Raw genomic sequence first — 144,179 nt, forward strand, 5'->3', positions numbered from 1 at the left:
CCGCAGTGATAATGTGACATGACGGAGGACTGGTGAGCAAATATGAGGCTGCCAACTAGGGTTATTTAATTAGTTAATTTTCATCACCTGGAAAGTCTCCTATCCTTGCTCTTTCTGAAGAGACTAGACATCTTTTGGAGGCTTGGATGAGGCTTTGAGCTGGGGAAGGGGCAAGGTGTTAATTCAAAGGGGCTACAAGTGTGGCTCTGTTAGTATCAGAAACGCGCACTTAGGGATGTTGAGTATTGTTTCGGGTTTTAGATTTTTTTTTAGTCCTGTTCTACTGTGTCTCATCCCTCGCCTTATGGCAAAGAAGGGAGCAGAGAAGCAGATGGTGATGAAAGAGATACAAGAGACAGGATATGTAATGGCAAAACCCTAAAAAAGAGAAATTACTTGGATGGAAATGAAGGAGAGGCAAAGCTTATGAGGATGGCTGGAAAGAGATACCACGGTTACCTTGGCAACTGAGCATCTTCCTCGTCCCTCAGCCCCTCATCCCTCCCTCTTCCTCCTCATTCCTAAAAAGATTTTCTTGTCTAATGTCCCTTCTGTTCCACGAGGGGGCACAAGAAGTCTTAAAATACTCTGTTCCTGGCATCATTTCATTTAGGACAATTCAGACATTTGTTTACTTTCAGAATCATTTAATCTGCAGCACAAAATCTGAGACAGAGACACAAAGCGATCAAGACAGTATTGAATAATGCCCAAGGGTCCTTGTTGCACTTTAAGGTCTACCTTGTATTAAGCAGCTATACGTGCTGGACACTCTGAGCCATCACAAGGATTAAAAAGAAAAGTGAAATACACTCAAGACGGTGCTGGGCATGGTCACAACATGGCTTAATCAAGGCGCTTGGGGTTTGAGATTCACAGATACACACTACTACATATAAAAAGGATAAACAACAAGGTCCTACTATAGAGCTCAGGGAACTATATTCAATATTCTGTAAATAAAAAAGGATACGTATATATATGTATACCTGAATCACTTTGCTGTATACCAGAAACTAACACAACACTGTAAACCAACTATACTTCAATAAAAAGAATAAAAAATAGAAATTGCAGGAAAAAATCAAGGCACTTGGTTTGTTTTCTTATTTTTCCGTGTGTGAAGATTTAAATTTACTAAGTCGATCAGCAATGCTAAAACCATGGAAATAAAGATGCATTTGCAACTCAACTTTTGTTCACATTTAGTAGTAAACAGCATCTTAAGCTAATGTTTGGATGTTAGCTGGTTATTGAATATAAGTGGAAACAGATCTCTCCCTGAAACAGTCAGGTTATTTTTTAGTTAATAGATTTTAATATTTAGAACAGTTTTAGATTAGTATAAAAATTGAGCAGATAATAAAGTTCTCATATATGTCCCTTTCCTCCCCAGCCTACCCTATTATTAACATCTTACATGGGTGTGATATGTTTATTATTGAACCAATATTAATATATTATTATTAACTAAAGTCCATGGTTTACATTAAAATTTACTCATTGCGTTGTACATTTCTGTGGCATTTGACAAATGTATCATGTCTTGTATTAACCATTACAGTGTCATGCAGAATAGTTTCACTGCCTTACAAATGCCCTGGGCTTCACCTACTAATTTCTCTCCTCTTTCCCTGCAAACCCTGGTAACCACTGATCTTTTATTGTCTCTATATTTTTAAGGCACTTGGTTTTTGAGTTTAAATTTACTAGCTCTAATGACCTTGGGCTAATTATCCAATCTCTCTAGAACTCATTTTCCTCACCTGTGAAACCTTTCTTATTGGATCATTAAATGTGTTAAATTAGATGGTATTTATGTTATAAAGCCCTATTACAGGGTCTAATTTTCAACAGATATTATTTTCCTCTCCAAGTTTACAAGATATTTGGATTACAACTTATCCAAAAGAAAGACTTGTTTTTTAAAAATAATTAAATTTAAATTCTGTAGTAATTATTTAAAAATGCCAAGTGTACTTCGATGGCAAACCCATGAAACTTGTACCCTACATTCTGCTTGTTCAGATATTAATCTTTTCTGTTGGGGATTTATGCAGTCCCAGAATCCTTCTTAACAGAGGTGTTTTCCAGGGACTCATGACTATTCAAGAGAAGTTGGTAGGAGAGTTAAAACAGAGTTTTCATTCCTGTAAGAAATTCAGAAAAGTTCTAGAAAACTTCAGAAGGAGATAGAATTTTAACGATGTTGAGTTTGGGGGAGGCTAGTATTTAGATAAGAAAAATGACATTCCCAGTAGGAGAGTCAGTTTGAATAGAAATGTGGAGATCTCCATCAATATTGAAAGTTCCAGAAAAGCAGTGAGAAAACAGTCCTGATCATTGCACAAGGCAATAGAGACAGGAGGGCGTTAATAGGTAAGGGGAGGCTAGCTAAGGCAAGGCTTGAAAGCCATCTAAATTCATCAAAACAAGTTGCTATCCGCCATGATATCTACCCTATTCATGAATAAGAATCCTATTCCCCTAACTGCTTCCATAGCGTCTGGGAATCAGAAATCTACAATCATCGTCATCTCAGGAGACAAAGGAAACCAGCTCAGGAGGGTAGATATGCTCAGAAATGTTACCTCTTGCCAGGAAGCCATCAGTCTCACTCGCCCCTTTGGAGAGGCGAGGCTGTCTCTTTTCCAGGAGACCTTCCAAGACCCTGTTCTTGGCTCTGACTTCGTAGATGTGCCCAGACAATTCTTCCCATACATGTCATTCCCTGGCCACTGGAAGATCTGGGGCTTCACGTCTGGATTGAGCTACTCACGGGATTTATAGGGAGAGACTCTGGGGCCTCTAGGCAGCTTGAGGAAGGTGGGGAATGCCCAGGTGGGGAAGCTGGCAATATTAAAGTTGGGTGACTTCACAGTTGTGTCCAGGGTTATACACTTTGAGCTGAGGATACACTATGGCCCTTTGAGCTGCTGCAAAGCAGATTTGCCCCGTTACCTGTCCTGTTGTTTCCTGTTCCCTCCTTGGAGGGGTTTATTCTAGCTGTGTGCTTTTCTATTCTCTCTGCACTGTGTGCTCCCTCCACTCCTTGCCCAGGTGAGATAGACCTTGCCCATCACACAGACTTCACGGGCCTTAGTGGTGGGGATGATGCTTAGAGAAACCCAGTCACTACAGCACGCAGACACCAGCTTGGAGATCCAGCGACTGTCCGTTTCTCAGTCTGCTGACGATCTAGGGCTCCCTTTCCTGTGACTCATTAGTACCCACTCATTAGATGAGTGGAAGGAAGTGGGAGGCTATGTATGTGTCGAGGTTGGGGGGAGGGTGCTTAGAGGCAGATGGGGGAGGGATTTTCCTGAATGACGTGGGGCCAGAAGCGACCCCAGTGGGGTCACAGCAGTTATCGCAGCTGTTCTGCATTCTTCACCGTCCCCAAGGTACTCCCTGCAGCCTCTGAGCTTGGGCGTAACCTCCAGCAGGTGTGGGAGTTGTGTTGGGGGCTGGGTGGTCTGTACGTTTAGCTGAGGTGCCTGGAACCCCCTCCAGAGACCTTTGCCTCTCCCTCTGTAGTTCTCTTTCCACTGCCAGGGTGCTCACTGGAGGCCCAGGTAGAAAGGACAGCATGGGAAGAAGTTGGGACAGGATGTGGTGAGCTTGGTGTTCACGGAACTCAGAAGATGGGGGGGGGCAGGAGGGACTTTCACAGGCGCCCAAGAGGCAGGACCTGGTAAATGTCAAACCACATCCTGTTGTGAGTCCCCGAGATGGTGCAGCGGCAGGTGCGTTGCTGTTGCTACTTGCGCTGATGTTACTTAGAGATAAAGAGCCTGACAGCCAGCACTGGGTTCAGGCACCCCATCTCTTCCCCAGCTGTCTTCTAAAAGACCCCAACCCGCTGCTCTTTACTTCCTGGATTCAAGGCCATTCTCCTTTCAACACTATTTTCCCCTCGTCATTCAAGGCCCTGGCCCTCTTTCCAGGTGCCAGCCTCCAGGTGCCTCTTGTGAACTGTGGGATTCCGGGGTCAGCACTGACCCCCTTACACTACAGACAGCCTCTGAGACTATGTCACAGGTGGGACTGGTTTGTGTCTGGGAAGAGCTTAGATTCCCCGAGCTACCTTCTGCATGGTGATCTGGGGCCTGCAGACTTTGGGTCACTGGATCTGAAGAGCAGAGCCTGACGATTCCTTAGAGATCACTTGACCCAGTCTCTTCACTTCGCAGAGGAGGAGATAGCAGCCCAGAGAAGAAAATTGTTCCGAGCTATGCAGCTGTGGACAGAGGAGGACCAGAAGCCAATGTCCTGTGTTTTAGCAGCTCCTGGATCTCAGGCAAAGCTTAGGGGAACGTGGGCTGTATGTTGAGTGGTGATCTTGCTGTGAACTTTATGAACCACTTATAGAGAAATAACTAAGACACAATGATCAGATCCGAGATGGCCTGAGGATGGGAGGTAACTATGATGAACCACAGAGTTAGAATTCTGGAGAAACTAGAGAGTTGGAGAGATGAGCTGAACAAACATGATAATATTAAACAAGTACTCCCTGCCACCCCCCCACCCCCCCACCCCCGCAAAGAGAGGAAACCAACTGTCTGAACACAGGAAGGGGACTATGGGCTCACAAGCAGTGCATGTGGAGAAGACCCAGGGTTTGAGTCGAAAGTGAGCTCTGTGAGTCAATAGGATGATGTGGGTCCAGACACTGAAGAGTTGCCCTGATGGGATCAAAGCAGAAAGTATCGAGAACAGGATGCCAAGCTCCCTCTTCCCCTCTGTAGGTCAGAAGAGCACACTTTTAGAAAAGTAGGAGGATTAAAAACAAATGTAGAGGCTTCCCTGGTGGTGCAGTGGTTAAGAATCCGCCTGCCAATGCAGGGGACACGGGTTCGAGCCCTGGTCCGGGAAGATCCCACATGCCGCGGAGCAGCTAAGCCTGTGCGCCACAGCTACTGAGCCTGCGCTCTAGAGCCTGCAAGCCACAACTACTGAGCCCGCGCCCCTAGAGCCTGTGCTCCGCAACAAGAGAAGCCACCGCAATGAGAAGCCCACGCACCGCAACGAAGAGCAGACCCCGCTCGCCGCAACTAGAAAAGGCCTCGCGGAGCAACGAAGACCCAACGTGGCCAAAAATAAATAAATAAATTTATTAAAAACAAATGTAAACGTTTCAGAAGAGAGTGGCTGGGCTTTGGAGAGTAGGAGTGCTCAAAACTGTCCCGTATGAGACAAAAATTGAGAGAACTGTAAATGTTTAGCTTGAAAAATAAATCTTTAGACTAGCAATAATTATCATAACAGCAGCTAATAGTTACGACACTGTGATCACAGCTTTATGTGTTGTGTGGACTAAATAAGACAAAAGCACCTTACGAAGTTGGGGTTGTGATTGAGCCCATTTTGTAGGCAGGAAAGCTGAGTCTCAGAGGTGGTCACTTACCGAAGATCACAGAGCTGATAAGGGCAGATCTAAGGCTTGAAACTATGTCCCTTTGGCTTTAAAGTCCATGTTCTTTGTTGGCATAATGGTCTCATCTATCTACTGCGTACTTTTTCCATTTTGCAAACTCAAGCTTTTAAAGGTTCTGCTTGTTCTGTCTCTCATAGATTTGTGGACTCCACTAGAGGTGGGCATGCTAGCTGTCTTAAGAAGGAATCTCACAGGCATATAATTATGACCAATGCTCAGCACTGCAGTGAGATTTATGGAAACCTAAAGAGGACAGATTTCTTCATAGCACTGTCCAGTGACGAAGCGGCCTACCTAGACAGGTTGAGAGTTCTCTGTCCCAGGACAGATCAAGGATAACTGGGGGGATTCAAGACTCTGAAATGTCTGCTTCTTTACCACCCACAGTGTCTGTGGGTCCAATATCCAGTCAAAGTCAAGACCCATGGTGGGAGTGAGGGTAAAAGGGCTGAGCTGTAACCACTGGAGTGGCCTAGAATGTGGGCAGCTGGGGTCACGCCCAGGACCGCCATCAAGTCACTATTATAAAACCCACTTCCTTATGTCAGCGAATCTGGTCAGGATGTGGCAGGGGATGCAACCACGGGAAACTCTGGCATGCAATCTTTCTGTCAAGACCACCCTTACACTCACAGAGGACAGCTGAGATAAGTTAGAGCTAAGTTAGACAAAACTTCTGTGAAAATAGGCACAGTTGTTGGCTCCCTTTCAGCTCTATTTGCTCATGTGCAGATCTAACCACTCATCCATTTCCCCAAGAAGCCCTCCGAGGAGTCCAGGTGCAACAATAGATGGAGATGGAGGAGAAAAGACATGCAGCTGGGACCTTGGGGGCGGGGTGGGGTGGTGAGCAGAGACTGTGTCATTCGCTGCAGACAATAAATCCCCAGGAGAGCCCGAGACTGTGGTGTGCTAAGAACCCAGGGATTTCAGACCCACAAGCAGCAAAGGAGGAGAAAGTACTCAGGATGCGAGGGGAGGATATCCAACCTTAGACTGAGGCAGGAAATGCTTTATTTTGGGGGCCAGGAGCGGGTGTATGACATCTCACATTATGGGGTCTCAAGGCCCAGAGATCACCTTTCTGGAAACTATGGGAGTCCGCCACAAGCAATGAGAATGAACTGTAGTTACAATTGTTGCCCAGGCTGTGTTGCCCTTCAATTGCTACAGGGCAATTTCCATGGACATGGAAAAAGGGAACTTGGTGATGGAAGTTTAAGAAGAGGTCAGTGGGGTTGCAGATGACAGATTCATCCATAGGTTAGTGCAACGCTAAGAACTGACCTGGGGCCTTTAGCCATTTCTTGACTTACATCAGCATCTCCTAATCCCTAAACGTAATACACCGAGGTGTGAGTGTGTTTTCCTTGTACACATATAGCTTCCAGAGAGGTCTCAAGTACCAATCTTCCATTCCCACAACCATCCCTAAGCAGGTCAGCCTCAGGAGGCTCTTCCTGTATGGGACCACTGGGGCTGTGTGTCACACACACTGTGAGGGGCTGAAGTTGGGCAGGCTCCCCTTCTCTGGGTCACTAGGGAGGAAGAAAAACAGGGAAATGGCTCAGGGCAGGAAATGCGAGTGTTTCCAATGGATCTGCTTTTAGCACCCCAAAGATGGCAGCCACCAAGCCCGCAGACCCTCCTCTCCCGCCTCCACCCCGACCCTCCTCACAGCTCTGCTTGCACAAACCCTTGGCTCCAACACTCCCTGCTTGGCCCGCTCCTTCTGTTCCAGGCCTCATTCCCTCTGAGGCATTTGCTTGTCTCTTGAGCTGCTTATCTCTCTGTCCCACCCTTGTGAGGAACCGCCACACGTGTCTAGAGAATGGGAGGGGTTGCTTTTGTGGGTGCTGGTCTAGAGTCTAAACGCAGTCTCCTTTGTTTGGGGATTCTTTAGTCATTACCAAAACAAATACACAACAGCAGCAACAAGGAAAAACACTGTCTGCAGTTTGAGAAATCCTGAGATACCCATGACTGATGGGAAATGATGGGCATGTGATAAGTTTCCCAGGCCATCCCTCCCCTGGGCCATGTCCCTTCCTGGCCTGTGTGAGCTGGGTCCAGAGAACGCCTCGTCTCCCACTCCTGATACGCAGTGTAGTGGGATGAATAATGTCACCCCAAATTCACGCCCACCCAGAACCTCAGACCGTGACCTAATTTGGAAATAAGATCTTTGCAGATATTATTTAAGAATCTTGGGATGAGATCCTTCTGAATTTAGGGTGTGCCCCAAATCCAATGACTTGGGTCTTGGTAAGAGAAAGGAGAAGGAAGCTTACACACAGAGATACAGGGAAGGAGACATGAAGACAGAAATAGAAGGTTGGGGTGATGCCACCATGAGCCAAGGAGGCCAGGAGCCACCAGAAATGGGAAGAAGCAAGGAAGGCTTCTTCCTGAGAACTTTGGAAGTGACCGTGGCCCTGCCAACACCTTGATTTTGACTTTTGCCCCCCAGAACCGTGAGAGAATACATTTCTATTGCTTTAAACCATCAAGTCTTTGTTACAGCACCACTGGGGAACAAATATACCCAGGAATCGAGGTGTCTGTTGCTACAGGTCCTGGCCCACACTTTGGGAGCAGCTGCTCTAAGGTCACCCAGCGATTTTGTGAGCAATCACTTCTTGGTCACGACTTGGGAAAAACTTCCTGAACTGCCGTCTTCAGAACAAGGTGCCACAGTTTCACAGCTTACCAGTCATTTGATCTATGAACTGTGGTTTCTTCACCTATGAAGTTGGGAGAAAAACACCTGCTTCTGGGATCATTGTGGGGATTGGCTGGGACAACACGTGTGCCAGCCCGAATCCTGGAACAAAGCAGGCTATAAGGACTCCACTTTGCCCACCCTCTCCCAGCTTTCAGAACTGCTTTCTCACCCCCAGTGTTCTGCCTCAACGAACTTACCCAGAGCCTCTCTCAATGGTCTGTCTTCTGTCCCGATGGCATTCCTCTCCTCCCTGGGTGCAGTGTTCTACCACAGTGATTGTAACCTGCAGTAGCATTTACCCCAGTAAGGGAACGGTCTCCACCCAAGTGGGTGCACTCCACACACTACATTTGGGGTGACCCGGTCTCCACTCCATCAAGTGAAGGAGCCTGTTGGAAGAGACACTCAGGTGCAGTACCCCAGCCCCCAATGGACCCTGCTCCCCTTCGCCATTCCTCCTCAAGGCCTGACCCTATGTGTCCCACCTCCGTGAAATCTCCAGGTTTCACACTTCAGTGTTTTCAACTCTATGCCTTCTTTAGGATTCTAACTCAGGCAAAGTAGAACTAAATCTTATGCCCAAATTCTGAAAGCAGACAAGATGGAAGTGTTAAGAACCAACACAGATAAACTCTAAATGCGTAAGGAGTGAAACTCGAATCTGGAATTGAGAAATGATCGGACATTCTAACCTACAGGTCGCCCTGTCCTCCGTCCAGCGCTGAGCTGGGGGTTACGGTTCACCTCCATTCATCCTTATGCCATCAACATGCAGGTTTTCCAGAGTCCAGCTCCTTGCCCTTCAAACTAACCCTACCCACTGGGGCCCAGAATACCCAGGTGTGGACCATGGGGTCCATCCTCCATCAGGACGAACAGGAGGAATCGACATTGGTCAGAGAGGAGGGTCCATCACTCTGTATGCCTGAGGGGTGGTGATTTCCCTAAATCAGAGGTAGAACAGGGAAGGGCAGAACTCCATAGACACTCCTGGGATACAGTCAAGCCCACCATGACACTTTTATTACTTTAATCAATTTCAGATTCAGTGGGGAGGAGCTCAGTCTGCAGGGAAGCTGAGAGAAGGGACAGATATCCAAGTAGGAAGGAGATAAAAGAAGGTGGAGAGAGAGAAACCCTTGAGGAACACAGACTGGAAACATGTTAAGGAACATCCAAGGAGAGGATGAAGAATGACTCAGGGTGCACTTTTGGAGCTGGTCTCAGGAATCCTTTTTCTTAACCTGAGGAAAAGACGACATTGTCAGGGTGCCAGGGGTCACCGAACAGTACGAGTGGGTCAGAGGAAGCTGACTCTAGGGCTTGATTTCGGGTAGAGCTAGTTGATTCTCCCCATCCTCTAAAGCTACATTCTGTGATGACCTCGGATATTGTCCCCCGTCTGGCAGCCCCACTATAACTCCACTGAGGTGCCAAGACATGACTCTGAGACCCCCTCAGTTACCCTTCATGACATTCCACCCTCTCCCTTCAATCACCTGTCCCATCCTGACCTCGTCCTTACCATGGCCATCAGCACCAGGGCGCTGACCAGCACAGCATACAGGGTGGCCTTCCCCAGCAGGATCTCATAGAGGATGGTGGCAGACAGGACCCCTTGCTGGTAGGACGCTGTTGGCAGGAAGGGAGAGCAGGTAGGTACCTGTGAGCAGGGATCTCTGGTCTCCTTGCCCACGCACCACCCACCCTTCCATGCCCCACCAGGGTTCATGGGTTTTGCATTCTCTGGTTCCAGAGCAAAGACCATGGGAGATGGAGACAAAGGAGCAGGGGGCCACTTACCCGAGGTGAGGCCACAGTCTGAAAGAAAAAAGGGGGAGGGAAATGGATGAGAGAGTCCATCGTCAAAAGCAGATTCAAAACTAAGCCAGCCTTCCTCAGCCCAACAGCTGGCAAGGTGCTAACTCTTGCCAACAACCACGTGAGCTTGGAAGTGGCTCCTTCCCCAGTTGAGCCTTCAGAGAAGACTCCAGCTTTGGCTGACACCCGATTGCAGCCTCCTGAGGAAGACGAGCCAGCTCAGTTATGCCCACATTCCTGACCCATCAAAACTCTACAATAACAAATGTGTGGGATTTTGAGCTGCTTCCAAAAGAACCAAGAAAAACAAAAAACGAAGCCAGACTTGTGTCAGCACAGACTCCCAGGCTCAGGGCAGCCTCTGGTCAGAGTCCCAGCAGCGCCTTCCTTCTGTTTTGGCGATGTGGCCACAGCATCCTCGAAGGTCATGGAACATGGCAGCAGTGAAGGGGATGAGGACCCACTGCTCAGACCCTGAGCTGTGCAGGCGCGTAGGGAGGGGGACCTTTCAGCACAGCTGAGTTGGGCTGACCATCTGGGATGTGGGGGAGGAAGTAGCCCGAGGTGCCCTGTCCTCCCTCACGGGGGGCTTCCCACACCCTCCCGTTTATTCTGCACCTAGTCTCTCTGCTCTCCTCCCTGGACCTCCCCCTCTGTCTGCTCTGCCTCCCTCCCTGCCGAACCCTCCCGGAGCGGCTCACCTGCTCGGCCCCGGACCTCGGCACTGATGGTCTGGGTGACGGGTTTGGGCCTGTCCTGCTTCCACTCGTCCTCGTCCGAGAGCCCGTGGAACCAGGCTTGGCAGCGGAAGAGGTTGCGAGGGTTGTACCAGAAGCTGGCGGAGACCCTCAGCCGGCTGCTCAGACAGTAGCTGGAGTCGTTGCGGCTGGGGTCCTCCTTGTGGGGCTGAGGGTCCGTGCTGACCCCCGTCTCGACCTGCTTCCCGTTCACCCACCAGCTCAGCTCCACGTGGTCGGGGTAGAAGCCCGTGGCCAGGCACACGAGCGTGGCCTTCTGGGTCCGGGAGATCTCTGCTGCTGACGGCTCGAACACAGCCACCTTGGGTGGGGTCACCTTGCTCAGGTCGTCTGGAAGGGAGAGGGGGTTGGGAGCATGGGTGCCGGAGGGCCGGCTGTGCGTGTGAGTTGGGGGCACAGGGAAGGGGGCCACGGGGTCATCGTAAAAGGAAATTACGTGGTAGTAGGTCCTGGTTGTTTGTTTGGGGGTCACCACCCGCTCCTCTGTGACTGTGCTCCCTCGGCCTGCCTGGCCTTTGTATTGACCCTACGACAGCCCTGTCTCCTGTGTCCCCAGCCCCTAAGGTGGCCTTACAAATGGCACTGCCCAACATTCTGCGTAATGTCTCTTCTTTCCCCTTATTTGATTTCTTATCCATCAAGAAAAGCTCACCTGTCTTTTTCTCCCCATAATATGTAGTAGTTATTTAAAGAGCAGTGGATTGGAGGCAGAAGAACGGAATCCAAAGCTTGGAACTGACTCTGCCCACCAACATGACTTTAGACAGTCTCTCATTGTCTCTGCATCATTTTTCCTGCCTGTGAAGGGAGAATCCCAACACCGACTGTCCAGCGCGGGGCCGGAGATGAAATGATATAAGGGTTCAGAAAGCCCCTGCCCTCAGCTGGGTGACTTGTATGTGAGTCTCGGGGAGGAGTAAAGGGGATTTGGGGCTAAGGGGGTCATTTGGCGGTGGGGGGTTTTCTTCAGATGACAGGATACAGATGGCATATTGGGGGGCACCACGTGAGGACAGCCTTTTGTATTAGGGTGCGCTCATGAGAATGGGAGGTTTTCTTTCTTTCTGCTGCTTCAGCAGGTCATCCTAGCCATTCCTCTGCCTCCAGGTACCCCTGAGTTTCCTCAGCTCAGGCAGATAGCCATCTCCCTGTGTTTCAAATGCAGGCATCTTCAACCTTCTTTGTCCCTTTGATGCCACATATCCTACTTCACCCTACCAGCAAGTTTCCTCAATAGGCATGAGGTCATCAGAGCAACTTCTGCTCTCAGCTGTCTTGCTGCAACTAAGCCCCTGGTGCGTGGCGCCCTCGAGGGCTCCAGGTGAAGGCGGTCCAGTTAATGCCCCTGCGGCCTTTCCATCTGGCTGGCTCACTGCTTCTCGGCCCTCCTACATCCCTGTTATTCTGCTCTTTGCTTTTTATCGATTGTTTTGTTTGTTTCTGAGCAATTCTGTTAAAAGGAAGACATCTCACTCTAAAAGAGATCTAGTTTAGGCTGGAAGATGGAGAAAATGTTCTTCTAACCGACTCTTCACATTTCCCTGGATGTGACCTGACTAGCGGGCTGGCTTCTTGGGTGTGTGACCTGTGCACACAGATTCATTTTTCCGAGGTCCTGGATCATTAAGGGGCCAGGGCTTGGGACCTAGATTTACCTGGTTGTAAGGTCTCCTGCTTTTCTCCACCCTGGCTGATTACAGAAACCCAGCTTTCCTCTGGGAACAAACACTTCAGCTGATCCTCATTGGCTCCATCTTAATTCGCCTAACTGCAAGCACCCTTGCTGTTGTCAAATCATCCAGGTAAATATACTGGTATTGAGGGTTTCTTCCCCTCTGGAAGCTCAATACTCCCACAGCAGGTGACCTTTAAGGTCCTTTTCCAGCACAAAGAGCCTAAGATCCTCCAGGGAATGTTCCTCAGCTCACAAGCAAAGTATCTGCATTTTAATGTATGTCCTGCCCCACCTGGCTGTTTAACCTAGAAGACATGGTGTGAGGAGGGAGATTTCCGACTAGGGGATGAGGGGGGTACGTTTGGTGAGTAAATCCACCCAGTGGCCCAGGTTCCCATCTAGCCCCCGTGTGCTGTACACACAGCCTGGCCCTCAGGGGTCTGGGGCTTAGGAAGAGAGGAAAAGGTTTTAAAGCTAATTTCAAATCCAAACTTCTAAACAGTAAATCAACAAACCCCGCTGATTTTCTCTCCCTCATGCCTCGTGTTTCTCTCTCTCACCTCTCTGTTCCACACTCTTGTTTGTCATCCTTTTTCTCCTGTGTTCAGTGGAAGCCTCCACCTGCACCTCCCAGGAGCCGGCTGTGCAGGGGCCGCATCCTGCGCTCATCCCTGCTTGTTCCTGCCCCTCGGGCTCATTCTCCCCTTTGCATCAGCTACACCCCCTCCTGCCCTTCCCCCAGCCCAGACTGCCCTCCTCCGTCTTTTTCTCCAATCAAGCAGCTCTCAGAGTCCCAGTAAATCCTCTTTCTCCAATGCTCACCCTGTCCCTAAATATCTCAGAAACAAAGAGACCAAAGCCCCCCTTTCCCTCTGTCCAAATTCCCGTCCCGGGAGTATCCCTACCCCAAACCCTCCCCACCCAATATTCCCCACCTCCCTTGCAGAGTTGACCCCCAGATGGACAACTGGACACGCGCCCCAGCTCCACCCCACACCACCCATCTCTGGGGACCCCCCAGGAGCCGGGCTGGAAGGAGGGGAGGCATCCAAATCTTACCTATGACCGTGAGCCTGGTGCCTGGGCCAAAATACTGCTCATAGGAGCACAGTGAGAAGCCCCGCACTCAAACCCCCGCAGCTCCAGGCCGCTCCCGGGTCCCAGCGCCCCGCTTCAGTGCTGCGAGGGGACCAGGTGCCCGCAGCCGCCCCGCCCCGCGCTCGCCGCCTTCCATCTCGCCCCGCCGCCGCTGCCGGGCCCGCGGACACTCACCCACCACGGTCAGGGGCTGCCGGCCCCGAAGGGCAGGGCGGCGCCTGTAAAGCACAGCCCCGGGGCTCCCCACCCAAACCGAGGCGCGCCGCCCGCGCTCACCTAGTACCAGGAGCCGCGTGCCCGGCCCGAAAACCGGGGGAGAGTCACGGCCCCCCAGCGCCGCGCAAAAACCCGCCGCGCGTCCCGCCGCGTCCCCGGCGGCAGCGTCCCCGCTCACCTAGCACCAGGAGCCGCGTGCCCGGCCCGAAGTACTGAGTTTCAGTGCTCACAGCTTCAGGGCTCAGCACAAAAAGGGGTCCCGCGGCCCTGCTGGCGTCCTGAACGCCCCGCTCCGCTAACGCCCCGGGCACCCCGCTCACCTAGCACAGTCAGCCGGGTGCCCCCGCCGAAGAACAGAGGGTCGTTGCTCACAGCCCTGAGGCCCAGGACAAAAACCGCCGCTGCCCTCTCCTGATGTCCCAAACTCAGCCCAGGTCCCCACCGACCCTGAGCACAGCCCCAAATGGAGATGGGCAGCAGCCCACCTCTCTCCAGCCCGCCCGAACGAGCGCTCAGGGACCCCAGCTGCCCTCCTTACCCAGCACAGCCAGCTTGGAACCATTGCCAAAATACAGCTTGTCGGTGTTCGCACAGCCCTGGGAACTCAGGCACAAACTTAGCCTTCCCTGAGAGCAGCCCAGGAGGGTCCAGCGTCCACTCCCCAAAAGCCAGGATTCAGGAGGTCATCCAGGCTGGGCAGCCCATCCTCCCTCCCCCCTGGAGCAACCTTCTTACTTAGCACAGTGAGCCTGGTCCCTGGCCCGAAGTGCAGCTCATTGTAGGAGCACAGTGGGAAGGGGCTACCAAGAATTCCTCCTTCTTCCGCTCCTCCCCTGGCACAGACTGGGGCCACCCTCCTTCTCCCTGGCTTCTCTCTTCCCACCTCTCTTCAGAACTAGCTGGACACAGAAATCTGGGCCCTGCCTGAGGTCATCCCCCATTTGCAGACAATGAGCTTGGCTTGGGGATTTACAGTGGTTGTGAAATTGGAAGGGGTATTTGTGATGGAGATTTTGCTGGACTGGGAAGTGTTCCAGGCTAGACCTTGCCTCTTACTACTTCCGTGACCTGCAACCTCCCTGGCCTTCGTTTCTGCAACTGCAAAATGGGGTCATATCTTCCCCACAGCGTTGTTGCGAGTGCTTAACAAATTACACACCTGCAAGTGCTTTGTCAAAGGGCAAGTTTTGTGAAAAGCACAGAATCATGACTCCACTTTGTGGTTTGATTCTTCACTTTCCTGGAAGCTGAGTGTGGAGCAGGGAGGGGCAGAGGTGATCACGGAGTCCGGATCCCTGCGAGATCACATCAGGGACCCGCTCAGGAGATCTCTCCCAGCTACTCTCCCCATGCAGGAGCCCCACCCGGGCAGGTGGAGCTATTTTCTGAGGCTGGGCTTTTTGTAAAAGCCCTTCCTCTAACTGAATCATCGTGCCCCCCCCCAGTCCCCACAATGTTACACTGTGATACAAAAATGTCCTCTCCTATTGTCCCCCTCCCCTAACGACTGTGCGGAGGCAGGAAGTGCAGGTGGCAGAGCTTGGTCTGATGGAGTGGGGTGGGAAAAAAAACCTCAGAGTAATCGAAAGTGGGGAGGGGCTTGGGGAATGTTAGGGTGCTAGTGGAGGGGGAAGGGGACAGAGAGGCCCCTCCTGGAACCTACGCCACCCTGAGGAGATCTCCTATGTCATCAGGGCTCCCCTCTGGGACTCACTGTGCCCACCTGCACAGACTGGCATTTATAGTGAGGCACGTGGGAGGAGCATCCCTAGAGCAGGGGATGGCAACTTAGGGCAGGAGGACACACAGCCTGGAAAGCTCTGCGATTCCCCATTGCTTCCTGAATAGGGTCCGAGCTCCTTCCCCTTCATTAGTCCACAGACACGAAATGCACATCTACTATATGCCAGGCCTCACGCTGGTTGCAAGGACAGAGTCCACTCTCAAAGCGGGAAGCCCCAACCTGCCTTTTCAGCCTTGTGACTTCCATCTTGGACCTCGCAGACCCGCTGAGCAGAAGTACCTGACCCTGTAGTTTCATATCCTGTTCATATATCCGACTATCACGACCTCTCTCCCACATGGCTAACTGAGACCGGTTCTTCCTTTGAAGAACTGCCACCGTCTCAGACTCTCCCCTGATGGTCCCCGTCAGAAACCTCGTGCTATAGCCTCTGCCTGCATTGTCGGAGACAGATCACCTTGCTATTGCAAGCATCACCGTGTATGTTAACTTTCTATTCATGAATTATCCCCCTTATGAGCAGGGAAGCTTCTTGGGGACTGTGACCTGGATACCTTTGTTTTCTTGAAGGTTACTAGCAAATGTTGCAATGATATGTGCTTAACGAGTAGGTGCCTCTGCTCATGCATGCATGTAGACATACGTGTTTGTGCATGTGTGTTGGTATATGTGCAGACACACATGTTAGAATGCACGCAGAGTTCCAGTAGTGGGAGGAGGCTGTGTGCTGCAGGCCTGTGGGGGGCGGGGACAGATGGCTGTTCCAGGCAGCCCTTAGGGTGGTATCTGCTCCTGCATTGGGTCACTTTGGGCAAACTCATTGATTCATTCATTTCTTTAAAGAGAATTTATCGGGTTAGTACACTGAACCAAGGTACTGTGCCACATCGCAAGGATACTGTAATACCACACAACCTGGTCCTCAAGGAGCTGACCTTCTAGTGGGGGTGTCAGACAAGGAAAGAGGTAGTTTCCATCAACTGTGGTCAGTGGCAGGAAGGAGATGCACACAGGGTACTGTGATAGCAAAATACAGGGAGAATTTCATCCATTCGCATGGAGTAAGGGGCAAAGATCCTCCAGAGGCGGCTACTTGCTGGGGAAGACGTCACCGTTGAATCCGCAAGGATGGGTGGGAGCGCACATGAGTCATTCCAGGTAGAGGAGTGCAAGATGGCCTGAGCGCCAGTGACTCGGGGGTTCAGGGTGACGGGAGTGAGGGTGAGTGTGGATAAAGTGGTGGAGGACAAAGGTGGGTCTTCTATGCCATCCTGCGGACTTTGGGTTACATCACCATGGTGACAATGAGACAGTAAAGAGCTTTGGAAGGATTTCTAGAAATACCAACAGGGCTGATCCTTGGTTTTAGGGAAACTGATTTTCTATCCTCTCAGGACTGATCAGGGCCATATTCACACACATTTAATTCACTAGAGTGAAATTTATATCCAGCTTCGTAACTTAAACTGGAAGGTACATCTGATAATGAGAATAGACAGTAATTTCTCTTCTTCTCACCTGGAATCACTCCTTGGTGATGGGGAAAGCTGAGTAGCGTCCTCGGGGAGACAGTGGAGAGAGCGTGGGTGAGCACATGACACCCAGCTTTGGTGGCCGTGGGGACATGACCACTCAGCAAGTGGACACAGCTCTTCCTCAGAGCACCTTTGTCCAGGTAGGACAGAAATTTCCTATAGGCAGCATCACAGCTTTTTCTAGGTTGTTCCAGAGTAAGCCTCTCTCTTCACCAATCACACCCTTTCACGTGTACTTAAGTTTTGCCGGCAGTGTGGAGTAGTACGAGCCACAGGCTGGGTCCCTTGACCCTCCTACCTGAGGGGCCTGCACTTTCTTGGATACCTCGTTTCTACCCTGGCTGGAGTCACATGGGACTTCAGAGATGGACGGAAGTGATATCTAGACACTCACAAGGCAGACTCAAGCCAGATCAGGCCATTTTTATTGGCTGAATCCGTTCAGGCCCGCCAGGGTCCCCCTTGGGCTAGGGAGATTTTGGTCATGAGTGTTTGGGTGCATGCACACAGGGGTAGATACTGGGGTGCGTAGAGAGATGAGAGCAGCTCTTCTGAAGCACTGGGTAGGAATGGAAAAAGCAGAATTCACACCAGGGCCATAACAGGCTGGAAGCTCCTGGCTCCACCTCTAAGCTGGCTTCAGGAATCCTTTCTCTTGACCTGAAGAGGAGAAAGTTTGGGGGTTACCAGGAGCCAGCAGTGCTGGGGACTGAGAGGAAGTAGGGTTTCCCACTGACAAGACAAATAGCAGGGTTCCCCCAACATCCATCGTGTTTTCAGGTGACCCCAGTTTCTCCTTCACAGCATGGTACTTGCATTGTGATCCCAGATATAAGTGTCTTCTGAGGCATGTGGGGGACTCCCCCCCTTTCCTCTCTGCCCATTCTGGTCCCGGAAGGGTCTCTGTGTTCCTGGGTGTCAGTTGCTGTGTTTCAAGTGTCACCTCCAACCAGCCGGCCCCATCCTGACCTCGTCCTTACCATGGCCATCAGCACCAGGGCGCTGACCAGCACAGCATACAGGGTGGCCTTCCCCAGCAGGATCTCATAGAGGATGGTGGCAGACAGGACCCCTTGCTGGTAGGACGCTGTTGGCAGGAAGGGAGAGCAGGTAGGTACCTGTGAGCAGGGATCTCTGGTCTCCTTGCCCACGCACCACCCACCCTTCCATGCCCCACCAGGGTTCATGGGGTTTGCATTCTCTGGTTCCAGAGCAAAGACCATGGGAGATGGAGACAAAGGAGCAGGGGGCCACTTACCCGAGGTGAGGCCACAGTCTGAAAGAAAAAAGGGGGAGGGAAATGGATGAGAGAGTCCATCGTCAAAAGCAGATTCAAACCTAAGCCAGCCTTCCTCAGCCCAACAGCTGGCAAGGTGCTAACTCTTGCCAACAACCACGTGAGCTTGGAAGTGGCTCCTTCCCCAGTTGAGCCTTCAGAGAAGACTCCAGCTTTGGCTGACACCCGATTGCAGCCTCCTGAGGAAGACGAGCCAGCTCAGTTATGCCCACATTCCTGACCCATCAAAACTCTACAATAACAAATGTGTGGGATTTTGAGCTGCTTCCAAAAGAACCAAGAAAAACAAAAAACGAAGCCAGACTTGTGTCAGCACAGACTCCCAGGCTCAGGGCAGCCTCTGGTCAGAGTCCCAGCAGCGCCTTCCTTCTGTTTTGGCGATGTGGCCACAGCATCCTCGAAGGTCATGGAACATGGCAGCAGTGAAGGGGATGAGGACCCACTGCGCAGACCCTGAGCTGTGCAGGCGCGTAGGGAGGGGGACCTTTCAGCACAGCTGAGTTGGGCTGACCATCTGGGATGTGGGGGAGGAAGTAGCCCGAGGTGCCCTGTCCTCCCTCACGGGGGGCTTCCCACACCCTCCCGTTTATTCTGCACCTAGTCTCTCTGCTCTCCTCCCTGGACCTCCCCCTCTGTCTGCTCTGCCTCCCTCCCTGCCGAACCCTCCCGGAGCGGCTCACCTGCTCGGCCCCGGACCTCGGCACTGATGGTCTGGGTGACGGGTTTGGGCCTGTCCTGCTTCCACTCGTCCTCGTCCGAGAGCCCGTGGAACCAGGCTTGGCAGCGGAAGAGGTTGCGAGGGTTGTACCAGAAGCTGGCGGAGACCCTCAGCCGGCTGCTCAGACAGTAGCTGGAGTCGTTGCGGCTGGGGTCCTCCTTGTGGGGCTGAGGGTCCGTGCTGACCCCCGTCTCGACCTGCTTCCCGTTCACCCACCAGCTCAGCTCCACGTGGTCGGGGTAGAAGCCCGTGGCCAGGCACACGAGCGTGGCCTTCTGGGTCCGGGAGATCTCTGCTGCTGACGGCTCGAACACAGCCACCTTGGGTGGGGTCACCTTGCTCAGGTCGTCTGGAAGGGAGAGGGGGTTGGGAGCATGGGTGCCGGAGGGCCGGCTGTGCGTGTGAGTTGGGGGCACAGGGAAGGGGGCCACGGGGTCATCGTAAAAGGAAATCACGTGGTAGTAGGTCCTGGTTGTTTGTTTGGGGGTCACCACCCGCTCCTCTGTGACTGTGCTCCCTCGGCCTGCCTGGCCTTTGTATTGACCCTACGACAGCCCTGTCTCCTGTGTCCCCAGCCCCTAAGGTGGCCTTACAAATGGCACTGCCCAACATTCTGCGTAATGTCTCTTCTTTCCCCTTATTTGATTTCTTATCCATCAAGAAAAGCTCACCTGTCTTTTTCTCCCCATAATATGTAGTAGTTATTTAAAGAGCAGTGGATTGGAGGCAGGAGAACGGAATCCAAAGCTTGGAACTGACTCTGCCCACCAACATGACTTTAGACAGTCTCTCATTGTCTCTGCATCATTTTTCCTGCCTGTGAAGGGAGAATCCCAACACCGACTGTGCAGCGCCGGGGTGGAGATGAAATGATATAAGGGTTCAGAAAGCCCCTGCCCTCAGCTGCGTTACTTGTATGTGAGTCTCAGGGGTCGAGGAGTAAAGGGGATTTGGGGCTAAGGGGGTCATTTGGGGGTGGGGGTTTTCTTCAGATGACAGGATACAGATGGCATATTGGGGGGCACCACGTGAGGACAGCCTTTTGTATTAGGGTGCGCTCATGAGAATGGGAGGTTTTCTTTCTTTCTGCTGCTTCAGCAGGTCATCCTAGCCATTCCTCTGCCTCCAGGTACCCCTGAGTTTCCTCAGCTCAGGCAGATAGCCATCCCCCTGTGTTTCAAATGCAGGCATCTTCAACCTTCTTTGTCCCTTTGATTCCACGTGTTCTACTTCACCCTACCAGCAAGCTTCCTCAATAGGCATGAGATCATCAGAGCAACTTCTGCTCTCAGCTGTCTTGCTGCAACTAAGCCCCTGGTGCGTGGTGCCCTCGAGGGCTCCAGGTGAAGGCGGTCCAGTTAATACCCCTGCGGCCTTTCCATCTGGCTGGCTCACTGCTTCTCGGCCCTCCTACATCCCTGTTATTCTGCTCTTTGCTTTTTATCGATTGTTTTGTTTGTTTCTGAGCAATTCTGTTAAAAGGAAGACAACTCACTCTAAAGAGATCTAGTTTAGGCTGGAAGATGGAGAAAATGTTCTTCTAACCGACTCTTCACATTTCCCTGGATGTGACCTGACTAGCGGGCTGGCTTCCTGGGTCTATGACCTGTGCAGTCACAGAGGACCCCACACTTAGAAGGGCCCCTTGTTGACTTAATGTGCTGCTGTCACCATTTTGAAATTCTAAGTAATTTTTAGCAACAGCCCTGGGTGTTTCCTTTGCAGTGGTTCTGCTGCCCAAGAGGTCTGCTGCCCCACCCTGCACTTCCCACCTTGCTGATTACTCACTCCTCTGTCCCTAGGTCTTTACTGGCCGCCCAGGTAATCTCCTAACTTCTCTCTGCTGTGCAGCTCTATCAGGCTTTCTGCCCCCAGCCTGGTTATTCACTCTCGCCTCAAAGCCCCTGACCCTGGGGTTCAACCAGCCCTCCAAGGGCACTATGGAATCTACTCCTCTGACCTCCTCACCCAGCAAACTCTCAGCCCCTATTGGAAAAAGTAAAGATGCCTTCTGAGCCACATGCGATGGTCCCCATGATGGTGACGTGATGGACAGAACGATCGGAAGCCAGACCGTCCTTACACCCTGAAGCGCTGACTACATGCCTCCTCCATGATGAGGGCAAAGCCAGTTCTCCCTCCGTGTTTGCGAGTCCCTGTGGGGTGCGGGTCGGCTTGCCCACGTAGGTGCACGTGTGTGTCCTGGTGAGCTTCTGTTGTGTGTGCTTGAAGGTGGGCTGAACTAGCCTCAGGCAGAATTCTGAAGTTTATGGGTCCTGTTCCCAGCCTTCCTGCCCATTAGCCACATGCCGAACCTGCCCCTCCCTTGGCACTGGGCTCCCCTCCCTTGCCAGTGGCCACCTAGCGGAAGGGTAGGGAGGGGACCACTGGATTACAAGAGGTTTCCTGGATACTCTCCATGTAGCTACTCCTGTAAGTCTCACATCAGATTTAGCAGTAGGTATTGCTGATGACCTTGTATAGAAGAGAGGATGTTCCCACAGATTCATTTTTCCGAGGTCCTGGATCATTAAGGGGCCAGGGCTTGGGACCTAGATTTACCTGGTTGTAAGGTCTCCTGCTTTTCTCCACCCTGGCTGATTACAGAAACCCAGCTTTCCTCTGGGAACAAACACTTCAGCTGATCCTCATTGGCTCCATCTTAATTCGCCTAACTGCAAGCACCCTTGCTGTTGTCAAATCATCCAGGTAAATATACTGGTATTGAGGGTTTCTTCCCCTCTGGAAGCTCAATACTCCCACAGCAGGTGACCTTTAAGGTCCTTTTCCAGCACAAAGAGCCTAAGATCCTCCAGGGAATGTTCCTCAGCTCACAAGCAAAGTATCTGCATTTTAATGTATGTCCTGCCCCACCTGGCTGTTTAACCTAGAAGACATGGTGTGAGGAGGGAGATTTCCAGCTAGGGGATGAGGGGGGTACGTTTGGTGAGTAAATCCACCCAGTGGCCCAGGTTCCCATCTAGCCCCCGTGTGCTGTACACACAGCCTGGCCCTCAGGGGTCTGGGGCTTAGGAAGAGAGGAAAAGGTTTTAAAGCTAATTTCAAATCTAAACTTCTAAACAGTAAATCAACAAACCCCGCTGACTTTGATTCTCTCCCTCATGCCTCGTGTTTCTCTCACCTCTCTGTTCCACACTCTTGTTTGTCATCCTTTTTCTCCTGTGTTCAGTGGAAGCCTCCACCTGCACCTCCCAGGAGCCGGCTGTGCAGGGGCCGCATCCTGCGCTCATCCCTGCTTGTTCCTGCCCCTCGGGCTCATTCTCCCCTTTGCATCAGCTACACCCCCTCCTGCCCTTCCCCCAGCCCAGACTGCCCTCCTCGGTCTTTTTCTCCAATCAAGCAGCTCTCAGAGTCCCAGTAAATCCTCTTTCTCCAATGCTCACCCTGTCCCTAAATATCTCAGAAACAGAGACCAAAGCACCCCCCCCACCCAACCCTTGCCCTCTGTTTCTGTTCCAGAACCAGGAGTACCCCATCCCAGGCCCCTCATCCCTTGCAGAACTGACCCCACAGACGGACAACTGGCAACACAGCCCAGCTGCAGCCCTCCCCACCCATCTCCGGGGACACGGTGGGCTGCGAATGGAAGGCAGGCAGACAGCCAAATCTCACCTGTGACCGTGAGCCTGGTGCCTGGGCCGAAATACCGCTCATTGGAGCACAGAGTCCCAGTCCAGCACGCAAACCCGTCAGCGCCCAGCCACTCGCCCTCCGGGTCCCAGCGCCCGGCTCCAGCGCAGGGAGGGGACCAGGTGCCCGGGTCCGACCTTCCAACCCGCCCCGCCGCCGCTGCCGGGCCCGCGGACACTCACCCACCACGGTCAGGGGCTGCCGGCCCCGAAGGGCAGGGCGGCGCCTGTAAAGCACAGCCCCGGGGCTCCCACCCAAACCGAGGCGCGCCGCCCGCGCTCACCTAGCACCAGGAGCCGCGTGCCCGGCCCGAAGTACAGGGGCTGAGTCACGGCCCCCCAGCGCCGCGCAAAAACCCGCCGCGCGTCCCGCCGCGTCCCCGGCGGCAGCGTCCCCGCTCACCTAGCACCAGGAGCCGCGTGCCCGGCCCGAAGTACTGAGTGTCAGTGCTCACAGCTTCAGGGCTCAGCACAAAAAGGGGTCCCGCGGCCCTGCTGGCGTCCTGAACGCCCCTTTCCGCTCCTAACGCCCCAGGGCAACCCGCTCACCTAGCACAGTCAGCCGGGTGCCCCCGCCGAAGTACTGAGTGTTTTGGCTCACAGCCCTGAGGCCCAGGACAAAAACTGCCCTCTCCTGATGTCCGGGACTCAGCCCAAGTCCCCACCGACCCTGAGCACAGCCCCAAATGAAGATGGGCAGCAGCCCACCTCTCTCCAGCCCGCCCGAGCGAGCGCTCAGGGATCCCAGCTGCCCTCCTGACCCAGCACAGTCAGCTTGGAACCATCCCCAGAATACAGCTGTGTGGTATCCACGCAGCCTTGGGACCCAGGAGCAAACTTTGCCTTCTCAGACAGCAGCCTAGGAGGGTCCAGCGCGCACGCCCCCAAAGCTAGGGTTCAAGGGGTTATCCAGCCTGGGCAGCCCATCCTCCTTCCCCCCTGGAGCAACCTCCTTACTTAGCACCGTGAGCCTGGTCCCTGGCCCGAAGTACTGCTCACTGTAGGAGCACAGTGGGAAGGGGCTACCAAGAATTCCTCCCTCTTCCCCTCCTCCCCTGGCACAGACTGGGGCCACCCTCCTTCTCCCTGGCGTCTCTCTTCCCACATCTCTTCAGAACTAGCTGGACACAGAAATCTGGGCCCTGCCTGAGGTCATCCCCAATTTGCAGACAATGAGCTTGGCTTGGGGATTTACAGTGGTTGTGAAATTGGAAGGGGTATTTGTGATGGAGATTTTGCTGGATGGGGAAGTGTTCCAGGCTAGACCCTGCCTCTTACTACTTCTGTGACCTGCAACCTCCCTGGCCTTCGTTTCTGCAACTGAAAAATGGGGTAATATCTTCCCCACAGCGCTGTTGTGAGTGCTTAACAAATTACACACCTGCAAGTGCTTTGTCAAAGGGCAAGTTTTGTGAGAAGTTTTATGATTATCCCTCTTTAACGTTTTGATGCTCCACGTTCCTGGGAAGCTTAGTGTGGAGCAGGGAGAGGCAGGGGTGATTCGTTTGGGCGTCCCCATCCGCATTCCCTGCTGTTAATCTCCCTCATCCTTGCCCCTTCTCTCTCCCCTCAACGGGCACTCGCTACTGACTGCCTCCCACGAGTCCCTAAGGTGGCATTATACCCTGATTTTCTTGGCCGTGTTTGAAAAGCCCTGTAGGATTAGCCATCGAATGAGTATATCTATTTTCTTCCTAGTTTAAATCCCTCTTTGGTGCATGGCTAACTTTTCACACTTAGAAGCAATTACAGTAGAGTTGAAATAAGCCTGGATTTTGAGGCAGAGGATTCCTACTAGCAGCATGATCCTGAGAACTAAACTGACTTTTTCCAATGATCATTTTCCTGCTTTTTGCAGGGTGTACGTGCTTATCTGTTTGAGTGACAGCACCTATGAATTAGAATTAGACATTCTTCCCCAGAAGAGATACTTTTCCGTTGCATCTGACATTCTTTTCTCTATACTCTACCCAACTCACCTTTTGTTTTGATTTTCATGCAACCTGCTTTGTGGAGCCCCCGTGCCTCTGGCTATTGTCCTATCTGATGTTCCACACCGACTGCTACACCAGGGCGCTCCGGGTGTCGAGGATGGCTGGAATCCCATGAAAGGAAATGTTCATGGGTTGAACCCTTTCTTATTTCCAGTGCCCAGCAAACCTCTCTCCCCGCTTTTGAATCCTAGCTCCAGCCACGTTTTATATTCATAAAGGCAGCAAAAGCTTGGAAACGAACAAATCCCAAAGTCCGAGGGCCAGTTCGTCAGAGGGTTCATATGATAAAGTCCCAGGCTCTTTGACGTGCCTGACAGAAGGGAGAGAATCTCTGGAATTGTCGGAAGGCAGGCCCTCACGTGAAGACATGGAGGAATGGGAAAAAAACACATCTACCTTTCAAGCACCCTCCTTGTTGCCAGAAGGTACCGTGCCCTCTGTTTGGCTCTGTTCTAGGAATGAGCAGAAGTATGGCAAACCCAGATGTCTCCACTTTATCCAAGTTTGAGAAATATTTCTAATGGCAAAATTGAGACACAGGTTTGGAAAAAGGCATACTCTGTGACACAGTGAGGATAAACAATAAGAATGAAAAGGATGGCTACAAGAGGGTAAACCCTTTACAAAGGATTTTCACGTGATTTAGTCCCTTACAGTTTCAGGACCCCAAGAGACTACCATTGTCATCTCTGTTTTATACATCTCAGAGGGCCTGAGACAGTTTAGGTCACTTTGCAAATTGCGTGAGCCCCTCCTTCCCCAGAACCCAGGCATTTTGAATCCCAGTGATTTGTACTTTCCAATTTCCATGACACTCCCTGGCACGTGCTTCCCTCTGCAGGACAAAGCCTGCCGCAGCCAACCAGTCTGGTAGAACCTCTGTGGCCCGCTGCTCTGGCCGTGTCTATAACTCCAGCCCAGGCCCATCTCACCCTCGCCCTGCTTCTCCCACCTGCCTGCTTCCTCCAGAGGGTGGTGATGGTGTGTTAGCGTTTCACGATGGGCCTGTGACTAGCTGATCTCAGCACAGATCCTGAGGTTTGAGAGCACGGGGCCTCAACCTGCTTCTCTTCTTTCTGCTTTGGCTGTTGCTAAGATGGTATAAGTTTCCAGTTGTAACAGTTTATTCAGACCTACCTCCTCTGACCCCCAGCAAGCACAATGTTCCCCAGGGCCACCCCTGCAAGCTCACATGATGCCGTGACACGGACCTCGGCCTTCAGGGCTCAGGAGTCCCCCTCAAGCCCTCTCAGTCTCACCAAGCTGCTCCCCTATGGCCTCCTGGGTCCTTAAACCACCTCAGGAAGACACACATGGATCTTGGAGACAGAGAAGGACTCAAGGAAGGCGAGGACAGGGCTCTGAGCTGGAGGGAGGTGTTGGAGGTGGATTTTAACATAGAAGACGGAGCTGTTCCCCAAAACGGGGTCACCAGTGCAGGATCAGAGTTAGAAGGAGGGGGGGAAATGGAGAAGATCAGATGAGAAGGGGAAAGTGAAGCAGCACACCCGCTAAATCGGGAGAGAGGAGGGGAGTCTTGGAGAACAACGAGAAGGAGAACGAGAAAACACAAAGCCAGGAGGCGAAGCACAGAAGCACAGCTCCTCTGAGCCCTCGGCCGACACAGCGGAGCGAGCTGGAGATGCTCCGGAAGGAAAGGGCAGCTCTGGCCCCCTCCTTCCACCTCCCTCCCTGTCTGATACCTGTCACGCTGAGCCTGGTGCCAGTCCCAAAGTGGAGGGGCGAATTATAGGAACACAGCTGCAGGAGGATGTAGGAACCCCCACCCAGAGGTCTCCAGCCAGAGCGCTAGTCTTAGCTCCTTGAGGGCAGAGATGGCCACCTTTCCCTGCCTGGATTCACGGCTCAGGACCAAAGGGATCCCACTAGGAGAAAGGCCTAAGCACACTCTGGGGAAAGAGGGGAAAGATGAAGAGACTTAGGAGGGGCCGATCCACGCACAGAAGAAGGAGGGATGGACCACCGACAGAAGAGTAAGGAAGCAGTTTATGGGCCGAAGACTTAGAGGACAAACAGGAATCGACCCAGCCTCATCTAAAGCGATGGCAGACGCAGCTCCCCGGAAGCCCCACAGGGACCGGGGTTTACTCAACCCTCTCCCACCGGGGCTGGACGGAGGGGTAGACACTCCGGGTCCAAGGGACAGTGGCCCCCGTCTCCCAGCTCTTATGTCTTACCCAGGACAGGGAGTCGAGTCCCACCTCCAAAGTGCTGCCCCCGGTTGCTCCACAGTATAACACGGGCGTGGCAAACCCCAGAGCGGCCGGTATGGGGCCCTTCTTTCCAGAAACGAGCTTCTCCCCAGAACTTCTGGGGGTCCTAGCACCTTCTCCACTCACCCACTCTCCGCCTTTTCTCTGCTGTGTTCTCAGTCCCTGCCTTCTCTAAAGGGAAATTCTAGAACTCCAGCCTTACAATACATCATTCCCAGGGAAGACCTTTACTTACCTAGCCCAGAAAGCTTCGCTCCGCTGCCAAAATACAGGCTTTCGTTAGTCGCAGAACACGAAAGCCCGGTAGGGAAACTGCCTGCGCGTCCCACTCTTTCCCCACCCCTCTGCCGGTCCACCTGCAGCTCTCCTGTCCCCTTCCTTGGCGGAATTTTAACCCCCGGAGGTGGAACTGGTGACAACTGTACAACCCGAAAAGCTGCGGTCAGAGGACCAGTTTGGCCCCCTGTGAGACTTCTCACCCCCCTCTCCTGTGTCCGTCTCCTTTCTTCGCGAGGGAGAGAAACGGCAGGACTGACGGATCCAAGGCCAGACGCCCTCCCATCTACCGTGGCCATGATGGGCACCCTCCAAGGAGACGGAAGATGGACACGGAGACCCCTTTCCAGCTGAGACAGCTTGCCTCTCGGTAGGGAGACCCAGGCTTGGCACAGCGAGCCTATGAAACTATTGGAGGTGGAGGCTGTCCATCTCATCAAGATAAGAATTCATCAAGACGAGAATTCAGATTTTTCTGATAAAAACACGCTTTAACCTAGGCACCCCTATCGGAGGCTCCACCTGGACCCTGCCCCTCCCTGTAGGTTCCCAGCCCTCCAGCCCTGACTAGCTTACCTATGACAGTGAGCCGGCTTCCTTCCCCAAAATAGTAGGTGTCTGCAAAGCACAGCCTCCCAGATTCACTTCAAAACCTCTCCTTGTCTGCTGGGATTCTGGGAGAGGTTAGGGTGTTCATGGCTCCCTTCCCTCCCAGAGCCACCAGCCCCCTTCAAACACTCTGTATACCATTCCAGAACTTTCCAGGGCCCCAAGATCCAGGAGCTGGGTCATCCCTTCCCTCCCACATTCCCCGAGAGAGTGCTCCCTCGTGGTACCCACCTGGACACCCTGGCCTTACCTACAACAGTCAGCTTGGTCCCTGGGCCGAAAGTATAGTCATAGCACATCAGAATACAGCCGCCCTACAATGCACACTTGGGACCCGCCTTCCCCTACAAGGGGCCAGGAAAGGCCTGGATTATGTCTTACCTACGACGGTGAGCCTGGTGCCTTCTCCGAAGAAGACTTCAGTGTTTGCACAGTGACGCGGAGTAAGGAGGAAAACAAACGCGAGGAGTGCAGAGAGGAGGGGATTTTGGTTGGTGCCTGGTGGACTCTGGGACTAGGAATCCCCTCCTGTGCTCTACAGATATTGTACAGAAGAATGTTTTCGACTTTTGACTCTTGGGGCCACAGAGCATGGGCAGAGTCCATCCAGAGAGCCCTGTGCCTTGTTTTTTGATTCTTCCTGAGGGTCCATCAGAAGGATGTGGGCCTGGCGAGGAGGGCAGGGTCCCAGAGACCCGTGACTGTCCCCGGAGGGCTGGGTAGTGCTGGCTTCTTCCTTCATAGAAAGGTCACCTCCCATGTACCTTCCCATTGACCTTGTCCTTGGGTGGGGGGAGGGGAAGGGTGGGATAAAGGGGTCTCTCTGAGGCCTTCACCCATGAGGCCACAGAGGCATCTTCTTACGTCTGGCCTTTCTGCCTGCAAGCTTCAGCTCTGATCCAGGCCTGTCCTTCTCCATGGCCTGGGCTTGACAGGTGGACGGGGGGAAGGTGGAGACATTCTGACCCAAACCACCCTTGGGCCTGTGACCCGGGAGAAGAATGGAAGGACGGTGGGAATTGGGACAGGCAGAAAGGTTTTTGTAAAGGATTCCCGTAGGGTTGAATCACTGTGGCCCCCCTGTCCTCACAACGTTACAGCTTTATACAAAAACGGCTCCTCCCATGCGTCTGCCCCTCCAAGTCGGAGTCTGGGAGAAACCACCAGAGCAGCTGCCCCTGTGAGGGCACTGGAGGGCGAGGCGGTGACATCACCGCCCCAGGTGCAAGTGGTGGGGAGGACGGACCAGGCCAGGGGGCTCCCTCCTTTTGCTCATGCCCTTTCTTCAGGACCTTCTTAGCCCCTCAGAGCCGTGTGTCTTTGCATCAGGGGCCGCTTTCCCTGGTATCTGCCCCTCTGCAAGCTGGCGTCATAGTAGCAGCCCCTTTCTATCTCGGGACTGCTCCGATGCTGGCCACACCGGAGGTCACACCTTTCAGCACTCAGTACCCAGACTCTGCCCCGTTGGCCCAATTCTGAACCTCCAGGGTGGTCTGAAGGAGAATTGGCCACAAGCTACATAGAGGTAGGGCTTTCCCAGGGGTAAAGTGATAGCTGAGAGCTGTATTTCTAACCAGTGTGAGGTGAGGGGGGACCACGTGTGTCATCAGCTGCTGCACTTCTCACTGTGGACTTTAGACATTCGAGTTCAGTGGAGGGCACTGGGGGAACCAGGTGTGGAGAACTGAATGAATACAGCCTCAGGGACGTTCAAATACAATCACACGGCCAAGCGATCACGGTCAAGGTCTTCTCCCTCTTTTCCCTGAAGGGCAGAAACATTTTAAGTTTTTGGTAGATATTTTATTCTCCCTGCACGAGATGACCTTGAAATTGAGCCTCCAGCTGGGTGGTCTGCATCTCATCTCACTACATGGTGCTTCCTTTCGTTGCCTTTTAAACTATGACAACATCTAGAAGAAAAAAGGACACTCGATCACATAATGATAACACGCTTACAGGGCGAAACAGACGCAGAATCCAAAGATAAATGACAGTATGGGGAAAGCATTAGTGATTCTCGTCATGAGGGCTGATCTCCCCATGACGATGAACTCCTAGAAATCAATTAGAAAATAACCCAGAGCCCAATAAAAATGGCAAAGAACAGAGGTTCCGGAAAAAAAAGATCCAAATGGTGCTTAACCATAGGAAAAAGAAAACTTGCAATGATACATACAAAGTAAAACTGCATTGAAATGTCACTTTTCACCAATATGATTGACAAATTGAATCATGGAAGACCATTCTATCGGCTAGTTTCTGGTGAAATATACCCTTTTACACATTGATTGCCGGTGGGTGCGAAATAATACAACTCTTCATGGGAGCAATTTGGAAATATCTATAAAAATTACACATGTGCTTACCTCTTCACCTAGAAATCCCACCTTTGACAGTTTATCCTGTAATAACTCTTGCATACAAATAAAAAAAAAGTGTGTAAAGTATTTGCATTATTTGGAATAGCAAAGAGATTGGGGAAAAATTCAAGTGCCCATTAGTAAGGGATTGGGTAAATAAACTGTGAAACATTCACACAGAATATTATTCAATGCTAAAAAAGAATGAAAATGTTTCATACTGCCGTGGAAAGCTTTCTAAGATATAATGTTAACTGGATAAAAACAAGCTGTAGAATAAGGCTCCTGTATGCTACCTTTGTCTAACAAAGTAAGAATAATACTTATTATTAAAATACGAATTATACTTCTGTTTGTTTGATGCTGCGTGAAGAAACAATGGAAGGATACAAAAGCGATGGATAAAATGATTACCTGTTAAGAATGAGTGGATCGCTGATTCACTTTGTTATAAAGCAGAAACTAACACACCATTGGAAAGCAATTATACTCCAATGAAGACGTTAAGAAAAAAAAAAGAATGAGTGGAGGACACAGAGTATAAGGAAAATTAACATTTCTCAGTGTCAACTTTATTGTGTTGAGCCGTACATAGCTATTTTATTTTAAATAGATAACATAGCTATTATCTATTTTCTTTTAAAGTAAAACTTAATAAAATTTAAAAAGAAAAAAACAGCAAAATACTGCTTTAAGCGATATTTTAAAATCTGCCACTAGAGAAAAAAGATACTTCTTTTATTTACAAACTCGTTTCTTCCAAAGAAGACCAGTTTATACAAGAAGCTGTTGTACTGTCTTGAATTTGCTCAGTGAGTCTCCAATCACCGAGGAGGCTCATGAAAAATACATATTTCTGAGTAGTCCCCAGGATACTCTGAGCTCAAAATCTCTAGGTTTATTAATTTGCATTTAAATAAACAATTAAGCACAAAATGACCCTGGGTGTTTCCACTTCTGCACCAGTCCTGGGATCCACTGCTGGTCCTTGAGAAGGGCAGCTGTCAGCTGGAAGCACAGCAGAGCGCTGTCTGGTGGTGCGAGAGGTGGCCGCAACTGGCAGGGCTCTTAGAATTTAGGGAAAAAGGGGAGACAGTCTGTATTTAACTCAGGAATAGTGACAGGTCTCACAATAGCCCAATAAAAGGTCATCAATTGCTTTTATCAGTCGGAAGGTGGCAAGGCCTCTTCCTTGTTCCCTTTCCACATGGAGGAACTTTCATCAATGTACTGATTTACTTTGATCTAGTTCCATATAGTATTTTCCTTATTAACCCTTTTTGCCTGTCACTAATTTACCCCCTAAGTAAGCGTTTCCTTTTCACCATCTAGCTGGGGAATCTCAACCCGACTTGGACTTACAGAGAATACCACCCTGTCTTGGTTTCACAACTACTTTTTATCCTGATGGGGTTTGTCCCAGATCTTTGCCACTGTGTCACACACTGTTAGTAGCCCAAGTGCCCGCGAAGCTTTTATTTGGGGGGTGGGGTGGGGTGAAAGGAGTTTAGACCGGTCAGGCAGGTGCCGAGTGAGGTCATTCATCATCTTGGGCAGCAGGGGGAAGCCTTTCCTTATTTTTTGTTAGACTCAAGCGGCTGCACTGTCAGCGTGGCCACCTGAGGGGGCGAGAAGAATGTGGGTAGTGATCAGGGGATCCGAGGGGAAGCTGGTTAGTTACCTGTGTGCCTTTCTCAAGCTGTGTGTTGGGATGTAGGGAGGAGATACGCAAAGAACACCTACGTGTAATTTTTGAAAACTTTCAAGTACGTTAATTGATCCATTTGAACCCAAACTTTGTCTCCTAATTTCCCCAGATGAAACTGAAATCTGAAAAGACAGGGCTGGGACCAGCACCCAGGCTTCCTCACTTAAGTTCCGGGGGCTCCGCTGGGCACTGTACCTGAGCCTCTGAGGCCCCGCTCCTCCGGCAAGCTCATCTCCTGTAGCCAGACTGCGGGGCTCCCACCCACGCCCTCTACTTACATCTGTGGACCTTGGGCAAGTTACTGAAGCTTTTTAAACTCCAGTCTCCTTATCTGTAAAGTGGGAATGATGATGATGATAAATAAAATAACATCTCCCTTATGGAGCTCTTGTGAGACATAAATAATACACGTAAAGTTTTATCACGATGCCTGCCTATAGTTAGTAGAGACGTCCGTGACTGGTATTTTCACAGAGAGTACTGGTCTAGGGGTCTCTCTACCACACTGGTTCCCAAGCTCTGGCATCCCTCAGGATGACTTGGAAGTCTTGTTAAAAGCAAGGTGCTGGGCTCCATCTTAGAATTTCTGACCCATAGGTCAGGGGTCGGGCCTAACAATGTGCATTTCTCCTAAATTCCCACGTGATTCTGGTGCTGCTGGTCGAGGGAGCACACTCTGAGAACCAGTCTTCTGGAAGGCTCTTCCTTTCTTCAGTACATTTGCCTCCACTCCTAGCTCATCGTTCATTCATTCATCCGATCCTGGGGTGCCTACCTTAATCCAGCTGTTGTTTAATCAGTAGGATTCCCAGGACGAGTAAGGCGAGATTTCTTCCGGAAGAAGCTCATGGTTGAAGGCCAAGGTAGATACATCCATATACATTCAGCAGCATGAGAAGAACTGTGATAGAAGAAAGCATGGAAGAGAAGGAAAAATCCTTACTCAGACCAGAGGGTCAAAGACTTTTCTGAAGAGGGTGAAGGGGTGGGTGGGAAGGCATCAAACCAGATGGACCAGTAGTGTCCAGAGCTAGAGGTCAGAGGTCCATGCTTGTTGGAGGAAACCCCCAGGACTTCTGAGCATTGGAGCACAGCAGGGGAGGGGAGGGGTGAGGAGACCAAGGCTGGAAACATAGGCAGGGGCAGAGCAGGAAGAACCCTACATCTCCACGATGAGGAACTCGCCTTCTACTTTGAAAATGTGAGAGATCAGGAAAGGTATTAACCAGGAATCAGATAACGGGCCGGACCTCTCTAAGCGCAGGGTTAGAAGGCGGGCAGGAGACCAGCATCCCTCAGGAAGTGCTGTGAGGCAGGGGATGAGCTGGAGAGACGGTGAACAGCAGAGCTCATGGACCATAGTTGCAGCTGGAGAGCCCATGAGATGGGGTAGGGGAAGCAGGGGCTGGGCTTTGGGACCAGGCAAATAGGGACTCAAAACTCCAGATCTGGGCTTCCCTGGTAGTGCAGTGGTTGAGAATCTGCCTGCTAATGCAGGGCACACGGGTTCGAGCCCTGGTCTGGGAAGATCCCATATGCCGCGGAGTGACTGGGCCCGTGAGCCACAAGACTGAGCCTGCGCGTCCGGAGCCTGTGCTCCGCAACGGGAGAGGCCGCGACAGTGAGTGGCCCCCACTTGCCACAACTAGAGAAAGCCCTCGCACAGAAACGAAGACCCAACACAGCCAAAAAAGTAAGTAAATAAACAAATGTGGGGTTTAAAAAAAAAAAAGAATTAAAAATTAATCAATACAATCATAAATAGCATGTAGGTCAAATAATAAAGCATAATTAAAATTAGGAAAAAAAAACCCTCCAGATCTGCCATTTGCTGGATGAGGGATGTGGGTAAATTAATAACCTTCTCTGAACCTGTTTCCTTGTCTGTACTGCTGGAATAATAACCACCCCAGAGGGGAGAGGGAACTAAATCTGAAAGTGCCTATAAAGTACTCAGTATGGCATATTCGTGTCAGTACCATCACGTGGGGAGAACAAAAGGCAGGTTTCTCAGGAGCCTGAGGGATGGAGACCAGGGAGCTCTTGTCTTCCTCAGACACATGAGATGGTTGTTGGGAAATAGGGGCCAATGGGGTCCCCTGCTGCCAGGAGAGAACGTAAGCTGGGGCTTGGAGGGGACTCAGAAGAGGCCAAGGTGATTGGCACAGGTGCTTCCCTAGGTGTGGGTAGCGGTGAGACGAAGTATGGGATCTTACAGACCATGCCTACGTGTGCACATATCAGCACTGCACTCAAGACCCAGAGAAGCACAAAGGCCAATGCAGCCTTTCCGAAATGGATTTTCCTCTAGAAAACCTCCCTCTGATTGTGATTTTCTGGATTCCTTCTCTTTACATGCTGCTATACCAGTGTGCCGTGGAAGACAGTTTGGGAAGTGGGGCGCTCTGCTCATCTGTAAGGGGTACAGCCCTGTCTGACCTCAGATGGGACGAGATGTTTCCTGGAGTGAAGGGGCCGGAGGGAGCAGGTACAGACCTGGGCAGTTAGAGAAGAGTCACTTTATTAGCATAATGATGGCAGAGGGGCGGGGGCTTTAGCTGTTGGCAGCGATGGTCTGCTGAATCCAGTCCACATAGTCGCAGACCTTGGTGTAGACCCCAGGCTTGCCCTTCTGGGCACAGCCAGAGCCCCAGGAAACAATGCCCTGGAGCTCTCCGTTGCAGGCCACAGGGCCGCCAGAGTCACCCTGGGGAGGAAGCGGTGGGACAAGATTTATAAAGAGAGAAGAAGGGACCCAGAGCCACACACAGTCTGAACCTTACGAGACCCCGTTCCTGTCGGCTCTGTGGTTCCACATCTCTCCACAGTGTGAAGAGATGCCACGCACACTAGGCTCCCTTGTTTCTCCACGGGACCACTGCCCAGGGACCTCCTCTACCAGCCCCACAGCCCCGGGCAATCAAATCCCGTTCCCAGGGGGCCTGTGTGTCTGGGCAGGGGTCTCAGAGTGGTAGGGTCAAGTCACCTGGCACGAATCACTGCCTCCCTCGAGGAAGCCGGCGCAGACCACGTTGTCAGTGATCTGTCCAGGGTACGAGGCTTCACACTCGGCCTGACTCAGCAGTGGGGTGTCCAGGCACTGCAGCAGCTCGGGGTAGTTGACTTTGAGGGGCAGGAAGAGATCAAGGAAAGGAAAATGTGGGTCAGGCCAGGACGGGATGGCAATCCAGTGCTGAACCCTGAGGGCGGCCAGGAGAGGCCTCCAAGGAGTGATGGGTTTCAACTCCCAGAAAGCTCACTGCAGACCCCTCCCTAGAGGTGCTAATAGCAAGGGCTACATCTGTCCTGTCTTTTGATTCTCGGGTTCAACTCCTTGACACTTTGCATCTCTCTGGTACCCAGCAGAGAGCCCTTTGTGTAGTAGGCACTTGACGTGAATTTGCGACTGGAAGCAAAGGGGTCCCAGCTCAGGGGATGCTCAGTTCTGGGCAATGCGGGTAGATTGGAGGGTGAAGTCGTGAGGGTCCTACTCACCTCCAGAGCTCAGGGTGTTGCCCCAGCCGGAGATGAGGCACTGGGTGCCAGCGGGCGCACAGGCGCTGGGCAGAGCTAAGGTGGGCACCCGGGCATCGATGACCGCAGGCGAGGAGAGTTTGATCAGCAAGATGTCACTGTTCAGAGTCCAGCTGCTGGAGTTGGGGTGGCAGACGATCTTGGCCGCGTCGACGAGCTGCTCACGGCCCTCCAGGACGTCGACGTTGCGCTCTCCCAGCCTCACCTGGAGGCGGCCATTGCGGGCGAAGCACAGTAAAGGCCTTTTGCCCACATCCCTGCGTCCCCCAGCGTTTTCCCTGCTCACAGGTGGTGTGGGAATGTCACAGGGCAGTAGAGGGGCAGTGGGTCAGGGAGGCCGTGAAGGGGTCCCGGGGGGGATGCTCCCCCATTTGCTTTTCCAGCCGCCTTCCCCATGCCTCTCATGCATTCAGGGCCGTGGGTGCCACCGAGCCACTTCGAGTTCCCCGGGCATCCTTCATCCTCTGCCACCTTGCGAACTACACGGGTGACTTCTACTCCCTCCGTTCTCGCTCTGCTAAGTACCATCGTCCCGTAGGAGCTAATCCAGAGCTTCTCAAAGTGCAGCCCCGGGACTGCAGCCTCAGCCTCAGCTGGGAACTCATTCTCAGTTCCCACCCCAGACCTACTGCATCAGAAGCGCTGGGGGTGGGACCCAGCAATCTGTGTTTTAACAGGCCCTCCGGGTGACTCTTACGCGCACTCAGGTTTGAAAGCCCTTGGTCTTCACAGTGATTCTCAGCTCTGCCCAGAGAGTAGATCTGCCAGAGGCAGTTATGAACTCACCAATACTCAGACTCTCTTCCTAAAAATTCTGAGTCAAATAGGAACTAGGCAACTGTTTTTATTGTTTTTGTTTTTTAACATATCTCAGGTGGTTTTAACCTGTAGCCAACTGGCAAAGGTTACTCGGTGTGAGGCCCTTGCCTGCTTTTCAAGCTGGCCACTCCTACCGCAAAATGGTCCGTCCCTGCTTTTATGACCCGCAGCCCTTGCTGTTTGAGCTATTGATTTGGGGTGTCAGCGGCTTCCTATCAGGTGCCCCATTTTACCCGCAGCTCCTGCGAGTCAGCTGCCATCGTCAACTTCTTCTCGTCCCCATCATCGTTTCCCAACTTCAGCAACCCCTACACAGACCCCAGCTCCTCCAGAGGGCCCTGGGTGGGCGGTGGGCTTTGTAGCCAGGGGCCCAGCACTTACGACTTGTAGCAGTGAGCCGCGGACACCACCCACTGGTCACTGTTGAGGGAGCCCCCGCAGAAGTGGTAACCGGAGTTCAGGGACACCTGGTAGGGGATGGAATGCGCTGCACAGGTGTGGACCCCTATGATCTTGTCATCATCGTCCGTGGGAAAAGCAACTTGAGACAGGAAGGGAGAAGCCAATTCAACAGGAGGGGTGGGGTTGGAGCCCAGAGCCCTGCGGCTGGACCTTGCTAATTAGGATTCCTGAAGGAGCACAGTGGTGAGAGGGAGGCCACGGGGGAGCATCCCCCGCTTGTCTCACAGAGGTAGTTCTCCCGAGTTGCTCTGTGTGCCTGCAGGGCACAGAGCTAGGGACCCTGCAGGGGCTCGGGCCCAGACCTCCCCTGGGGCCAAGGACAAGAAACCCCCTCACAGTGCATTCAGTGCGATAGGGTCGGAATGGGGTCCTCTCACCCACCGAATGCTTCTTTCTCTCTCTTACTCATCACCAGTCTACTCCCCACTGCAATTTCAGCCCCGGCTTGTCATGATGGGACGGCCTAAGTAGGAAGATCTGACGGCGAAGGCCTGGCTGTAGCCAGCTCCTCCCGTAGCTCACATCTGCGCAGTGAGGCTGGGGACCCACTGCGCAGGACAAAGGTAGTTACGGTTATTGGCCAATAGAACAGTGATTTGCAGCTGTGGCTTTACATCCGGGCATCTGAAAACTACCTGGGAGGCTTAAAAGGTCAATGCATGGGCCACACCCCAGGCCAATTAATAGGACTGGAATGAGTCATCGTTCCACCTCCCCAGGTGCATCCGAGGTTAGGAACAGCTGCCGTGGAGCTATCCTAGAGCCTCAGGTCCTGGCTCATTTCACAAACCGTCCCCACCTGGTCTCCCTTTCTCGCCTCTCCCAACAAAGCCCCGAAACTGGTGGATGACGAGGGTGGGAGTGGAGTCCGGCAGCAGGTGAGAGAATGAGGCTTAAAGAGACCCCCAGAGTGGGAAGGAGGGGTGCTGGACAGGGAAGGTAGGATCTCAGCACACAGGTAGAACAGGAAAGGTAGCAGGAATGGTGGAGCATGTATCTCTGCCAGGACAGGGGCAAATGGGGTGCAAAGCAACACATGGGACTCACCAGCAGCTCCCACAAAGGCAACGATCAGCAGTGGATTCATGGTGGAGAAGTGTAGTTGAGTGGCTGACGGAGAGCCTTTATACCTCCCGAGGAGAGGGAGGGTGCGTGTAGGTGAGGGTGGAGGGTCACCACCCCCAACCCCGTACAAACACACCTGCAGCTTTCCTTTTCCTGGAGTCTCGCTTGGTGCTTTGTGGCCCTGACTCCGTCTGAAAGGGAACCCCCAACTGGTTGGGCTTTTCTGTGTCTAAAGCCTTAAGACTAGCCTTCTCCTGATGCTTTGCGCTCCCCCTTAGAATCAACTATCACACCCGCAATACAGTATGAGGTGAGTTTTGGTCAAAGTATCAGGAGTCACCTTACAGGCAGAGAAAATAGATATAGGTGGAAACCATTACCTCCTACTCTAGGCTCAGATGTGTAGGTTGGATTCCAGTCCGCATTTGCCCAGATTCAATTTGAATAAGACTCTGCAGCACTTGGCACTCTTCATTCTGAATTTTGGATTCCTTTGTCTATTTCTCTAAGACGTTCTCCTAGGACTTACCTGGTGGCGCAGTGGTTAAGAATCCGCCTGCCAATGCAGGGGACACGGGTCCGAACCCTGGTCCGGGAAGATCCTACATGCCTCAGGGCAACTAAGCCCGTGCGCCACAACTACTGAGCCTGCACTCTAGAGCCCGCGAGCCACAACTACTGAAGCCCACGCACCTAGAGCCCATGCTCCACAGCAAGAGAAGCCACCGCAATGAGAAGCCCGCCCACCGCAATGAAGAGTAGCCCTTGCTCGCCGCAACCAGAGAAAGCCCGGGCGCAGCAACGAAGACCCAACGCAGCCAAAAATAAATAAATTAATTAATTTAAAAAAAAGACATTCTCTTGGTTGATTTTTAGCTCTTGGCACATCAAGCCACTGGCTTTTCATTATGATAATGCTGGATGGTTTCTGTGCGCTTTACTATACCAAATGGGTGTGAGTCTTTCACGGACCTTTTTCACTTTATTGTCACAACCACCTATGGGGTTGCCATTTTATAGATGACAAGATGAGCTTTATAGAGGTGATGTAACTTTCTCAAGGTCACACAGCCAGTAAGCTGTAGAGGTGGGATTTAGCATGGCAGGCCAACTCCAGAGCCTGTAAATTCTACCACAGAACGTTTGGCTCCCCTTCCCTTTATTTGATCCTCACACAGCCTCACGAGTTGGGCAACAGATACCATTTTCTCCTTTTTACCAATGAAAACTCTAAAGCTAAGCGGTTAAGTGACTTCTCCAGGGTCACCCAGCTAAGGAATCCATAAATGACACCAGAACCTTTCCCTATGGAAGCTAAGTTCATTCCCACCATGTTGCTACATAGTGGAGTCTTTCAGATCTCCTACTGGTCTGAAAAGTAGATTTTTGTCAGATTCCAAATCGTTAGTTTCTCTTTAAAAAATACGTCCCTCCGCCAGCCCCCCAGCTCAGGTATTTCTCCTCAGCTCTTAGTCAACTCCTCCTTGGCCCCCCAGGGTCCTTTACCAGCTCCAATCAGATTGTCAAATTCTCTGCTGTCTTTCCTCCAAACTCCCGACTCCTTCCCGCCTCCATTATTTTTTCTAAACTAGGTATTTTGCCCACTGTGCAATTTCTCTTTATCCGCTAAGAACTATTTTCTTGAATGGCGCAGCCTGGGAATCACTGAATCTGGGTAGTGAAGGGGTGGTCTGTGTGATCCAAACACACTGAAGGGTGAGACAGAGGCTAGAGGCACAGACTGGGCATAGGCTGGTTGGCTGCATGGAGTAGTCTGCTGCTCCTCCCCAGCCCTCTCCTGCTTCCCACCTTGAAGCAAGGAAGGTGGGTACGTCTACTTGCACATTTTATCTAGTCTTCAGGCTGATACAGAGGGGTGAATGGGGGAGTCTCTAGCAATTGAAGCTTTTTATCTGAAGACAGATTGGTTCCTATACTATAATGGTCTTTTTGTCCACATTGCAGTCATTCCTTGTCTCATCCCTGGGCTTATTAACGCTGCTTAAGTGACTCCAGAGTCTACTGAAGAGTACTCAGAGGAGAGCCAGTAAGGAGTCTGGGAGGAATACCCACGTGGCTGTTATTGTAGCAGCCATGACTTGTACCACGATACGCAGAGTTTAATAAATGACAGGTGTATTTACTTTTCTAAATCATATTAGATCCAGACTGAGCCCCACAAGTCAAGTTCAGTGGTAAGCCCAGTCCACTGAGCTCCCTCCACTCATTTAGCTTTTAAAAACTCTAGACTCTGTTGTCCATTTGGAAGGCAGCCAACTGGTCAGCCCACTTCCTATAGGCCGACCTGTCCAGGAGGATCTTCAAAAGGCTCCCAAGTCTCAGAACTGAGTGCTCAGTCCACACAGGAACCAACACAGCTCCAAACTGAGGACCGTCCAAGTTCAGGGCCACTGTGTTTGAGCAGGTTCTGGGCTTGCCTCTCTAGAACCCACCATATCTGTTCCCTTTCCCAGCCTGGGCGGGGTGGGGTGGTGGAGCAGAGGGAGCTGGCACACGTTTTGGGGCCACCATTCTCCTCAAGCAGAAAGGTGAAAAGCCTCTGTCCCCTCCCTGTTAGAACAATCTAGTTCATTTTTAATGGCCTTACATTGCCTGAACTCAAATGATTTTTGTACAGTGTTTCTCCAGGGAAGTCCACATGGCTTGGCAAATTTTTCTCTTTTCTGCTGAATCATATTTATTTACTCAATGTATTAGTTTGCTAGGGCTGCCATAACAAAATACCACAGAAATCTATTTTCTCACAGTTCTGGGAGCTAGAAGTCCACGATCAAGGTGTTCATAAAAGAAACTTTCACATACTGAGGTATGGAGAAGTCATTCTGGCTTATACATGAGTTAATTTGAATTTTATGCTAACTAAAACAGCCTGTTTGTTGCCCATCAGACATATACTGTACATCTGCTTTAATTATTAAAGAAAAGGGCACATTGACTGGAAGTAAAAACGTCTATGTTAAAACATAAAATGCCTCTTTTCCTGGGACACCAGTGCTGATACTCCTTCGATGATAAGACTCCTTCTCAGGGACCAAGGACATACTGACTCACTGTACGTGTTGATCTGTTTTGTTTTAAACCTTGAAGGAATGTATCCCTGACTTGTTTAATGTTCTTTGTTCTGACAAGATATAAAACTGGGTTGAAAACCATGCTTCTCTGGAGCAGTTCCTCAGAGTTATCTGAGAGGCTGTCTTCTGGGCTATAGTTCTCAGTTTGGCTCAAATAAAACTTGTTTCTATTCCTATTACAGATTGTTTATGGATTATTTTCGTCGACAGTGTCAACAGGGTTGTTTTCTACTGAGACTTCTCTCTCCTTGGCTTGCACATGACCTTCTTCTAACTGTGTTCTCATGTAGCCTTTCCTCTGTGGGCACGTCCCTGGTGTCTCTCCTTTTATGACCTAATCTTTTCTGATAAGGACACCAGCCAGATTGGATTAAGGTCCACTCTAATGGCCTCATTTAATTATTTCTTTAAAGATCCTATCTCCAAATACAGTTACATTCTGAGGGACTGGGGGATAGGACTGCAGCATATGAATTTTGGAGGAACACAGTTCAGTCCATAACACTAAGTAAATATTTACTGAATTCCTGTGATGTTCCTGTAATTTCTCTAAGCGTTATGGAAACAGCAATGAAGAAGACACAAAAGGTCCTTGCTTTCATGGCATCTATGTGTATTTATGTGTGTTCGTGTCCACACATATGTAAGGAGGTATAGCTATGAGAGGCAGACAGTAAATTAAAAATGTATATATACATATATATGTATATATACATATAAAATGTGTATATAATGCCTACAGTTGACCTTTGAACAACATGGGGTTTGAAATGCACTGGTCTGCTTATACATGGATTTTTTTTTTACAATAAATACTATAATATTACATGATCTGAGGTTGGTTGAATGCACAGGTGTGGAACTTCGGATACAGAGGGCCACCTGTAAAGTTATACATGGATTTTCAACTGTGCAGAGAGTTAGTGCCCTTAATCCGCACCTTGTTCAAGGATCAACTGTATATTTAATCAGACTATGGTGATTAGATGTTATTAAAATAGGATAAAGTGATAATAAATGTGAGTAACTGGTGGCTGGGTCCACAAGTGCTATATTAGGTAAGAAGTTCGGGAAAGCTGTACTTTGGGGAGATAGTATTTGAGTTGAGAACCTGAATAAGAAGATGCCAGCCCTGTGAAGGTGGGGTAAGAAGGGCTTTCATCATTCCCTGCTGAGACTATAACAGAAATAAATTGACACAACCACTGCTTTTTATATTAAATTACCCTATCATCTAGCATGTAGATATTTACCTTGCTATTAATTTTAATTGTAAAAGCTGACATTTAAAGCATGGTTTAAAGGATCAATTTAAAGGATCAATACACCGAAATATTCTTATAAGTTAATGTCAAGTATATTTTTTGACATGAAATATTGTTGGCTTAAGAGAATAAATGATAAAATACATATGATCTAATTTTATTTAAATGGGTGATTTTAATTTTCCTCAGTTTAATAAACTGTGTATTTCACAAAAAAAGGCATTAATTTTGTTATTAAAATAGCTAAAATAAAGAGAAACAATTATAATAATAAATAAAATTGTCCCAGAGAGGGCAATGCCTGACCTTGAGGATGGAATTGTTAATGGTAAAATTTCATGCATTACAGTGAGAACTACATTTAACTAGTAACTAAATTGTGTGTTTTGTCTCTACCAGGCACAGTGTGATGTGGTTTACATGGAAGACTTCATCTCATGCTTATAAAAATCCTCACGCCTTTCTTTTTTGGCATCATTATTATCCTTATTTTATATATAACAATATTATATATATGCATATGAAATTGTGTAACCTGTCAAGGTTACACCTGGTGATAAAGCAGTGGAGTCAAGTTTTAAGCTCAGGTCTGCCTGGGAACAGAAATCAAGCCCCTAACCACAGCGTTTTACTGCTCCTTAGGAGAAAAGTCTGCCATTGTACAGGAAGATGCTCACAGCCCGAGGCTTATTTGTAGGTGAATTTGCCCATTTCCTAGGGAGCAGGGGACAGGAAGGTAAACCAGCACTTCTGATCCATCTGATCAAATGGGTGCACATGTGGATCCCTGTGACCAGGAGAATCAGCATGTGTAGAAACCGGGTAAGACCCACGGGAACTTGTACAGGACCGTGAAGGGAATCGCTTCTTCATAAAGCCAGGCTACGGGAAAAGCTACACATAGTGAAAGGGCGAACTAAAGAAAATAACCCCCCAGGCAGCTGACAAGGACTATTATTTTTCTTTGTCTTGGCTTTGGGTGGAGGATTAAAAACAGCTTCCTCAGGCTTCCCCGGTGGTGCAGTGGTTGAGAGTCTGCCTGCCGATGCAGGGGATGTGGGTTCGTGCCCCGGTCCGGGAAGATCCCACATGCCGCGGAGCGGCTGGGCCCGTGAGCCACGGCCACGGAGCCTGCGCGTCCAGAGCCTGTGCTCTGCAACGGGAGAGGCCACAGCAGTGAGAGGCCCGCGTACGCAAAAAAAAAAAAAAAAAAACAAACAGCTTCCTCTGAATATTCATGGCCACTGAGAGGTCAGCCCTTTGGGGTTTGGCACAGACACTGTATGGCCAAGAAGATGGACGCTGAGAATTATAAAAGAAAACATCAGGTCTGTTGCACCCCAATTGCTTGACAGAGGCAAAAATAAATATTTCCTGGAAAGCCCACCTTTACTCCAGGATTTAGGGGATTCCCAAAGATAAATTTTATAATATCAAATTACACAATGCACAGGGAAATAAGCCACCCTGAGTGAGAGGCAGCAGAAACCACAAGAAAACCAGGTGCGTAAAGTCATCAGATGTTGGCACGAACAGGTAATTCCAAGTATAAGTTTGATAGCCTTAAAGAAATAAAATAACTGAAAAATACAGGAAGAGTAAGATTTTTCAGAAATGACTGCTTATATTTGTAGAAAGACCCAAGTAGATTTCCTGGAAATGAAAATATATTTTAAATTAAAAAGTCAATTGAAAAAAAAAAAGGTCAGTTGAAAGGTGAAATGGCTTAATGGAGTTGAGGTGTGAATTAGTAAATAGGACAGAGAGTCTAAAGGAATTACCCCTAACACAGCACAGGGAAGCAAAAAGAGGGAAAATGTGAATGCATGGCTAGAATCTAGATGATGCTGGGAAAGTTGAACACAGGCTAGATCTATTCTTCAGGACTGAGGTTCTGGCCCTTGCGAAGATTTTCCTTTACCACTACCTTTCAGAACCATACTTATGTTAAACTGTAATGATCATTCCAGAATAAAATGCAACCCTACCCAGAAAACAGCCCCATAGTTTTTCAGCTGCAAATAGGGAATTCCCACAAAACCTTGCATACGGATTGAGGGTAAGGTGGGTGTGGAATAGGAGTGTGGACCAGGAAACTGGGACTTGCTCTTGAAATCAAATTGTGCCTCCTTCCAGCTGTGCTTGAATCTTGTCTTAATTACACATTTTCCACTGAGTAACAGAATACTCTGTGCTGTTCAACTTCACAGTTTTGCAAATCAGCTAACACCCAGTGCTGAATGCCGTGATAAGGCATTTAGCAAACAGCCAGGAGCAGCTTTTCAAAGGAAGAATAGTTGTTGCCGGTAGAAGACAGACAGGATGGCTTTACACCAAAACTCTTTGCATCTGCCTGTGATTCTCTTACTGGGGAATGCCACGAGCTCTACAGAGCAGCCCATCTGCCATGGGCACTTCAAGAATAACTGAGCTACTCGGTCTATGGCCCGGGTGGCTGGGAAGCTTACATCATCGCCTCATTCTGCTACAGAACTCTGTCTTGCACTGGCCCAGCCTTACAGATGACACAGCAAATGGACCAGAGTAGCACACCCAACTGTAGTATATGTTAACTCCGAAATCCAGAAAGTCCCATGAAGCATTGCACCTCTTTCTCCACGGCAGATGATGTAAGATGCAGCAGCTCGCCCCTCACTTTGGAGGACATTCCAACATAACTCACACCTCTGGACTCCTCAGAAGCTCACCAAATCGGCAGGTCCCTGAATTTTTGCAGATCTGCATTGGTCTGGCATGCATATGTCGTACCAAGGTATCTAGCGTGCTTTACAATTTCCATTCACCAAGAACAATCGGCATAATGCCATCAGTGTACTGGACCAGTAGGATATCAAGATGGCTAAGGGCCTTCTAAACTATATCGATAGAGAACAGGCTAAAAATAGACTTGAGATAAAATACTTAAAGGGTACTTCTGAGTGTGCCACTTGAAGGCAAATTGTATCTGATTGTCTTTACTGAATATTTCTAAACATTCCTCTGCAAGAAATTTTATCCTCACCCTCCAGTAGCTACTCTTCCTGTCTGTGGATGGGGCCCTCCGGCGGATCCTGCCAGTTCTCTCCCCATCCCAGCCTACCCATTCACACCCATCCCCACCCACCAGTACACAGGCAGCTGCATCTGCCCAAGAGCTGTGGTTTCCCCCCTCCAGCCTGCTTCCCAGGGTTCTCAGGCTAACCTGGATGGAGCCGGGTAGGAGGTTGCAGGGGTTCTTGCTGGGACCTTTGATCTGTGCCCAGCACGTGTCTCCAGCGCTGCAGAAGTAAAGAGCTGCTATCCTCGGGGCTCACACTGCTCACAGTCAGAGTTGAGAACGGCAGGTTTGGGCGGCGAATGGGAAACTTGTCCTTGGTAAGCCCACTCTCATAAGTGGCCTCAGAGCCCTGATTCACAGTTGCCATCAGCACCAAGCTCTGTCCTGGAAACTTGACGGTACCAGTACATGAAGGTGAGCTGGCCATCGACCTATAACACTGGATCATCACGGAGGGCCCGCATTCACAGGTGTCCCTGCTTGGCTTTTGAGATAGGAGAGCACCAAACACAGAGCCTAGTTCCACAGAGATAGAAAAACCCACTAGGGCTGATAAGCCTGTCCCCAGGCAGGAAGGTCTTTTACTATTTGCTCCAATACCACCTTGGCCCCCAAAGAAACCTGTAGTACTGCCTGCACTTTGGTTTTGTTCTGCCAACTGTTATTATGTCAGGATCCTCTAATCCAACATCTCCCCCATCCTCTGACTGGTGGCCTCGGACACCCTACTCCTCTCCCCAACATCCACATTTACCCCAAACTTCCCCCCAGTATAAGGCCATACCTAATCCCAGGAGAAGTGGCAGAAGAGTCAATATCTTTAGGTGATGGCCTCGCCTCTTCCCAGAGAAAAGGCACTAAGACATCAAATTCAAGTTCATCTTCTGTCACCACTGTGTAGCTCATCCCTACTGGCTCTCTCTTCCCTTCTTGGCATAGGCAGTCGAGTTTCTGCAGAATATGGAGACTTGTCTGCTCCCTAGTGGAGATGTGTGGCTCTTCACTTAGTTTGGATCTTCATTCACAAGTCTCTCAGCCTGCAATTGCAGTCTATCCACCACGCGTCCACCACCTCCCCATCCATCACTACTGAGCACCACGTATGTGCTACTCCTTGGGTGTAAAGCAAGACTAGGTATGCAATATGGACCTTAGATAACTAAAGGTAAAATTTTAGAATATTAGGGAAACATAATTCAGAATATTGACTGTCTGCTGAGTCTTTATTTTGGTTGTCCCAAATTGAACGCATTCTTCCTTCCCTGATACATACTCCAGTAAACTGGCTCATACTGCTGAATACATTCCTCTTAATAAGTGGTGCATGTATATACATGGAATATTAGTCATAAAAAGGAACGAAATAGTGCCATTTGAAGAGACATGGATGGACCTAGAGACTGTCATACAGAGTGAAGTAAGTCAGAAAGAGAAAAACAAATATCGTATAATATCGCTTATATGTGGAATCTAGGAAAATGATACAGATGAACTTATTTGCAAAGCAGAAATAGAGACACAGATGTAGAGAACAAACACCAAGGGGGGGAGGCGGGGTGGGATGAACTGGGAGACTGGGACTGACATACACACACTACTATGTATAAAATAGATGACTACTGAGAACCTACTGTATAGCACAGAGAACTCTACTCAATGTTCTGTGGTGACCTAAATGGGAAGGAAGTCCAAAAAAGAGGGGATATATTTATACACATAACTGATTTGCTTTGCTGCACAGCAGAAACTAACATAACATCGTAAAGCAACTATACTCCAATAAAAATTAGTTAAAAAATAAATGGTATCCCCACTCATCTTGCTGTCTAGGCTCAGAAATTCATCTTTTTTTTAAATTTTAAATTTATTTTTGGCTGCATTGGGTCTTCGTGGCAGGGCACGCAGACTTTCTCTAGTTGTGGCGAGCGGGGGCTACTCTTCGTTGCGGTGCGCGGTCTTCTCATTGCAGTGGCTTCTCTTGTTGCGGAGCACGGGCTCTAGACACACGGGCTTCAGTAGTTGTGGCATGCGGGCTCAGTAGTTGTGGTTTGCGGGCTCTAGAGCGCAGGCTCAGTAGTTGTGGAGCATGGGTTTCGTTGCTCCATGGCATGTGGGATCTTCCCGGACCAGGGCTCGAACCCGTGTCCCCTGCACTGGCAGGTGGATTCTTCACCACTGTGCCACCAGGGAAGTCCCCAGAAATTCATCTTTATTGCCTCTTTTCTTCTCAGGTCTCTCACAATTAATTCACAACTCATATGCGTGGTATCTCTATTTGTCATATCTCCGCCTCATTTTGGTCATCAATGGTTATTTGTAATACAGTTTCTTCTATTCTAATTCAGCTCATTATGGACTGTGGGACAGACCACCCCTCTGTAAAATTTGACAACAGTGCTATGGTCCTTTTTCATCATCCAGTTGATTTCCTCCGTCACGTAGCTTCCTGAAGCAGTTTAACACTTGCATAAAAACTGAGCTAATGTTTTTGAGCACTTACTCTGTGCTTTATAGGAGTTATTTCAGTCTGTGAATTGGGCGACTTAGGCATTTTTACAGATTAAGAAATTTTACAGATTAGACACGAAGACTTTATATAACCTAAACAAGTTCACACAATCTGAGATTAAGTGACAGAGGCCTGACTCAAATCCATGTCTTTGTGACACCAAAGCTCAGAAGCTAACAAGGGTGCTATTAGGGATTGCCTCACGTTTGCCGTTGCTTGTGCCTTAGTAGAGCAGAAGGCGGTGGATGACTGAGAACCATAGGCCTAGATACCCTAAAGGAAGCGAGGAACCTCTAGAAAGAAATGTTTGCAAAACTAACTTATCTCTTTGATTCTGAGATGCCATCTATTAAAAGATGTACTGTTAAAAACATAATTGTTATTTTTAAGTGGTTGTTAATTCTATTGCATTAGCAATGAACATTGAATATAGGATTTGCCAATATTTTAGAAAAATAAAATTGTGAAAAACAATTTACCTTATAATAGAGGAAATGTGGTATATTAGGGATAACAATATTCCAGTAACCCTTTTCTATGGTGTGTGTGTATAGCCCCTACATCTATGGGAGATGCTAGAGACAGTGGTTCAAAATAAAGCCTACATAGGAATAAAGACGCAGATGTAGAGAATGGACTTGAGGACACGGGGAGGGGGAAGGGTAAGCTGGGACAAAGTGAGAGAGTGGCATGGACATATATACACTACCAAATGTAAAATAGATAGCTAGTGGGAAGCATAGCACAGGGAGATCAGCTCAGTGCTTTGTGTCTCCCTAGAGGGGTGGGATAGGGAGGGCGGGAGGGAGACGCAAGAGGGAGGGGATATGGGGATATACGCATACGTATAGCTGATTCACTTTGTTATACAGCAGAAACTAACACACCATTGTAAAGCAATTATACTCCAATAAAGTTGTTAAAAAAAAAAACCCAAAAAACAAAATAAACCTTACAAAGTAATATCCTGGTAAAAAGTATAGAATAATCCAATTTTTCTTGACATGAAACATTAAGTACATTAAAATCTCTTGGTCAAATACACCAAACTTTCTTCCAAAATAAACCCAAATCTTTTTCTATTTTAGCAATCTTAAATTCTTCTGAAAATTGCCTAATTGCTTACTGTGATGGCATAAGCAAGAGTCTAAGACCGAAGAAAGCACAGACTCCCTGTGCCATTTCCCTGAGGTAATGGCATTCTGCTCAGGGTCCGGGGATCAGCACAGATGTGGGCGGTCTTCTCACTGTTGAGAAGCCTGAACAAAAGCCTCCAGCAGGTTTTCGGACCCTGGGGTGTGGGAGAAGGGTGTGAAGGGGGCGCGAGGAGTGGAGAAGTACTGGGCACTGAGTCAGAATGGGGAAGTGTCCCAGGGTTCCCCCACCTCCTCCCACGAGGAGGCCGTGGCAAAGGGGCCTGAGAAAGCCCTCTACCCAAAGCCCAAGGCCTCAGATAAAGAGACCTAGGAATGCAGTTTCAGGGCTAGGAACGCAAATGTTATGAAAAAATGACCAGCCCGGGGGTCTGAGTCCTTGAATACAGCTCCCTTCAAAGACAGCAGTGCGCTGGCTGTGGACCTGCAGGTAGGTGTGTGTTTAGCTTCGTAACCAAAACCAAGCGAAGGGAGAGATGTTGGAAGAAGCAGGCGCACTGCAGATCAGCACAGTTGTGGAGAGGAACTGGGTCTGGGAATAGCGCTCTCTCTACTAGAGGCTCAGTTGAGGTGATGGCAGCTGTAATGGGGAAGGACCCAGGTAGCTCTGGAAACAGACTCACAGGCTCATACCTGTTCTGTTCTCTTGCAGTTGATTTTCTGAGTCTGGACAATGTTTGCTGCGAGAAGGATAGTAGATGCTTCATTCTTCAAAATAAACAGATATTTTCTCCAGTTGATTGTGAGTAGGGATATACCCTAATTTTTTTTGGTGGGGAGAGTTAAAAACAAAGGTTTATTTCTTGTTCATCTCCACCACGGGTTGTCTGGGGGCTCTGCCCTAGGTCTCCTCATTCAGGAACGTAGGCTGAAGCAGGAGTCACCAACTCAAGCACTCACTCGCCTCCCACGCAGAACTGAAGATAGGTCTGGAGGCCTCACATTGGCTGTTAAAGTTTCTGGCCTGGCAGTGACACATGTCACTTCTGCTTACTAATCACTCACTGCAACGTCTCATGCCCCACCCCCTGCCCAACCTCCAGGAACCAGGGGTACAATTCCATCGTGTGCCAGGAAGGTGGGCCCCAGAAATACTTGGTGAACAGCATTAATGATTATTAAAGTCACTCATACAATATACATCTCCTCAGTCTTCTTCCTAGGACGATGCTGATAACTTTGATTAGTTATCTATCTCTCTCCCATGCTGCCCATTAAGTTAGGCAAATCTGACTCTATTTCCTGTTCTAGGAATAGACCTGGATGCACTTAAGTCAATCAAAATCATCTTAACCTGGTTGTAATTGGTTCAGGAAGGAACATGAGACATAATTCAGGTCAATGAGATGCTATGAGAGGTTGCAGGGTCTTTGGGGAAAGTTTTTCTCATTCTTCCAGGACAGACAGCTTCTGGGAGTAACTCCCTTTTTCTCCCTGCATGTGAGGACGAAAGCAAGGAAGCCCCACTGCAACTTCAGATATAGCCTAATTCTTACCATCTCCTGCATCATAGTTTATTCCTTCCCTGATCAGAATTTTTCAATAAAACATTACTGACCATTCAGAGAACCTGGAGAAAGATGTATTTTTATCAGAGTTTTCCTCTTTATAGATTGAATGAACAGAATTCAAATCCCACAAACTTTCTCTGGAATCAGCACATGGACAATAACATTTACCTCAACAAAGGGTTTAGAATGTGTGAGTGCCCTCAATCAAGAGCAAAGGCGTAGAGATCAAACGTATAGATACCAAGGGGGAAGGGGCCTGGTGGGATGAATTGGGAGATTGGGATTGATATATACATACACTATTGATACTATGTATAAAATAGATAACTAATGAGAACCTACTGTACAGCACAGGGAACTCTACTCAGTGCTCTGTGGTGACCTAAATGGGAAGGAAATACAAAAAAGAGGGGATATATGTATATGTATAGCTGATTCACTTTGCTGTACAGTAGAAACTAACACAACATTGTAAAGCAACTATACTCCAATAAAAATTAATTTTTAAAAAAGAGCAAAGATACTGAGCAGAGTAGCAAATGTATAGTAAGAGGGAAAAAGATGGAAAGGAAAGGAGAGGGGAGGGGAGGGGAGGGGAGGGGAGGAAAGGAAAGGTTGATTTTAAAATGTTAGGGGAGGGCTTCCCTGGTGGCACAGTGGTTGAGAGTCCGCCTGCCGATGCAGGGGACGCGGGTTCGTGCCCCGGTCCGGGAAGATCCCACATGCCGCGGAGTGGCTGGGCCCGTGAGCCATGGCCGCTGAGGCTGCGCGTCCAGAGCCTGTGCTCTGCATGATTCTGAGAGAGGACTCCTTCTCCTGGCTGGAGTCTCATGAATTTAGGTTGGAAACAACATGTAAGATTGGTCAGGTTCACTTCAGAATGGCCCCTGACTTGGAAAGGAGTGGTGAGTGGGGCTTAAAATATACCCTGTGCTGTCCTGGCCAAGACGTGCGGCTATGGGCTCAGTTCTTCCTAACTGTCCACCTTTCTTCTAATGGGCACACGTGCTGTAAGAGCAGCACAGCTCAGCCCTGACTTAGGGTCACCCCCTCTTGCCTCTGCCCTTTTTGTGCACAGAGGATGTGGCCGTGCTGTGCTGTGCCCTGACTTAGGGTCACCCCCTCTTGCATCTGCCCTTTTTGTGCACAGAGGATGTGGCCGTGCCGTGCTGTGCCCTGACTTAGGGTCACCCCCTCTTGCATCTGCCCTTTTTGTGCACAGAGGGTGTGGCCGTGCCGTGCTGTGGATTCCCTGCTAGCGCAGAGGTGCACAGACATCTGGCTGGCGCTGGCCGACTCCAGGGTCAGAGGGATACCCTCCTTCTTTTTCCTGGAGACACTCGACCCATCGGGCACATCTCCTTTCTCAACACTGTCAACACTAAATGAGAAATGGAGCAGCTGCAGCCCCAGAACTGGGTCTTGTCGATACCAGAACATTCTCTCGTGATCCATATTCTCTATACATTCTATCACCACTTGCTCTCCCATTCTTTTGACCAGCTAGCTTGGAGTCTGGGTTACTTTTGCATGCATGAGGCCTGTGAAAGAGGGATGGAGGAGGTGAAAAAAGAGGCCACCAGGAGGCCTGATGAGGGGGAAACCTTATATCCAGAGTCTAGAAATAATAGGACAGGGGTTTGCCACCAACTCTCTGGACTCAGCTACTCCCAGGGAGCAAAACGCACGGAGGAGCCTGATTCCCATGGCAGGTTCGAGGCAAGAATGGGTCCTCTCTCAGGCCCAGGCTATAGGCAGATTGGCTATGATGTCACTGTCCCGCCCACACTCATGATCCCTCAGCCACCCTGTAGAGTCTAGAGAGTTTGGAGGTGCTAAAGTGAAAGCCAGCGCTTTTCTTCATGGGAGTGTTTGTGTGTGTGTGTGTGTGTGTGTGTGTGTGTGTGTGTGTGTGTGTGTGTAGAAAAAAGTTAACATAGTCTGTCTGATCTGTAGAAGGACCTGCTTACAAGGTAGGCCCTTGCCTTAATCTGGGAACTTGGATTTCGGGAGTGTTGCACCATTTGGTAACTGGTGGGTGTGGTTCATTTCACCTAGAGTGCTTGCACAAACAATGTAGTTGATGCTGAACACTGCTTTGAGTCTGGAATTTGGTATGCGCCAGGCAGGCAGTGCCTATGTGATGAGCTGTTATTAGTTTGCTAGGGCTGCCGTAATCATGTCCCATAGAATGGGTGACTTAAACAACAGAAATTTATTTTCTCATTATTCTAGAAGCTAGAAGTTCAAGGTGTTGGCAGGGTTAGTTTCTAATGAGGCCTCTCTCTTTGGATGAGAGAGGTGACTGTCTTCTCCCCCTGTCTTCACATTGTCTTCCCTCTGTGCGTGTGTCTGTGTCCTAATTTTCTCTTCTTATAAGGACACCAGTCGTATTGGGAAAGGGCCCATCCCAATGAGCTCATTTAACATGAATTACCACTTTAAAGACCTTATCTCCAAATATAGTCACATTCTGAGGTACTGAGGGCTAGGACTTCATCATAGGAATTTTCAGGAGACACAATTCAGTCTATAATACCAGCCCCCCAAAATATCTGGGATGCTGAGTCTCTAACAGGCTTCTCTGGGCAGAAACATTGCACACGGGTTGCTGTATTTTCATTGCTGGGATGAAAGTGTGCAGCTTCCTGGGATGCAGAGGGCATATGGATGTCTCACATGGATTCCTCCAAACTCTGCCTGTGTCTTCTTTTTCTTTTTTTCTTTAAATTAATTAGTTAATTTTTGGCTGCCTTGGGTCTTCATTGCTGTGCGCGGGCTTTCTCTAGTTGCGGAGAGCGGGGGCTACTCTTCTTTGCGGTGCGCAGGCTTCTCAATGTGGCGGCTTCTCTTGTTGCAGAGCATGGGCTCTAGGCGCGTGGGCTCAGTAGTTGTGGTGCACAGGCTTAGCCGCTCCGTGGCATGTGGGATCTTCGTAGACCAGGGCTCGAACCCATGTCCCCTGCATTGCCAGGCGGATTCTTAACCACTGCGCCACCAGGGAAGTCCCGCCTGCGTCTTCTTCCTCTTATGCTCTAGCTGAGTATCCTTACAAGGTCTGTGTAATAATCTTAGCCATGAGCACAACCATATGCTGAGTCCCATGTGTCCTCTTGTGAGTCTCTGAAGGTGAATCTCCAAAGTAGGGATTTTTTTTTTTTCCTGATTAGGAATACTTTACTGTTTCTCTCTCTCAACATATATTTCCTTCACAGCACGTTTAGTTTTTCATACAATATTATTTAATAACAGTAATTATTATAAGGAGTGTATTGGTTTCAGATTTTGGACCTAGACCGCCTGGGTTTCAAACCTGGTTCTTTGACTTATTTGTAGCTGCAGGCAAATACTGGGCCTCGGCATCCTTATATGTAAAATGGGACTAATAAAAATACCAACCTCCCAGGGTTATGGTAAGAAAGCAACAAGTTGATACATAGAAATTGGTTATAACCATGCATGTCTCAATAAATGTAGCCATTAAAAGCATTGACTGTTATCCCTACTACCATTATCTGCTGAAAACTAATTTTGTCTCAGACACTACATTAAAATTCTTCACTGATAAAGGATTTCTTTTACTCAGCAGCCTTATGTAAGTCTTTGTCTGTTTAGATTGACCTTCCAAAATATTTCTGCAGGAATTGTTTTCAATGAAATCTAATCTATAAAACTAAAACTACACTTAATATGCCTTCTTTAGCCTCCATGGATGTTAAACTTTCATTCATTACCAAATATCCTACATCATCTCTATTGATTTTTTTCTCTAAGCTGCATGATACTTTTGTAACAGTCACCTTACACAAATGCATCAGGCTCTGCTTACCTGCTAGGAAGGAAAAGCTACAAACTCCAGGGAAATTCTAACCCTAACCATCAATTTCTTTCCCCTGAATTCCTGATGAAATCCCTTAACCAGAAGTGGTCAGAAGAAGTATGTCTGACTTTGTGTTCTGATTCAAGTTCTATCTTCCTGTTAGGCTGCTCTTTGCTTTTGAAATGATTGGTTTTAGCATTTAGGAGATTTTTATCAGGCTGCTAATAGCTCCCAGCTATCCCCAGGACATCTGTGCATCCAGGTTGGCGTCTTGCATTGCAGAGTATTGTAACAGAGAAGAACAAACCTGACTCCATATTGGATCTATTCCTTTAGCGCTAACCTTTGTGCTCTGTTGCCTGTGCTTAGTCACGCTGACTCTGCACCTTTGTAGAGAATGTTGCCTATAACCTGAAATATACATGATAGCCCATTCTCAAGGCTCTGCCACCCAGGCTTGACCTTTAAAGGTATAACAGTTTTCATTCACATAGAGATACAAAGTTGCAGAACAGAGAATAACATTTATCTTGTTGGAGGTTTACAGGAACACTGTGACCCCGCTGAGTTGGACAACAGCAAGAGCAAAGGATTATGGCATCCCTGCTGGGGCCTGGCCAGCATCAAGAAGTCTGCAACAACGAGCAATATCCCCTCCCCGTTTAGTAAAAGAAGCCTGAGTTTTAACTTGGGTAAGACGGTTCCTCCCATCTTCTTGGTCTGCTGGCTTTCCAAATAAAGTCACTATGCTTTGCCCCAACACTTTTTCTCCTGATTTATTGGCCTGTTGTGTGGTGAGCAGTGCGAGCTTGGACTCAGTAACAACAGGAGAAATGTGTATATAATTTTGGTCGTATTAAGGAATTAGAAATAATTTTGTTAGGTAAGGTAATATTATGGTAAGATAAGAAAATGTCATTTTTTTTAGAGCTTACTAAAATCTGCAGTAAAATATTATGATGTCTGGAAATTGCACCAAAATACATCAACTAAAAATGCCGGGAATAGAAGAAGGAAGGGTGGCAAAATGTTAATTATTGAATCTGGGTACTAGGACTCATTTTATTATTCTCTCTGCTTTTGCGATAGAAATTTTCCTAATAAAAACCTTGAAAATATTATACCAAGAGAAACATGGAAAGTACAAATTATTTTTATGCAATGCTTTACCACAACATTAACTTATATTAATGTCAAAATGTCAAGATTACGGAAGACAGGACAGACTGGGGAGCATTCCAGATTAAAGAGTAAAGGGACATAAAAACTAAGCACAAGACGTAATTTTGGATTGGACCATGGACCAGAATCTTTCCCCCTTTTTGCTATAAAGGACATTATTTGGACAATTGCCAAATATAAATAAAGTAAAACATACTGACATAAAAAATAATCAATTACAAGTTGTTCTGCTTTTATTATCACCATGTGCCAGAAATTCTAAACAACGTGCTTTGTCCTTCTGTGACTGGTTTTTTTCACTTAGTATGTCAGACCCTGAGCAGCAGAAAGAAGAATCTTTACAGGGGCTGTGGGGAGCAGGGAATGGGGAGTTGCTGTTCTACAGGTATACATTTTCAGTTGTGCAAGATAATTAAGTTCTAGAAATCTGCTGTACAACATTGTGCCTGTAGTCAACAATACCAAATTGTACACATAAAAATTTGTTAAAAGAGATCTCATGTTAAGTGTCATCAACAAAAAAACCCCAAAAAACCAAAAAAAAAAAACCCAACCCAAATAATAGTAACAACAAAAAACAACTCACCAGGTGATTCTGGTGCATGTTCAGAACACTCATCATGACAAAAGGGTCAGATGCGGACGCCACTATGAGGATTGTATGTCCCAAAATTTTATTTGTAGTTACTCCTCTTCCCTCATCTATTAAAATTTTCTAATGGCATATAAATTGTTGAAAAATTGCCTGTGTACAACACAAATCAATTATAATCATACAATGGCTTCTACACTTTTTTTTTTTTTTTCCGGTACGCAGACCTCTCACCCGTCGCGGAGCACAGGCTCCGGACGCGCAGGCTCAGCGGCCAAGGCTCACGGGCTCAGCCGCTCCGCGGCACGTGGGATCTTCCCGGACCGGGGCACGAACCCGTGTCCCCTGCATTGGCACAGCAGGCGGACTCTCAACCACTGTGCCACCAGGGAAGCCCGACTTCTACGGTTTTTTGCAATTATATAAAATCATACAATCATAAAGATTCAGATTAAATTCCTTACATTTGACACTACTGTAAAGATCTAATATCTAATCCAACAGCCAAAACCTTGCTATAAACAAGAATATTGACCCAGTTACTCAACACAGAAACCCTTTGAACATGTTTTACTGCATTATTTACTTATACAAAGGGTTTCAACTCAATACATCATTCTTATTTCTATTAGAATGCGTTTTCCTTTTTATTTTTTTACAAGACAGGGAAATCTGTAAATATGCAATGTAATCAACGTGTTTAAATGAAAGGCATTAGGCTAAGATTAAAATTCTTCCCTGGCGCATAGAGGTAAAATAAGAATTTTTCTTCATTAAAAAGGAAAAAAAACTCCTTCCATAAAAATCTTTCATTGGTCTAAGCGAGAAACGATTTCCATGTTTATATATGTATGTTTTGTATAAACACACACATATGTATATGTGTGTGTGCACACGCATATAATTTCTCTCTTAACAAGCACTGTTTCTCCACAGAAGTTGATTTGGAGAATTCCTAGTTACGCAGCTTCCCCAGTCACACCCTGGCTGTTTCAAGAGTTAAGGTCCTTGAAGTTTGGGATCATTCATGCTCCTTTCAGGCACAGGTTCTGCCCCAGCCCCTCAGTACTATATATTTCTCTATTTAAACATTAAATTAAAATATGCCTAATTTTTGTCAAGATGAAGAAACAAACTTGTCACTTCTGTCATACTCTGCGCAATTTAAGATTATGTTTAAAATTTTAAACAGTGAGACAATATTTATTGTGAAGCGTAAGATTTTTGTTTGATAAATACAAGTTTGGGTTCATACATGAGCTATTTCATTGAATCTGAGTAAGATTTTTAACATTGAAATGCATTAATACATTCTTATTTTGTAATTGTTGATTTTTTTAAATCTAAAGAACAAATCAAGAATATGCTGATTTTTAGTGATTATTACATGACTGTTAATGAAAATAACATTGTTGTATAGGGGAGGGGGGAGGGTGATGCTCAAATATTATTTGCTCTGGCAGACAAATAGACTAGATAACGCCATGGCAGGAGGGAAAGGATTCTGGGCCTTTCTCTTACTTGTTATGAAGGAGAGAAATTCCAAACTGAAAGATACTCAGGAAGAGGTTACCTTCACAGCGTCCCTTTGTCACAAGCTCTTTCTTGTCTTCACGGCAGCAGTTTGGTGGCAGAGGGTCAACGTGCCTGCGCTAAGCCCAGTGACCCCAACAGCTCATGTGAAGGGCCTCTCTCCAGGAGAACTCCCCTCCTACCCCTGGTCACCACACCTCCTCTCTGGGGCTGGAGATGACTGGATTCGAAGACTAGAAAATTCTATGCCTGAGCCTGGGATGGTGAGGCTTTCACTGAAATCGGTAAGTCTAGAGAAGAAATGGGCAGCATGAAAAGCTTATCTCTTAGAGACTTTACTCATCGGCCTTGTTATCTAAGCTGCTTCTATAAAGGGCTCTTGGCTGGAAAGAGAGATAAGGAAGACATCTTCTGATTAGAATTCTGGAAGGCATCATAGAGTCCTTGCATTGATACTTATTGAACTCTGGCTATAGGCCAGGCACTGGGAGTACAGCTATGGACCACAGAGGCACAGAGGTCCACGCCTCACAGAGCTTCCATTCAATTCATCAACCCTTATATCACACACAATGGGGAGATTTACATCAAACAAGAACTTATTTCACTAAGACTATTGCAAAACTATGATGCGTAAAAGGCGTGTTGTGTTCAGGAAATGACCAGAGACCTCCTGGGGAACCTGGGAAGCGGTCATGAGATCCAGAGAAGAGCCTGAGTTTGCAGGTTGACCTAGTGGAGGAAACGTGATGGGCAATTGGAGGTTACCTTGGTAGACAGGTGATGAAATGCACTTATCAAATAACCCCGTATGAGGTGTTGAGTCCTGAAGAAGTGAAATCCAAGGGCCAAGACCTGAAGTTGGAAAGGCAGTTTGTTTGGAAATGGAGTAGAACAGGACACTCAAATGCTGTTTTGGAAGAGGGTGGGAGAGGGGAACAGGGAAATGCAATGGGCTGGACAGCCTGGGCGGCCCTGGGGAGAGTTCTTGAAGACCAAGCGTGTCAGCTAGAAAGATGCACTCTGCAGCAGGTGGTGTGAGGGGAGCTGGATTGATGTCAGGCGACTTCTGTAAAGGGCCTGGGAGGAGGGAGCCTATTGAAACAGCAGAAGAGAAGAAAGGAAAAGAGGATGGTGACAGCTCACCCACAGGTGCTGTCCTTTGTGTAACTTGCGGATGGACTCCTACTGACTGGGGCCCTGGAGCTGGAAATGTCTCCCCGGTGGGGGTGGAGAAAGGCTTCTGCAAGCTTCTGCAGGAGGTAGCTTCCCCTGGTAGGGGCAAGGCCCAGGAAAGCCGAGCCACCTTCCTTCTGTGACAACCCTTCTGTGCAGAGAGGAAGCGGCTGTGCAGGGTTGTGGGTTAACCGCTGGCAGAAGTGTCTGAGAAGGGCTGGACATCTTCAGGTTGGGAGAAATGCTCAGCCTTATTTTAAAAGACACATATGTCTTAGAGACTCCCATTGTTGGTACTCCTTGCACCAAGTGAGCAATAGATTAGCTGTAGCCCCATTCCTGGCTCTCATCTGGATCATTACATATAAGTCACAGTACATATTTTTGTCACACCACCATCACCTTCTTTCCTGACCCTGAAACCTGATAAGCTGGGATTTTCCTGGCATTAGCATTCATGGACATTGTGGATAAAGAAAGATGGTACCTGGAGAGAGATCTCAGGAGAGAGCTGATGTACAACCACCAGAGACAGGCTTAATGTAAGGGTCTGGCAAACCAAGCTCAAGGACATTCTACCTGTGCCCATGGACCACCTATTCCAAGGAGACAAAGAGCTACACTGCAGAGAAGGCCCAGTGCTCATGGAAGGGGAGTTCATGGTGGGGTGTCCGTGTTAGCTCTGGCATTAGTGAAAAAAGACCTGGGTACTAGGGAGTCAGTCGGTGATATCTTGTCTGCCAGTTGCCCCTTCTGAAGACCAGAAGGCATGCCCATTTTCTCCATCACACTGAATGAGATTTTCACGTACAACTGGTCAACTTGGATTGAAAAGAAGCTGGTGGCCTCTGTCTGCGCAGGTTCATAGTGGTGTATTCTTATCTTTCGTCTCTTCTTAAATCTCTACACACATTATTATTTCAGCATCACAAATTTTCATTAATGTATGGCGGCTGAATTTTCTAATTATTTCCATAGTCTGGGTCCTTAGGATGGTTCTTCATCATCCCTACTGTCTCCCTAAACTCCTCCTCAAAATTGCTTTTACCAATTTACCCAAATGTGCAAGTTTACTTTCATCCCACTGACTCTCCTGTTACAAAGATTTCCATCTTCAATGATTTCCCCTTAGTGAGGGGCTTGCCAAAGTTCCCCTCACCCTGAGCGCACACTGGGGGTACCTGTCCCTCTGCAGTTCGATAATTAGGTCAATTATTAGGACTATGATGTAGAAGAAGGGAAATGACTGTAAAGTCCACACCGCTTTTCTCTTTCTTTCTTCAGATCCACACCACCATTCTGCTCATGCATTTTGCTGTGCACCATTTGTGCTCTCTTTTTACCATCCTTTTCTTTAGTCCAAACACTGAGATGCCTTTGTTCTCCCAGCTTAACCCAGGTCTATAATATGTTTTCTGTTTAATATTTTCATCTTTTACTCTTATAAATTTCCTTTCACTTTTTCTACATGTTTCTAAGAACATACCTCATGTCTATTTCCTGCACTTGAGGAATTTTTGGTAATCCCAGACAAAGAAACTGGGAGAAAACTGTGGCTTTTCCATCTGAGAGTAGAGAGACCTGGATTCTGGATGTCTAGGGAAAACCTAACATTTCATATGTGTGTGTGTATCCATGTAACTGTGTGTCATTCTATGTATGTGTTTATTCCTCTTTTTAATTTATTTTTTTATTTTTGCATGCAATTTGGGTATATTTAGTTTTAATCATTTTGCTTTTTTTCTCAAATATGAAGTACATTAAAAGTCAGTTATATACAGGAACCAGTTTTTAAGGATTGCTGTGAAACTGTGCTCCCTGACTGTTCTTCAAAACTCCTCCGTTAGTCACATGAAAAACTGGATGAATTGGTTTTCATCAAGACTGGCACAGGGATTAAATTTGTAGAATGTGGTGAATTGAGTGTGAAGTACCAGTGGAGATTTAAAGTGACATTACCATGTAGAAAGTTGCATAAATTGGGCTGAAGCTCAGATTAGATATCTGACTAGAATACTGAATTTGATGTTATTAGAACAGAGAGTTTCATTAAAGTGATGAACTTGAATGATGTTGCTCAGGGAAAGTGTAAAAAGTAATAAGAAGAGAGAAAAGGATGCAATACTGGAGAAAACCATTTTTAATGGAAGAATATAGAAGTGGTTGTCCACCAAGGACATTGACAATGAGTGAACCAAAAATTAAGATGGAAACAAATCATGAATAGTGTTCTTAGTCTGTTTGGCTGCTATAACAAAATACTACAGACTGGGTAGCTTATAAACAACAGAAACTATTTCCCACAGTTCTGGATGTTGGAAGTCTGAGATCAGGGTGCCTGCATTATTGGTGGGGGCTCTTTTCTGGTTGTAGACTTCTTGTTGTAACCTCACGTGGTGGAAGGGGCTATGGAGCTCACTGGGGTCTCTTTTATAAGGGCACTAATTCCATTCATGAGAGCTCCGCCCTTATAACCTAATCATCACCCAAAGGCCCAACCTCCTAATATCATCACATCTGCAATTAGAATTTCAACATAAATTTGTTGGTGGTGGGGGGCATAAATATCCAGGCCATAGCATGTTTTAACTCTAAAAATTCACCAAATTTTGTAGATATTTCTTTAGCATGTGTGAAATTGACTGAGGTAGAAGTTAGGCACTGGAAAAAGATTCCATAAAGAAGACTGAGACTGGATTCCTCTTATAGAGAGCAATTTAAAACCAGAACTCTCCTGGTCCTAGGAAACAAAGAGCAGAGTAACCTGGTGCCTAGGGCAGGTCTAAGTCAAGAATAAGGGTATCCCAGCTCTAAGCTCTGAAATAACGGAGGGAACTAGGTTTGTGGATTCTTCATAAGTATGAAGGAGTCTGTCGGCATCATTGTCTCAGAGGTTCTCATGGGATGGGAGTCACCTGTGATGACCTCCAGGAACTAAGAATAAGTTATTGGATGTAGACTCTGTTTCACAGGGAAGAGTCTTGGTCTTATAACCTCCAATGACATATTTGATTGAATTAGTATAATTCTATTTATATTGAGAATATGATAAAAGGTATAATGGAAACCCAGCTTGGACCTAAGGAGCAGCAACTTTTGTAGTTCAGAAATGTCTGGGTAAGTATTTCAAAAAGGAGAGGATGGTCCCCTGGAAGTCTCTGTGTATGACAGCATGCGATGCTCCCAGGAGAGAGCTCACCTTGAAGTAAGGGTGGGGATGGGGGCGTGGCAGGGTAGACTGACCCAGTAATACAACCGTAGTTCTTGGAAAGATGAGCAGATTCTAAGCTCAGCTGGGTTTTTATTGCCAGAATTTGTGTCTTGGATGAGGTCCTCTGCATTCCCTTGTTCCAGGTTATAATTACTATATTAGTGGTTGGTAAGGAATGTATGTAATTGAATGAACCTTTACGCTAAAATCTCAGTAAGTCATTGGGGATCAAGACACAGACCTGCAGTCTTGCCCCTCTAACACCAGCAAGGAAAAGGTTGAGCTTTCCTCTTGTACTTCATCGATAGAGGCGCCACTCTGCAGGGAACTATACCTGGGAGTGATGACGGAACTCATTGGGAGCAATAATAGGGTCTGCTGCATTGCATAGCTTGGCAGCTGGAATGGTACAGAGTAGAAGCATCTGCCATGGCTGGCAGGTATTTTAGGGCCAAAAAGAAAAGAATCCCATGGATACAGTGGTACCTGAGAGAGGCGACATCCTTGTCAGGAGGACATATAGCACAGAGTAAACAGGGGCTGGAGGAGAGGAAGAATAAAACTCTGCTAGAGAACATGATTTATCTTGTTTACATACCCATGTGAAAACCCCTGGCATCCCCCCAGAGTATGTGTGGGAGAGGACTTTGCAGGGAGCTTAGACCCTGCACTAGTAGGAGGGGTATTGGGAAGCTGATCTAAGAGAAGACTGATTCCTTCATTCACTTAACACGACTCTCTTCAAGCACTCTGGTAAATATGGAGATTAAAAAAAGTAACCAGTATAGGCGCGGTCCCTGCTCTCATTAACTTCAACATTTATTCACATAAATTTTAAATAGCAAACAATCAAGTGTCCCTGAGGACAGAAGCTCAGGCTGTCTTAAGAGCACATAGCAGAAGAACTAACCCAGTCAGGGGTTCGAGGAAATCTTCTTGGAGGAAGTGACTTCTGAATTGGTATGCGGAGAAATCATCAGTTTGGGATCCGGCTAGAGAGGGAGAGGAAGAGTGCTCTAGGGAGAGTAAACATCATTGGTGAAGACCCAGGAGTGCGTCATTGTAGGATATATTTGGGGACCTGAGGGAGGTGGACTCTGTCTGCTAGAATGGAAAGCAGTTGTGGTAACTGAAGGAAAGAGGACATTCCCGTTAGGAAGGTAGACAGGTGCAAAGACTGCATCTTGGAGGGTGTTGAGAGTCTTGTGAAGTACCACAAACTCGAGACTTTAGCTAAGTTAATGAGAAACACTGATGGGTTTTAAGCTCCGGAGTGGTTTGTGGGTGGGGGCAGGTAGCAAACTGGAAGGTGGTTAAGGAATCCGGGTGAGAGACAACATTTTCTGGATCACAGTGTTGTCCGTGAGGTTAAATTAGTAAAATTTGCAAGGAATTTAATACTGAGAAGTCTGCAGGGGATGGATGGATTGGGTGTGGAAGGAGAGAATCTGAGAAACGGTGAGGACGACTCCTACATCTTTGGCTCGGGCATTTGGGTGGATGGCAGACCATTTGCAGAGATGAGAAAAATGGGAGATATCAGATTTAGTAAACAAGTCCGATGTGCTACTCCTCCAGGTGACAAAACCTCCAGGAAGAGGACCCGGAAGGTGGGATGAAATTTTGTTGAGTGATTGGATTGAAAATGAAATCTTCAGTTTGGGCAACGATGGCGCTCAGTAAGGAGGAAGGATTGCAGTGTGTGTAAAATTCCTTTTCTAGGAATTTACCTTTACTCATGGTGCTAGCCTTAACACAGGTGGCTTGTCCTGCCTGCGCTTTGAAAAGCTCACTGTTACCAGAAGTGAGAGGAGGACACATTGCAGGGGGGCTGCCTTGCCCGGAGTCCACAGAGTTGGAGAGTCAGGGAAGGACTCCTGTGGGCACTGATGGCGGGGGAAGTTTGTCTTCTTGGTTGGGTGGGGCCTCCGGAGGGAGGGGCCTCCGGAGGGAGGAGCCTCCCTGCTCCTGTGGCTGCCCTTTTTGTGCGGAGAGCAGCTGACTGTGCCGTGCTGTGGGTAAACTGCTGGCACAGAGGTACAAAGAGGTCTGGTTGGTGCTGGCCGATGCCAGGGTCAGGGGGAAATCTGGCTTCTTTTCTCGAGAGACAATGTATCCATTGGGGACATCTCCCTTTTCAACCAAGTCAATATTCCTTGAGAAATAGATCAGCCTTAGACCCAGCCCTGGGTCTTGTCGATACCAGTACATAGCATCGTGTTGCATATTCTGAGAACAAGTCAATGTCACCCGCTTTCTCGTCTCTGTGATCTGGTGTCTCGGGCTCTGGGTCACATCGGCTTCCAGGGGGTCTGCAGGAGAAGGAGACAGAACTAGAGGCAGCTGAGGAGTCGCCTTGCGCTGCAGCTTCTAGGAAAGGGCTTGAGATAAGACCCGAAAGCTATGGCCAAGGCATGCCCATGAGTTCTACGACTCACCTGCTCCCAGGAGACAAAGCAGGACACAGCCCAGGAGCCAGGGGCCCATGGCAGCATCACTCTGCCAGCCCTGGGGGCCCTGGCTGGTTTCTGTGATGTCTCTTTCCCTCTCTGCAGCTACTCGATCGTCATTTTCAGGGGAGAAGCCACTCCCCTTTCCTTAGAGGGCTGAAGGGTAACACAGGGGATCGGTCGTGGCCAATGGGGGCTGGCAAGCTTGTGATCACTGTCATTTTCCTTGTCCTCCTTTGAGGCTGCTGGTTTCTATGCATTTGACAATGTCTTCTTATTAGCACACTCTTGTCGAAGTTGAAAAATAGTTCTGTATTTTGGATCTTTATGATGAAAATTGGTATATTTGATTATCACTTAGAAATGCGAGAACATGAAACTCATGCTATCATCAAAACAACACTTCTTTTACTTTAGAAGTCCTCATTTCTACTCTGTAGAAAAAAAAATCCAAGATATATTCATATCTTTGTCTCTCCACGGATATATTTTTTTAGCCACTACCTTTTAAAAGAGTCTCATGTGTAAAAACTTAGCCAGATCCGCATCATGGGTTATTTTATTAGTTTGTATCCAGTTCATGAACCTAGACGCAGGGCTGTTCTCCTTAGCAGATTAAATTTAGTAGCAGGTATGAGTGGCTGCTTTCCTCAAGGCTGGTGTTGGATGTATCCTTCTTCCTTCTCTTCTCTCTCCTCTTAAAGGGGCCGTGAAAGGCACAGGAGAGATCTGCCTTCTTCAATAACCTCTTACTTTTACCAGCCAACTCAGTTTCTTTGCTGATTGTGGGGTGTGCTTTGCTGTCTTGTGCTCTCCAGATGGAGCTCCCCACGGAAGGGTTCTGTCGCTGGAGATTTCACTGTAGCCGGGCTGTCTTTTCTGCTCCGGATCTAAGTCACAGGGAGCTCTGCCTGTAGCTGGGGTGTCACCGCATCTTCTTAGCTCCTCCAGCCACTCACGTATTGCTTCTTTTCTGGGTCATGATGTCTTTCCTGCATTGAGGTGACGTTCCAGGTGTTGCTGAAAGTATTTCCCCCCTTGAACTTTTCTTGAGCTTTGTTGGAACCAACGTATTCTTGGGGGTGTGGGGAGGAAGAGAGGGAAGGACACTGTCCCATCCTCCTAATTGCTTCAGCCACAGCTAGAGCTTCGCAAAGCTGTATTTTGCCGAATTTTGCTGAATCATTATCATCTCCAGGCAAGAAGTAGGTCCTCATCCCAGTTCTTGGGCTGCCCTCAAACCTCAGAGACGGTTTTCTGCCCCCAACCCCTTTCATGATGGAGGTTCAGGTCCAGCACTCCCTATTCCATACAAATAAGGGAGATGCAGTTTGCTATCATGACATTAACTCTGCTCTAAGGAGGAGTGTTCTTTCTTTTTATATTTCTGTGCCATTCCCTTTCGGAAAAGACCGTGGGAGCAAACTTGGCTCTATTTCAGTCCTAGGCAAGCCCTCCATATCCTAGCTATGGGTACAAGTGTTCAAGAAAAAAATTAAGCAGGTTTAATTCTCAAGAACCTGCCTCAAGTGAATAACTTTGTATTATTCAGTTAACCTGTCATCCCAAATTGCATCTTTCGAAATCTTTCACAGTTTACCCACATCCACAAAGCTAAACTCACTGTTTATACTCCTGCCCATTGGATTTTCCAAGGTTCCACGGTACTTCCAATGTCATCGAGGTGGACAATTACAACTCAAAGATTTATAGTTTATCCCAAGTACTTTCCATATTAGATTAATCAAAGATTTAGGAGGCAGCTGCTTCTATATTCCTAACCCCCCATGCGCTAATTCACTCTCCTCAGACCCATGCTTCTCCCCGCATCCCCGTCCTGTTGGCTGTGAGGCTGCTCTGGTCTCTTCTTTCTTTCTCAACATCAACCAAGACACTAAAGTGATGCTATTGACCTGAGTCTCTGATATCCTTGTACTAGGAGCCACTTCCTGTACCTTCCCCACCCTTCCTTCCTGGAACCTTCCCTCTGATCTCTCCTTCCCAAGGCCACCACATGCAAGAGTCTGGGGAACTTCACTTCCCCAATGTGGACCAGGCTCCTGTGTCCCTAACAAAAGCACTGGGAAGAAAACAGAATCCTCTCGATGTCCAGGAGCTCTGAAATGTCCCCTCCATCTTTCGCACTTCAGCGTAATGCCTTTCACTCTACACTGTCCATCCCTTTATGTCTTTCCCTGTGCCTACTTGCTCTCAGCCTCTCCTCTGAGGCATTACTCAGTGAATCTGCTGCATCTCTTATCATCCTTCCTGGTGAGAGTCTCTTGACAATAATAATTATGCCTGCCTCTACCCAATTAAGGAAACATTCCTTTAAAATCCCTGCAAGTAGAATACACTGGTCCCTTTAAATATGTAACAATATTTTCTCTATGGGTGACCCTGAGCACAGATAACAGACTACAGAATTTTCACCACCCTTCAAATCCTATTTTATTTCTGCTCAGGCCATTTTTGGTTCTGAGGAAGTCACTTTACCCTGTATATTTTTCTATACTATATGATTAACTTTTCAAAAACCTTGAGAAGAATAGCTGTATATTGAGTTTTCTTTTAATTGGTGATACAGTATTCAATTTTATCAAACCTCTTATCAGTGTCTGAAATGCGTTTATATTAAGGAATATGTTAGTGCCCTCTAGTGGAATAACACTGCAATAGGCAGAGTAATGGCTCTTTAAAGATGTTCAAGTCTTAATCCCTGCATTCTGTGAATGTTTAGATAGCAAAAGGGAGTTAAGGTTGTGCATGCAATTAAGGTTGCTAATCAGGTGGCCTTGAGCAGTAACTTAGATTATCCAGGTGGGCTTAATCGAATCACATGGGTCCTTAATAGCAGAGAACATTACCCAGCTATGTTTATAGGGAGACTTGAGTATGGAAGAGTCAGAGAGGCCGAATGCTACTGACTTTGAAACTAGAGGAGGGGAGTCATAATGTAAGGAGAGCCTTCAGAAAGGAACGGAGACTCGCCAATGTACTGATTTTAGCCAGGTGAGACCTGCATTGGACTTCTGACCTCCAGAATTATAAGGTAATAAATTTGTGTTGCCTTAAGCCATTAAGTGTGTGGTAACTTGTTATAGAAGCAACAGAAAACAATCACCAACACTAAAAATTTGTGGCACAATGTGATAAAAAAAAAAAGCATTTAAGATGGGAAAAGCAAGGAAACCATAAACAAAACAAAAAGACAACTTATGGACTGGGAGAAAATATTTGCAAATGATGCAACTGACAAGGGATTAGTTTCCAAAAATATACAAACAGCACATACAATTCACTATCAAAAAACCCAACTCAATCAAAAAATGGGCAGAAGACCTACATAGACATTTCTCCAAAGAAGACATACAGATGGCCAACAAACACATGAAAGGATGCTCAGCATCACTAATCATTAGAGAAATGCAAATCAAAACTACCATGAGGTATCACCTCACACCAGTCAGAATGACCATCATCAAAACTCTACAAATAATAAATGCTGGAGAGGGTGTGGAGAAAAGGGAACCCTCTTGCACTGTTGGTGGGAATGTAAATTGGTACAGACACTATGGAGAAAAGTATGATGGTTCCTTAAAAAACTACAAATAGAGCTACCATATGATCCAGCAATCCCACTCCTGGGCATATATCCAGAGAAAACCATAATTCGAAAAACTACACGCACCTCAATGTTCGTTGCAGCACTATTTACAATAGCCAAGACATGGAAGCAACCTAAATGTCCATCAACAGAGGAATGGATAAAGATGTGGTACCTATATACAGTGGAATATTACTCAGCCATAAAAAGAATGAAATAATGCCATTTGCAGCAACATGAGTGGACCTAGAGATTATCATACTAAGTGAAATAAGTAGACAGAGAAAGACAAATACCATATGATATCACTTACATGTGGAATCCAAAAAAATGATACAAATGAACTTATTTACAAGACAGAAACAGACTCATAGACATAGAGAACAAACTTCTGGTTACCAAAGGGGAAGGGGAGGGGGAGGGATAAATTAAGAGTTTGGGATTAACAGATACATACTACTATATATAAAATAAACTACCAGGTCCTACTGTATAGCACAGGGAACTATAGTCAATATCTTGTAATAAACTAGAATGGAAGGGAATCTGAAAATATATATAACTGAATCACTTTTTTGTACACCTGAAATTAACACAACATTGTAAATCAACTATACTTCAATTAAAAGTCAAAGATGGGAAAAGCAGAGGAAAGGATGATAACCAGCGGGCAGGGCTCTGGGCGGTCTTGTGTGGGTGAGGGGAGCTCACGAGGGCAAGGTCCCTGCACACCTTGGGTCTGCTGTTTTTGCGCAGGAGATGTGGCTGCGTTGATAAACTGCTGGTGCACAGGGACTCGGATGTCCGTGGAAGATTCAAGGACCAAGGGGAGATCATTCTTTTCTTCCTTCCTTTCTCACTCTCTCCCAGTCTCCGTCTCCCTGTCCTTCTTTCCCTCTGGGTTCCTGAGTGTGTTTGTGTGGTCGCCTTACAGGGGAATGAAGCTGGAAAGTGGATGAACTTCTCTGATATTCTCAGTAACAAGGAAAAATTCCAACCTCCTGCTATTTGCAGGGTGACTCCCTGTGTTACAACCCCCTTGCCTTCCTCTGCAGAGCACCCCGGTGGCTCTGCGCTCCTTAGCAGAGGCCATGCGCACTGTGCCGGCCACCGACTGTCAGACCAAAGGAAGGAATTCTTCCCGGGAGAACAGTCCCCCCACTGGGGCTAGCAATGACTGTGGGGCTCCCAGCTGGAACATTCTGACCCTAACCCTGTGGAGATGAGGTATTTGCAGAAATGGGGTATGTCAAGAGCAGAAACTGGTAGCATCTGCCTTTAAAAATGCATCGTCTGGTTCAAACTCCCATCCTTAGCCCTTTGCCTCTTAGGCTACTGGCACAGCGGCTTTCTTCATCAGCCGCCTCCTTGCAGCTGCTTGGAAGTAGGGCTCTGTATTAGTTTTCTGTTCCTGCTGTAACAACTTATCCAAACTTAGGGGCTTCAAACAACACAGATGAACTATCTTACCATAGGTCAGAAGTTCGACACGGGTCTCATTAGGTTGAAATCAAAGCGTGCAGGGCTGTTGCCTTTCTGGGAGCTCTAGGGGAGAATTTCTCCGTTTTTTATTAACTCCTAGAGTCCACTCACGTCCTTTGGCCCCGTTCCTCCATCTTCAGAGCCAGCAACAATGGACGAAATCCTCACATCACGCTGACGTCAGCTGCTTTTAAGGACGCATGAGTTTAATTGGGCCCACCTGGACAATCCAGGTGGCTCTTCCTATCTTGAGGTCAACTGATTAGCAGATTTAGTTGCATCTACAAACCTAAATCTCTTTTTTCATGCAACGTATTCACAGGTTCCAAGGACTAGGACATGGACGTTGGTTGGGGGAGTGTCATTATTCTGCCTATCAGGGACCCTTAGCCAGATAAAGGAAGGTAAGGCCAGAAACTGGTTAAACTTAAGAAATATAATTTTTTCAGGAGAGTAGAGGAAGAAAGTGCAGGAACAAGTCATTGTAGACATTGCTGAATTATTTATCCATTCTTTAAAGGACATATAATGAATAGTGGTTATGCGTCAGTTGCTGTTTTAGACTACGGGAATACAGACATGAACATAAAAGACATATTGATTATGTTTGATCATTCATTGAACTTGTATGTCATGCCCCGAGGAAGCTACTGGGGAAGGAATGAAGGAAAGACAAGTCTTTTTACCATAAAGATTTTATAGCTCAATACACAATGGAATATTACTCAGCCATAAAAAGAAACGAAATTGAGTTATTTGTAGTGAGGTGGATGGACCTAGAGTCTGTCATACAGAGTGAAGTAAGTCAGAAAGAGAAAAACAAATACCATATTGCTAACACATATATATGGAATCTAAAAAAAAAAAAGAAAAATGGTTCTGATGAACCTAGGGGCAGGACAGGAATAAAGACGTAGATGTAGAGAATGGACTTGAGGACACGGGGAGGGGGAAGAGTAGGCTGGGATGAAGTGAGAGAGTGGCATGGACTTATATATACTACCAAATGTAAAATAGACAGCTAGTGGGAAGCAGCCGCATAGCACAGGGAGATCAGCTCTGTGCTTTGTGACCACCTAGAGGGGTGGGATAGGGAGGGTGGGAGGGAGACGCAAGAGGGAGGGGATATGGGGATATATGCATATACACATATATATACATATATATCATGTCCAGGGTAAAGGAGGAAGAGAAATTTAGTACAATTCTGTTTTCAATCTTGTGCATGTAAATAACTCATACTTTCTTCTTCACCAAATCAGGAAACCAGAAGGGTAGCTTCAGAGGCAAAGATGACATGTTGTGTTTAACCTGCAGGGTGAAGTGTTCAGTTCGTGTCCTGAATGGATTTAAGTTCAAATTAGGCATCAGGGTGGAGAGTACAGGTCTAGGATTCATTAATTACCAGGTGGGATTCTTGTGCCCCAGTCCCCATCTTGGAATAATGGATAGCAACTACCTTACAGAGATGAAAACAAGCAGGACCCTATGGGGCCTTCCCAGGATAGACCCCCTAACCCCTGCCTGCCTCTTGTTTATAGAAAAACTTAGCCTCCTAGGCCTTCTCCGAGTTCCAAAGAATAAATTTGGTCAGAGAAGTAAGAATATGCAGAAGCAAAGGAAAAGAGTGAAACAAGACAAAATAATAATATTGATAGTTTAGCCATTAAACAATGTCAAGGATTTTAGTTCCTCCCAAAGGGCTATAGATAATATTCTGAGCTGCTTTGAGCTGCTTTACAGAGACTGAAACGCCCTTCAGGGGGAAGAAATTATCTGTTTGCTGCCCACAAGCACGTAGACCCCAGACTGGTTGGAACCAGAAGGTTGATGCTGTTGACTCCCAATTACCTCACCACCAACCAATCAGAAGGATGTCCATGAGCTGATGTGATGTCCACAACCCCCCTCCCTCACACCGTCTTTAAAAATCTTTCCCTGAGAGCCATCGGGAGTTCAGGCCTTTAAGCACTAGCTACCTGGCCTCCTTGCTTGGCACCTGCAATAAATGCTGCACTTTCCTTCAACACAACCTGATGTCAGTATATTGACTTTAACTGCAGGAGGGCAAGTGGACCCAAGTCTGGTTTGGTAACAGAGCGGGAAACAGAAGAGACTAATACTATTTTAAGAATTCTCTCTCTTTAAGAAAGTACCTTTTTTCTCCTCCTCTTATTTTTTTTTTATCACTTTCTCCATCTATGGCAGCAGGTGGCAAGCCAGTTCTGCTTTACTCATTAATATTTGTTACCCTGACACGATCCCTGTTGTCTCATTGTGGAAGGGTAGGTCAATTCACAAGAAAAACAATTTGCTTCCCAAGATTAGAACAGTGCCCAGATTATCCCAAATTTCTTCTCCAGGAAATTTTCACAAATTTGCTGAGAACAACAATATCACATTATATATCATCATATAAACTGGACCTTAATATGTGTTGTTTTTCTGAGGCCCCACCTTGAAGGTGTTGGTTTTCTGACTCATTTGAATTTCAAAAGATTGTGCTTTCTCCCCCAATAATTAATCAACTGGTAATAAACTATTCCATGTTAGGTTACTCAAAATTCATAAGGACAAGGCTAATTATATACTGCTTTCCCTCTGCAACTAATTTTATTCTCTTTGGAAAAGTTCTCTCAAGCCTCACTGCATCCTTTGACTGCTGTTCTGTCTCATTTTTTTTTTTTTTATCCGTTTTCTCAACTCAGGGACTAAAACAATTTTGTTCCTCATCCCAAAGAATTTTTTGTGTGTGTGAGTGGTACGCAGGCCTCTCACTGTTGTGGCCCCTACCGTTGCGGGGCACAGGCTCCGGACGCGCAGGCTCAGCGGCCATGGCTCACGGGCCCAGCCGCTCCGCGGCATGTGGGATCTTCCCGGACCGGGGCACGAACCCGTGACCCCTGCATCGGCAGGCGGACTCTCAACCACTGTGCCACCAGGGAAGCCCCAGAAGCAAAGATTTTGATTACAATAGGAAGGGTGTTAGAGGGACAAGAATGGGAACAGGGAAGTAAAGAATAGTAAAGTTAGGGCAGGGCTTCAGTGCAGGCTTTTGAAAAAAACTTGTAGTTGGGGTCAGGAATCTTGAGGACAGCATCCCCTCACTCTCTGGTTTGCCCTCTTTTTGTGCAGAGAGGAAGCAGCCTTGCAGCACTGTGGACTCGCTGCTGGCACAGAGGTACACAGATGTCTGGCTGGTGCTGGCAGACTTCAGGGTCAGGGGGAAATGTGCCAACTCATTTCGAGAGACACGATACCCCTCAGGGACATCTCCTTTCTCAGTGGCGTTGGTATTAGTTGAGTAATAGATCAGCCGCAGTCCAAATCCTGGGTCTTGGCGGTACCAGTACATTGAATAATGATTCTGTTTTTGTGAACACTGTAGAGTTAATTCCTTTCCTGTCTTCGAGATCTTGTGTCTTGGGAACTGTGTGACTACAGCATCCTTGAGGTCTGTGAGAGAGAAAGCAGGGATCACATAAAGACAGGAGGAAACATTTTGTAGTTGGAGCCTGGGAAGCCAGTGACAGGGGTTCCTTACCTGTGCCCAGGACTCACCTACTCTGAGGAGAAAAAGGACAAAACAGCAGAGAAGCCTGTTGCTCATGGCAGCGTCAGATGAAGAATGCTGTCTGCTCCTGGGATGAATTTAATCTCTGAAACCAACAGGTTTCATCTACTTCCTGGCCAGAGACCACACCCTCCTACCCCACTGCTTCAGAAAGGAATGAAAAGCCTCTTAGACTTGACGGGATGTGATAGTTTCATTTATCCGGGCCACATAATTGTTTATGCTGTTCTCTTGAAGAATTAGCATGACCGTTGTTTCCCTTTATGAATTTTCTAATTTTTCTTATACAATATATCCTTTTTGACATGGTGGGTTTGCATCTTTTGAATTTTTACTAGGCTATTATGGTAAATTGAACAGTCTTCCATGGACCCCTGAGTGTTTTCTCTGAATACTTTTAGAACTCTTCCATTTTGCCCTTATGCCCAACCTCGAATTCCACTCTAGAAGCGCTCTAATCTCTTTAGCCAGCCTAATGTTATTCACTTACATGAATGCTGAACAATCTCTACATGCTTTCCATATAGTACTATGTCCTCTCTTTTCCTTTAGGCTAATTCTTAAGGGAGTGAAAAAGTGTGGTGAAGGGAATGGAGCAACACAATGTATACAAATTTAGGAAAATCTTGTAGGTGTTTAGAGAGGATTTTCATGTGGTGTAGTAACTCATCTTACCAGAGGTTCCACCTGTTAGAACTGGGTGTGGACAAATGCTGATGTAAGGACTTCCAGCAGGCTCTCCCTCTTGAATGATCTCGTAACTGCTCTGAATAAAGGAGCACTTTGGGAAGAAAAGCATTTTAGGGAAATTGTGGGATGTTAGTCGCCACAGATGAACTGAAGCTCAAATGTCATTGATGTGGCTCTGTGCTGTTTAACATTATTTCTAGGAAGTTTTTTTTTTTTTTTTTAATTCTAGGTCTCCTGAGGATGTGGCAGTGAATTGCTGTGGATAAACTGCGAGCACAGAAGTGTGACGATGTCTCCAAGGCCAGGAAGAAACCCTCCTTCCTCTGGGAGACACTGCGCTCATCGGGGAAACTTTTCCGGTGCTGTCAGCAGCAAGTGAAAACTGGATCAGCTGTAGCCCCAATGTTGCGTCTTGGTCATACCAGAACATTCTGAAAGACATTCCAAAAAGGCTTCCCCCTCTGTTCTTCTCTAGATATCTAGGTTCTGCATTATGCTAACATCCAGGCGACCTGTGGGAGAAGGATGCAGAAGTTACAAGCAGTGTCCACCAGGAGGCCCAACATTTGGGCCATGAACAAAACCAAAACCAAAAACAAAAAACCCTGTGCTGGAGCCTAGAAATCTCAGAATCTGATTTTTCCTTGTGCTCCAAGGTCTCATCCATTTCCAAAAGACAAAAAGGCCATTCCCCACAGAAGCCCGACACTCACCGTGGGATGGGAGAAGGAATAGGTCTTTTTCCAACAGTAGACAGCCTATTGGCTGTTTGCCTGTGATGTCACTGTCTCTGCCCACACCCAGAGCTCCACATCTACAGAGATGGAATCTTTTCTTCCCTTCACAGAGCACCACCAGACATTGGACTTTCCTGATCAATTCAGATTAGGAAAAACAATTGCTCTTTGGGGTTAATACATGCTATTCCTTTGCGTTCTTTCTGACTCAGACTTCTTTCTTCATCCATGACATTTCTTAATAACTACCATTGCCACGAGGTTAGTCGATAGCATGGAAGGTTCTAGAGAGAGACTGCCTGGATTTGAATACTGGTTCTGTCACTTACTGTCATCCTGAGCAAGTAAATGAACTGTTTGGGCCTCAATTTTACTATCTGTAATTTGCGCTAATAAAAGTATGTACCTTATAGTGTTGCTGTGGGGATTAAATAAGTTTATATGTTAAGTGGTTACAACAATGCCTAGTATACAGTGAAGTCACTTGAGGTTGGGGTATGGGATGGGAAAAATGAGCGGGCTACTCTCTGCTGGTTATAAAGAGAACCAATTCCAAATTGAAAGTCCCTCAGGGGGTTACTTCCTGTGCCCCTTTGTCACACCTTCTTTCTTTCCTCTCAATAGTACCATGAAGTTGATTCCTGCCACTATGATGGCCCACTCAGTGTCAGGGAGGGGACTCTCCCTGGAGAGTAGCTCCCAGTGGAGCCCAGGGATCACTGTGGAGTCCCCTGATGGAAGATTCTATCCCTGAACCTGTGGAGGTGTGACATTTACAGAAATGGGCCAATTCTGGAGTTATCTGTACTTCAAACTGGAGTCACCAGAATAACAATATTGTTTTTATTTCTATGCCTCTTTTTCAGCCTTTTCCACAGCGGTCTCTTCATCAGCCTCCCATTTTAAGCTGCTTTGCAACAGGGCCTTTGTTTATCTGGGAAGGAGGATGAGACCTGAGACATGAGAGATTTTGAGCAAATAAATAATTTGGGTGGGTGAATAGACGATAGTGGGGCACAAATTCAGGGTCAATTCCATAAAGCATATTTGAATCTTTCATTTATTTAGTGAATAAATATTTATTGAGGGGGCTTCCCTGGTGGCACAGTGGTTGAGAGTCCGCCTGCCGATGCAGGGGACACGGGTTCGTGTCCCGGTCCGGGAAGATCCCACATACCGCGGAGCGGCTGGGCCCGTGAGCCATGGCCGCTGAGCCTGCGCGTCCGGAGCCTGTGCTCCGCAACGGGAGAGGCCACAACAGTGAGAGGCCCGCGTACCGCAAAAAAAAAAAAAAAAAAAAAAAAAAAAAAAAAGGAGGGGGGAGGACGGGAGGGAGGGAAGAAGAGAGGAAAGGAAAATAGACTCAAATATGTCTCAAGTAGCTCTTCAGGATTTTCTTCCAAGTAACATGTTTTCTGAGTTCCAGTGCGTGTGTATTTAAGTCCTCTACACCCCTTGACCTATAAGTCCTTTTAAGCAGAATTATATAAGAAGACTGGAAAATGAGAGAGGCTGCTTTTACTGGATGAAAAATGTATAGAGATGTATGTAACAGTTATCTCTGATGATTCCTGTATCCTCAAATGGTGACATGTAGAAATTCTCAGCAGAATTTCTGAGAATGCCGCTCCGTGGCATGTGGGATCCTCCCGGACCGGGGCACGAACCCGTGTCGCCATCGGCAGGCGGACTCTCCACCACTGCGCCACAGGGAAACCCCCGTCCTCCCTTTCTTCTATCTTTTCTTCACTAAGTGAAACATTGTACTCAGTCTAGGGATATATAATTGGAGGGACATCACTCTCAAATGAAAGAATATGGAATCTTGGGAAGAATGAGAAGGAATTATGAAAGAATACACTAACTATAGTAGTTTGGGGATGAATAGGAGCTGAGTCTTCTCTGTCTGTAGGAGTCAGAAGAGCCTGTAAGCTAACCTCTGAGCTCAGAACGAAGGGATGCTCAAGAGTGAGCCAGGCGGTCAAGCAGTGGTCACCCATTTCAGGTAGAGGAGAGAGCGCTGGCGAAGGTACAGCTGTTCAGTGTGGCTTGGTCCGTTCAGGGAAATACAAAACGTTCAGTAGAGCTGGATCCTGTAGTGCTCGAGTGGCTTTGGAAGACCTGGATATATTTCTAGACAGAGACGTGTCTGTGAAGGGCTTTGTGTGCCAGGCTCAATCAGGCTGGTAGGAATGTCCAGGTCAGAAGAAAGTAGAAGCAGTAAGAGGCTGGTGGAGCAGTGAGAAGGGCGTTGCCTTTCTTCTAGGTAACAGGTAATGAGGGCCTGCGTGACATAGAAGCAACGAGGAAGGAAAGGAGCAGCTCAACCAGATAAACTTGTATATCAGAGACTGTGTCTCTCCCTTTAGGCATGAAGGACGTTTCCCCCCATTGCTAGGAGTGCCGCTGGCTGACGGCCCTCCTTGTGAATTGTCTCGGCTAAAGAGGCACCTCTTCCCCCAAGGGCATATGCCCTTTCTCAGGGCCACCATGTCCAATGACACGGCTGCGGTAAAGTGGGCATAAGACCTGGCCCCCTCACCTCAACTTCGGATGATAGTAAGGGCCACCCCAGCTTCCCAGCTCCCTGTGGACTCAGCTTAGGCCTTTGTTGAGGCTGCAAGACAGACCCACGTCCCCTCTTTCTCTTCCGGCTTCCTTCTTTTCCCTTGTATCCATGTGGATCATAAGGGTACTTTCTAATAACCCTTCTGTACACTAATGTCCCCTGCACAGACCATTTACCAGAAAAGCAGATCTATGACAACGTGCAATATAGAAGTAATAGATTTATAAATGGATTTCACGTGAGGACTAATGGAAAAGAGGAACTTACAACCATCATTCAGGTCACTGAGATGGAAACACAGTATATGGGCCAGAATGGATGCAGGTGGGGGTGGCGAGGCAATGAATTCAGCAATAAATCCCTTGAGTTTGAATTGTGGAGCATCGAGCTGGAAGTGTCCAGTAGAAGCCTGAATTTACCAGTTAGAACTAATGAAAGAAATTGTCATCATCCTGGATGGGAAGATTAAGGAAGAATATTTATACCGAGGAAAAAAAGAAGGCAGAAGAAAAGTCTAGGGAAATCTACTAAAAATGTCTAGTAGACAAGTAAATGGAACAGTTATCAGCTCATGAGGGAAGAATTATTGTTACAGATGAGACTGCTGATAAGGTGTGCATAGAAAACCTGGCAACAAAACTCCATAGAAAATGGATTTTTTAAAGGGATAGCAGATGAGATAGAACTCATGAAGGAGACAGGAAAAAAAGAAGTATGACTTTTTTCCAATTAGAACAGGTAGAAAATGAAAGACATTGGGTTCTTTGTATCTGAACTGTCACCAGGTCCTGTGGATTCTTCTGTGGAAATTATCGAGGTTTATGAGTTAAGAAGACAAAGCACATGAGGAAGGCTTCAACCTGATTCTCAGGCAGACTTTTGCACCATGCTTGCAGCCCTTGATTAAGTATTTTTGTGTCTAGAGTTCACTGGCTTCTAGGAGGATCCTCCCTGCAGGGCAGTCAGGGTTATTTCCCAATGCCTTGAGAGAAAAGGGAATCTCCAAGCTCCTAGCTTTGGTTCTATGCTGGACAGCAGGCAAATGTTTTGGAGTTCAGTATATCCAGAACATGAAGCAAGTCTATCTGTTCCTGCAGGTTAAGATTGATCTCGGTAGAGATCCAAGTGTCGGGCTGTAGATGTAAGATAACTTTTCTAGATCACAGCCTCTCGTACTTGAATTTCACCTTCTGAGTCAGATTTAATGGTGATTAAATTTACTTAGAATGAAGTTTTAGAAAACAAGGTAGTTTGTTTTTGGTATAAAGGCAACCAACTACAGAGCTAAACAGTAGAACTTGGAAGGACTGGGACGGGAGGGGGCTGGCAGGATAAAGGTGACATCAGCAGGAACAGAATGGATGGGGATGTTGCAAGGCGGGTGGAGACAGAGGCCAAAGGACCATTAAAAGCCACACTGTGGATGCGCTAATAAGAAATGCTTTTATTGCAAATCATGATGGTGTTCCCAAATGCTCAGGTTCATTCTCCTGGGAGGACAATATTGGGCTAGCCCCACTAGAATAGATAAAGAGGGTCAGTAGGCAGGGGAGGTAGGTTCAGTCTAGCTTGTGGTTTCGGAGTCATCCCATGGCCTGGGGACACTGACCCAAGGTGGCCCTAAGTTCAGACTGAGGCTCACACAGCATAGAACGACCTCTAAGGATCCCACATCCCACATCTAGGAAGACCCTGTACCCTTATGAGCAAAGGTGCCTGTCTTTCTGTGTAGAAAGCAGGTGGCCAGGAAGCACTGTGCAAATACTGCTGGCACAGAAGTAAAGGGCTGTCTGGTTGGGGGTGGCGGGCTCTAGGAAGAGGGAGAACTTCGCCTGCTTCTTACGAGAGACTCTGTACCCATCGGAGACATCTCCTTTGTTAATTTCATCGACACCGTGGGAGTAGTAGATCTGCCGGAGCCCCAGTCCTGGGTCTTGTCGGTACCAGTACATAGACTCATGACCCTTAGTCTGAGAACATTCCAGTACAGTGCTCTTTCCTGTGTTTGCTATCCTATTCCTTGGAGTCTGGGTAATACCAACATCCATGGAGCCTGTGAAGAAACAAGACAAAAACTGGAGACAGAACCTAGGAAGGGTCCTTGCCACAGGCTTCAGGGAGAAGCTTTGGCCACGACCTGGAAAATTTAAGGCAGGGATTCCCCATGTTTCCTAAACTCACCTGTTCCCAGGAGACAAAAGACCACACAGCAGAGGAGCATGGAGCCCATGGTGACGAGAGGCAGGAAGAAGATGGTCTTAGCTTTGAGTGTTGGGGGAACAGGACACGGAAATAGGAAATTGCAAGGATTCAGTCAGTGATGTCATTGTCCCTCCCAACTTAGTGGGTTTTGGAGAAAGATGCAGCCACACCCCTTCCCACCACATCCCCCAAGGGTCTAACCTGTTTCACTCCCTTACTCCTTAGGCGGGTGGTGCTTTAGCTTAGTGTATATCCATCAGCAGATGCTGAAACCCTTACTCCCTCCTCTTTTCCTGCTGCTTCTCTGCCATCTATCAGAGAGAAGTCTCTCTCCCTCTTCTCAGACCTTATCTACTTCAGTCATTCAAGGAAGCGTCATCCTCCCAATTGGCTACGCCACAGGGAAAATTCAGAACCCTCTCAAATAAAAGGAGTCCAGTCTCATTGGAAGGTTGTGACACTGTCACATGTCTATTTTTTCTGCACTTATTTATTTATTTTTCTAACTCAGGTCTAGATAAGCTATGCAATTTGAACATATGCACTGCAAAATTTGAGATTTTTTTTAAAAGAAGGGCAACACTATAACTTTGTTCCAAATTGACACTGTTCTTTAATGGCTGCTGCCTTTTTGGTCAATGTTTTCAAGATGCAGATCTTTACTGAAAGCATTGGCTCACTGCAGGAAGATATTCATTTAATGTGTGTATGGATTTCAAAGAAATATTAACACCTTCACTCATATCTTGAATTAACTGTAAGTGGTTCCTTAAAGACAGGTAATTTTAGCATAACATAAATTGTTCCTGATTTTAGGAGGAAAGTGTTCGGTATTTCAAGGCAACAAATTACAAATAATAACACAGTTAAACAACAACGGCATGAAACCCTTTGTGATGTAATAAGCAAACATTGTTTGCCACTTGTGCTTGTCCTGGCTCCACCCCAATCAATCCTGCTACACCTCACATTGGGAAAGCCTTTTTAAAAATATTTTTCCTTTTGATTATGAAAATTTCTAACATACTCCAAGTAGATGTAATCGTATAATGAGCTTCCATGTTCCCACATTACCTGGCTTCAGTAATTACCAACTCATGGCCTCTCTCGTTTATCCCCACTTGGCTTCTCTCTCTCCTGTGTTATTTTGCAGAGTTCCTGATTTATTTAGGAGCACCCAAGCGCATTTTCAGCCAGTGCATCCTTTCCATATGATCTAGTCCAGTGTTCTCTCCCTTCTCTCTCTTTCTGGTAGAGGTCTCCATTAATCATACCAATAGAAGGGTGAATTTATTCCAGTAAATTGCTTATCCTGGGGTTCAATGAACACAAATAGGGTAATTAAAATAAAGATCATCATTTTGGGTTTGTCCTTAATGGTAAAATATAACGGCACTCATTTGCAATTCTTGAATGTACCGTTTTGCTGCCCCCTGCTGTAGGCAGCGATTTGAGCAGAAGAGAGATTTGAGAGCTGAAGATAACCTGTTATTGGGGGGAGTCACAACAGTTGAGAGAACATAGGACTCAGGTCCAGTGGAGCCCTACAGGAGCAGTTTGGAGATGCACGGCAAGGAGAGAAGAAGGAGAAATCATCTGGGAGCAGAATCTATGCCTGAGGAGGAATGAGAGACTACTATCAGAGGAATGAATGGAAGAGACACCTGTTGGATGGGAATGGAGTTGAAAAAGACACTTATTTCTGGGCAACCAAGAGGGTCCTTGATGGCATGGACCAATATTCCCCCTACTCTGGGTAGCTCGTATGGCTCTCAAGTCTTATCTATAACCCACTTTTCCTCTGACTTATCTTCAGACCTCTCAGAGCACAGACCTCTCATTCTCACCCACACGCCGAGCTCTTTGCCAGCTGTGTGCTGTGTATTCATGGATGTGATCCTCGGGACGCTGAAAACGCTCTTATTTGTGAACTACTGATCCGTATAACAAACATCCTCTGGCACAAAGGATGCCAAAGGAGAAACGACTTTTTACTACTGGTTACTGCTTTCTGTGTCGTAAGAAATTTTTACCTCCCTTCAACTCACAAAGGTGTTTTCCTCTAGAAGATTTGTAGTTTAGCCTTTACACTTAGCCTATCACCCACCTCAAATTGATTTTTGTTTATGACATGAGGTATCAGTAAAGTTCATTCCCTTCCATGTGCTCATCCATTTGTTTCAACTTTATTTGTTGAGAAAATTGCTACCTTAATGCATTGACATTTTCAATCTATAAACAGATATCTTTCCATCTTTAATATTTTCTTTAGTTTCCCTTTGTGACATTTTGTAGTTTTTCATTGAACATCATTTGCTAAATTTATTTGTTATTGACACTATCGTATATGGAATTGTTTCCTGAACGTTATTTTTCAGTTGTTTGCAACTAGTATAAAGACACTTGATTTTTGAATATTGACCTTGTATCTTTCTAAATTCACTAATTATTTCTAGTTGTGGTTCATTGATTCCTGTATAAATAATCATGTAAGCTGATAATTTCACCTCTTCCTTAACAATATTTAGGGCTTTTATTTCATTTTTTTTGGCCCTATGATACTGGTTAAGACCTCCGGTATAATGTTGAGGAAAAGTAGTGAGAGAAACATCATGCCTTGTTCCCTATTATAGGAGGAAAGTGTGCGATATTCACCATTAAATAGGATGTGAGTCGTAAATTTTTCGCTGATAATCTCTACCAGATTGAAAAAGCTCTCTTCTATTACCAGTTTGCTGTGAGTGTTCATTTTGAAAGAGCACTGGATTTTGTCAAATGTTTTCTCAGCATCTATTGAGATGGTCAAATGATTATTCTTCATTATTTTGCCCATATGATGACCTACGTTGATGTTTGAACGCCAACCCATTGTTTCTTTTGCAATAAATCCGCTTGGTCATGACGCATTACCACTATCTATGTATAAACACATACACATGTGCGTACATACATAGACACAGATTCTTTTGGATTGGGTTTGTTAATATATTGGGAGGAATTTTTCTCATCTGTGGTCGTAAAGGATATTCTATAAGATCTTTGTCAGATTTGGGCATTAGGGTTTTGCTGGCTTTATATAATGAGTTATGAAGTGCTTCTTCCTCTTTTGTCTTCTAAAAAAAATTAGGTAAAGTTGACATTGTTTTTTTCCTTAAATGTTTGATAGAATTCACCAGTAAAGGAATCTGGATTTGTAGTTCCTTTGAGGGAATGTTTTTGATAAAGAATTCAATTTCCTACATATCAGATTCTTCATATTTCTAATTCCATGTTGAGTCAGTTTGGTAAATTGTGTTTTTCAAATAATCTAAGTTGTAGAATTTTTTGGCATATACTTATTTATGATATTCTATCACTTTAATGTCTGTTGTGTCCATATTTTCCTTTTTCATCATTGATATGGTAATTTGTGTTTTCTTCCTTTTTGTCTTGCTTGTTATGGGCTAAACACTTTTATCAGTTGATCAAATTATTATCGTATTTTCCTCTAAATTCATGAACATATTTTTATAATGGCTCCTAAAAATCCCTGTCTGACGTTTCCAACATCTGTGCTATTTAGGGTTGGTTTCTATCGCCAGTTGTTTTCTATGTACAACTCATATTTTCCCATTTATTCCCATGTCTAATACTTTTTCTACTGCATGATTCAAATTGCAGATGCTACTTTTTGAGAGTCTAGATTTTCTTTGGCCTTTATTTAACAAGTGCTGCGATATTTTTCTCTAAAAGGCAGTTTATTGGCAGATCAGGCAGATCCCTTTGAGGTTTGTTGAGCTTTGTTGGGGCAGTTCTAGAGTGGCTCTCACTCTAGGACTTGGGTAGCCCTTCTCCCGAGGTGTGACCCCCACCAGGGGTGCCAGGTGTTTTCCCAGGGCGTCAGCGAGGTGTCTCCACTCTGGCTGGTCAGAATTCATGTCTCCCACGACTGTGTGATGCCAGCATCTCCACTTTTCTCACAGCTCCCCAGCAACTCCTCTCTGCCAGGACATGGGGAAGGGGGGCGTCCTCTGTTATGCACCTGCTGTTACCATTTGACCGAAGAATAAAGGGGATTCCATGCAATGCTGGGAGCTCTGTTTCTGCCCAGCTCCCTTCTCTACAGCAGCTGACCCTGCAGTATCAGCAGCTTCCACAGCCCCGAGCTCTGGTCTCTGTCTCCCCCGACTCAGTCAGACCACTACGCTCTGCCTGGTCTCCACGTCCTTGTGCGTCAGCCTAGAAACTGTACTAAGCAGAGACTTGTATGTTTCCTCTTCTCAGGAATGACAGCCCTCTACTGCCTGCTGTCTAATGTCTGAAAACTGTTGCTTTAAAACTTTTGTCAGGTTTTGTAGTGGCTTAAGGATGTATAAGTAAGTAACAAGTATCCATTTTGACCCAAAGCCAAATTCCCAACTTATCTTTATTATACTTATGGAATTACTATAATGCTTACTGCGTTTTTAAAGTTCTTGATCTCTGTTGTCAAACTGACACCATTACAAGGAGTTTATAAATGTAACCCCCTGGCTGGGCTCCTGATCAAACTGGATAACGTAAGTCATTTTTAAAGTGTTCTTAAACACTTTTTCGCAAACATTTTTCCAGATTTACGTGAAGCTTTTTCTATTTATAGTTTCTTTTTTTAAATAAATTTATTTATTTATTTTTTGGCTGCATTGGGTCTTCGTTGCTGCGTGCGGGCTTTCTCTAGCTGTGTCCAGCGGGGGTTACCCTTCGTGGCAGTGCACGGGCTTCTCATCGCGATGGCTTGTTTTGTAGTGGAGCATGGGCTCTAGGCGCACGGGCTTCAGTAGTTGTGGCACGTGGGCTCAGTAGTTGTGACTCGCAGGCTCTAGAGCACAGGCTCAGGAGTTGTGGCGCACGAGCTTAGTTGCTCTGCAGCATGTGGGATCTTCCTGGACCAGGGCTCGAACCCGTGTCCCCTGCACTGGCAGGTGGATTCTTAACCACTGCGCCACCAGGGAAGCCCCTCTCGTGAGTTCTTGATTAAGAATTCTGGGAGTGCAAGGAAGGGACGTTTTTAATAGTTTTAGATAAAGGCTATATTGGGAGCTGCAGGGCTGGAGCGGGTTTGTGCACAGGTGGGTTGTGGCCGTGCTCCACTGTGACGCTACCAGAACAGAGGTACAAGGCTGTTTGGTTGGTGTGAGCCGCCTTCACAGTGAGAGGAAACAGCCCCTTCTCCTCTCGAGAGACACTGTAGCCTTCAGATATGTCTCCTCTCTGAACATCCTTTACAACCGCGGAGTAGTAAATCAGCTTCAGACCCTGCCCTGGGTCCTGCCGGTACCAGTACATGGAGTTGTAGGTCAGATTCTGTTTACACTCCAGGGTCACATTCCGTCCAGCCTGAGCGAGCAGGAACCTCACTTGGTAGATTTCAGCATCCATGGGTCCTGTGGGGTAGAGACACAAACGTCCAGAAGAGAGCCTGACACTGTCGTGAGAAGAGGGTGCTGGAGTGGGGATCTGCACCTACAGGGTCGGAATTTACTGTCTGGGTGTTGGGCTCACCTGCTCCCAGAAGACAAAGGGCCACGTAGCAGAAGGCCCAGCTACCCATGGCAAGGACTAGGTATTTGTAAAGCTCCAGACATAGACTCTGAGAGAGGCCAAGGGGAGGGGCTGGCAGCTAGGGCTCCCCCTGGCTCAATATACAGAATTGGTAATTGCTATAAGGTGACTGACTGTCACAGCTGATTTCGCACATGGGGAACAAAGGCTAAGAGAGATCAAGACACCTGCATCTTCTCTTCTGCCTAACAGAGCTCTTTATAGCCCTTCTAAATGGACAAGTGCCCACATGGTGAGGATACTGAATCCCCCATTTCCCGGTCAAAGTCACGCTCAGAATGCCATGTGCCTGTGCACTCATTGTGATGAAAACTAGGAAAGGAAATGCCTACAATTTTCAGAGTCTATTGCCTGTCTATCAACTGCTCTGTTTCCCACCAAACTCCCAACACAAGAAGAGGTTCAGATGTTGTTTTATGAAATAGAGCCAATTCTCTCTGTCCTCTGTATTTATTATAATTGGTACAGTAGAGATGGTATAGTGGCTACTCCAGCAATTTAGCAATTACAAAGGGCCCTAAACCCACCCTCCCCTTATGGAGGTGGATTAGAGCAGGGATTTGGGAGACAGCCTCGGCTTGAGTTCTGACCCTGCCGAGTAGCAGCTGTGTAACCCTGGGCAAATCTCTTAACCTCCCTTTGATTTGGTTTTCTCATCTGTAAAATGGGTATAATGAGTATCTACTTCAAAAGTTATTGTGAGGGCTTCCCTGATGGCGCAGTGGTTGAGAGTCCGCCTGCCGATGCGGGGGACACGGGTTCGTGCCCCGGTCCGGGAAGATCCCACGTGCCGCGGAGCGGATAGGCCCGTGAGCCATGGCCGCTGAGCCTGCGCGTCCGGAGCCTGTGCTCCACGACGGGAGAGGCCACAGCAGTGAGAGGCCCACGTACCGCAAAAAAAGAAAAAGTTATTGTGAATATTATATAAATATAGAATTTAGAACAGTTTTTAACACAGAAAAAGCACAATATTTGTGTTTGCTATTATTACTTTCTGGATCTGTTATTTAATCCAGAGGATTTAGGAAGTTAATACCATGTCAAGGGAATTCAGATATTTACTGACATAGGCTTGTGTAAGCTGACAAAGCTATCATTCCCCAGCACTGAACTGAAACTTATTCAATGAGCTGTGATGTTCAACGCATAACATCATTTCTTCTCAAGAATCTTAGATAAATAAAAATACAATCATAGATGATTTCTTATCACCTGTGGTTATGTTGGTAGATAAATGTTTTATTTTTATTTCTGGGGTCATCTGTAATAAAAGACACTTTTATGATGAAACTTGGTTGGTGTCTGGTGGCTCAGACACTGTTGCTTACACTTTCTGGAAGAAAGGTGTGTGTGTGGGGGGGGGGGGAGGGAGAGAGAGAGAGAGAGAGAGAGGAAATGTTGTAATGAGTGAGAATGAGAATCATTAGAAAGTGCAGCCCTGGTGTAGAACTCTGAGAAAGAATGCTGGCTGACAGGTTGCTTCCAACCATGCTAATGGTTCTTATCGGTTCTTTATCCCCGGTCCCACTTAATGAGCTCTAGTTCATCTTTAGGATGTCATCGTAGACATGACATTCTCTAAGGAAACTGCTCTGTGACTCCCTTAGGTCTCCCTGCGTCATAAAAAGTAGCAACTGGGTTCATATAATACCCTGCCCGTGCGCTGAGATAAGGGCCGAGACACCAGATCCCAACAGGTATTATTTTTCCCATGAGTTTGAAACTTTAACAGAGCCACAGAGACAGAAGGTAGTGGTTGCTGAGGCCTTTTATGCCTGTCTTTTAGAAAGAAGACTTAGGAGCTCCTATGCCTTAAGGACATGGGAAGAGAGGTTCCTTCTCACTAAACTGCAGTTGATTCTCACGTCCCTCTGAGCTCAACCAGCATCCATCCAACCAAGTCCTTTTAATACATAAGTTACTGTTTTTAGCAGAACTTGTTAGATTTTTGCTCCTTTTATCCATTTTTCACAGCTTTATTGAAGTATAATTGACGTACCAAAAACTGTATATATTTAATGTATACAGTTTAATGAGCTTGGAGACAGCATACACCAATGAAACCATCACTAAAATCAAAGTAATAGACGTATCTATCACCTCCAAAAGTTTCCTTGTGTCCCTTTGTTTCATTTTATTGTCTTTTCTGGTAAGAACACTTCACGTGAGATCTACTCTCTTAAGCTGTTAAGTGCATAATACACTATTGTTAACATTGTTAATATAGGCACAATATCAGATGTAGTATGTCCTAGAGCAGATCTCTAGAATTAAACTTGCATAACTGAAATTTTATATCAATTTAATATCTCTCCATTTACCCCTTCCAATTGACCTTGGCAGCCACCAAATGGCAACATTTCATTCTTTTTTATGGCTGTGTAGTATTCCACTGTATGTATATACCACATCTTCTTATATCCGTTCATCTATTGATGGACATGTAGGTTGCTTCCATATCTTAGGTATTGTAAATAGTGCTGCTATGAACATGGGGGTGCATGTACCTTTTCAAAGTAGTGTTTTCATTTTCTTCAGATATGTACCCGGAAGTGGGTTTGCTGGATCATATGGAAGCTCTATTTTTAGTCGTTTGAGGAACCTCCTTACTGTTTTCCACAGAGACTGCACCAATTCACATTCCCAACAAAAGTGTACTAGGGTTCTCTTTTCTCCACATCCTTGCCAACATATGTTGTTTGTGGTCTTTTTTATGATAGCCATTCTGACAATCGTGAGGTGATATCCCACTGTGGGTTTTGATTTCCATTTCTCTGATGAGCAATGATGAGCATCTCTTCCATGCCCATTGACATCTGTATGTCTTTTATGGAAAATTGTCTCTTCAGTCTTCTGCTCGTTTTTTAATTGGGTTGTTGTGTTTTTCATATTGAGTTGCTTGAACTGTTTAGATATATTGGATAGTGATGCTTTATTGGTTATATAGCTTGCAAATATTTTCTCCCGTTCAGCAGGTTGGCTTTTTGTTTGGTCAGTGGTTTCCTTTGCTGTTCAAAGCTTTTAAGCTTTGCTGAGCTTTGTTATTCAGTTGAGACATCAGTTGAGAAATGTGAAGACTAAAATGAAGTAGGCTAATGTGAAGCCTTGGCAAAAAACATTTTAATACATAAATTCCTTATGAGTATTAAAACGTGCATTCATAATACATTTCTTAAAATAATTTTAGGAAACACTAAGGAAAAATTCAACAAAATATGTGCCGGACATCATGTTCGATAAAAAAAAATACAAAACCATGCTGAGAGAAGTTAAAAAGAGCTCAGTAAAATAGCATGTGGGGATGTTTGGGGAGGGGGAGATATTCTGTGTCTTGATTGTCATGTGGTTACGTGGGTGTAAAAACTTGTCAAAGTGTTTTGAAATATATACTTAAAATGGGTGCACTTTATTGTGGGTATGTGATGCCTCAAAATTGCTTTAAAAACTTTCATGATAATAAGTGGTGCTGGGAAACCTGGACAGCTACATGTAAAAGAATGAAATTAGAACACTCCCTAACACTATACACAAAAATAACCTCAAAATGGATTCGAGATCTAAATGTAAGGCCAGACACTATCAAACTCTTAGAGGAAAACATAGGCAGAACACTCTATGACATACATCACAGCAAGATCCTTTTTGCCCCACCTCCTAGAGAAATGGAAATAAAAACAAAAACAAACAAATGGGAGCTAATGAAACTTCAAAGCTTTTGCACAGCAAAGGAAAACATAAACAAGATGAAAAGACAACCCTCAGAATGGGAGAAAATATTTACAAATGAAGCAACTGACAAAGGATTAATCTCCAAAATTTACAAGCAGCTCACGCAGCTCAATATCAAGAAAACAAACAACCCAATCCAAAAATGGGCAGAAGACCTAAATAGACATTTCTCCAAAGAAGATATACAGATTGCCAACAAACACATGAAAGAATGCTCAACATCATTAATCATTAGAGAAATGCAAATCAAAACTACAATGAGATATCATCTCACACCAGTCAGAATGGCCATCATCAAAAAATCTAGAAACAATAAATGCTGGAGAGGGTGTGGAGAAAAGGGAACACTCTTGCACTGCTGGTGGGAATGTAAATTGATACAGCCACTATGGAGAACAGTATGAAGGTTCCTTAAAAAACTACAAGTAGAACTACCATATGACCCAGCAATCCCACTACCGGGCATATACCCTGAGAAATCCATAATTCAAAAAAAGTCATGTACCAAAATGTTCATTGCTACTCTATTTACAATAGCCAGGACATGGAAGGAACCTAAGTGTCCATCATCGGATGAATGGATAAAGAAGATGTGGCACATATATACAATGGAATATTACTCAGCCATAAAACGAAACGAAATTGAGTTATTTGTAGTGAGGTGGATGGACCTAGAGTCTGTCATACAGAGTGAAGTAAGTCAGAAAGAGAAAAGCAAATACCATACACTAACACATATATATGGAATCTAAGAAAAAAAAAAAAGGTCATGAAGAACCTAGGGGTAAGATGGGAATAAAGACACAGAGCTACTAGAGAATGGACTTGAGGATATGGGGAGGGGTAAGGGTAAGCTGGGACAAAGTGAGAGAGTGGCATGGACATATATACACTACCAAACGTAAGGTAGATAGCTAGTGGGAAGCAGCCGCATAGCACAGGGAGATCAGCTCGGTGCTTTGTGACCACCTAGAGGGGTGGGATAGGGAGGGTGGGAGGGAGATGCAAGAGGGAGGAGATATGGGGATATATGTATATGTATAGTTGATTCACTTTGTTATACAGCAGAAACTAACACACCATTGTAAAGCAATTATACTCCAATAAAGATGTTTTTAAAAAAACAGTCCAACAGTTCACGAACTGTTTCCAAATGTTCCACAACTAGGACTCAGTTTGAATTTTGCCAGTGTATTAGGTTAAAATGGTGTCTCACCGTAGTTTGTTTGCGGTTTTAGGATTGCTAAGGGGGTGGATACGTTGTATATTTGTAGGCCACTAGTGCTTTTCTGTACACTGCTTGATTAACTATCATTTATTTGTAACAGTTCTTTGTATATTCTGGATACCAAACTTTGTCATTTATATATCTTGCTAATATCTTTTCAATTTGTTGCTTGTGTTTTTACTCTTTGTAATTGTTTTTGTTGATATTCCTAATTTAGTAGAGTCTATCATTCCTTTTTGGGAGGATATGCATTCTTCAATTCTTTATAAGCAATGTTCCCATAGCTCAAGTTCATAAAAATGTACTGCCATATTATTTACAAAATAGTTAATAATTTAAATGTTGCATTTAAGCATTTAATCGTTTTAGAATTTATTTTTGCGTATGCTGTGAGAAAGAGTTTAATTTTTCCTTCTGTGGATACCACTTGTCCCAGAAGAACTTGCTGTGTAGTGCATTATTCCCCTACATACCTGCAATGATAGCTCTACCATATATTAATTGCCTATATATGCATGGTGCTATTTTAAACCTATGATTTTTCATTTATTTATGCCTTTTTAATTATCCTAATATAATTAAAATATTATTGATAATAATTAAAATAATTGATAATAGTTAAAATAATTTGATGATTAGACAGGGAATTCACGCCACTTTGTACTTCTTTAATATTATCTTGAGTATTCTTTCCTCTTTCTCCACTTAAATTTCTGATTACTTTTGTCAAATTTCATGAAAATATCTTGTGATTTTGCTTAGTGCTGCATTGAATACGTAGGTGATAGCGCAGTATTGGAATGCTTTTAGTATTAGTTTCACTTATTCATGATAATGCCATATAACTTCACTTATTTCACATTTAAAATGCCTTCCTCTGAAATTTAATAAGTTTCTTAATTGCTTATCTTCTAATAGATTTGCATTTTTTTTGTATTTTATATTTTATGTTACTATTTGTAAATGATCTCTCTTTAAAAATCTATTTTTCAACTGTTTGTTGCTAGTATATGGAAATAAACTGACTTTATTTTAATTTTAGTTAACTTACTAAACGTTGTTATAAGTAATGCAATGCTTCTTTAGATTCCTTTGTGTCTTCTAAACTTGCCATCTGTCTATAATCACTTTTTTCCCCTTCTTTTCTCATTCTTACCCTTTATTCTTGTTCTACGGGCTAGGAATTCAGCACAACGTGGAATAGGAATGGTGGTGGCATTCATTTACTTATCAATTACGTATGACTAGGACAACTACAGGTACTGGATATGTGGTACATGCTATGGTCGTTACAAAGTGGAAGATTAGATCCCATTTTAAGGACGTATTAGCATCCCAGGATATCTGCAAATCATTCTCGCAACTGTTACTGAACGAGGTTCATTTTGCCCTAAGCCAGGGAGCCAAAATGTTGAGACTCTGATGTTTGCAACAAAGAAAGGGTTTATTCTCAAGGCAGCCAAGCAAGAGGATGGGAGAAAAGACCTCAAATCCACCTCCCGAAAGGCAAGGGGCACTGGGTATTTATAGGGTCATGAATGAAGAAGCCGGATGGTCTGACGTATGGGGAGCATGGGGCACTCGGGAAGCTTGGGGAAAGGTTATTGGGAAAAGGTGCGGGAACCATCTTTCTGCACAGGTGTAACTCAGCTGAAGCCTCTGCGTGTTCATAACAGAAGTGCTTACCAGGATCTGAGCAGGGAGTCTTTGGTCCTCTGAGGTCAAAATGTCACCAAGCAGACGCTTGTGCAGGCCTAGAAGGAGGGTCGCTGCTTCTCACCAGTCTTAACAAGTTCAGCTCAAACTAGACACAGCTGACTCTGGGCCCAGCTGAACTACCTGAAGTTTCCTGGAAAATAACTCAGGCAAACATCTTATTTAGGCTACGTGCCCCTTGGAGGCAAGTCTTAAAACAACCTTAATTAATGAAGGCAGGTGCAATGGATTTGACTAATCATTACCCACAGTTCCAAACCACTACCTAAAGGGTCTCACCTGAGTTCCCTCAAGTATCTAACAAGTCTTGTCAGATGAAGGAAGGTCTGTGCCTGCCCTTTATGCGCAGAGGTGTTTTACAGAAAGACCCACATCACCCCCTAGTGGTCAAAGGGGCACATTTCTCACATGCCCTCTGGTCTCTCAGCGCCTGCACCCCCTTCGTGGTGAGTGGGGAGTTGCTGGTTCCACACTGCGCAGCCAGGGCCACCAAGTATCAGAGCAGAACTAGGAAACACGCGGCCATCGATGTGGTGACCTGCTGGGGTACTGCAGAGAGTTACTAGTACTTAGTTGCGCAAGTAGTCACTAATCCCATTGATTGGTGTTGTCGATCAGTATAATTAACCTTAACCTCTTGCAGCCACATTCAAGGTGCGTGGGTTCCTCAGGTCTCTGTCCTAAGTTCTCTGCTCTTTTCTTTGTATATTCTATCATCAAGGGACCATATACACTTTCATTCTTCCAATTATGGAAATTGTCCTGAATTTTTACCTTCATCCAGGTCCTTTTTTTTGAGTCCCTGACTTATACATACAACTGCTTTCTGCATATTTCTGGTCAGATTTCTGTCTCAAAGGCACCCCAAATGTGAAGTGAATCATGACCTTCTTTCCACTGGGTCCTCCTAACCATCTGGCTGGTGGTCACAACCATCCCCCCTATATATTGCCTCTTGTGTCTAATCAATTACCCCATCCTTTGATTTTATTTCCTAACTGTGTTTTAAATCTCTCATTTCCCCGTATTTTAGCACCACCGTCATTGTCCTATAGCTTCATTATCGCCTGGCTGGGCAATGGCATTGGCTGACTCTATTCTCTGCTTCATCCTTTCCACACTGCCCGTTGTTGTGGAATGCCAGAATAATTCAAATAACAAAACAAAATGACAAATAACAAAATAATTCAAAACAAAACAAAACAGTGCACACACACACACACACAGCAAGAACAGCAAACAACAATCACTACAGAAGTCAAGTACTTAAAACCTCAATGGCAGGGCAAGGAGTATATGAGAACTCTCTGTACCTTCTGCTCAGTTTTGCTGTGAACCTGAAACTGTTCTAAAAAATTGTCTGTAAGAAAACCTCAATGGCTCCTACTCAATTTTATGTTAAATTCCACATCATATATGTTGAGGTTCCTCAGTAATAACTTAGACAAAAATCTTTCTAAGGATATTTTTAAACATCTTTTGCCCCCTGTGTAATGAGGAGAAAGTAATGCTTCTGGTAAAAGGACACACAAATCTTGGTGTAAAGCATATAAGAATAATTTTTAGTGTTTTCGCTCATACCTTTCCCAAAGGGAGGATAAATTGATCGTCACCAGCAGTCAATTAGTCAATAGTCCATTTGTGTTAAAAAAAAAACAAAAGCATCTTAATTGATTTTTTAAAAATGGAACCAGGGAGAGAATTACAGATAATAAAAACAGTAAGATATTTAGACACTATTTGAAATTGACTCTTGATCACTCAAACGTGTCCAATTGCTTTGCTTTCCGTGTTGCAGAATGGAAACCCAGGGAAGCAGCCAATCAAATGATCACCTTCAGACACCTAATGCGTATTATACACTGCAGCAATTTTGTGTTGAGAGTCTTGTAAACCAGTTCCAGAAATTATTTTTGTGAGATGTTGAATTTCAATGCCAGTTGACTCACAACCTTGCCAATCTCTTATGTGTAACGTAGGGTATTGAGTAAGAAATGGACATTCAGAATGGTGATCTCCAAGGATATGGAAGACTTAAAGGCTCTTGACTCCCTCAAAGCCTCTGAAATTCTCTCCATGGCCTCTCTATTACTGGAGAACACTGTGCCTCTGTTGTGTGTGTGTGTGTGCGCGTGTGCGTGTGTGTGTGTTGGGGGGAGGGGGAGATAAGAGTCTATCTCTTACTCCATCCGTCACGGGCTCTCAGAGGCTAACTTGGTTTCAAATACAACATAGCCCAGAGAGTAGAATATAGACTCAGAGCACGAAGACAAAGCATTACACTTAAAAAACTTCCCACTTGTATCACGAAAAATTTGGAGGTAATGTAGGATTTTATTTTCATGGTCCTATTTCAAGGAGGACAGGACACAAATTTGGACTGGATTATATTCAGTACTACTATAATAGTAGTAGTACTACTACTATCATATTCAGAATATACCATACTCCCCTAAAATAACACATGTGAGCAGCAGGCTGACCTTGATAGTCAGCTGGATTGGAAAAGGTAAGTTCGGACGCAGCATCCATCCATGCTAACTGACACTGGAATATGATCCTCTTACGCTTAATGTAGAGGAAGGAAATAAATGACAGCTTGAGATAGAGATGTTATCACTTTAACTATGTTTCATGCCAGAGCATAAAATGCTCTTATCTGTTCCTTGCTGTTGGTGAAGGAAGCAGTGAGATATTTAAAAAATATTTTACTAGCTCTCTAGGCTGGAAATGCTGACACAGCAGGGGGCTGCTACTAAAATAGGTCCCTGGTTTCCGTGGAAATGAACAAAGTCTGAGGGCAGGTGACTGAACTTATGTGGGGTATCTAATCACAGTAACAATTGGACATGGTCATCATGTAGATATAAAATGGCAGCATGTCCATTGCTGAGTTGGTTCCCATTTTTTCTGTTCAGTTCCACCTGGTCAGGGACAAGGTCTTATCTTCATGTCTTCATTTTCACACTTGGTGTCTAAGCCCCTGCTCCCTGGTTCTCACTATATAATGTCCTTCATCCTGCTCTTTCACAAACTGTAATCCCTTCAGTTATTTCTTTTATTTTTCTCTCCTTTTTGGTCTCATATACATAGGATTTGATTAGTCTTAACCCTTGGCTCATAACACACAGGCATTGTTTATTGATGCATGTTATTTATTTATTTAAAAAAATAGTGGGAGGGGCTTCCCTGGTGGCGCAGTGGTTGGGAGTCCGCCTGCCAATGCAGGGGACACGTGTTCGTGTCCTGGTCTGGGAAGATCCCACATGCCGCCGAGCGGCTGGGCCCGTGAGGCATGGCCGTTGAGCCTGCGTGTCCGGAGCCTGTGCTCCGCAACGGGAGAGGCCACAGCAGTGAGAGGCCCGCGTACCGTCAAAAAAAAAAAAAAATTATATATATATATATATATATATATATATATATATAGTGGGTAATTATGAAACATCTGCCCCACTCATCCAATGATATGCAAGGTAGACCTTGAAAATATTTAAATATTTAAACTATGTGGTTTACCCCCATCCCATCTCGTGCCACTCCCCATCCAATTCCCACATTAAACATCATCCTGAACTTGGGTCATCACCCTCCCTTGCCACTGTGTGTTGGTAAATGTTTGACAACCAGCTCTCTGGAGGAAAATACAACAAGCCCCGATTTGTGGTGTCTGCTGATTACTGTGGTGTAAACATCCCTACTATGGCTGATTTCAAGCTATTAGCATGACGTCACTGACATTAAAGTTGGGAAAGATGTGTACAGTGGGCCCTCGTGAGCTGTAAAATCCAGCTCCAGCAACAGCTGTTTCTTGCTTTACTTTTAATGTAATCTTTTTCTAATATATTTGAGGTTGTGAAAATTATTTTCTTGATTCAGTTGTTTTTAGCTTTATAAAAACTGCGTCATGCTTTACAAAACCTTACCAGGGTTAGTTTTCGTAGTTGGTATTATATTGCTAAGATTACCTATAACATGGCTCATCCCTGTAGTGCATTCATTTTGACGGACGTATGTAGTTTTCCACCACATGAATATACCACAGTTTATTCATTCACTCTCTTGTCAATGCATAGGTGCCTTGGTTGCAGGTTTTGCTATTGTGAACAGTGCTGCTGAGAACAGATTTTTATGTATGTCTTCTGCATGATAAGCACATGCAGAAGCTTCCTTGATGTAGTGGGTTTGTTGGGTCATGGAATAAAGGAATGACCAACTATATGAGTTAATGCCAGTGTTTCCAAATTGTTTGCATCACTTATGCTCACAGCAGTAATCCTGTGGACCAGACCCCCTCTAACAGTTTATATTTCTTTGCTAATCAAATGGGTATCAACTTACATATCATTGCATCTTGCTTCATGTTTCCCGATCACCAGTGGAGTCAAATATCTCCTCATGTGTTTATTGATCGTAGATGATTCTTCTATTAAGTGTATGTTAATATCTTTTGCTTTTTTTATCGGGCCATACAGTATTTGTGGTCAATGTGTGATTTTTCCTAGAAAGGGATTTTTTTGAGGCGTTTACACTCACTGCTCCACTTACTATCTTGTGGCTTCCGACAGAACTTTCTGGTTTTATAGACAAGACTTGTTGTCTGAAGTCTTTCTTATTTACTCTGTCTTCTCTTCCCTCTGACACCTTTGTTGAGAGACAGAAACACATTCCCTGTGAAGGTTCGGGGCATGCTCTGTACCTGGGTTTAAAGGGTGCACCCCATGCAGTCCTACCCTGTTCGTTCATCAACCCCAATACTATATATAGCACATCCCTGAATTCTTTCAAGAGTGAACATCTCTACTTGGCCTCCTAATGATTCTGTTTATCTTGAGGGCCTAGGATGGTGACAAGACAGTGCTGAATTTTCTTGGAGAGACAAATGCCAGAGTTTATTATAAAAATACACAGTGCATTATAGAAGCATTTTGAGATGTGCCTATAGGATTATGTGTTGATTTATCTAAGAAGATATGATTAACATATGGCAGAGTCAGAAGAAAAATCTAGGTTTTATAATTTTCAGCCCAGGGAACTTTCCAGGTTGGTTGGCCATGTATAGGACCAGCTCCATTCCCATATGGCTAGCTCTCTAACACCATGCTTTCTCCACGCTCCGTACTCAGATATTTTCTCTCTCTTTCTGCATACACACGATCACAGCTGACTCAGTCAGAGAGGCTGTGGTTTTTCTCTCTCCACACCTCCTTCCACGGGGCTCCATGGCTTTGGTGGGGTGGGGGGTGGGAGCTGTTACAAAGGTTCTTGTTTTGGTCTCTGATCTCTGCCCAGCGCTGTGTCTCTGACACCACAGAAGTAGAGGCTGCTGTCGGCAGGATGCACATTTGTCACCATCAGAGATGAAAATGTGAGGCTTGAGTGGCTGATGGGGTACTTGGCCTTGGTATAACCTTGTTCGTATGTGGCATCAGAGCCCACATTAGAAGTGGCCATCAGCACGAGGCCCTGTTTGGGGAACTGATGATACCAATACACAGTTGTGGCTTGAAGTGTCCCTGGATGGCACTGGATGGTCACAGACGCTCCACTCTTACAGATAGCCCTGCTGGGATGTTGAGAGACGAGAGCACTGAGCCCAGAGCCTGCTGAGACAGAGGTCAAGGAGATGAGAGGCCAGCAGGACAGACAGACATGACCACAGGCAGAAAAATCACAGCCACGCTCGCTCACCTTTCTCTCAGCTCCCAGAGAATCCTGTTTGTTTTGTGAAATCTTCCTATCCCAATCCCCCGTCTCCCCTGACTGCTGACTTCTCACCTCACCCTTTACAGCTCCAGAGGGCATGGATGTTCCCTCTCATTTTGATCAGTGTAAAAACCCACAACCTCTGGCTGTCACTTCACTCATGCCAACACACACGCACACTTGCCCAAACTACTCAGATAATAAGGCCCGTACTGGGTCCCAGAAGCAGCAGAAACACCAACATCTTCCGGACCCAGCCTCGCACCACACGTCTCCGAAGAGAGGTAGGACCTTGCTCTTCAATCTTCCGTTTTCCACCCCTAGAAGGAGGGACGACTGTTTATGTAATCCTAAAGATGCTCCAATCTGCCTCCTGGTGGCCATCATTGCCAATGATGCAGGATCCATCCAGAGAGCGCTAGCTGCAGTGAGGGCTTGGAACTCTCATCATGTCACATTTTAGTGCTTTAAATACTATTCAAGGGGTTAGTATCTCTTTTCCATCTCTGTTTCTCAGTATTTTGGTGCTAGTGTGAATATGTGGGAGAATATATGGGAGAAGAAAGCCAAAGTTAACACAAAATTCAAGAAGGAACCCGAATAAAATGCCTGACGCCAAGGCTTGTACGTAATGGTCAGGGACTCCCCACGTGTTCCCCAAAATTGCTTGTCCCAAGAGACACAGGGTCACGCCGAGGAGACTGGGACTCTTACATGCTTCCACGAATGATCTAAAACTATGTTTCATACAGCCTTTTTAGCTGTATGCAGTGGGAGGGTTCGTCTGAATAATATGGGCTGTCAATCTTTTCTAGAAACAGAACTATGTGATTAAATAAATATTTGTGACAAAATGAAGTTCCAAGAATTAATACACTTGCCTCCTAATTTGATAGATTGGTGGCAGACCACAAAAGGAGAAAAGATACACAAAATATAAAGACCATTTGCAAAATAATACCGATCACCGGTCTGCTTATGAGTCATGCAAACATTTCTCTGAAGCCTGACTCTTCCAAGTGCCAAGCCTACATTTACAAGAGCCTGGTAGGTATTTCTACGCACACATCCAAGGAAGGCCCACTAGAACTAGAAGGCCAGTTTTGTTTAATAACGTTGCTCCACCCATTTTCCCAAATTTTCTCCTATTGCCATATTCCGGGGAGGAGGTGGTGAGCATCTTTTCCCTATCTTATCTCGCGATTTTCTCCTGCCGTAGTTCCCTGAGCCTGTATCACTATGCTGGTGTTTTTCCATCTGGTGGTGAAATCCTACTCACATTCGAGTTTCATCTCACATTTTGCCTTTCCTTTGAAGCCCTTCCTGATGTCAACAGACAGAACTGACTGTGTTATTTCCTACACGCCACTAATGCCTCTGATGAAAGCACACATTCTCTGATGCTTGATTACAGTGTGTTTCTACACATCTCTCTCCCCACTAGACTTTTATTATCTTTCTGAAGGAAGGGACCATTTTCTGTTCATTTTTTGTTTTCCAGTATTCGGTAAAAAAAAAACCAAAAAAATCTGTGTTGTGACATTACCCTCTCCTCTCTCTCTGATGTAGGTAGATATAGATAAATAGGTTCATGTAATTTTAAAAATCAACTTAGTGGATCGCTGAATTGTGATGGTGCCAATTCCACAGCGTGCGCTGTTGCAGCAGCTGCCGTGGCTGCCTGGTTGAGGAGGAAGGAAGGGGGCTGACCAGGGTACTAAAGACAGAAAAGCCCCGCCACCTGGTGGGGAAGCGGGGCTTGGGCCGCATTTATGTGAGAGAGGAGGTGGCTTTGCTTCACTCTGTCTGTATTAGTAGCACAGAGACAGAGAGCCGTCTGGTTCTTTGGTGTCGATGTCAAGGTGAGAGGAAACAGTGACTTCTTCTCCCAGGAGGCGCTGCATCCTTCAGCTATGTCTCCTTTCTGAACATCCTTTACAGTTTGAGAGTAGTAGATCAGTCTCAGCCCTTGTCCTGGGTCCTGTCGGTACCAGTACATGGCGTCGTAACCAAACTCCTGTTCACATTTCAGGGTCACATCTCGTCCTTCCACTTGGAACAGGTATTTTCGGGTCTGAGTGACCCTGCCATCCACAGTGCCTATGGAAGAAAGGGAGTGGCTCTGGGAACACGGCCCAAGAGGGTGTCTAATGCTGCTGCCATGAGGGAAAGGCTTAGCTCTGGAGCTCAGCCCCTTTGGGACAGAAACTTGCTTCCTGAACCCAGGACTCACCTGCTCCGAGGAGACAAAGGGCCACACAGCAGATCACCTGGTTGCCCATAGTGGAAAGGGGGTCTCCTTGTAGCTCTGAGCACAGACAAATGAGGAAAGAAACTTAGCTCTGGGGCTCCCCCTGTCTTAATGGGTGGAATCTGTCATAAGGCCAGAAAGGATAGTTGGATAGAATCCTGGAGATATTCAAGAGAGGCTCCCTAATATTGCAGATTAAGAACAGAGATCTGAATCACTTGCCCCCCCCCTTGTGCCTCTCTCCCCAGAACTCTGCATTTTGTCTGGTCCGGATGGGTGGTACCACCACATTTCCAGGCCAGAGCCTGGAAATGATTGGCCCACGGGTTTTCACCTTCCTCGTTATGGTAACGTTTGCTTACTATGGGAGCATAGTAGGTGCTCTGGTCACACAAGAATGCAGAGTTTATTTTTAATCCCATCGCTGCCATAGTTACTGCTCCAGATCTGTAGCAGAGGAGGAACAGAATGAACACCAGGTTGAAACTGCCTCCCTTACTCTTTAGCCCCTGTATTCTATTACTTTAGCCCTGCACATCAAGAGTTAAACATTAGAGAAATGTTTCTTGTGCCCAAATAGCTCATTAAGTTCCCTTAAGAAAGTCCCCATCCCACAGTCCCAGGTTCATTATGGCTATTACATGTTGTAGATAAGTTTGCTTTCAGCCTAGAAACCTCGCGAATAAGCAGAGATAAGAGTGGTAAAGTAAAAATAACTGCTAACAACTTGAAGTTTTTTTTTTTTTTTGAAAGAAGGAGCATGATTTTATTGAAATGTTTTTAGTACAGTGTTGGAAGATCTTCGAATCCTATATTCTAAACCAATACAAGCACTGCAAATGACATAGTTCCTCAATCTATTTGACATCATACCTACCAAAGGAAAGCTATAATATGAACCTCTTTAAGTTGGTTAATGTAACTTAAGCTGGAAACTGAGCAACTCTGGTATATTCATATTTCTCTGGCTCCCCTTTTCGGCTAGATGTACGCCAAGTCAACCGCCATGCAGCAGAGTCAGACAGGACCAATATATTTGGTGGTTTCACTGAAACGTTTCCGCATAAGCAGCAAGGAACGCACAAGTTCTGGGATTAAGCTGCTCTCAAGGCTTAATCATCTTTTTTGAACCGGACCATCAAATAGTTAAGGGCTACATGGCCGCTGCCCAAGGCTACGTCTAGTCTATTTAGTTGACAGACGTACCAGAGTTTTGCAGAAGCCTCGTGATGCAGCCTTGTGAACAAGCAGAAGAACAAAGAAATGTTATGCTTCCCTTGAAGGCCAGGTGGCTCCAGGAAGTCTGCTATCTGCCTTTACCCTTTATCATTAAACCCTCCGGCTTCCCCTTTTTCCTTAGCATAAAAGCAGCCTGAATTCTACTGCAAAATTTAGGACATTAGTCTACCATCTTGTCGTCTTGCTGGCTTTCCGAATAAAGTCGCTACTCTTGCCCCAATACCTTGTCTCTTGACTTACTGGCCTGTGGTGCGTGGGGCAGTAAGAGCTTGGACTTGGTAACAAAACTTGACAAGCCGGCCAGGAATCTTGCTGCTCGTGGCCAGCTGGCCCCGGTCAGGGAACTTTGCTTGTCAGGGCCCTAGCAGCAGCCAGGACCTCTTGTCCTGGGGGTCCTCCTTCAAAAGTCCTCAGAGTAGCATCAGCTGCCCTAGCGCTTAGCAGCTGGAGCAAACACTTGACATCTGGGAGTCAGCAGTCTCAATGCAGTACGGCAAGTCACTTCAGTGTGTACAACCGAAAACTCCCTTCCCCTCCACCCCGGGCTTTTCCTGTCTGGAATAAGCCCATTTGTTTTGCATTTGTGTGGGGTACCCTGTTGAAGAGGTAAATAGTTGTTAGACGCTACCTGATTTGTGAACCAGTTCAGTTGTTTCTTTAGATGCTAGCATTTGGTTTTGGGAGCACCACTTGTGCTTTGTTTTTTCTTGCCTTTCTGTTTTTTAAAAGATGGGAAACATTTCATCCATCCCTAAAGAAAACTCACTGGTCGCATGTGGAAAAATTGTCTGATTATAGCTGTGAACCTATGACAGAAACAGATGACATTTTATTGCAGAAATGTCTGGCCACATTATTCATTGGCATCTGAGGAACGGTGGCGTCTGAATGGTTCTCTGAATGATTATACAATCTTGCAGTTAGAGTTATTCTGTGAAAGAGCGGGGGAAATGATGAGATTCCTTACATGCAAGCATTTACGTTGTTACATCAGGAAGAGAAAAAGTCAGACAGTTGCTACCTTATGGTACAAGGGTCTGAAAAGAAACCCAAGAGAAAATCTGTTCTACCGGAGGACAAGGAAGGGAATGAGAGTGAGGATATATGGCTGCAAACCTTAAACCCTCCTCTGGCCATGCTGGCTGTCCCTGCATCTGCTCTAACCATCCTCATGCAACTGATGTCCATCCCTTCCATTGCCACCTGTTTCTATACCCCAGCTCCTGACACTGAGGTGCGGGAAGTCCCTTCTTATAGGATCAATTGGAAAATCTTGTGTTGGTTCCTAGGGCACAACGACATGGTCTGGTATCGTCATTGAAGACTCAACTGGGCACTCAGTTTAGACCCGGAGCCACCTCCAGGGCAGGGCAATTTCCCATTATCCTGTAGGGAGCTTCAATGAGAATGGCCAGCCAACTGGGTATTTAAGGATGTACGGTCCATTTTCAACCTCAGATTTGTTTAACTGGAAGGACTGAAACCCTCCATATAGAAAGGATCCTTTTCAAATGACAGAATTGTTCACTTCCATTTTCACTACCCACCAGCTTTCACAGGCAGACATTTGTATTCCCAACATGATGCTTACCGAGCGATGAGAAGATGGTGGTCACGGATAAAGCTAGAGAGGTAGCACACCAGCTCCACCTAGTGGACCCGAATGGTACACCCAAAACCCACTCGGCAGTACCCACTGCTGAACCAAACTGGGACTCCAGTGAAAGAGGGAAGCTCTTAACAGAGCGCGACTGTAAGTGCATCTTGGCAGGGCTTCAGAAAGGCGGGCACCAAAACAAAAGAGTGTCAACAACATTCAAGAGATTCAGCAAAAACAAAATAAAACCCCTCTGAGTTTTTGGAAAGAATATACTGTGCCTATAAACATTACACTGGTGCAGACCCTGAGGCCCCTGAAAACACTTGAATGGTAAACATGAGTTTATCAGACAAAGAGTCCCAGATAGCAGGAGGAAGTTACAGCAACTAGATGGTACGTTTGAAACAAATCCTTCTCAGTTGGTAGACATTGCTTTTAAAGGTATTTAACAGCAGAGAACAGAAGCAGAAAAAGGAAGGCTCAAAGAATATTACTCAGCCATGAAAAAGAATGAAATAATGCCATTTGCAGCAACATGGATGGACATAGAGATTCTCATACTGAGTGAAGTAAGTCAGACAGAGAAAGACAAATATCATATGATATCACTTATATGTGAAATCTAAAAACAAAGGGTACACATGAACTTATCTACAAAACAGAAATAGAGTTACAGATGTAGAAAACAAACGTATGGTTATTGGGGGAAAGGGGGTGGGGAGGGATAAATTGGAAGATTGGGATTGACATATACACACTACTATATATAAAGTAGATAACTCAAAAGGACCTACTGCATAGCACAGGGAACTCTACTCAATACTCTGTAATGGCCTATATGGGGAAAGAATCTAAAAAAGAGTGGATATATGTATAACTGATTCACCTTGCTGTACACCTGAAACTAACACAACATTGTAAATCAACTATACTCCAATAAAAATTAAAAAAAAAACGAAATGCCACTTTTCTGGCTGCCACATTGGATTCCAAAAGAAAAGTCAACTATCACTAGGCAGGGAAATATCCGTGTATTATAAAGAGGAGGAGCATTGGAAGAGGGGAGGCCCCAGACCGAAGAAAAAGAGGATTGAGGAAAAGAAAAGAGTTGAGGCCTCCCAGATGGTAGAGAGACAGGAATGTTCAGATGATGAATAAACAGCCCAGGGGCGCCCCTGGATTTGTGGCACCCAATTCAAATATCCCCACCAGAGCCCCAGTTCAAACTGACAGTGAGGAACAAATTGATTGACCTTCTAGTAGACCTGGGTGCAACCCATTCCACGCTAAAACATCCACATGGAACACGGAACACCTCAGTCCACCCCTGATCATTTTTACAATCATTGGAACGTCAATTAGGAGACACGACAGTTTCTTGTATGTGCCTGAAGGCCCTATGTCTCTCTTGGGTTGAGATCTCCTTTGTAAACTAAATGCTCAAGGGACTTTTTCGCCAGGACATCTTGATGTATGGGTCCCGCCAGAACACATTTTTAAACCTACAGATGGCTGTCATGGAAAACCCAGAGAAGGAGACGGAACTTCCTCCCCGCTGAGGTCTACGAAAAGACCAAAAGTATGGGGTGGTGACACCCCAGGAAAGGCCAAAAATACAAGGCCAATACAAATCCCATTAAGAAAGGATGCTGGGACACCTAATCTAAAATAATATTCTTGGATGCAAGAGGCCCAGAGGAAATATAGCCAATTCCTGAGAGATTCTTAAAAACGGGACCAATTAGATCTTGCAAGCCCCCATACAAGACCCCTATCCTCCCAGTTAAAAGGCCCAACTCAGCAGAGTGTCACTTTGTTCAAGACTTCAGGGCTATTAATGAGACAGTCCAAGATCTGCACCTTGTGATCCCAAATTCGTATACTCTGCTCACAACTATTCTGGGAGAATATGGCTGGTGGTCAGTTTCACACTTGAAAGATGCTTTTCCTTTGCATCCCTACTGCAGAGAGTCACAGCAGCTATTCACCTTCGAATGGCAGGACCAGAAACATGGGTAACCCAACAATATTTCTGGACAGTCTTACCTTAGGGGCTTAAAAATTCTCCTGCTTTTTTTTGGAGGAGTGCTGGCTAAAGACCTCCAGAATGTAACACTAGATGAAGGGTCCTTGCTCCAATATGTGGATGAGCTGCTGATAGCGAACCCCACGTATGAAAAGTGTCTACAAACTATCATTAAACCTCTGAACTATTTGGCTGAATATGGATATAAAGTCTCTCCAGAAAAGGTCCAGGTATGTAAGCAGTGGGCCACGTGCCTGGGTTTTGCTTTATCCCAAGGACAATGAGATCTATTGCCTGGCAGAAAACAGGCAAGTACAGTCTTAGGAGTACCTAAGACTCACAGACAACCAAGGGGGAATGGCAAGATTCTGTCGGATTTGATCCCGAATTATGGGCTCACAGTAAAGCCCCTCAAAAAGCTTTAAAAGAGTGCCAGGGGTTCCCTGGTGGCGCAGTGGTTGAGAGTCCGCCTGCCGATGCAGGGGACGCAGGTTCACGTCCCGGTCCAGGAAGATCCCACATGCCACGGAGCGGCTGGGCCCGTGAGCCATGGCTGCTGAACCTGCGCGTCCGGAGCCTGTGCTCCACAACGGGAGAGGCCACAACAGTGAGAGGCCCGCGTACTGCAAAAAAAAAAATACTTAATCACACCTGTAAAGTCCATTTCTGCCATCTAAGGCAACATGCACAGGTTCCAGGGTTGAAGACATGGGTATCTTTGGGGATGGGGAGCTGGGGGTTATTATTCAGCCTACCACACAATACGAAATGTCTTGCTGATCAGTTTGGAAATTTTTATGGGTATCATTTTCCTGTAATACTAATGAGTCAACTTTATATCCTTCGTGTATAAGTCTGTAACCGGCATTCTCTTCACTGTTAAGCTTCAGTGTTTGTTAGCTCGCAGAAACTAGCGATGGCAGAGTCAGTGTGACCCCAGCATATCTGGGGGCTGTGTGCAAAGGGGACAGAAGGGGAGCCTCAGAGAAGCATCAGGCCAGCCTTGGGGGTGGACTTCTGCACTGCAGGCTTCTGCTCAGCCTACCTTGCCCCGCCTGATGTTTAGGAAGCAGTGGAACGGAGGCCAAGGAGAAGCAGCTGCGTCTGGGTCTGTCTGAGTGCTCTGAGCTCGGGGAGCAAGTACAATTAACAGCAACATGACAAGCTGGCTTAGTAGGGACTCCGGAGACCCAACGCTGGAGAATTTATCTCTCATGAGCTGTAAAGATACTACGGTTCCTCTATACCCTTCACCCAACTTTCCTTAATGTTAACACCATGTGTAACCATGATACTTTGCACAAAACCAAGAATTTAACATTGCTACAACTCAGCTACAGGCGAAACTCAGATTTTCCTGGTTTTTCTACTGTTCTGTTCCAGGATCTAATCCAGGATACCACATAGCATTTGTTATGTTTCCTTAGACTCCTCCAACCCATGAGAGTTTCTCAGTCTGTTCTTGTTTTTAATGATTTGCACACTTTTGAAGATCACCGGTCAAGTATTTTGTAGAATACTTTTCAAACTGGGTTTATCTGATGCTTACTCAATCTTAAACTGAAAGCTCAGTGGGTAACATTTACCCTTAGCCGTGGACTGTCACCCTCTGTGAGAAATTTGTGAGAAATGCCAGGAACCAGGCCCCTACTGCCTTCCCACCAAACGTTTCCTAATGTGCTGGCTTGTTACATTCGGTTCTTGCCTTCCCTAGGGACAGGAGAACGCCAGACCCCCGGTGCTTCTAGGGGAGGAGCTTTCACTCAGGACTCAGGATGGCTGGGGGCTGGAGCCCGAAGCGGAAGCAGAGGTTTTCTGCATGGGGTGGGGTGACTCTGCAGCACTGTGTCTTATCTGCTGGCACAGAGGTACGTGGCCGAGTCCCCGGGTTCTGTGGGCTGGATCTTCAGAGTGGAGAATGATGCTTTAGGCATCTCAGCTGAGAATCGGTCCTTGGGCATCCCTGACTTGTCTGTAGGAGATTGGTTGACGAAGTAAATCAGAAACTCCAATCCCTGCACCGAGGTCTGTCTGTACCAATAAAGCACAGTGTGGCCTGAAATCGGCTCACAACGCAGAGTTACTGCATGTCCCATTTCTGTCACCTCATGCCTGGGTGTCTGGATGACTCCAGCATCTGTGGGCTCTGTGAAAGAATTTGGAAACAGAATACGAAAAATATCAGAGTCACAATAGGGAAACCCTACATGAGGACATTGAATATTCCAAGGACTCACCTATTCGCAGGAGACAAAGGGCTACACAGCAGAGGGCTCGCATGCCCACGGCAGGATGAGAACAACGATGTGGAATTGTCCAGACCAGGGCCCCTGTGGAAATGAGCAGAGAAGTGTGTTTGGGACAGCTTATCCCCACAAATGTGTTTGTCAGTGACACCACTGAAGGAGCCACCCCCCGCCCCCTCCCCCCGGGCCGCAACTCAGAAGCTCCCTTCAGAGAAGAAGGCTGCATCTCCAGGAGAGGAATCAGGCGGGACTGAACTCAATTATAATTGATCTAAGATAGAGATGTACACATCCAGAGGCTCCCTGCAGATGTTTTGATATTATCAATTCATAATGCCTTCTCTATACAATCTCTTAGCTAGAGCCTGCCAACTATTCCCACTTGAACCTCAAACTCCAAGTTTAAATTGTCTCATTGCAAGCCAGCTTCTCTGTGAACCCTCCTATTCCTCTCACTGGTGGCTAGATGCTCCTGGTCATATCACACTCCAAGTCATCCATCAGTTAGGAGGTGGGCTCTGGGCTCTCCAGGAAAAACAAGAAGAGCGACTGCATTGTTAGGGCTTCAGGGACCGAACTGATGCCTGGAGAACTGATTCAATTTGAAAGCTCTTTTTTTTTTTTTTGCAGTGAAAGACCTTTCTGCGTTCATTTATCCTTGAGCGCTATTAAATTCTCAAAGCCCGTAGCATAGAATTTCCCTCATTTCTCTGTCCCCACCATGAAATAAGCAGATGATTTTCACGTTCTCTTTGCAAATCAGATTCTCTAGAGTTGATTTAAACTGTATTCTTACTCCTAGAAAAGCTCGATGTTTTTAAATGAACACTGGGCCTTTCCCTATGAAAGGGGTCTGCTGCCACAAACCCACTCCCTGTCATGGTTGAGGTTATGAAAAGCTGAGGGAAGCTTTCAGTTTACTGGGTTGTTCGAGCAAGTTATTTGTTGACCAGGAAGAAGGACCAGTTCAAATCCATATTTTGTGAGTAGCACAGAGACACACTGCTGAGTCTTCTGAACCCGAGGAGCACATGCCAATTTTAGAGCGAAGATAGTTTAAAAGCTGGATTTTGTTACCAGAGGTACCTGTTTCCCTTGTGGGCTCCGTCCCCTTGGTTTCTGTTGGACCCTGAATGTAAAACTGAGGCCGTTATCGTATTTTTATAAAAGGTCATTGTTTGTTCCTTCCCTGTTACCGGGTACCTATAGACATGGTGGACAGAATCATGGCTCCCCAAAGAGCTCAACGCCTGATCCCTGGACCTGTGGATGCGTCACATTGCGCATCAAGGGGGAAGGAATTCAGGTTCTAAATGGAATTAAGGTTGCTAATCAGCTGACCTTAATACAGGGAGACTAGACTGGACTTTCCAGCAGGGCCCAATGTAATCACAAGGGCCCTAAAATGTGGAAGGAGAAAGAAGAGTTAGGGTTACAGCGGTGCAGCATGAGAAAAGACTGGATCCATCATTGTTGGCTTTGAAGATGGAAGGGCCCACTAGTGGAGAAATCTTGGTGGCCTCTAGAAGCTGAAAAAAGCAAGAAAACAGATTCTCCGCTCCAGCCTCCAGAGGAAGGCAGCCGGGCTGACACCTTGTTTTAACCCACTTAGACCCATTTTGGACTTCTGACCTTCAAGACTGTAAGATAATAAACTTGTATTGTTTTAAGCCACAAAGTGTGTGGAAATTCGTTAGAGCAGCGATAGGAATCTAATAAATGACAGTATCCTTGGGGGTCATGAGTGAAAGAGGCCGTAGCGAGATACCAGATACAAGGGGGAGACCGAGGTTTAATCACACAGTAAGAACTTGAAATCAGCCCAAGGGAAGCCCGGGCAAAAGACTTCTTATCTCTTCCAGACCTCAGCTGCTTCCAAGAGACACATCGGAGTCCGGCAGAACTCCACCGTGCATCTTCCTGCTGAGAGCAAAAGGTCTTGGGGAGGAATTCTGTTGTCCTGATCCACCCCAGCCCCTGCCTGACACATGGATTTGCTGGTCGTGTCACTGTGGTTGTCAGCTCCCCGGGGGCAGCACTTGTTCTCCTGACCCTACACTCTAGGTACAGCAGAGCCGGTGGGCTGGCCTGGGCTGGTTTGGTTCAGGCTCACTAGGCTACTCTGACCCTCAAACTGCTTCTCTGCTTTTCCCAACCCAGAACGTGCAAGCTTCACCACCCAGCTCCTTGTGCAGCCACGTCTTAAGCAAACTTGGAGGAATGCCCACTGCGAGCATACCTACCATTCAAAGCCGGCTCAGAGCAAAACCCACCTACACAGCAGAGGAAGAAGGGTTCGTCTCTATTTCCTTCATTCTCAGCCATTATTCAAGACACCTGCAACTCCCTAACTCTAAACCCAACCCTATGGTTTCCCTTAATGTCATCCTTCCAGGCCACATAGATGCTAGATGACGATGAAGCCACAGTGTCTCCTAGTGGCCGGTGGGCAGAAGCAACACAAATATGCTGTCTGCCCAGCACATAAGGGGGGTTGTGTGTTGTTCCATTGCGTACAGGGGGTGTGGGTATTATGATTTGTTGGTGTTAGAGGGTCAATAAATAATAGTGACTTATTATGGCCTAAGACGGAACACCTGCGAGTTAGACATCAGAGTCAGGCAGAGATAATAACATCAGTTTTGATATTGGTAAATAACAGGGCTCAGATGTGAAACCAAATGGGCTGGCTAACACTATGCTGAATCAGAATTTAACTCACTTTCTCTCCCCTCCAAACTACAGGCCGACCCTCTATGGATAAGAAAGTTCTCCGCTATTCTTGGTGCGTGTTGAGAAAACACCAAAGAATCTATCTCTTTGCTCGGTAGCCAGGAACAAGGCAAGAAGATGAGAGACTAAAGAAGATAAAGAGATTAAGTAAGATAATCTATTTCCCTTCCCATAGGGAAGATTCAGCAAGGAATAGGAAGAAGAGAACAGGAGGATTACTTTACGGAAGTCCCCGAAAATGGGAAATGTCAAATAAAATGTTGTCCTAGGAAACTGGGTTTAAGGAGAGGAGAAAAATAGACACATGTCAGTTATTCTTCCCAATTCCAACAACTGCTCCTTGAATATACTCGCAGAAAAACGGCACAGATGTGTCCTGACAGCATAGCAATGAAACAGATTCCAAGTCCATTCTGTACTCTGTGATCAAGTCTACAGAGTCACTCCCTGTTTCATTTCCCATCGTGCCACACGGTCCAATGGAACATCAGAGGTTATGCAATGAAAGTAAAAAAAAAAAGAAAAAGAAAAATTTAAAACTCCAATAATAAAAATGACAAAAACAAATAGATGTCTCAATTTGATTATAAATATCCTTTAAGTTTTTAAAAGAAATACTTTGGTTGAAATTAAAGTTCAAGTGTAACATCTCTATGTCGTTTAAGTTAAATATCAAAGAAATCTCAGACTAAGAATCTAACATTAATTGGTTTTTATTTAAAATTCCAAATAAAATTTTTTTGACTTTAATCCCAGTAATTATAAATGAGAGCACTCAAGGTAACCCTTCTTTGCTGTCTAAATAGTTGGGTAAAAAAAAATCAACATCAAAAACTTCAATTGGGCTTCCCTGGTGGCGCAGTGGTTGAGAGTCTGCCTGCCAATGCAGGGGACACGGGTTCGAGCCCTGGTCTGGGAAGATCCCACATGCCACGGAGCAACTGGGCCCGTGAGCCACAACTACTGAGCCTGCGCATCTGGAGCCTGTGCTCCGCAACAAGAGAGGCCACGATAGTGAGAGGCCCATGCACCGCGATGAAGAGTGGCCCCTGCTTGCCACAACTAGAGAAAGCCCTCGCACAGAAACGAAGACCCAACACAGCCAAAAAAATAAATAAATAAACAAATGTGGGGTTTAAAAAAAAAAAGAAAAGAATTTAAAAAAAAACTTCAATTAATTAAAGTCTAAAATATAGTGAGAGATTCTTGGCTGGAATCTTGGAGAGGTGAGCATCTAAGGAGGGGAGCATAGCAGTCCTTTTGCCCTTAAGGACAATTGCCTTCCCTGACTCAGTGCTCGTGAAACTGACTTACAGTCCAGGGGGACAACAGTAAAAGACCAGAATGTACCAAACGTGGGACATTGAGAAACTCAATGTTCTCTCTTGGTGATCCAGGACACCTCAAGCCTTGAATTCCAAATCAGGTAGCCCTGGACTGTTTATACCCCACACACTTGGCAGAAGCAAAACTTTCTCTGGTCGATGATCTGTCCATCCAAGATGAAAATTATTCCTACAAATCTAGTGCCTGGCACAAAGTCAAAGATAACCAGATTCATGAGGAGAAATACAAACACCATAAAAATACAAACATCACAACTGAGAAGCAGCAGAGAAAGAAAATCGACAAAAATAGTCCCACAAAGATCTCAGATGTGAAAATTACCAGACACACCCTAAGACAACTGTCTCCTATGTTTAAAGAGATAAGATGTAATCTTGGAAACTGTTATTAGAGAATTAGTGACATAGGAGATTGGAAAAAGAACCAAATAAAAATGCTGTGAGGAGATGGTCATCAATGACTGAGGTTTTATCAGACAAGTCAGCTGGATCAGGATATGGGCAGAGCAGTCGAGGAGATATGCATTGAGTGAATGGACGGACGTATATTATTACTTGCAGTCTTGGTTGGGTAAAGAGAGAAGTGAAACCAGCAGAGATTGAGGGGCAGTGACCATGCCTTTAGGAGAATCTCAGTAAGTTGTTTTCCAAAGAGTTCCAACCAATGCTTCAGAAAGATTTCTAGAATTATCTTAGAGAATCCAGGCAGAAGTTAGAGTAGAGGATACATTATCAGAGGGAGCAATTGGATCGGGGGTGATTGATTGTTTTAGAAGTTCTTACTAAGGAATATTTTAATGCACTAAGGAACTATTTTCATGTACTAAGGCAAACAGCTGAAATACCCTCAGCATGCAGTGTTGAGCTGTGTTGGTTACAGTAACAAACTCCAGAGTAAGAATTTGTTTTGAGCTAAGATTTGAGACTGGTTGCCAGGATACCCATTTGTGTATATTTCTTTGAAGTTGGAAAAGGGCTGAATAAAATAGCTAAAATGATCATCCCACCACCAACGTCATTATTATCAACACATTTCCATAAAAATGGGAAAAAAGTGTTTTCCAACCACATACTCTGTGTTGAGACTTTGATGCCTAAAAGTTCCCGGGTAAAAGCAGAGAGAGAAGGATATCAACTTGAATCATTCAGATGGTGAAAAAAACCTCAGCGAGCCTGCTGTTTGCTACACTCATAGAATCGCCATCTGTATTATTCAAGTTTATTGGACATGTTTTGTGACTGCATATTTTTATAGGAGAAAAACCATCACTAGCCCCTGAGGGCTGAGTCTGTGACAAGTACTTTCAGTTTGGGATTCTTGAGTTTTCACCACAGAACGCTTCTCATCCCTGAGTCATAATTATTTTCAAACAACAATTTCGGCTCTCGTGTTTTAAGAAATAATGTGTGTCCTCCATCTATATGCATCACAGCTTATCTCTGCAAACCCACTTCTTCCCCTTGCATAATGAGGAGTAAGGGGAGGGCTGTCTGGAGCTGCCATGAGCAACACAGAGAGGAAGGATCATGAAGTTTGTGCACAGGAAGGAAGGGTCTGTGCAAGGCTGTGGCTAAGCTGCTGGCACAGAAGTACACAGCCGAGTCCCCCAGCTCTGCAGGCTGGACCTTGAGAGTGGAGTCTGCTCCTTGGGGCCTCTCTGCAGAAAATCGATTCTGAGGCAACTACAAAACATTTATTTCAGCCTCTTCCTCAAAGAGAATCAGTAACTCCAGACCCCTTGTAAAGGATACTGTGGCCTGAAACAGGATCACATCACAAAGCCATGGCCTGTCTTTTCTCTGTGATCTTGTGTCTGGGGGACTGGGCGACTCCACCTTCTGTGAGTTCTGTATCAGGAAAAGACAGAATTTGAAAATGGAAAGAGGAGATGATTGACATAATCACTGGAAAGAGAAAACGCAGAGAGAGCTTGGTGTTCTCAGGACTTGCAATTGTACTTTATGTAACAATTATGCCCCCAGGAGACAGAGGGTTTTGCTCAGCAGAGGAGCCCGGAGCCCATGGCAGGGTCAGGGCAGCAGTGGGAGGTTGACTAGCTCAGGGTCCTTGTAAGCATGAGCAGAGGAGGAGGGGCGTCCTTGTCCCCACTGGCAATTCCCATGGTGACATCACTGTCTCGCAAATGCCCATAGTCTTAGAAAACAACTGTTATTAACTAAAACATATCTAGAAGTTTGTTGAACATGTTCATAGACTGCATGTGAATTCATCCAACTGTCCCCATGCATGGCTCCAGGGCTGAGCGATTGGATCTCCCATCACCACCTTCTAACTCTCTGCTGGATGTTTCTACTTGGATGTGTCAAAGGTGACTCACGTTTGAAATATCAGTTAATAACCTTTTTGTGTTATCTGTAATTATCCTTTTCCTTGGAGGTGTCTCTTTTACCAGGTTCTCTATTTTCCCAATCAGATGAGCTTAGACAAGGTAAAGCCGGGGTAATTGCCACCGCTTTATCCTAGAAGCACAGTGAACTAACTGACACAATTGAAGGTAGAGAGATAAAATGATGCCCTGAGTGTAGATGTGAGTTGGAAGCTTTTATTCTGTCTGAAGGTCAAAGACCAGTTTCCTCTTTGCTTTCACTCATCTCCATGATGCATTCAGAGAACTCTCTTATCCCTGAAAATACCAGGATGGATACAGTAACAGTAAATACAAAATTGAATCTTCTGGAATCTTAAAAAACATAGCATAACATACAATTGAATTGCACTGGTTAGTATCTGACTTTTTTTTTTAACAGGGCAACATTTGTTCTGAAACATTTCTTTTCATTGTCTGAGTGGTGAGGTAGAAAGGGTTAGAGGACTGGAGAAGGCCCCAAGAGTTGGTATGAAACAAGAAAACAAGGAAATGTGTGTCAGAGAGGTGGAAACAGTAGAGTCGTGTTCTCAGAGATAATCTTCTGAATACCCACAACCTAGGGCTTACATGCCAACGCTATCAAGTTAAGACCCACAGATGTAGAACTATCAGAGCCATCCGTTTCCCTCGTAAATTCTCTATTATTGAGATAGAAAAGCTGCTGGTCTGAGTCCAACTTAATGTTGGTCCCAGTTAATCATCCCATGATGGGAAGTTTCTTCACGTTGAGGTGTCACTACTTGTCCCATTCTTGTGCCCAGGGGTTAAAAGTTCTGAGTGATGGCAGCGTTCAGGGTGGCAGGACACAGGGCTGATCAGGCTTCATACAAAATGCTTGCAATTGAGGCTTGCCCATTCCAGGGAAGAAATCCCTGCTGTCTTCCCAGGCCTCACCTGCAGCACTGAACAAATCCAAAACAAAATCCAGGCAGGGATGGGGCATCTTACTGCTCAAGGGAGGAAAGGCAGGAGTTCTGGGAGATCTGATACTCATTAAGGATATTTGCAGTGTCTTAGCCAGCAATTTGAGACTAGCCTAGACAAGGTCTTGAATTATCTACTCTCCTCCCCTGCATTTCCCTTACATCATCCTATACAGCATCTAGGACACACAACTAGTAAGGGTTAAGTTTGGGGTACAGGTGTATATCTAGAGTTTCTCTAATGGTCTCCCAAGGCAGATGTTTTCCATCTCATGGGTCCCTGAGAAATCGGCCGGCTCCTGGCTCTTCTCTGTCTACACCCCCAGCAGGGTCAGAAGATTCTCCACTCCGTGATTTGCTCCACTTGGTGATTCACAGTTCAGGTTCACTGCTATGCAAAACCCACCTGCATCCATAAAGGAAGGAGAGTCTCCATTTAATTCCTCACATTCCACTGGCTACTCACATCTGCAAACCAGAGGCTGGATGCAAGGATGAAGTTGCATTTTTCTTGCCTCAACTTCTAAGGCAGAACTAAGCCCTGTTTCAAAAACATCTACAGATTTAATGTGATCCCTATCAAATTACCCATGACATTTTTCATAGAACTAGAACAAATAATCCTAAAATTCATATGGAAACATAAAAGACCCAGAATTGCCAAAGCAATCCTGAGAAAAAAGAACAAAGCAGGAGGCATAACCCTCCCAGACTTCAGAAAATACCACAAAGCTATAGTAATAAAAACAGCATGGTATTGGCACAAAAATAGATAAATGGATCAATGGATCAGAATAGAGAGACCAGAAATAAACACGCACACCTACAGTCAATTAGCCTTCGACAAAGAGGCAAGAATATCCAACGGAAAAAAGACAGTCTCTTCAGCAAGTGGTGTTGGGAAATCTGGACAGCCACATGTAAACCAATGAAGTTAGAACATACTCTCACTCCATACACAAAAATAAACTCAAGGGCTTCCCTGGTGGTGCAGTGGTTAAGAATCCGCCTGCCAATGCAGGGAACATGGGTTTGAGCCCTGGTCTGGGAAGATCCCACATGCTGCGGAGCAACTGAGCCCGTGCACCACAACTACTGAGCCTGCGCTCTAGAGCCCACGAGCCACAACTACTGAAGCCCGCACGCCTAGAGCCTGTGCTCTGCAACAAGAGAAGCCACCGCAATGAGAAGCCTGTGCACCTCAACAAAGAGTAGCCCCTGCTCGCTGCAACTAGGGAAAGCCCGTGCACAGCAACAAAGACCCAACACAGCCAAAAATAAATAAATTAAATAAATAAATTAAAAAAATAATTCAACCCCCCAAAATAAATAAATAAACTCAAAATGGCTTAAAGACTTAAATGTAGGACATGACACCATAAAACTCCTAAAAGAGAACATAGGCAAAACATTCTCTGACATAAATTGTACCAAAGTTTTCTTACGTCAGTCTCCCAAGGCAATAGAAATAAAAGCAAAAATAAACAAATGGGACCTAATCAAACTTATAAGCTTTTGGCATTTTCTCACCTCCTCAGATGGCCCACACTCTGTCTGTGGAGTGTGTTTCTCTCTAAATAAATCCACTTCTTACCTAGAAACAAACAAACAAACAAAAAACCAACTTATAGGCTTTTACACAGCAAAGGAAACCATAAACAAAATGAAAAGACAACCTACGGACTGGGAGAAAATATTTGCAAATGATGTGATTGACAAGCGCTTAATTTCCAAAATATACAAACAGCTCATACAACTCAATAACAAAAAACCAAACAACCCAATCAAAACATGGGCAGAAGTCCTAAATAGCCATTTCTCCAAAGAAGACATAGAGATGGCCAATAGGCATATGAAAAGATGCTCAACATCACTAATTATTACAGAAATGTAAAACAAAACTAAAATGAGGTACTACCTCACACTGGTCAGAACGGCCATCATTAAAAAGTCTACAAATAACAAATGCTGAAGAGAGTGTGGAGAAAAGAGAACCCTCCTACACTGTTGGTGAGAATGTAAATTGGTGCAGCCATTATGGAAAACAGTATGGAGGTTCCTCAATAAACTAAAAATAGAGTGGCCATATGATCCTGCAATCCCACTTCTGGGCATATACCCAGACAACACTATAATTCAAAAATATACATGGCCCCTATGTTCATAGCAGCACTATTTACAATAGCCAAGACATGGAAGTAACCTAAATGTCCATTGACAGATGAATGAATAAAGACGATGTGGTACATATACACAATGGAATACTACTCAGCCATTAAAAAAGAATGAAATAATGCCATTTGCAGCAACATGGATGGACCTAGAGATTATCATACTAAGTGAATAAGTCAGAAAGAGAAAGACAGATACCATATGATATCAATTAGATGTGGAATCTAAAATACGACACAAATGAACGTATTGACAAAACAGAAACAGACTCACAGACATAGAAAACAGACTTGTGGTTGCCAAGGGGGAGGGTGGGTAGAGGAGGGATAGATTGGGAGTCTGGGATTAGCAGACTCAAACTATTGTATATAGAAAGGATAAACAACATGGTCCTACTGTATAGCACAGGAAACTATATTCAATATCTTGTAATAAACCATAATGGAAAACAACATGAAAAAGAACATACATATATAACTGAATCACTTTGCTGTACGCCAGAAACTAATACAACATTGTAAATCAACTATGCTTCAATAAATAAATACATAAATCATTTAATTAATTAGTTAATTAATTAAATACAAAAACCCCCGATCTGCTTCTCCATCCAAAACCAATGCCTCCCGATGGCCAGTGGTTCGGGGTCACTGGCCTGAGGCCCTTCATCCAGTGGCCCAGGGAGCCTGGTGCGACTTCTCCACTATTTGCATTAGAACTGGGGCTGACACCAGGCAGTGTTTGTGAAGGTAAATCCTCCCAGCTCCTCTGCAGCTCCTGTTCCCTCCTCACTACGCTAATACATACTGTTCAACTACAACTTGGGATAAATATTACTTTTCCTCCATTTACATTCAGTCAACTTCCCAAAGTTTGTGAGTTTTTGACTATCCTTTAGAACACTCAGCCTCTCTTGACACAGGGAAAATGGTCCTGTGCAGCTGTTATATAAAGACAGTGAAAGGAACCTAAGTAATTTGAGTATTTTGGTAATTTATCCTGAAGTGTTGTTGTCAGAGTATATCCCACAAAATGTTCTCTGATATAGCTGTGATTTTCTTTTATTTATTTTATTTTTGACTGTGTTGGGTCTTCGTTGCTGCGCACAGGCTTTTCTCTGGTTGCGGCGAGCGGGGGCTACTCTTCGTTGTGGTGCGCGGGCTTCTCATTGCGGTGGCTTCTCTTGTTGTGGAGCACGGGCTCCAGGCATGCGGGCTTCAGAAGTTAATGCACACGGGCTCAGTAGTTATGGCTCGTGGGCTCTAGAGTGCAGGCTCAGTAGTTGTAGCGCACGGGCTTAGTTGTTCCGTGGCATGTGGGATCTTCCCAGACCAGGGCTCGAACCTGTGTCCCCTGCATTGGCAGGCGGATTCTTAACCACTTTGCCACCAGGGAAGCCCTGTAATTTTTCTTTCGTAGTGTAAGAGAGTTTCCAGTAATCGGTACCTTTACTCAAATTTCAGACTGTCACTCTTGAAAATTTTCCAGTCTGGTAAGTTTGAGGTCGTAACTTACTGTTTCAGTTTGCAAGGGTTTGATTCTAAGTAAGGTTGAGAATGTATTCACATGTTTAGTGAGAATTCATGTTACCTAGAATTACCTAGATTAAGTACTGCCATTTTTACTGGGTCATCTTTTCCTTATTAAGTAATAAGAATTATGTATTCATTTTCGATACTAACTCTAATAGACAAGGCCAGCTATGCTACAGAGAATAAAACAAACCCTAAAATCCCAGTGGTTTAACTCTAAAACATTCTATTCCCCATGACCATGAAGTCCAGTGTGGCATGAACAGCTTCTTTCTGTGGTTGTCCACCAAATTATGATCCAGGGAGCCAGGCTGCTTCTACAGTTTAATTAGCCAGACAATAAAGGGTACCTTCCAAGTTCCTCCAAGCGTGGCAAAAGAGAGTTGAGGCGTGCCCATGCAGAAAGAAGCTAATGCAGCAGGTCTGAAACTGCTGTGTCTAGAAAGTCTGCTTGCAAGTCTGGCCTTTGGCTGGCATCTGGGAACTTGGCTGGTGAACAGCCATCTATATTGATAGAAAGTTTTTTTGAGAAGAGTGTCTCACCGTGCCTGGACCATTGGTGTGAACAACATAGTTTATGACGAACACTGGATTTCCTTCTGGGAGACTAGATCTTCCATTCGTGGTAGGCAGTGGGTGCCTATGGGATCAGCTCCCAGTAAAACCTTGGGCACTGAGTACTCAGTGGGCTCCCTTGGCAGAAATATCATACCCATGTGGCTGCATTTTTCTCGCTGGGGGAAGTGTGAGCTCTGTGTGAGCCCTCCCAGGAGGAAGAGAGCATAACGAAGCCTGTGTATGGATGGATTCTTCTAGACTCCATGTCTTTTTCCCTTATGATCTGCCACTGAATATCTCCTTGGTCACTAATATATCTTAGTCATGGCTACAACTCTATGCTGTATCCCGTGAGTCTCTTAGCAAATCTCCAAGTGGGAGGATACCTGGAGGCCTCATCACAGTGCCACGGAATGTTAAAAAGGACACAGCTTGAAACTGGCTTGCATAATTTTCACGCACATCCCATTGTTCAGAACCTAGTCTTAGGTTCCCAGCCCTCCAACTACAGTGATGTTGGAATCACATCGGAGCCACAGGAATTTCGTCTCTGTCACACTGATTCTTTATCATCTGTCTGCAAGTCTTCCTGTCTTTTCTCAGTCTGTGGCTTACCTTTTCATTTTTCACAGTGTGTTCTGACATACAAGAGTTTAATTGAATGCAACTCACATTATGAATATTTTCTTTGCAGTTTGTGTTCTTTTGTGTCTCCATTTAAAAAAACAACAACAAACCCTTCCTCAGATGAATGCCCCAGAATATTTTTTCTTAATTTCTCCTAGTAAAATTTAATTTTACTCTTCACAATTAAGTATACCTGAAATAGATTTTCATGTAAAGAATGAAGTAGAGAGTTAGAAAGAAGAGGGAGGGATATATGTTTAGTGCGAGAGAAACAGCCTACAGAAAAGATCTTAGGGTGGCAAAGCACATGGCACAGAAGAGGAAAAAACTAAATGTGGATGCATGTGGCTGGAACAGGGAAAGTCAGGGGAAACTTGTGCAAGACGATGGTGAGGGACAGGCAGAAGCAAACGTTATAGGACCTTGTAGGGCTATTGCCCAGTAGAAGAAAGGCAGCCAGGAGCAGAGACCATGTGAGTGAACATTTCTTTTTTTCTTTAATATTTATTTATTTATTTCTGGCTGCGTCGTGTCTTGGTTACGGCATATGGGATCTTTCGTTGCGGCGCATGGGCTCTCTAGCTGTGGCGCCCAGGCTTAGCTGCTCTGCGGCATGTGGGATCTTAGTTCCCCGACCAGAGATTGAACCCGTGTCCCTTGCATTAGAAGGCAGATTCTTAACCTCTGGGCCACCAGGGAAGTCCCCGTGAGTGAAGGTTTCTGACTTGTAAGGTGAAGGATAGTAGAGGGTGGGGTAGGCAGTAGATGAAGACGTCACAAAGCTCACAGGGGAGAGAAGGATGTGGGCCTTTGAGATTATCAAGGGGATCTTCATGTATCTCAAGTAAAGATGCACTTTCCTTTCTGCAAGCAGAGGGGACCTCAGAAGAGAGAACCAGCTAGCTGTAGTGTTGAGCTGACCCGTAGTCAGGCTAAGACGGGCATGGGGCAGACTTCAGCACTGAGAGTCACACTGCCCTCTGCTGTCCAGCCCCCATGCTGGCAAGAACTCTGTGCCTTCGATGGAGACAGGGGCTTCTGAGGGTTTGGGCCAGACCTCACGTGTGCAGGCAACCCTCAGTCTTTCTAACCACGCTTTATGTGCAGAGAGGAAGCAGCTGTGCAGTACTGTGGAGTCACTGCTGGCACAGAAGTACACAGATGTCCGGGAGGGGATAACAGACTCCAGGGTCAGGGGGAAATCCTCTGTATTTGATCTCGAGACGTTGTACCCATCAGGGATTTCTCCTTTCTCAATGTTGTCAACACTATTGGAGTAATGGATCAGCCTCAGCCCGTGTCCCAGGTCTTGTCGGTACCAGTACATATAGTCACGGTTATCAGTCTGGTGACATTCCAGAGTCACTGTCTCTCCTGTCACTGTGATCTTGTGTCTTGGTTTCTGGGTGATCCCGGCCTCCACAGGTCCTGTGATAGACAGAGCTGATGTTGTCATCCCAAGAGGAAGGCTAGTATTGAGGTCTTGAGAATTCCAGGGACGGGAGCCCACCTGTACTCACCTGCCCACAGGAGATAAAAAGCCATGCCGAAGAAGAGCCTGGTGACCATTTCCGGTCCTGGACAGAAGCTCATATCATCCAGTTTTGTTTTGGGGAAATAGAACTTGGGCTCTTGGGAAATCCTTGGCCGTCCAGTGGTTAGGACTCAGCACTTTCACTGCCGTGGTGTGCCTGGGTTCTATCCCTGGTCCGGGAACTAAGCTCCCACAAGCCTCGAGGCCCGGCCAAAACAACAACTTGGGCTGCCAGTAACTCAATGATGTCACTATCCTTGACACATGCTTGAGCTGCAGAGCTCAGCTGCCACAGCCCTTCCCACAGGAAGAAGTCAATAATATATATAAAGTTGAACAGCTCAGAACAGGAAGAATTAGTAAGTCTGCTTTAAAAAGAAATCTTATGTCTCTATGCTTTTTCCCTGACTTTTAGTAAGGAAATTTTTTCTTCTCTGCATAATAACATTCCTTATTTGGATGCTGTTAAGATTTTTCATATTTCTGTAGACTAAGAAATATTCTCATGGCAATCCCAGTACTTTAGTGACCTCTCTGCTCAAAATGTTACTAGTTTTTTTCCCTTTGCCTAAACTCTGGATAATTGACTATCAGCCAGCAGTGATCTTTTCATTTAAAAAGAACTACCTGATGTCCAGAATGTTTTCAGTCTCAAGGTCAAAGTCACTGGAATTTGAAGAATTGTTTACATTGGGAGCTCCACTATCTGTGCTCAGGTCTCTATATCCTTGGGGGTAAGAGTCCTCCCTTCCCCCCCCCACCCCCCCAAGGAGGCCATGGGAGGACTAGACCACTTACCCCCTGTGACCGTGCTTTCTGTGAAAAAGAAAGGAGGCGCATTAGCAATGTGGATGAGAGACCCATCCAGACGTACACATGCGTGATGCCTCCAGGGCCACAGGGAAATGTTCTGTCTCCATTTGAAAGGTCTCATACACTCCAAATGAGAGAATATTGATTGAATCATATTTTATTACATTGAATCATAAATTGCTGTAGTGCAAGACTTACAGCTAGACAATATCAGGGCATACTGTCATTTCAAACATAGGTCATGTGAGTGTGTGTGGCTTCCCTATTTCTGTGATTATATATGTCCATGTTATCTGAATGGGTAATTCCTATAATCACACAGTAGTGAGAAAGGATATGGAATCCAAAATCAGAGACAAGAAGGAGGCTGATGTAGCACTGCATGGAAATGCTTGTGACTGGGGTCTGGCAAACTTGGGGAAGGGCTTTCCCATCTATGCCCAGGACCCACATTGTCCCAGGGACCAAGAGCCTGACAGCAAAGCAGCCTACTGACCACGGCTGGGTGTGTGCAAAAAAAAGGGAGTTTTTCAGCTAGGACTCACATTCTTTGGGGTAGGGTACATGGAGTCCTAGAAAGCTGAGGACTGTTCTCATGATAAGGTATGATCTACCTATAATATTAATATTCTCAACAATATGCTAAATTTTAGGGAATAAGTATTTACCAGGAATATTTCCTTTTTATTTTTAAATTAATTAATTATCAAGTCACAAATTTGGTGTTGCTGAAAACATACATCTCATCTAGAAGCTTTGTCTGTTTTTTGGTTTTTAGTTTTTTTTGTTTTGTTTTTGCACTGGTGTTTCTAGGCACCTGGAACTGTATAGAACAGTACCTACACACGGTAAGTAGTGAAGAATAGACTGGCCATAAAGTCAGTGAAGAATAAAATAACTTCAGGCCCTCTCAATTGCACAGAAACTTTCCAAGACTTAAAAAATTTTTTTTCTATTCTCTTTTTCAAAGAGCACCCTAACATTTGATAAGGTTTAGGTCACACCAAAACCTGGATCTACTCCACATTCAGTAAGTGTTTGTTGAATGACTGAAGAAAAAAAATGATTATCTGAGTCCAGGCCGACTCTACTTTTGTAAAACATAACTCCAGTCTATTCAGTTGCAAATATCAATAGGTTCAGAGCTTTAAGGGAGCAGAGATCATGTAAGTCTGTTGGGAATTCAAAATAAACCAAAATGAATTGAGAAAGATTCATTCATATATGTTATATAAGACTTTTTGAATGACTGAATGGCAGTATGAAGAAAAGAAAAATGGCGGCCTCTTCCAAAGAGAAGGGTCTTCTTATTTATTTATTTATGTATTTATTTTTGGCTGCATTGGGTCTTCGTTGCTGTGCGCGGGCTTTCTCTAGTTGCGGTGAGCGGGGGCTACTCTTCGTTGTGGTACATGGCTTCTCATTGCAGTGGCTTCTCTTGTTGCAGAGCACGGGCTCTAGGCGCGTGGGCTTTAGTTGTGGCGCACGGGCTTAGTTGTTCCGCGGCATGTGGGATCTTCCCAGACCAGGGCTCAAACCCGTGTCCCCTGCATTGGCAGGCGGATTCTTAACCACTGCGCCACCAGGGAAGCCCGAGAAGGGTCTTCTGATGTGACATCATTCCATCACTGTCAGAGAGCAGGAAGAATGAAGTAGGGAAGGAGAAAACCGGGATAAGGCACCATAGTGAAGTTGTGCTGGGGCAACAGGAGATGGATTCCATTGGGACCTTCTGAGAAGCCCAGGAAATGCCTCTCTGAACTATTCCTGAATGCTGACTCCAGAGCTTTCATCCCCTGGCTCCTGTCCCACAAGGAGCTTTAGCACCCCTTCAGCTCTGGCTGCCCTGTATACGGGCCAACGGGGCTCCTATGACATCAGAGAAGACCCTGGGGCAGAAAGCAGAGGGACCCCCAGCATGCATGTGATGGGGAGCCGTCAGCATGGGGCAAATGGACGTAGGCTTGCACATAACCCTTAACCGCAGTCAAGGATGAAATCAGAGGTGGGTTGAGGATGTGATGGAAAGCCCTAGAGGATCCTTGATGGCCACTCTTCAAGTGAAAGTGTCCCTTCTTCTAGCAGATCTTTCTCATGACTACTAATGGCTCGGAAGCCAGAATTTTCTGGAAGCACCACACCTTCTTGAATATCAGACTTAATATCAAACAGGAAGGGCTGTCCTGGGTCCCATTTTCATTTTCCCTTAAGAGGCAACTCCCTTAAGAGGCAACCCTTTGTAGTTAGTTTCACATAATAAATTATCAGACGACTGTATTTGCATTTCAGATGATTTTGCGTCTGGAGCACAGGTGACTCAGGCAAAAGTAATCCGTGCCTGCCTTTGATCCCAGAATTGCACACAGCCAGTAATTGTGCTAGACCAGAGTTGTGTCAGAGAGTTAACAGGGAACTAAGATTTCTTAAGCCTGTACTTTGTACTACGCAATTTGTTTCATTTTCTTGCATAAAACCTCTGCAAAACAGGTGTCATTGGTCTCAGTTTACAAACGGGAAAACTTAGCCAAATCTTTTCCAAGTCACCAGCTCGAGGCAGGTCGGAATAGTCCAAGGCAAAACAGACCAAGGTCTCTGAAGTCAGAACTCTTTTCTCTTTAGCCTCCCAGGTGAAAGATGTTGTGATAATAACTTGTGTCAGAGTCAGTGTTTCTGAAAGGGACTTGTGGGTCAGTGTTCCGATTCTGAAGCTGTCTACCTCTACCAAAACGCAGAGGGGGATCTAAAGCGTGGGTGGGTTTGAGTCTCAGCTCTGATATTTGTTAGCTGTGCCTACTTCAGCAAGTTACCTAAACTCTCCAGCAATCAGTTTTTTCCCCCTTAACGTGGTGCTCTATCTCACGTGGTTCTTAAGAAAACGAATCGAAATAACGTACTTAAGAAGCTGGATACCTAGCACAGGAAGGGGTCTGATACTAGCAACAGTCAAAGCTTTGGGGTCCAGGGCTGTCCCACCCGAGCTCAGGACTCATCTGCCCCAGTGGGCCACACAGCCAAGAAGCCGAGTGCCCCAGGCGACTCAGGCAGTACGAAACTGGTCTTCTCCCTACTCAGGGCTCTGGTTTCCAGGGTGAGAGAGCAGATGTTTGATCCTCCCTTTTCTCTGTATGGAGGGCTTACCTGTGATGCCTCTGTTCTGATGTCCCTGTCCTTGTGGGCTCCCGCAGGCGCCCTGCACCCCCCCAGGCAGGCTCAGCTGACCGAGGCCTTCCCATGCTGTCCAGTCACCCATGGAGCAGGTGGGGCTGGGTGTGCTGAGCTAGGCTGTGCAGGGCTGGGCCAGGTGATCAACCCTCGCTGCTTCTCTATTGCCCCAGGGCAGGAGCTCCTTTCCCTACACCTGTCTTGGATTATCCAGGCTGCCCCACTGAAGCCCCATCACACTCTTCACTAAATGTAGCCTCCCAGAGAGGCCTTTACTCCCTGCCAGGCGAAGTTCACGGTTCCCTGCTGGGACAAACACACCCGCATGTTTGTTAATGCGAGAAGCCTGTGATCAGCTCTTCAAATGCCAACACTGACTCTGATTCATCAAATAATCTCCCTGACGCAGGGACCGAGCCAGGACTCTCTCGCCCTTAACCCCGCCCCCTCCTCCTCTCCCTCCCCCTCTCCCTCCCCCTCCCGGACGCTGCTGACGGAGGCTCGCTCGGTGGATCCACAGTGCCCTCAAGTGGCCAGTTGTGCAGTAGCGCAATTGCCAGAGCCCAGGCAGGACGAGTGCTACCTATTAGGATCGAAATCCGGATCCACCGGGACATGCAGGGCACAGGTCTTGCTGATTTGCTCTTTATCTGTCTCGGGCTCACCCTTAGCACGTGGTAGTGAGGGAGGCATGAAGTAAAGATTTTTCCAAGACGGAATAAAAATTCTAAACCTCATCAATTAGTGTTCTAGGAAAGGGATACGGGCCAGTTGCCAGTTGCCCTGGGAAGGGGTGGGACCTCGGGCAAAGCTTTCTCTTTAACCAAAGATAATTCCTGGAGAGGCTGACAGTGGAGTTCTATCAGCCAAAACATCTTCCAAGCAGCCAGGGAAAGAAGCCCATCAAGTCCTTGAAGAGGACATTGCCTCCTTACATATCTTCTCTTATCTGAATATCCTGTTCAAATTTTTTTTAATTTATTTTATTTATTTATTTTTGGCTGCATTGGGTCATTGTATTGGGTCTTAGTATCTTTTGACAAACACAGTTTTTTTTTAAATTTTGATAAAGAATAATTTAATTCTTTAAAAAATTAGAACATTTTTCATCCACTTTTAGAAATCTTTGCCTACTACAAGGTCATGAAGAGAATTTGCTGTGTTTTCTTTCAGACCCTTTATATTTCAGAAGCTTTATAGATCATTGGAAATGTTGTTCCAACTCATATTCATTTTTGGTTTTGGCAAGGGTCAGCAAGCCTTTTCTGTAAGGAGTCAGATAGTAAATATGTTTGGTTTTGTGCACCCCATGCAGTTTCTGCCAGAACTACTCAACTCTGCCATTGCAGTGCAAAACCAGCCATAGGCAATACGTAGATGATTGAGCTTAGTTTTATTCCAACAAAACTTTACTTACAGATACTGAAATCTGAATTTTGTATAATTATCACCTGGCACAGAATGTTATTCTTTTTATTTTTTTAACCATTTAAAAATGTAAAAACCATTGTTAGCTTCTCGGCCGTATAAAAACAGGCAGAGGCCATATTTGGCCTCTGGGCCTTAGTTTGCCAACTCCTGGTTCATGGACTGAGATAAAAATTGAGATTCATTCCTTTTCCACATGGATATATATTTTTTTCCAGCACCATTTGCTGAAAAGATTATTTTTCCCCTCTTTATGCTACTTTTAGTGTTTGACCTAGGGATTACAATGTGCATCTGTAACTTATCATGGTCTATGTGTAAAAATGTTCTATTAACCATAGGTTTTCCATAAATGCTTTTTATTAGGAAGTTTCCAGTTATTCCTAATTTGCTAATTGTTTTTTTAATCAGGAATGGATGTTGGACTTTATCAAAATTTTTTTGAGCATCTATAGAGATGATCAAATGGTTTTCCTTTGATAGTATTTGATATGATAAATTGTAAAGCTATAGTAAATAAGGCAGTGTGCTATTTGTGTAAGAACTGACAAAACAGACTAACGCATATGCAATGACTGATACGTGACAAAAGTGAGATCACAGAGCGGTGAGGAAAGTATTACTCTTATCGGATAGTTATATGGAAAGCCATAACCTTACCTCTTCATTTCATATACAAGGAACTCCAGTTGAATTACACATCTTAATGTAAAAGTTTAAAATATAAAGAATTTAGAAGGCAATATAAGAAAACATGATCATTTTGAAATAGGCAAAGATTTCCTAAACTAGACACCAAAATACAAAATATAAACCAAAGAGGGGGGAAAATGGACTGATTTTGGATTAAGAAGTTCTCCTCATCAAAGGACACAACTAAGAGAGTGAAAAAGTAACCCAAAGAGTGTGTGTGTGCATGTGTGTGTGTGCATGTGTGTGTGTGCCGGTTGAAAGGCTCATATACCTTGGTAGGAGTGTAAATTGGAAACCTCACAGAATCCTGAATGGGTGATATAACTTATTCCAGTCTTCTTTGAATTACTCCCCTTTAACACCTTCTCAAGTGGGGTTACCTTTTATGAAAGCCAAACTGAGTTTCTATTTAAAAAACAGAGAAGAGGGCTTCCCTGGTGGTGCAGTGGTTGAGAGTCCGCCTGCCGATGCAGGCGACACGGGTTCGTGCCCCGGTCCGGGAGGATCCCACATGCCGCGGAGCGGCTGGGCCCGTGAGCCATGGTCGCTGAGCCTGTGCGTCCGGAGCCTGTGCTCCGCCATGGGAGAGGCCAGAACAGTGAGAGGCCCGCGTACCGCAAAAAAAAAAAAAAAAAAATAGAGAAGAAAATTAGACACAAAATGACAGCAGGATTGTCAAGCAATAAAAAAGCAATATAGGGACATACATTAGCGTGCATTACTGTGGATGACAGTTCCCTGTGGATAATTTATTTCAGTGGCAACTGTTGCTAAGGATTGTAATTTATTTATTTTTAAGGTTGGTGGCTACAGATGACCTTAACAGTGTTCTGCATTGGCTGGCCCACATCTGGGCACTGTGTGGTCTGAGTTGGTGACATTCAATGTGAGGAGGTTATTATAAACGTGCTGAAACTAGATAGTCTTACCAGAGGATACTTCACCCTACCTGAGACTGCGGTCTGATATTCAACCCCAATTAGAGAATCTTAAACTGTATAAAGGAATCTCAGAAACCCAGATGCTCCAGCCCTTCAAAGGTTATTTTCTGACTTCCTACTATCAGAACAGCCGAAGCCCCAAGTCCACTCATTTCCCCTGCTGAGGGAAGCGTGGGGTAAGTCCTTTATATGGGGATTTCTGGGAACTGTGAGTAGAGGTGAGCACGTGGGTGTTTGTAAACAGGAAGGAGGTGACTGTGCCACGCTGTGGCTAAGCTGCTGGCCCAGAGATACACGGCCGAGTCCCCAGGCTCTGCTCCCCGGATCTTCAGACGGGAGTACGAGCCCTCAGGCCTCTCAGCGGTGAACCAATCACTAGGCATCCCCAATGCGTCCGGTGCACCTTTTCTCTGAAAATAAGTCAGAAACTCCGGGCCCTGCCCCAGCATCTGTCAGTACCAGTAAAAGACTTGGTGACCAGAAATTGGGTCACACCTGAGAACTACAGCCTGGCCCCTCCCTGTGACCCTGTGCCTGGGGGACTGGGACACTCCAGCTCCTGTGTGACCTGTAGGGATAGTAAGGAAGAAAATAATTGTAATCATCACACACACACACACACACACACACACACACACACACAGAACTGCTTGGTTTGCTGAGGACTCACCTGCCCCCAGGAGACAGAGGTAGTCCAGCAGAGGAGGCTGGAGCCCATGGCAGGGTCAGGGCAGCAGTGGGAGGTTGACCAGCTCAGGGTCCTCGTAAGCATGAGCAGAGGAGGAGGGGCGTCCATGTCCCCACAGGGCAGTTCTCATGGTGACATCACTGAGCCTCAGGATTAATTAATTAATTAAGTACATCTAAGATGTCTGCAATGCGGAGATGCACCATTTATTATGTACGATTAAGAAAGAAAAATATGACTGTCAGTCATCATCAGAAACATTAAAAGGTGAAAACTTGTGAGGCATAGAATTAATGAAAAATGGAGGGCCTCCCTGGTGGCGCAGTGGTTGAGAGTCCGCCTGCCGATGCAGGGGACGTGGGTTCGTGCCCCCGTCCGGGAGGATCCCACATGCTGCGGAGCGGCTGGGCCCGTGAGCCATGGCCGCTGAGCCTGCGCGTCCGGAGCCTGTGCTCCGCAACGGGAGAGGCCACAACAGTGAGAGGCCCACGTACCGAAAAAAAAAAAAAGAAAAATGGAAATTCAGAAGTGGGTCTAAATAGGCACTGATTCTGTTAGGTCCTCACTGTCACCCAGTGTCCCGGGGCCTGAGTCCCAGACTCCCTACCTGGCCTTCGCGCTTCTCTCCTTCTTTTCTCATCATCAGCTGGACATTTCCACCTGGATGCTTCAACAGCCCTTCACAGTTGAGGTAGGAAATGCTGATTTTATCAACTCCAGCTGAGACTCCTCTTTCTGACCTCGTTCCTGCATTCGCCTGGTGCCATGCATGATCTGGGCAGGAGTGGGCTATGTGTGTGTGTTGGGGGGAGGGTGGGTGGTGGAATCGCCACGTCTTTGTCCCAAAGGCAGTCTGCACTCACAGCTCTGGGCAAGGGATGAAACGGCGCCTCTGGTGTGTACCGATCTAAGTTCAAATCTTCTAGTAATTCTGGAGGTTAAAACAAAAACAGTTCCCTTGATTAATTCATGAATCTCCGTACAGTTTTTGTCCTCAACTCCCTATCATGGTGCCTCCTGTGTTTCTAAGTCACTTCTAACATAAATAAATGTTACAGAACCTTACCTGGAGGAGTCAGAACTGTTTTACCTTTAACATTCGGGTGAGTCATACAATAAAAACGTGGTGGGGGGTTGAACTGATCCTTGGGGCTCCTAACAGGCTGCATTATGAGTAATTCATTTCTCATTTTCACTCCTAGGCTAACTCTCAAAACCTGACTGTTGGCCCCCTTCAGAAAAGGAACAAGACACACGATCCTTTCCAGAAGAAGATGGGATTCCTCCAACCTGATTAAGCAGGAAAATTGACCTATTTCCGGCCCCTGAGAGTGTCCTTGGGCACTGCCTGTTTTATTAGTGTGCCCCGTTGAACAGGTAAACTGTGGCCCCCAGCCTCACCACTTCTCTCTTCGTCACCAGCCTTCACAGGTAAAAGGGGTAGTACAGCTGGTAACTTCACATGTGAAATAAATTATCCATTTCCACCCCCTTAAAAAGCAAAACCGATCAGAACCAGCTTGGAGTTTAGTTAACACTGTGTTCCTCTACATTTCACATGTGTGAAGAGACCACTGAGTTGCCTCTCTCCCCGCCTTTCTCATTTTAATAATAGCTTCTCACAAAGGTCCCTTCCCTAGATCACATTCGTATCTGTGATGCATCTTGGGATTGGAATAATTTGCTCAAATCTCAGTTTTTCCGGGGCTAAGCCCTGATCAGCCATCTCTAGAACTTCTCTTCTTCCAACATCATGATGCTTTTACCTGCAGTGCTGTAGGACACACACGGACGCTCCTACCTGCAGACTGAAAACCCCCAGGCTCCCAGGGGGTCCCACACAGATGTAAACAGACCGTCGTCTGTAATCTGGTTCCACCATTTATCAACTCTGAGACCACGCACGAGGCCATTAACCTGCCTGTCTATCCCCGTTATGCGATATGAAGCAGCTAACAGAAGCAAGTTAGATCTCTATCTACCGATCTGAAAAAATAAAGTCCAAAGTAGACTAAGAGAAAAAAGTAGGCAAGTTTCAGTTAATGTGTGCAGGTGGCCCCGCTTTTGTAGGGGTATTTGGGTAGACAGGTTTGCATGAGCATAGAGAAGAAGGTAAGAAACACACCCCTAAAGGTGGGATTGGATAGGGCTGTGTTTGCAGAGGGAGGAGGATTATTAACATTTAACATTTTCCTTATACATTGTTGATGCTTTTTATTATAAAACATAGCTTAGCACTATATACAAGGCATGGAAGCAACTCAAGTGCCCAACAGATGAATGGATAAAGAAGATGTGGCATATATATATATATATAATATATATATATGCCACATTATATAATTGTATATATTATATAATATTCCATTGTATATGCACATTGTATATATACAGTGTGTATATATAATGGGTATAAATGCCCTTTTTTTTTTTTTTGCGGTATGCGGGCCTCTCACTGTTGGGGCCTCTCCCGTTGCGGAGCACAGGCTCTGGACGCGCAGGCTCAGAGGCCATGGCTCACGGGCCCAGCCGCTCCGCAGCATGTGGGATCCTCCCAGACCGGGGCACGAACCTGTGTCCCCTGCATAGGCAGGCGGACTCTCAACCACTGCGCCACCAGGGAAGCCCCTAAATGCCCATTTAAAAAAATAAGCCAAGGGGGCTTCCCTGGTGGCGCAGTGGTTGGGAGTCCGCCTGCCAATGCAGGGGACACGGGTTCGAACCCTGGTCTGGGAAGATCCCACATGCCGCGGAGCAACTAGGCCCGTGAGCCACAACTACTGAGCCTGTGTGTCTGGAGCCTGTGCTCCGTAACAAGAAAGGCCGCGACAGTGAGAGGCCCGCGCACAGTGATGAAGAGTTGCCCCTGCTTGCCACAACTAGAGAAAGCCCTCGCACAGAAATGAAGACCCAACACAGCAAAAATAAATTAATTAATTAATAAACTCCAACCCCCAACATCTTCTTAAAAAAAAAAAAAAAGCCAGGGGTGAAGGCGCACAGCACCCTGTGCACATGGATGGCCCCTGACCGGTGAACTGGGTAAGCGGTGAGGTCGACGGTGACTTCCGTTTGTGCTGACTGTGGATTAATGTGGCTTCTGCCTCTGCAAGAACGGCCACCACCGGGAGTGGAGGCTCTGACAGCTCATTCTAGAACAAGCCTTGAATAATCCCCTTATTTGAAGAGGAAGGTAAATGGGCGCCTCCTACTGCCTGCATTTTCAAACTCAATAAAAATCAGTGATGTTTTCACAGGCTCTAGAAATGCTCGTCTTTTACTCCTAATTAAGTAGCAGTGTTGTTCACTCCAGGGTCGGTTGTGACGTTCTTCCAGTGTTCATCAACAGCTCACAGCCCTCTCAAGTGGGTGAGGGGTGCTGTCCCCAGGGAACATGTTCTAACTCCGGTCTCTCTAAGGTTTGACTCTTTGAAATAAGTAGTCTATTTTTGGTCTTCACTGCCTAAGGAGATGAAGCTGCATTCGTCTCTTAAGCATTGATGTGAACCATTCAGGCAAAACCGGGGCTTTGGTCTATCCTTGGGCCATGCTAGGCCATTGTATATTTGATTATTTCCGCCCAGAAAGACTCACACAGTTCTTCAAGGACTAATGCATGGCCTCTCTCTATATATGGAGCCTTTGCTGTCACAAACAGCATTTCCGAAATGGCCGAGGAGGGAGAGCTGGAAAGGGCACTGCCCTGCATCCTGCCCCACAGGCAGGGTGTGGGCTGAAGCTGGGGTTTGGGGGTGAGAGACCCTCAGCTCTGTGTCTCTGGCGTTGTCCAACGATCCATGGAAGTGGACATCCATGACACGGTTCAGTGTATCAGGCCTCATGGCCTCTAATTTATCCAAGAGGGATTTGTGCCTTGGGAAGACCTTCCCTCACATAATAGAGAAGCCATTATTGTTCCTCCGCAACGGGAGAGGCCACAGCAGTGAGAGGCCCGCGTACCCCCCCCCCCAAAAAAAAAGAAAAGAAAACATAAGCTAAGACTGATAAAAGGTGTGAGGGCTGCCTACAAATGATAAAGAATCAGTGTGAAATCATATGTTCCTCAGTGTTGCCAAGGAGGAGGCCATGGTAACAACCATGATGAGGTATGACCTTTCCACGGGACACACGAAGACACGGCCAGGCCTCTGTTCTCACTGACTGGGATGCAGAGGCCAATGATGGAGCAGCTGGTCTGTGGACTTTGTAAACAGACATGTTTGTTTCCTGGTTCTGCTTCTTCTAAACCGTGAGACATTGGGAAAATGATTTAATGTCCCTGAGCCCTTTTCTCTACACAGTGGGCCTAAGAATATTGGATTTGCACAATGGTTGCAGAGTTTTAAAGAGGATGATATGTACAAAGAATCTAGCACACGTTAAGGGCTCAGCTGCCTCCCTTCTATTGAGTTGGCTGCTGCTGGGAGACATGGAAATATTCAGTGCACACAGGGCAACCTGGGTTCTGTTCGCTGGGAGTGCTCTGGGCTCAGCAGATAACAGGAAGTGGATTTGAAACGGCTAAAAACATCCCTTGCAGGAGGGAAACCTGGGTGGGAGGCTGCACGCTCTCTCAGTGCTCAAGCCAAGGCAGGGAGGTTTGTGCACAGAACGTGGGGGACTCAGCAGGGCTGGGCTAAGCTGCGGGCACAGAGGTACAGGGCCGCATCCCTCAGCTCCAAGGAGCTCACGTTCAGCTCAGAGCGAGTGTCACGGAACTGTTGTGCTGAGAATCGATCTGGGAAGTTTCCTTTTTCTCTCTGCATATTTTCATAAAACTCTGAGAGGAACTGGGGGCCCTGACTCAGGGCCTGTTAGTACCAAGATACATTGTGGTGCCCAGAGACAGGGGAACATCTCAGTGTCACTGTCCGTCCTGTTGTTTTGATCAGCTGTCTCAGAGTTTGGGTGACTCCAGCCTCCAACGGGCCTGTGGGAAACACAGATATGAAATGAGCACCGGAGAGAGCTTGATGGTTACCCCCAAGGTGAGGTGGGGGATTCAGGAGTCGGGAAGCTCAGAAAGGCGATAATGTCTATTCACAGGACTTCCCTGCTCCCAGGAGATAGAGCATCACCCAGGGAAGGAGGCTGGAGCCCAGGGCATGCGGGGTGGGCAGTGTGCGCCTCGAACTCACCTTCTGGTCCTCCTGGGTAAGAGCTGAGTTCCGGCTTCGCTCTCCCTGATTGGAGGATTACCCTGTGATGGCCCCTCCCTGTTGCCCTCCCCCTGGAGGCTTCGCGAGGTCCTGCGCTCTGTGCTACCCCCACGCCAGACTCTTCTCACACTTCTGCCGGGCAGGAGGCTGACTTAGGGCGAAGTCTGTCCCCACCCAGCTGTGCTGATGTTTCTGTGAGGTACATGCTCTTTGCCCCCACCCCCACCCCAGCAGCCAGGAAGCCCCGTCCCCTCTCACCTTCCTCACCCCCCGCCCCCCTTCTGCTTGCAGGGCTCCGTGCGGGAACTCACCCACCAGCACGTCAGCCAAGGGGGAGGGTCTGTAAGCCTCCAGTTCCTTCTCTGCCTGGGTACCCCCATCTCTGTGATGCTGGGGTCAGACCAAGCTTTGTGTTGATATTTTCCTTTCCCGGGCAGCAATCCCAGCCCTCACCCTGAGCGGCCAGCAATGCAGAGACACCAAGATTTAGTCCATCTGACTGGGTCCGAAGGGGGCCTGGGTTGGCTATAAATTCTTGGGAGTGAAGATTCTCCAGAAACAAGTTTCTGCCTTTATGGGCTCGTGGCACAGACCTAGTCAACTTGGGGTTTACTGCCCTCGAGCCCGTCTTCAGTGTAGCATCCTGGAGAGTTTCTGTTTATCCCTCCAGACTCACCTGGCCCTGTGAGGCTGACCTTTACAGATTATAGTAACTGGGCTTTCTCTAGACTGAGTTTTGTTTATGGGACATAATGGCAGGGGAGTGAAGGGAGACAGGGCACCACTGTCCTGGTTTATAATAAATACGTACCCTTTGGCTTCCTTCTCCCCGTTACGTTTCAGCCTAGCGACTCCTTCTCACCAAAGGCTGCAGCACCTGGAAGGCAGCCGGTTCCCTAAATTACAGCAGCCAACTGCCCAGGGAACCATTCCCCCACTCCTTTCAGGCCAATGGGGATAAGACCCGCCCATTTATGCTGTCGTAGGACCCTTCTCTTCCCTTACCGGTCTCCCTAAACCCTGTCTCACCTCTATAAGTAGGCTCTTCATTGGTCCTCCTCAACCCTCCCAGCACCCTGCGGAGTAGACAGTAGATGTAGCCAGGGAAAAAAGGAAAAACGAGCTTGGAAAACGCATTGGGCCTTTTTGAAAAGTAACAAAAGTCCTAACGTTCAGCAGTTAGCAGTAACAGTTCTGTCTGCAATTAGCAGTGACAAAAGTTCCAACATTCTGCAATTAGCAGTAACAAAATTTCTAACATTCTGCAGTTAGCATTGCTGAGACAGTCAGCAGAAGCATAGAGAAATATGCAATGTGAAAATAAATAGTATTACTTGGGGACAGAATCTGAAGAGGATCCAGGGAAGTATGACTCCATTCCTCAGCTACTCCTGTGCAGGGAAGTCTACAGAAGGGTGTGTTTCTTCACATATGCAGTGGAGAACTTGGGGCTCCACGCAGATCCCTCCTCAGGACACCTTCTCTGATCCCCCTCAGTGGGCACTGCCCTCCACTGCAGGGATCACCTTTGATTTAAGAGGCAAGAAAGCAAGAAGAGGGTAAATTTTACAGAGAGTGGGAAATGTCTGAAATATTGGAGATAATGTTCTGTTGAGTGAGAGGGTGAGCTAATTGGAATCTCAAAACAGAGATGTAAAGGCAGGTAAAGTTCGTGACCCGATTTATCACGCTAGATACCAGTTTGTGCAGGTGTGATTTATTCTGACAGCTCTCAGCTGTTGCCCTGAAAAAGAGAGATCCATGCATTCACTCGGGTTTGGGTTTCTGTAATGAGAGGGCAACCTAAGAGGATCATGGTAAAAGAATGAATATTTGCAAGGTAGGGTTAAAAGAATGTATTATAACATCATCAATTCTACTCTATCAGGAGATGATAAAAATATGGAAGGACCCTAAGGAATAGGAAGAAAGAAAGAATAGTTACCAATGGATAGGAGATCCCGGTAATGCCAAAGAACAGGTGTGGGAGGATAGGAAGCTGTGGGCAGAGTGGGATGAGTAACTCATGAACTTGGAGGTGGGTCCTTTCCAGCTGATGGCAAGGAACAAGGGATGATGTTATTAAAGTGAAGCAGTGGAGCAAGAAATAGAAAGAAAAGGCTCATAACTTTGGGGTAGGCAAACAGGATGCAAAGAGCACCAAGTGTAAAAGAAAAAGCTGTTAATTTAGACTTTATAAAAATTTAAATCTTCAATTAACCAAAGTCAACATTAGGAAAGTGAAAAGGCAAGCCACTGTGGGCCAAGACCAACTCAGCCTATTTAATGGTCAAAAGACTCCTATCTAGAATATTAAAATATCCCTTACAAATCAATAATATAAAGACAACCTGATTTTTAAAGATGGACGAATTCCAAAGCAGGCACCTTATAAGAGGAGATAGGAAGATATGAAAAAAGTAAATATCATTACTGAGCAGTGAAGTATAAATGAGACACCACTACAAACCCAATAGAATGGCTAACAATAAAAAGAACACCAGGTGTTGGTGTGAACGGGGGTCAAGGGAACCCCCACCCCTTGGTGTTGTAAATTGGTGCAGTCACTTTGGAAAACTATTCAACTGCTTCTAATAAAGTCAAATATGCCTCTACCCCGTGAATCCATAGTTCCACTCATGTTTATACCTAAGAGAAATGAATGCTTTTACCCACAAAGACTTGTACAAGGATATTCAGAGCAGTTTTATTCATAATAGTTGAACACTGGAGCAACCTAGGCATCCATCTATAGGAGGATGGATAAACAAATTGTGATATACAATGGAATACTACTTAGTATTATAAAAAAAAAAGTACTGATAAACACAATATGAGTACATTTCAGAAATAATAATTTTGAGAACAAGAAGTCAAGAAAACAGAGTATTTCCTGTGTGGTTCCACTTATATGAAGTTCAAGAATAGACAAAACTATAGTCATAAAAGTCAGAAAAGTGGTTATAGCTCTGGGAAGTAAGCTGATTGGGAAGAGGCATGAGGAAATTTTCTCGGGTGGTGGAAGTGTTCTTTATCTTGATTTCGGTCATGGTCGCACTGGTGTAGGCCTTTGACAAAATTTACCAAGCCCCCCCAAAAAAAAAATTTACCAAGCAATATGTGTATTAATTTGAGCATTTTCTCCCTATTTACACCTTAAATAAAGTATGACTAAAACAGTAATAAACAATTACACAGGAGATGGGAGTCACATTGAATTTCATTGTATTCCATGTAGTCCACCTTAGAAACGAACCACACACAAGACAGGAACAATTCCATGCATCAAATATTGAGAACATGAGAAGTTCTCAGTGACTGGAGTGTACAACGTCCAAATTTGACCTCAAAATAAGCTGGACTGACAAGGTTGCTCAGAAATAGCTGAGGATCAATGGCTGAAGGAAAGCTGTAGCCAAACAAAAACTTCAAAAAAAAAAAAAATCCTCAAAGTCTGTTTTAATCATTCCAAGCATCCTGAACTGCTGTAAACGCCATAATTTGGCAAAATTGGTCATTCGTCAGTTTCACCATTTAGACTTTCAGCAGATTGTGCAATTAGTGAGTTCAGTTTTTGCCCAGCGAGCAGCCTGCTCCCTTGTCTGTAATCAGGTCCTGGGTCAGCCAGCGCTCCCCCAACCCAGGGTGTACATGGCACAGCAGGTCAAGGGGTGAGCAGCACATGGGGTTTGCCCTTCCTGTGAAGCCCAACTATGGACCCCCAGACTTGGACTTACTGGATCCCACGTGAAGAAACCCTGCTCTTGTGTATGGACTTCCACCTGTAAGAAGCCGAGGAGGGATACAGGCTGGGGGAGAATAAATTGTTGCCAATATAATTTTGTAATATTTTGCAAGAAAAAAAAAATTGAAAAGCTCATAGATTTTAATCCAAGCCAAAGGGATGATAAAAATGAGGTTCTTTCTTAATTTACAAATTGCCTAAAAGATGGGACTCATATACAATTTTATGCATGTAGTTCAACTTAGAAATGAATCACACACAAATAAGAGAAGAAGAGAACAGTCAGAGGCATAAGATATTGAGAACGTGAGAAGTTCTCAGTGACCTCAAAAGACCTCATAACCTCAGAAGATGCAAAATACTGCCCTGTGCCCACAGGAGAGACTTAGTTTGTCATCTTTTTTTTGATAATTCTACAGTTGATCATCTCGGGGTTTAATGCTGCTGTTTGATGCATCTACTCACATTTCCCCTAAGGGGTTTGTTTACTTACGTGTTTCATAATTTGTTACTGAAAATTGTTTTTCTCCAAAGAATTCTTGCTTGGTATTCAATGAGCCCCAGGCACCTTTGTGTAACAGTTTCAAGCTTGGAGAGCCCCAGATCGCTCAGGGAATTTAAAGCTGCACGGCCGTTTTCTGCTTAGCTCTGCGCTGAAAAAGGAAGTGAAATATAAATTTCATGTTAGATGCTGCTGTCCTTCGGCTTTATTCAATTACCAGAATATTCTGAATTGAGTGACGTAACACTAAGTGCTATTTGCATTTACTTTTTCTAACCATTTTTAAATTGAAGTATCATTAATGTACAATGTTGTGTTAGCTTCAGGTGTTCAGCAAAGTGATTCAGTTATATATGCATACATATCATCTTTTTCAGATTCTTTTCCATTATAGGTTATTACAAGACATTGCATATAGTTCCCCGTGCTCTACAGTAAGTGCTTGTTGTTTATTTTATACATAGTAGCGTGTATATGTTAATCCCAAACTCTTAATTTATCCCTGCCCCCCCAACCCTCCTATCCCCTCTGGTAACCGTAAGTTTGTTTTCCATGTCTGTGAGTCTATTTCTGTTGTGTTTTTTTTTTATACACCTTTATTGGAGTATAATTGCTTTACAATGGTGTGTTATAGTTCTGTTTTGTAAATAAGTTCATTTATATCCTTTTTTAGATTCCATGTATAAGTGATATCATACGATATTTGTCTTTCTCTGACTTCACTTTGTATGATAATCTCTAAGTCTATCCATATTGCTGCAAATGACATCATTTCACTTTTTTTAATCGTTGAGTAATATTCCATTGTGTATATGCACCACATCTTCTTTATCCATTCAGCTGTCAGTGGACATTTAGGTTGCTTCCATGTCTTGGCTATTGTAAATAGTGCTGCAGTGAACATTGGGGTCATGTGTCTTTTCAAATTAGAGCGCGCACATACACACACACACACTCACACACACACACACACACACACTCACACTCACACCCTTCACGCTGATGGACCTCAGTTCACACTAGTCTGGTGAGAGCTTCAGAAAGAGCAGTTTTGCTCCCCTGGTGAGACGTGGCCTCAGGAAGAAGCGTCCACCTCACGCCTGTGGCCGAGCTTTTCGTGCGGAGAGCAGCTGACTGTGCCGTGCTGTGGGTTCACTGCTGGCACAGAGGTACAGGGAGGTCTGCTTGGTGCTGGCCGGCTCCAGGGTCAGGGGGAAATGGTCATTCTTCTTTCGGGAGACACTGTACCCCTCCGTGACATCCCCTTCGCCAGTGCTACCGACGCCATTTGAATAATGGATCAGCCTCAGCCCCTGTCCCAGATCTTGCCGATACCAGAACATTCTCAAATGGTTCATATCCTGAGAACAATCCAGGACCATCTTGCTTCCTGCTCGTATAATATGGTATCTTGGCTTCTGGGTGACTGCTGCATCCATGGGACCTGCTGAAGAGGCAGACACACGGTAAAGACAAGGCTCAATGAGTAACGTGGATCTGCAAAGGAAAGGGAAAGCCTCGGAGCTGGGGCTCTGCAAACCCACAGCAGAGGTTTCAGCTGAGTTCCGGACTCACCTGCCACCAGCAGACAAAGAATCACACAAAAGAGGTTGGGGCTCATGGCAGGGTGAGGGCGAGAAGAGGGCCGTCCCCACTAAATGCTCTGTTCCACAGGCCTGAGAGAGGGAGCTGGGGGGGCTCTTCTCCAATGGCCAGGTGGGGCTGCCTGGGATGTCACTCCCCCTACCCCTGCAGATTCTCCCCGCCCCGGGAGGATCCCCCTGTGACTTGGCTCAGGTGCGGTCAGCGTCTCCTCTCCTAGATGTTGCTTAGCTTGCCTGCAGGGGAGGTGGAGTAGGGCTGCGACGCACTGACTTTTGCGTGCACTCCGCCCCCTGGGTTTCCCATATTCCTCTGACACCGTTGCTCCTTGTTTGCACCTGCCCCTGACATCAAGGCTGCTTCGCCCAAATCCTTCAACTGTGGATCTCATTACAGTTTAGAGGGGCCTCCCACTTCTTCCATAGCTGTAGGTAGTTTGGCAATAACTGAAAACTTCTTCAACAGCTGTCGAGCAGTGGATCCACGCCTAAGTTTTTCTTAACCCTTTTCCTCCCAGGCTGCTCTCCCAGACTCTGCCCAGAGCCCCTTAGATCTCGGTGGCGCCATAGTGCCATCTTGTGGCCAATACCTGAAGTTTCATCACTGTTTCTTCTGCAGTGGCCCAAGGGGTGCTGGAAGTGTCTGCAGGATCACCTTTTATGCTCAACTTCCTTCAACGCTAATCCCAACACCAGTTCTAACCCAAACTATTCCGTTGATTTATCATGCTTAATAGGCCGCCCTCATTCTGCTCAACCACTATCGCATTGTCTGCCAGTTATAGGCCAACTGAGTTCTTCCCCCTTAAAATTATCTTCTGAAAGGGAGAGGGATAGAATGGGAGAAATTAAAGGAACTGATGTTTAGTTAAACTAATGTTTACTTTAAACTAATGTTCAAAGTAGGAAGAAAAACACAGACCTTGAAGTGTAAGGAGGTTCTTTTACCTTCATTACAAAAGATAAAGAAAAATGCTGAAGAAAAATAAAAGACAACCAATGTTAACTCCAAAATATAGATTAGCAAAGGACTGGGAAGGTAATGAAATTACCTTCGAGATGGGGTCAAATGCGTACGAGTAAAAAGTAAAACTGGAATGTAAGAAAAATAAGAACATCTTACAAGGCATTAAGCAATCACGGAGGAAACAGTATCTGATGGGGAAATAAGGATGGATGGGATTAAGACCAGCAAGGGACAGTCTCCACTAAATGAAAACTTGTACAATGTGCCTCTGCTGATTTGAGCAGCAGGGAGGGAAGAGATGATTCCGGAAGAAGCAGAGGAGTTAGGAGATATGAAAACATCGGTACAAAATAGTAGTATAAGGAGGCTGAATCTGCCAGGTTCATGTGGCAAAAATGGGGGAAAAAATGGAAAAAAAAATTGAAGATGAAATCTAGAAAGGGAGTCCTTGGAATGGGATTCCAAGAGTAGGGAATTCCCACGTGTGCCCTGGCTCTCCTCACTCCCCAGAGGCACAGGGCAACAGAGCAAGGGGAGCTTTGCTGGTGCCACAATTAAAGACCAGGAAAACTCCCTCCCAGGGATGCTCACTCCCTGGGGAAAGAACTTTGCTGTACAGAGACACGACAACTTCTGATAAGTGGATTTGGGGCAACTGTCACTCCCCTTACCTGCTATGCAAGGCTCAGGGAGCCTCTACCATGGCCGTGACATTCAATCCCAGTCCTGGAGCTGGGTTACCTCTTAGGACGCCCAGAAGACATGGTCCATAATCATATCCACGCTGACCAGGGCCTTAGATTTCATACATTCAAACCGCAGCTTCGCCCACAGATGGATGGAAGATGTTATTTACAATGGAGGTGTTTATGCTTATAATGAATATCTATGACAATATATAATATAGCAAATACATAAAAAGGGATAGGGACATTAGAAAATAAGGCAAAGGTTTCAGGGAAATTATTTCAAATGGAAAGTCTAGGGCATGAAATAAAACAGTCTCTCGAGAACAGATTTACTCAGGAAATCAAGATGAAACTGGAGAGGTTGTAAAAGTATGCTCTAGTGTCCCTGTCGGGACTGGGGCAGTGAAAACATGAAAACAAAATAAAGTGGGCTGCTGAAATGAGGCAGAGGAAATGAAGTCTTATTGTTTTCAACATTGTGTTTGTCAATTAACTGGCACAAAAGTAGTAAGGACTTTACTTAAAACAGGAAGAGAGGGTTTCCCTGGTGGTGCAGTGGTTGAGAGTCCGCCTGCCGATGAGGGGGACACGGGTTCGTGCCCCGGTCCGGGAAGATCCCACATGCCGCAGAACGGCTGGGCCCGTGAGCCATGGCCGCTGAGCCTGCGCGTCCGGAGCCTGTGCTCCGCAACGGGAGAGGCCACAACGGCGAGAGGCCCGCGTACCGCAAAAAATAAAAATAAAAAAAAAAAAAACAGGAAGAGGAAGAGAGTCTTGATGCTATGTTGTGGAAAACTTCCAATGTGACAGGGACAGAAGAGGCTTTAGAAGAAAGAATATGCCCCAGGAGGTAGTTGAAACCTTTCCAGATGCCAGCCACAAGCACAGAGGAGATTCTGCTCACTGCACAGACAGGCAGCCAAAGCCAGGTGTTTGGGCAGCCTCCCGAAGGACCCACGGAAGACTGTTATGTCCGGGACTTTGGGTCCTTGCCTTGGAGCACTGAGCTGGCCCTGGGACTCCTAGAACACAGGAGCCATAATGATTTCTATCCACCAACATTTACAGCCACAGTATTTCAGGAGTCAACCTGTGGTCTCTTTCTATCCAAAGAACAGCTGATGTCCAAATCAACCTCTTTTTTTTTTTTTGGTGAATGGAAAGCAAAAAACAGCCTATTTAAGGTCTCTAGGAACTGCAAGGAGAGAGAAGGATGAGGTCTGTGAACAAGAAGGAAGCGACTGTGTGACGCTGTTTGATTAAGCTGCTGGCACAGAGATACATGGCTGAGTCCCCAGGCTCCACTGGCTGGATATTCAGATGGGAGTATGAGCCCTCAGGTCTCTCAGCAGAGACCCAATCATTAGGCATCCCCGACGCCTCTGGTGCAGCCTTGTTTTGAAAGTAAATCAAAAGCTCTGGGCCCTGCCCCAGTGTCTGTCAGTCCAACAAAGGGAAACATGACCAGAAATTGGGTCACACCTGAGAACTACAGCTTGGCCCCTCCCTGTGACCCTGTGCCTGGGGGACTGGGACAGTCCAGCTCCTGTGTGACCTGTGGGGACAGAAGTTGGGGACAGTAAGGAAGAACATACTTGTAATCATCACACACACACACACACACAGAAGACGGAGGCCCGCTTATGAGTAGGAAGGAGGCGTAGTCCACAGTAACAAGGGGAAAGTTCATAGTCCGTACCTGGACAAGCTCGAACAGAGACACCCCGACCGTGTTCACAATTCTCCTGGGAAACAGGGGTGCCCAGAATTGCCTGACCACCCAGTGGGACCTTGAACAGGAACATGGGCAGGAGTTAATCACAACAAAAGGAATGGTCTGTGTCCAGTGCAGAGGCAGTAGCTTCTGACGTCTCTTAGATGGGACGGGACATGACCCAGATGAGGCAGGAGCAGCCTGGCTGGAGTAGAGAGGGCCGGAAATCTGAGATCAGGGAGGTGGGAAGACCTGCCCCGCCAGGGGAAGGCAGGAAAGAGCAGAGAGCACGTAAGGGCCAGTCTGGGGGAGAACCTTCCAGAGAAACAGAAGTGAGGTGCCTGGGGATGGACAAGAGGATCTAGATGTATGTGATTTACCAATAACGTTCCCTCCTGGAGGCCTCAGACTCAGGCTGATGGCTACGAGTCAGAGCTGGGGCAGCATCTTTCTGGGCAGCTGCAGAGGAAAGACAGAGAGTGATGGTGGGCACACATCTGCAAGGCCATGGAGTCAGGTCTGGGCCGGCCGAGGCCACACACTGAGGGTCACACTGCAGGCACCTGGCACCCAGGGCTCCAAGGCTCCAGGTGCTAGGAGCCTGCAAGGGGCTCTGCTGAGTCCCGGGGTGCAGGGCCTCCCCTGCCTTTTTGTGCAGAGAGGAGGTGGCCGTGCAGTGCCGTGGAGTAACTGCTGGCGCAGAGGTACACAGATGTCTGGGAGTGGGTGGCAGCCTCCAGTGTGAGAGGGAAGTTCTCGAGGTTTGATCTGGAGACGCTGTACCCGTTGGGGACGTCTCCTTTGTTGATGTTGCCAGTGTTAGTTGAGTAATGGATCAGCCTCAGCCCGTGTCCCAGGTCTTGTCGGTACCAGTACATATAGTTGTGGTCCAGATCCTGGGCACATTTCAGGGTCGTGCTCTGTCCTGTCCTCAGGACCCGGAATTTTGGGTCCTGAGTGACACCAGCATTCCCTGGACCTGTGGAGAAGGAGAAGCTGATGCTGCAGACACAGGGGACACGCTTGGTGCCGGGACCCCGAAAGGGACCCTTCCCCGGACTCACCTGCCTGCAGGAGACAGAAGGTCACACAGCACAGGAGGCTGGTGCCCATGGCAGGGCAGGCCGGCAGGCAGAGGGGTCTTCTGTGTGTTGAGGAGAGGGCAGAGGGGCTCTCCAGGGAGTCATTCTGAGGTGTCACTGTCCCTGCCTGGCCCCAGAGCCAACCCGTCACAGGGGGCCACGCCCCTTCCCCCAGAGGCTGAAATGAAACATGAACCTCCAGTGAACAGCTCAGAACAGGAAGAACGCGTTCCTCTGAATGGATGCCTGTCTTACAAGTTTTGTTAACTTTTCTGTAAAACACTTTGTAACTTTATGTGTATTTTATCCCAGAGATAATTCTTCATTAATACGTATATTGGTTTCATTTATCTAATCTAGTTTTGAATTTTGGGGAAAATCCTTATGGCTTCCTGCAGCCCTTTATGACTCATGCATCCCAAATACTCTTCAAGTGTCTGTTTCTACTTTGTTTAATTCATCACAGTCCTGGTCCTGTCCTTCCACCTACAGTGATTCTTCTGGTATCTGGTTTCCCAACCTCAGGCTCAGCAACATTTGAGGAATCGTTTGGCTCTATTTCTCATCAATTCACCGACAGGGGCAGCTGCAACTCCTTCCTGGTCACCTGAGCACGTGCTTCCTGTGTCAGGAGGGGACATCTAGCAGCAGCAGAGCCACATCACGCCTATGACCAACCTTCCTTTGTGGAGAGATGGTTGCCCAGC

At 46.3% G+C, this 144,179-nt stretch overlaps 1 protein-coding gene, 2 pseudogenes and 2 gene segments (V, D, J or C); all 5 read right to left on the minus strand.

Moving 5' to 3' along the window:
* Positions 1 to 9,176: 9,176 nt before the first annotated feature.
* Positions 9,177 to 106,525, minus strand: LOC115850792 (T cell receptor beta constant 1-like). The segment is given in 8 exon segments: positions 9,177 to 9,409; positions 9,691 to 9,797; positions 9,969 to 9,986; positions 10,688 to 11,074; positions 14,054 to 14,109; positions 101,725 to 101,743; positions 106,086 to 106,373; positions 106,465 to 106,525. Coding segments are annotated over 8 exon segments (939 nt in total).
* On the minus strand, positions 17,432 to 79,183 carry LOC115851778 (T cell receptor beta constant 1-like). The segment is given in 7 exon segments: positions 17,432 to 17,672; positions 17,993 to 18,099; positions 18,271 to 18,288; positions 18,990 to 19,376; positions 23,081 to 23,134; positions 78,722 to 79,006; positions 79,135 to 79,183. Coding segments are annotated over 7 exon segments (921 nt in total).
* Positions 34,416 to 37,763, minus strand: PRSS2 (serine protease 2). 3 transcript variants are annotated; one of them, XM_070046296.1, is made up of 6 exons: positions 37,724 to 37,763; positions 36,596 to 36,755; positions 36,281 to 36,290; positions 35,357 to 35,600; positions 34,848 to 34,984; positions 34,416 to 34,568 (listed from the first exon to the last, which is right to left on the minus strand). In XM_070046296.1, the coding sequence occupies exons 1-6, from the start codon at positions 37,761 to 37,763 to the stop codon at positions 34,416 to 34,418; spliced, it is 744 nt and encodes a 247-aa protein (XP_069902397.1). The 3 variants fall into 3 exon arrangements, with proteins under 3 accessions (XP_069902397.1, XP_060161188.1, XP_060161190.1); XM_060305205.1 differs by lacking the exon at positions 36,281 to 36,290 and having other exon boundaries at positions 35,357 to 35,637; XM_060305207.1 differs by lacking the exon at positions 36,281 to 36,290 and having other exon boundaries at positions 35,357 to 35,607; positions 36,593 to 36,755.
* LOC138842818 (uncharacterized) lies at positions 41,779 to 46,022 on the minus strand (annotated as a pseudogene).
* A 35,339-nt stretch (positions 106,526 to 141,864) lies between the features above and the next one.
* LOC115851937 (uncharacterized) lies at positions 141,865 to 143,503 on the minus strand (annotated as a pseudogene).
* Between the last annotated feature and the right edge of the window lie 676 nt (positions 143,504 to 144,179).

Source organism: Globicephala melas, chromosome 9, assembly GCF_963455315.2.
Source record: "Globicephala melas chromosome 9, mGloMel1.2, whole genome shotgun sequence".
In the NCBI taxonomy this organism is placed as follows: Eukaryota; Metazoa; Chordata; class Mammalia; order Artiodactyla; family Delphinidae; genus Globicephala; species Globicephala melas.

Excerpts from the sequence above, each read along its gene's own strand:
- PRSS2 (XM_060305205.1), bottom strand. The coding sequence starts at position 37,763 with ATGAATCCACTGCTGATCGTTGCCTTTGTGGGAGCTGCTG. Across the intron at positions 36,756-37,723 it reads TGCCTTTGTGGGAGCTGCTG|TTGCTTTTCCCACGGACGAT; the intron begins GTGAGTCCCATG and ends TCCTGTCTCAAG. Across the intron at positions 34,985-35,356 it reads CAACACCCTGAGCTCTGGAG|TCAACTACCCCGAGCTGCTG; the intron begins GTGAGTAGGACC and ends TGCCCCTCAAAG.